Below are 116,985 nucleotides of genomic sequence, written 5' to 3' on the forward strand. Positions count from 1 at the left end.
AATAGACAAGGATTGAAGATCTAACATTTGCAAAATAATGAAGTGCAAATGAAAAGAGAGTCAGGTGAGGAAGGTGAGTTATCAATGCTGACTGAGGGAAGAAAATAGTTAAGGAGAGGGAATATTCAATGTAGGGGGTCAAAGAACAAGCAGGAATAGATTTGATATCAAAAGAAACCTTAGAGCACGGCCATTGCTATCTAGGCTTACGTCCTACAGTCGATACAGCTCTGATACCACTTCTGTCACACCCGGTTTTAAGAGGAAAACCGAATGCATAACTATATGTATGCCAGGATTAAGTTTCATACATATAGAGACATCATAAGTGAATAATCAGTAACAGTATCACGAAAAAAGAGAAATAAAACAAATAAAAGACTATCAGAGTTATATAGCTTATCCTAGAAACGAAGGCTCCAAACTTCACAGGCAATCGACTGGGGGGTTGCGCATGCCTAGAACTCAGCATCATCTTCAAAATACTCCACAGCAACTTTCCCTTCTGAGCAGCAGTAGGCAAGGGTGAGTACACTTATGGTTGGTACTCAGCAAGGCCACAAGAAATAACCAGAAAATGATTTAAATCCATCTTTAAGTTTATTAATCATGTGAGGGTCCAAGCCGCTCTTGACCGTGAGCACGGCTAACCGGTTAGTTTTAACTCTGCAGAGGTTGTACACTTTCACCACAATTCGCGTAAAAGTTCCGAAGAACTTTGAACCCAACCACGCAATGTGCTAGCTAGGCACAATACCACACTTCCGAGGTGTGATTGCATAGGGACGCTACGAGGCCTTTACAAAGAATTCTTATATGTATGTGTTGGTCCCTGCCGTGCGGTCCCTCAGAAGACGCAGCTTCCTTCACCCGCTCCACAACACAAACTCATAACCACCAAGCGGAACAACCCCAACACAATATATAGTTCATCTAATTACTTAGCCAAGACCAGAGCCCATTAGTATTGCGGTTGTACTGTTTTCTTGGGTGGTTCTCCATATTCCAATTAAATCAAGTACTCTTGTATATAAGCATAGATAGAAAGATGGTTAGGGTCACTTGCCTTTCTCCAACGAAAAGCTACTCTTACTGCTCTTCAGCTTTTGCTCACTTGGAACTCTTGATCTTCAATCTTCAAACAGCGATCCTTCTACTCGGAACAATCAACGAGCAACCATACAAAGCAAACAACAAGATACAACTAAGAACAATACACCAAAACAATAGAAAGGCTTTAAAAGAACATACTAAAGGATAGGGCTCGCTGCTACGGTTACGAAGGCACAAGAAACACGGAAAACAGAGCTAAAACGGCGATTCTCTGGGTTAAACGGTGCTTCAGGGATCTAGTCGCGATCAACTATAGAGTTAAGAGCTAGCGGAAAAGATTTGCAAGACACATAAAACTGTGCTCACAGAGGATAACAAGGTCATAAAGCTATCACACACATTGCAAGGATCACGTGAGCGCAAGAATCGATGAAAACGGAGTTAAAACGTGAAAGATATGGCTAAAACAGTGCACCAGGGACTTGTTTGTGAGAGTTTTGAACTTCCAGGGGCTAGCTTTAAAGAAACCAGGGACTAAAACGAAATTAAACCTAAACTTCAAGGGCTAGCTTGCAAAATAAAGGGTCTTGGATGGCGGGTTCTAATTTGTAAAAGCACAGGGTTTAAAACAGAAGAAACAGGGCTGATTAGTGAATACTTTTGAACTAGTTATGACTGCGGGTTGAATTCCTATAAACTGAGGGGCTCTTTGGCAAAAGGCCAAAGACGGCTCAGATCTGGCTTGGTTCTGGTGGATCGGATCCGTTGGATCTCGATCCAACGGCGGACGGTGGCTAGGCTCAGCTGGAGGGCGACGGCTCGGCTTGTTTGCGTGGCTCCAGGCACAGGGGAGTAGCTGGCGGCTCGGCTGCAGACAGGGATATGGCTCGTCGAGCGGAGCGGCGGCTCGACCCGACGTTGGGCGGAGCCGGTGACGACGTGCGACGGCGAGCGGCGGCGGGGGTCGCCGGAGTTGCTCAAATCGGCACTCCGGGAACAGGTTCGAGCGCGGTTTGGCCTGGGAGCGAGAGCGAGAGACGGGCAACTCATTTTGGGGTTCGGTGGTCGAGAGGAAGGCCGGACCGGGGCACACGGCGTCGAGGAGCGGAACGGCGGCGACGGCGAACAAGAGCGGGCGGAGCAGAGCGAGAGAGGGGGAGAGACGGGGCCTGCGGGATCCACAACCTTGGCGCGAAGCTCTCGGACGGCTCGGGGACGGCGGCAAACACGTGGAACGGCGGCGCGGCGATGGGCTCCGAGCTCGAGCTCGCCAATGGCGACGGCTAGGGTTTGTGCGAACTGGGCGGCGGCTGCGGCTCGGGTTGGGGTTCCAGGGGTGCGCGGGTGTTGCTTTTATAGGGGCTGCAGGGCCGCCTTGGCGTGCGGGCCAAGGAAGGTGCGGGCGCGCGGGCGCCGGACTCGGAGCAGAGTCCTGCTCGGGCACAGCGGGGAAGAAGGCCCTGACGGGCGGGGTCTGCACGGCAGAGAGTGAGAGGGGAGAGGGGCGCCGGATTGGGCCGGAAGATAGGAGTGGGCCGGCTGGGCTGCAGCGGAGGAGAAGAAGAAAGAAGAAGCTGGGCCGGTGGGAAAGAAGAAAGGAAAAAGGGCCGGGCTGAGATCTTGGGCCGAAAACGAAATTTCTCTTTTTTTTCCAAACTCACTTAAACAAATTCAAATCAACTTCAAACTCAAGGAATTTGAATTAAAATTGAACCACAAACATTTAAAACAATGCAAGGTAGCATGGGTGCACAACAACAAAACAACTTCGTTTAATTTTATAAAACCAACCAATCATCATTTATTTTTACTAAATTCCCTGTGAAGAAAAGTAAATGTTGAGAAAATTTTAAAACTATGAGAAAATTGTTGTTTTATTTTTAATTTTAATCACATCCTGAAATTCAAAAATTTCAGGGTGTGACAGATGTCCCTTCGAAGCAAAACCCGGGGTCAGCTCGGGCCGATCCGCACCGGTGGCGAGCAATCGAGCGGGCGGAGCTTCTCACCGGCGACGAGGTCGTGGTGAAATCCGGCCGCTGCTCGGGTCGGGGTTGCGGGTGGAGACTTCGGGAAGGTTCCTGGCGTCGGGACGGAACCGCTGCGGGGGCCCGGGCCGACGGCGGGTCGACGGAGCAGCGCAGGCGCGGCGGCGCAGGGAGCTCTGCTCCCGCGGAGCGAGGGGAGGCGGCGGCCAGGGTTTGCGGGGCGGCGCGAGGGTGGATGGGGTGCAGGGGGGCCGTGGGGGCCAATTAAAGGCCTGCGGGGATCTTGGGGAGGCGCGCCGTGGGGGACGCGGGCGGGATCTCCGGTGGGGGAATCGGGTTCCGTTGGCGCGCTGGAGAAGGAAAGGGGGAGGAGGGCGATGACAGGTGGGTCCGCCCGGTCAGTGGGGGCGCGGGCGACGCATTTGCGGGAGCAGGCCGGCGCGTGGGGAGAGCTGGGCTGCGGCGCGAAGCAGGTCGGGTGGAGCGGGCCCGGTCGCGTGCGGGGTGGGCCGTGAGAAGAGAAGCGTGAGGGTTGCGGGTTGGGCTGCGGAGATGGGTTGGTCCGGTCGGGTTGGGCTGGTGCTGGGTTGAGTTTTGGTTCTCTATTTCTATTTCTAATTCAAACAAAGTTTGAATTCAAATAAAATTTTGAATTCAAACCACACTCAAACAATTAAAACTATGCACCAGCATGAATGCAACACAAAAATTTAAACCTATGATAAATTTTAATTACTTAAGGAACAAAATTTCAGATTAAATGTAAGTCTAACACAATAAACCTTAGAAAATTAAATAAAGCCAACTAAATTTATTAATAAATGCTGGAATTTAAATTAGGGTGTTACAGGTTCTTGTTCTTCTTTTTCTTGCCACCGCCCTGAGCGGTAGCACCGGAGCCACCAGCTTTGGCGTCTCCGTCTTGGGGGGCTGAGTGCCATGCGCGGCCCTCGGCGGCCCTGGCACACTTGTCTGCTAGGGAGAAAAGCGTGGTAACGCTTTCCACCTCGTGCGTCACCAGCTTCTCGAGCATCTTCTCGTCATGTACCCCCTGTCGGAAAGCAGTGATAATAGATGCATCGGAGATACGAGGAATGGTACCCCGTACCTTGGTGAAGCGCGAGATGAACGCCCGAAGCGTCTCTCCGGGTTTATGCCTCACAACGTGGAGGTGGGCCTCCACACCATGCTGCTGGTATGCACTGGCGAAGTTCGCAGTGAACCTCGCATAGAGCTCCTCCCAGGACTGGATCGTCCCAGGAGTAAGGTTCATGAGCCAAGTCCGGGCTGGCCCGGTCAAGGCTACATGAAAGTAGCTTGCCATGACGGCGTTGTTACCACCAGCTGCTGTGATGGCGGTAACATACACCTGCAGGAATTCCGACGGGTTAGTGGTACCGTCGTACTTCTCCGGCAGGTGCGGGCGGAACTTGGACGGCCATGCCACTGCGCGGAGGTGATCTGCCAGCGCAGCGCAGCTCACCCCAGCCACCAGGGCGCCCGCCTGTATCCGGGCATTCACTAGAGGCTTGGGTGCCACCACGTGCAAGTCGGCGTTGAGGTTGCGGCCCTCAATGTTGAGACGGCGCTCTCGCGCCCTCTCCACAGAGATGCGGGCGTCCTCACCCACGCGCCTGTGGTTGAGCTCCGCCCACAGGTCTTCTGTCCGTGCACCCCTCACTGTGGGGGAGCGCACGGACGCCGACGCGCCGCCCTGGCGCCGGTGGTAGGGTACCACCACATCGCCAGGCGGAGGTCGTTGCCCAGTCTTTGCAGAACTGGGGGAGGCCTGGGCCAGATGGAGGAGTGTTGGCGCTCCTTAAGTACACCTTTTATCCCTTGTTTATCCTTGATAATGGCATGAATTTAATATCAAAATCACTAACTGTCCTAACCCCGGCCTAATTATTGGTCATTTTCACACTTGCACATATATTTTGGAGGAACTTTGTTTTTGCAGGTTTTTGGCCTATTTTGAAGCATGAAATGACGAGGCCCGTGATCGAGTACTAACACGGAGAAAGACGAAGGCCAAAGCCCAAAGGAAGGACCAAAGCCCATGTTGATTCGAAGCCCATTCACGCACATCCATCCTCCAAGAGAGCCCAAAGGACCGAGCCCACGAAGATGAGATCAAGATACTTCAGGATTAAGCAAAGTAAATGAAGATTTAAGGAAGGATTCCCTATCCTATCCTTTCCTCGAAGATATCTCCAAGATAACAACGTCCAAAGGGGTGCAATCGTGAAGGACAGAAACTCTAGAAGATGCGAGGAGCCTACACGCAAAAGATGAGACCGAGGCAAGCCCGAAAAGGGGTAGGCCGGCCGGCCTAGGCCCATGGGGCCGGCCGGCCCAGCCCTTTTATGAGGTGGTTTGCCTTCCCCTTCGACCGGTGGCTTCCTCGGCTTATAAATAGCTCGCACCTTATTCAACTCGAGGCATCCATCCAATCAGAACTCGACGAAAACCTAGGGCCAAGACCGGAGGGAGACGACGGCCGCCGCAAGTCTTCGAAGTAGTTTAGGAGATGGCTTAGGCCATCCCTAGCCGCCATGGCCTCCCTGCGTGGTTGTGTCATGGTGGAGTTCATGAGCTAGTTGGAGTCGTCAATGGTGTATACGCTGTGGTGGCGATCCAAACGAATCTATTATGTGAGTAATGTCTTCATGTCATCCGATCTATTTAGCGATCATGTCTCTCCTCTTTCGATTTCGTTCTTGCTTTGGGTGCGCTTATTCCTAGATCTATTCTCGAGATAGATTGCATGGGGTGTTCTTGTAGCTATGGTGGCTAGGAGTTCATACCGGATCTACCCAAAGGGGGTTCGACTTGCTTCAGGGTATCCCGTTGAAAAGGGGGGCGTCGTGACAGGCCGTCTCCACAGAGTAGGTTGGGTATCGAGGGATCGGATTGGAGGTTTTGATTTAAAGAGGCTTTGGATGATATGCATGTTGAGCTTACTCGTTTAGCTAGAACTACAACTAGAATGCGTGTGATAGGTTTAGTCATGCATTCGGTCATGCTTTATCCTTACCGATGTTCATGGATGAGATCAACCTTCGTACATCACTCATATCTATCAAAGGTTCACCTTTTATATGCAATTAATGCTTCATGTTAGGATAGATCCTTTAGATTATATGGAAAACCCTAGTAAGTTCATTGTCGATCCACGGATTGATAAACCTTGGGGGAATACTCTAAGGGAAAAGCTACCACGAACCGTGCGCTTGCGGTATACAAATCGGGGGCGTTAGTGAACGTCAACAAGCTTTTCTGGCGCCGTTGCCGGGGATCGGCAACTTGAACCCTAGGGCGATCTATCTAGTTTTTTGGACTAACCCTAATTTTTATTATTGCATATACCCTTGTTTTCTTGTTTGTGTCCTTGAAAGCAGGTGGAAAAAGCTAGACACCAAACTTGGGCTTCGAGAAGTCCACAACCCGCTCCAACAAACTTCGACAATCGACGACAAGACGATCGAGGAGTTCTCGACATCAACATCGAAAACCCTAGATCCACTTCAACAAGATGTGAATAACATCAAGTTTCGCTCTTTAGTGGTAGGTGCTAACTTTTGTTAGTGGCCCAGCATCCGCTATCAAGTCCCCACTCCCAAGAAAAAAAAAAGTTGATAAACAAGGTATGCCGCCGTGTCAATTGATTTTAAAGACTAATGTTTTTGGGAAGATTTGTTTGTTCAAGCAATAGGTATGAAGCATGCCCGCGAATAAAATCGTGCGATCGGATCATCATCATCTCCAAAGTGTTACTATTGTAATGAGTTTTTCGTCCAAGATAAGAGAAGTACCATGAGCAAATAATAGATTATTTTGAAGCTCCATCATGTCTACTTTCCAATGCATCAAGAATCATGAATTTTGGAGATCGGTGTGAAGAGTTATGGCTCGGGAATGTCTCGGGACAGAGTGTAGTGCCGGAGTAAAACGATCATAACTTCTTCATCCGGAGTCCGTTTGGGATCAATGACCACTCGTTGAAAAGGTAATTTCATAAGGATTTCCATGGAGTAGAATTTTGGTACATGTTCTGTGCAGGATGATCAAGGAATTCAACGAAGAAAAGGTAGCAACAAACAATGGAGAAAGTGATGACGATGTCGCAAGATGTTTGGAGAACCTTGTGCACAAAAGTTGATGATTTGAAGTTGACCAATGCTAGAGGCAACAAGATTAGAGGAACCATGATGCCACCCATCTTCTCCATGGGATGCTCAAGAAGCTTCTAGTCGAGTGCAATCAAAGAAAGAGACCGCTCTGATCATCGACACAAAGCACGGGAGCCTCCTTTGATCCCGACACCTTAGGCAAAGCAAGAACCATGGAGACAAAGCATTGGAGCCATGCTACTCGCTGGTGAATCAATGGTGATGACCTTGAAGCCAAGGATGCACAACAAGACGCTCCGAAGACCACAAGATCAAGATCATCGACATCTTCGGATCGATTCCTCCATGAAGTTCCCGTCCCAACGAATCAAGAACCAAGTCAATCGGAGATTCCTACAAGCGGTTATGGCCAAAACATTGAAGGTTGTGCACTCTGAAAATTTCTGGACAGCATGCAGCGCCAAAAGTGAAACGGGCATAACTCCCTCGTTTGGACTCCGTTTAAGATGAATGACCACTCGTTGGAAAGGTAATTTCATAAACTTTTCAATAGAGCTATATTTTGGTATATGTTCTGTTTAATATACAGGAGAGATTCCACGAAGAAGAGGCAGGAGCAATGTGATGAGAACAAGATAGAGAAGATGACGATGATAACAATGAAGGCGAGCTTGGGCGATGTTTTCATCAAGCGTACATGATAAAATTAAGAGTCTTGGAGCAGAGGAAGAACCCCAATGACATTGGCAAATGAAGGCACAAGCGGTCGACCTTCGACAAACGAAGATGTTGCAAACAAACCACGACGGATTACAAGAGCGCAACATTTAACACATGGAGACGTGAGAAGCAAATCATGACGGACCACGAGGAGTACATCAAGATGACATCTAGCACAAAGCACCACGACCCCAATGAGTATGAAAAAGCTCCGAGGCTAAGGTATACAGTGAATTCTCAAGCTTCTATTGGTTTTGTTGATAATCGTTAAAAATCTCATGCTCGAACCAATAGTCGGAATGAAAGTTTAAATTCTATGCCTTGTTCTTTTCATGATGATAGGCTAGAGTTTCTTGAGAATGTTGATTTCATGCTTAAAAAAAACCTCTGCCTAATGATGAGCTCCGCGCTATGCAAGAAACACTTGCTGCATTTAATTACACCATGTCTTGATGATGAAATTTAATTGAGGATGTGATTATGTTGCATATGTTTACAAATAATTGCAAATCTCGATCTTGCTTTGCGCTTGATCAAGCTCATGACCCTAAAAGAGCATATGTCGGGAGAAGCCCCGAATTTCACTAACCATGCAGGACATGAAACTCAAATGATGAGGAGGGAAACTGTGCCCAAAATTTATGAACACCATCATCAACATCTTCAAGTTTCAAGAATGGACGTCGCTAAGCCTCATAAATTTGGTGCACAAGTCCAGAGATTTGCAATGCAAGAAAGTTGAATATTCAGGATCTCCATCAAGTCCTCGGTTCAATGCATCCATGATCGATACAATTGAAAACCCACGGGAGGAGCTATGTCTCAAACATCGGAGATGCACGTGCTGAAATCAGCACGAGGCAGATTGCAGTAACGGGGAAAAAGGGGCATAACTCCCTCAATTGGAATGCGTTTTGGGCGAATGAAGACTTGTTGGAAAGAAGATTTCGTGCACCTTGCATTGGACCAATTGTTTGGCGTAATTCCCAATCTGGACAGAGAGGAAAATCCATGAAAAGAAAGGTAGCGATGAAGGACAACAAAGAAGGAGGTGACCATGATGTGAGAGACGATTGGGCAAGTTTTCCATTAAGCGTGATTGATCATGTCCAACATGGGAAATGGAATAAGAGCTGCATGGAACACCTTCACCTCTTGCATGAAGGACCATGGCTTCGCATCAATGAGAAGGTATGTAAGAAAGTCGAGCTCTATGACTCTAAATGAAGCGCTTTGCGGGAGGCAACCCGATCTTTTATTTTATATATATTAATATGACCGTCTACATTGCACTCTTTAATCAGAATATCAAGTAACATTGTACCATTGCTCTAATAAAAACCACAACTTCATGTTGTTCATTCTAAATGTTATTGAGGGAGCACTTTGTTATTTGATCTTGGGAAACTTGTAGACCTTTTTGTGTGCCTATTAGTGTTTAGAGTCTTTTTATTTGTGTCTTTTTAGAGAGATTTATGAAGCATTGCACCACCCTTTGATTCTAAACTTGTGGCTAGTTAACTTAGGCTAACTTTTTGTTTTGTTTTAGACCACCTCATCATGTCATATCATTTTATTCACTCACCCCGTGTTGCATTGCATACCATGTTGTTCGTCTCACCCTTGTATTGCATTGCATGTTGCATTTAAAAAAAATCTTTTCTAAAAAACATTGACTAGCCTCGCTTTTGAGATCCTAAAACCCTTAGGAAAACCACTCATAGAGCAATCCTAAAACCATAGGTTATATTTTTCATTCAAAAAAAAGGAATCTAACTTTTGTTTCTCCCTAGTTTTTTTTAAAAAAAACCACCTTAGATAGAATTTCTATACCCAACACTCTCTCTTCAAAATTTTTGTTTTAAGCAAAAAAAAATAGGAAACCCATAAACCTACTTCTAAAACCTTGTTAGCTCGGTTGCTTGGTCCTTTTTCGATAAATAACCTTTTTCATTGACAAAAGCCTCACTTCTTATGAAGTGTCGTGAAGGCTTTTTGTCACTCTTAGCAATTGTTTTTGAATAAGCTAGTTGCAGAACAATATCGAAAGGTCCTTTCAACCTTGCTAACACTTGTTTTTTCTAACTTTGCATTTGCACTTTGCATCCATTCCATTGTTCATGCACTCATTTTGCTAGCTTGGTCTCAACTTTATTGATGAAAGGTTTCATATCCATGTTAATGCTTCACGTGAGCATTTTCCTTTTTGCATTCTTGTGTAAACATGGTGTTTAGACATTATTGAAGACCATCATCATTTAGTTACCAAGCTATGAGGTTGCATTTGGTTGGTTTATAAGCTTTGCAATGCGCTTTATTTTTTTTCTTGTGCTATGAAGGCCTATTGATCTTGGGATAGACATGGTGTTTTGACCTTTGTTAAATAAGTCTTTGTGGCTATGGAGAAGTTCGGCAACTTAGTTGTAAACATGGTGTTTAGAACTAGGTGTAAACATTGTCTTTGTTTATATACCTTCCTCTCATTTGCATTTACACTAGCACACACGTACACTCACTAGTTTCGCTAAGCTAACTTTGCCACAAATTGAGATCTTAGGAATGGTAGGTTTGTTGGCATTTGTTTCTACTCCCGACCATCACCCCGGGGGTAGTGTGTGTTTAAAATGTTTTGCAGGCATGAAGAAGCGCTCCCATGAGTTCAAGACCAAAAGAATTTCATTCAAGATCGTCAACATCGTTGAAACCCGAGAAGGACGCAGCTGTTTCCATCAATTTGAGAACATGTTCAGAGATGTACAAGAAGAAAAAAGTTGATATTTAGAAGCTCCATCAAATTCCCATTCCAACGCATTCAAGATCAATGAATTTGAAGACCCGTACAAGGAGATATGGCAAGAACATTGGACGTTGCGCGTTCTGAAATTCGTCGGGACAGATTGCAGCGCTGGGATGAAATGGCCATAACTCTCTTGTTCGGAATCAATTTTGAGCGAATAAGGACCCGTTGGAAAGGAAAATTCGTGCACTTCACAATGGAGCAATGTTTCAGTACATGTTCTGTTCTAGAAATTGAAAGAAAAATTTGTGAAGATGAGGCAGCAATGGGACAATGAGGAATTGAAGGAGGCGACGACGACGTGAAACAATGATTGGGACCATGACTTAGTACAAGAAGAAGTTGAAGGAAATTGAGGCAACAAAGGTGAAGACACATTGAAGATGATATTCATACACATGAGGGAAGGACTTCAAGAATTTCAAGATGGTCCATCTTCTCCTTCCACGCCTAGCATCATGCTAAGCATGGGGGAGGATTTCGTGGACAAGGAAGAAAGATCTCATGGAGTAAGATAATCACGGTTGCCACAAGATGCTCATGATTCTTCTTCCATGCTTAGCACAATGCTTAAGTATGGGGGAAGCCGCGCTACACTTCATTACGAGCATCGAGAAGGACGGTAATTCTTCCTCAACTCTCTCTTTTTCTAAATGCTTGTACATATATGCCTTCAACCATAGATGCAACCTTTGTATATCTCTCTCTCTATAATAACATGGCTACTAGGAGTACAACCTAGATTTGTTTTTGTTTTCAATGAATGATAACCACCATCACCTTGAGCTTACCACGATGATATTATTATATGCTCTTGCTTATGGAAAAATGATGAAAGTTGCTGCTTTGTTCTACCTACGCTATGTTGTATATGACTTGACCATTTTCTCTCAATTAAATGGAATTAAAATGATTAAATACCGGCTCTTTTATTTGTGGAGGTTAAATGACTAAATTCTAAACCCACATATTATATGTTGCTCTTTGATTTAAGTCTACCGATGACCTTACACCTTGTGTTGTTTAATTTGAAAACTTAATTCCTATGCTATCTACAATTGTGAATCTCTTGCAAAGTTCTACCTACCAAAGCCTATAGAAGCATATTCTTTCATGATGAAACCTTTAGATTGCAAACTTATATTTTGATGAGTTGGATTAAGATTGATTTCTTTGGTATGAGACTAAGAAGCTGGTCATTCCGTTCTTTTTGTGTAACCTTCTTTTTGCTAGCCTATTTATCCATGCATTGTGAGTTTCTACTTCGGGAATCTTACAAACCTCGCTGGATATCCACCCTAAACCAAAAATATCTTTTTGTGATTACCTCCTTGACCACAACCCAATTTGAGTATGGATTATCATTTCGACGGAATCAAAAGAATCAAGGGCACCATATAAAGAAAAGTTTTAGGAGACAAGGCTCCCCGGAGATACTTTGATGCCTAATAGAATCGCGACTTGGCTTTGGGTTTGCTTTGCTCTTGCATGGTTTACCTAGAGTACATCAACTATCGTGTTCTTGTTGTTCGTTACCGATTATCCTCGTGTAGTGACAGTATGCGGGAGGGAAAGGTTTTGATCCTGGAACACACCTTCAAGCGGTTTTACGAAGAAGAAGGTGAATTTGAGATACTTACCCTAGCTAGTTGGTTCTCCCACTATTCATACTCGAGGACGAGCATTCGTTCAAGCATGGGGGGATGGCTGGGTAAGTATTCTATGTTATCAAAAGTTCTAAGGAGCAAAAAGAGAAAAAATGAAAAATGAAAAAAAGGGAGAAAAGAAAAAAAAAGAGAAGAATAAAATGCTCCTTAGTTCTTTTTGGTTTCATTAATTTTCCAAGTTACTTTCAAGAATTATTCCATACTCAAATCTTCCAACCATGTGCAATCCGATAACGAGAACTTCATTTGTGTCTCGGGATCATCCATTTGCCACTTGCACATGTCCACCTATCTAAATGTGTGTGTTTCATCTTTCCCCCTCTCCAACATTATTTTCCAATGGCCTTTTTGACTAGTCTCAGTAAATCCAATAGATCTCTCTCTTAGTTTGACAATATTTCAGATATAATGTTTTGCTAGGATTGTTTTTACCTACCAAGCTCCACATAAGCCTTCCACTTTTATATATGAGTAGAATAGGTTGAAGACAATCTAACGTAGGCTTGAGTGACTTGATGAGATGAGTATTTCCATGATCTTTTGCAAGAGAACCTCACTTATGTTTGATATGCATTCTTTTGAAAACTCTTCACGATGAAACAAGGTAAAGGTTTGAAGTTCGCTTAAGTTTGAGAGCATTGCATTTATTTATTATTGTGGCTTGTTCTTTAATTGCTAGTCTATTTTCCATAATGAAAAAGTAGCCGGTCACAACACGAACTTAAATGCTAAATACTTGAGAGAGCAATATGTCTTGTTATGTATGACTAAGTGCAGAGAGCAATATATTTTCCATAATGAAAATATATGTTGGCGCTCCTTAAGTACACCTTTTATCCCTTGTTTATCCTTGATAATGGTATGAATTTAATATCAAAATCACTAACTGTCCTAACCCCGGCCTAATTATTGGTCATTTTCACACTTGCACATATATTTTGGAGGAACTTCGTTTTTGCAGGTTTTTGGCCTATTTTGAAGCATGAAATGACGAGGCCCGTGATCGAGTACTAACACGGAGAAAGACGAAGGCCAAAGCCCAAAGGAAGGACCAAAGCCCATGTTGATTCGAAGCCCATTCACGCACATCCATCCTCCAAGAGAGCCCAAAGGATCGAGCCCACGAAGATGAGATCAAGATACTTCAGGATTAAGCAAAGTAAATGAAGATTTAAGGAAGGATTCCCTATCCTATCCTTTCCTCGAAGATATCTCCAAGATAACAACGTCCAAAGGGGTGCAATCGTGAAGGACAGAAACTCTAGAAGATGCGAGGAGCCTACACGCAAAAGATGAGACCGAGGCGAGCCCGAAAAGGGGTAGGCCGGCCGGCCTAGGCCCATGGGGCCGGCCGGCCCAGCCCTTTTCTGAGGCGGTTTGCCTTCCCCTTCGACCGGTGGCTTCCTCGGCTTATAAATAGCTCGCACCTTATTCAACTCGAGGCATCCATCCAACCAGAACTCGACGAAAACCTAGGGCCAAGACCGGAGGGAGACGACGGCCGCCGCAAGTCTTCGAAGTTGTTTAGGAGATGGCTTAGGCCATCCCTAGCCGCCATGGCCTCCCTGCGTGGTTGTGTCATGGTGGAGTTCATGAGCTAGTTGGAGTCGTCAATGGTGTATACGCGGTGGTGGCGATCCAAATGAATCTATTATGTGAGTAATGTCTTCATGTCATCCGATCTATTTAGCGATCATGTCTCTCCTCTTTCGATTTCGTTCTTGCTTTGGGTGCGCTTATTCCTAGATCTATTCTCGAGATAGATTGCATGGGGTGTTCTTGTAGCTATGGTGGCTAGGAGTTCATACCGGATCTACCCAAAGGGGGTTCGACTTGCTTCAGGGTATCCCGTTGAAAAGGGGCCGTCGTGACAGGCCGTCTCCATAGAGTAGATTGGGTATCGAGGGATCGGATTGGAGGTTTTGATTTAAAGAGGCTTTGGATGAGATGCATGTTGAGCTTACTCGTTTAGCTAGAACTACAACTAGAATGCGTGTGATAGGTTTAGTCATGCCTTCGGTCATGCTTTATCCTTACCGATGTTCATGGATGAGATCAACCTTCGTACATCACTCATATCTATCAAAGGTTCAACTTTTATATGCAATTAATTCTTCATGTTAGGATAGATCCTTTAGATTAGATGGAAAACCCTAGTAAGTTCATTGTCGATCCACGGATTGATAAACCTTGGGGGAATACTCTAAGGGAAAAGCTACCACGAACCGTGCGCTTGCGGTATACAAATCGGGGGCGTTAGTGAACGTCAACAAGGAGACGGTCGACGTCATCCCGCCACTGCCTCAGGGCGTCTGGCGAAGCTGCGGCAGCCGGAGGGTTGCGAAGCAACTCCCTAGCCGCCGCCAGCGCTCCGCCGCTCGCAGCTTGTGAGGGGGCCCTTGACGGGCGCCCTGACTCCTGCCGACGAGCAGCGCGCCACCGCCGACGGTGGCTGCCCCACAAGCACGGTTGCCCCTGGAGCAGAAATGCGAGAGGCGTGTGGCGTGGAGGACGCCACACCCTCTGTCATCTCCACGTCGTCCACCCGAACCATGGAGACAAGCCAGAGATGAACCGAAACCAGCTACCTGCCCCTACCTGGCGTGCCAAATGTCGTGGTGTGGCAAACCACAGCCGGGTGGCGGAATGCACCCGCCTAAGCCCAGAGGGTGAGTACTCGGGGGTTAGCTAGCGACTAGTTCGATCTTGCTCAAGAACACGATGAACACAGCAGGTTTAGAGTGGTTCGGGCCGCCAGAGCGTAATACCCTACATCCACTGTGTGCTGTATTGCTCAAGACTGAAGAGTTGGGAGCTGAGTCCAGCGTGCGTCCGTGTGTGGGCTCTGGAGAGTTTGTCCTGCACAGCGAGCATCTCCCCTTTATATCTCAAGGGAGGCGCGTACATGGCTGCTGGGTCCTCGACAGGTGGGCCCAACGATGTAGTATAAAATAACACACTGTTCATGCATTATGGCGTCGCAGGCGAAGGAGATCTCTCTCCCGGATTCCCTTGCCTGCTCCTGGAATCCCCCTTTCAGCGTGTCCAGGCGCTGTCTTGTCGGAATGGCACCTGGCGTAGCTAGCGGCGTTGCCTGCCACGTAGCTGAATGGGTCGCGTAGCTTGCGGCGTAGGCGGCATGATGGAAAAGTGCCGTGCCGTCGTATCCAATTAATGCAGCAGATGGGCTCTGCGCGGGTGCAGCGCAGGCGGCTGCACTGTGTACCTTGGTAATACGCGGTCCACAGTGAGGCCTGACAAAGGCTGCCCCGCGTGCCGCGGCGGCAGAGCACGCCTCAACCACCCGCATTGAATGCGGTGGGTGGGCGAGTCTTCCAGCGGAAGACTCGCGCTCGAGCCTGCGCCCGCGCCTGCGGGACTCGTGGCGGCTCCGGACCTCCCGGTGGTATGTTGGTTCCACTGCGTGGGAGGTCCGGATGGACGCGGGAGGTCCCGGACCCCTATGGGGGGTCCGAGGCCTCGGCTGTCAACTCGGAGCTTCCCTTTCTCATGGACATGTGGCGTCTCCGGGCCCGTCCCCAAGCGGGGAGCAGGTCCGGGGCCGTTGGCCCGGCGAGGTAAGGGCCTAACCCGTGGGGCCCGGCTGCTCCGCCCTTTACCGCGTAGTCACAGATGACTACGGGAGCCTTGCCATGCTGCAATAGAAGTGGGTATCCCTGCTACAGGGTACCGACAAGCAGCAGCTGGCCAGCCCCTGTGCCTCTCTTTTCTGGGCAGAACAACAGCCCCAAAGGTTGTTCTTCCCTCCCCCTTTCAATTCTGCTTGGTGTGTAGTTCTATTAGGAGTATTATTGAACCTTCCGAGTGGTGATTTAGCCTTGTTTGTGAGTGTGTCTAATGTATGAAGTTAATTGCTTGATGTGTTCGTATAAAGATTAAATAATTGAATCTCCTAGTTATGCATGACTTAGGGATAGTTTTTATCTTTGTTTATTTATGTCACTATTTCAGAATATTTTGTTTTAGGTAAGGATCATGAGCATGACTTAGTAGAATTTGGTTTCTTTCCTAAATATACTTCCTGATGAATGAAAAGGAGATGAAGTCTAGGAATCTGGTTGTTTTATTTATGCTTGCCTTTGTGTAAGTAATTGCCTTGCAAGGATCATGAGAGCCTTTGTGTAAGTATTTCCATCTTTATTTACTTTTTCATGTCTCGTGTTCCGGATGAAAAATGCTAGTACACGTCTAGTAATTTCACCTTGTTGTAGTTGAACCCACATATTGAACTAAGTGCAAACCTCTTGCAACCTCTGCGGAGCCCCTCCCCGGCTCCGGCAATCTTTGTTTTTGTTTTCTTGGAAGCTAAGATTGGTGTTCTTGTGGTGGTTGCAGGCATCTTCTTGGGTTCGTGCTGTTCTTCGGCCTCACCCTGGTGCATCTTGGTCAGTACTTCCCACAGGTGTCCGATCTGATTGGGCACGTCTCTTGGTGAGCTACTACTCAGATTTTTGCTACATCATGCTTGGCTTCTGATTCAAGAGCCCATGATTGTTGTGAGTTTGTACTGAAACTTATGTGCAAGTAAAAATGCCCCGGTTCTGGTTAGATCCACATGAGTAGGAGATCCTGTCTGCTGCTTTGAATGCATCAACTTTTCTATACTGGTGTGTTGCCCTTTATTTGTTCTGTAGTGCATGATATAATGATACGGAAGGCAAGGTGGGTGAGCTTCCGATTGCATAGATTTGGTGAACCTTGTTAGATACAGCTTTCTCTTGTGGTGCCTTTTCTCTGGTCCCCACCATGAAAAGGCTCAAATGTGCTGTTGCCTGTTGCTTCACTTCATCACAGCAAGTTAATTTCCGTCATGTGTTTGGAGTTGGAGGATTGAATTGTGGTCTAGTGATGGGATCATCCTCACATGCATGATTTCTATTATGTTGTGGTGCTACTACTATGACTTCTCTATTCTTAAGCTATTAAATTACATGAGCAGGAAATGCTAACTATCTATTTTTCTCAGCACTGGACAGCTATCCAGGAATTTCTGCGCCATTTTTGGTCATCATATCCTGTAACCAGTGCTGTCCTTTATAATATGGTATGTCATCAACAACTCAAGTATATTGTCTTCGTGGTAACTGTGAGTTAGGAATGCTCTAGTTTCAAGTCTTTGCGCCAACTGTAGTTATGTTAGTGGTTTTGGTAGGTTAATTAGGCAGCATCTTGATTAACTTTAAGCGCGTATTGCCCATGATGTGTTCTTAACTTGAGGTGATGTTTGAAATGTTGTAACTTGAGGTGATGTTGTAACTTGTTGTATGTGATTGTACGATGTTGTATAATTTTTCTGTGATTTTTTCTATATTTTTGGTGCTTTATATGATTTTTTCTGACTTATTTATTTTTTAATTAAAAAAATTATTTTCGGCGGTTTTACTGTAGCCGCCGAAAATTAGGTATTGTTTTCGTCGGTTTTACTGTAGCCGCCGAAAATAAGGAAAAGCTGCCGAAAATAGCTTACTTTCGGCTGTTTTTGGCCGCCGAAAGTTGTCTACTTTCCTGTAGTGCTTTCTAACGGTTTGGTTTGGGTTTCCACTCTAGTCTACCCCAACTTGTTTGGGACTAAAAGGCTATGTTGTTGTTGTTATGGTTTATGAGATAACCCAGTGTACTATTTCTCCAGCAACTTTGAGAGCATGCTGTCTCCGAAATGAATCAACTTAGAATTGTAAAAATTGCTTTCTCAACTCATAGTGATGTTTACATGTTTGAAAAAGACAAATATAGTATACCAACCAATGTCGCTGCCTCTCTGCGGCGGGCGGGCGGCCTCTAGACAACCGGCAGCTCGGCCTCTGGGTAGCGTCCAGGTCCAGCGTTGTCTCATCACCTCCTTCTTGCAACCGGTAGCTCAGATCCTTCCAAGACAACCACAACATGTTCGTGGTAAGCAACAATGACTGCTAAAACTTTACGATTTGTGGTTTAGGTCAGTTGGATTTCTGAATTCTGATGGAAGAGATGTGCTTGATGGTAGGTCACCTTGACCATCTATAAACTTCTTGTGAAGGATAGCAGTGCAGTGGAGAAGCAGGAGCAGATGTTACCTCAGGATGGAGAAATCATTTAATGTTTTATGTGAAAGCTGATTTGTTTCCTTTTGCCCAAAAGTAAGTTTCTAATGCTACTATGAAGCTTGCATAATTAAAAAAGATTAGTGTTATCATGTCACCTGATGCTATGGTGACTGAAGCTAGCATGACTTAAATTGTGATTAAACCCAAATTTAGTGATTGGCTGATCGCTGGATGGTGAAGCAACTAGTTCAGCTTTGTTCTCGTAGCCCTCCAATATGGAGCTACATTGTCATCTATGTGTTGGCTGAGGGACAACTAGAGATTTGCTAATATGGCTGATGTTGGCCCTCTTTCTGGTGTGGCCTGGAGAATCTCTAGGTGGTCGTGAAGCGGTTCTGGTGGCGCCTCTAGTTGCATCTAATAAAAAAAAGCGCATACCCAGTGTCGTAGGCTTCCCGCACTGTGCGGGGTCTGGGGAAGGGTTGTCTTTAAGTCTCAAGCCTTACCCACACAAATGTGTAAAGGCTGGGGCTTGAACCCGGGACCTTCCGGTTACAGACGGTAGGCTCTACAGCTGCAACAGACCCGCCCTTCTAGTTGCATCTAATAACTTAGCCAATAGTAAAAACCCTGCAGGCAACCACAAATGAAACACAAAATGTCTGCGACATTGTAGCTTTTGCAAAATTATTGCATTCAAATTTGAATTTGGTAGCTTTTCTTGTTAGAATTAGCCAGGCTTAAACATTAGAGGCTAATAACCCAAGATCTTAACATAACCTAGTTCATGACAAATTAATCTAATGCGGAATAAATGGCAAACATTATACCAGCGTTAGCAGTAGCAGCAGCCATTTACGCCTGATCCGTAGAGGAAGTAGGCGTTCTTGTCGGTGTAGGGGCTGCAGCAGCGAATCGACGTCCTCCGGGCGCCAAACAGGAGTGCTTGGCCTTCCAAACCCCTCCAGTGCCCTTAGCGATCAGACTAGCGGTGGCTAGGGTTTTAGAATGACGTGAATGGGTGTTTAAGGTGCTAACCACGACCTTATATTTATAGTCACTGTGGGGCTGGGGGCCAGCCTCTAGAAACGGGCCTAATGGGCCTGCTGATCACAGCCCATTAGGGTTTTATCATTAGGTTTCCTTAATCGCGTTTAGATGGTTTAAACGCTTCCTTAATAGTGAAGATCACAAATATCTTAACTGAAATTTATTTCCAACATTCTCCCACTTGATCGAACGATTAAGGCTAATGTTCGTATCACACTAATGTTCACCCTTAGTAGTAACAGAAAGTACCGGACCAATGCATCGTCAGTAGCTTGATGCACTACTGGGACCCCATTACCCACAGTCTCACTGAAACACCTCGGTAGAACGCTTATTCGTCAGTTGGGAGTCATAATGGCCCTAAACCAGGACCTAAAGACTATCCACCAAACCCATATTAGTAACGTGCTGCTTAAACACATTCGGTGGTAAGCCTTTAGTGAGCGGATCCGCTAACATAGCATTAGTTCTTATGTGCTCAATCTTAATGGTTCGATCCTGGCATCTTTCTTTCACAACACGATACTTAAGGTCAATGTGTTTGGAAGCACCACTTGACTTGTTGTTACTCGAAAAGAATACTGCAGACTGATTATCACAGTATAACGTTATAGGTTCCGTAATGCTGTCAATTACCTTGAGGCCCGGAATAAAATTCTTAAGCCAAACAGCCTGTCCAGTTGCTTCACAGGATGCCACAAACTCAGCTTGCATCGTTGACGCTGCAACTAAACTTTGCTTAGAGCTTTTCCATGATATAGCTCCACCAGCTAACGTGTAGATATATCCTGATGTAGATTTCCTACTATCCACACATCCAGCAAAGTCAGCATCAGTATAACCCACAACTTCAAGGTTATCTGATCTTCTGTATGTGAGCATGAAGTCTTTAGTGCCTTGGCAGTAACGTAATGCCTTCTTGACACCAACCCAGTGGACCTTTCCGGGATTTTTCTGATATCTTCCAAACATTCCGGTAGCAAATGCCAAGTCAGGACGTGTACAGACTTGTGCATACATCAGGCTTCCGACAGCTGAAGCATAAGGTATGTCCTTCATCTCATCTGATTCCAATTGGTTCTTAGGACATTGGGCTTCACTAAACTTATCGCCCTTCGCTAATGGAACAGGTGTGGCCTTACTCTTATCCATATTAAATCTCTTAAGCATTTTCTCAATATATGCTTTTTGAGACAATCCTAGTACTCCTTTGGTCCTATCTCGGTGTATCTCAATGCCCAGAACATAAGAGGCTTCACCAAGATCTTTCATATCAAAATTGGATGAAAGAAATCCATTTGTCTCATGCAGCATACACTTATCGCTGCTCGCTAATAGGATATCATCCACATAAAGCACTAGAATTATAAATTTACCACCCTTTATCTTAGTGTAGATACAATTATCCACATCATTCTCCTTAAATCCGAATTTCTTAATCACTTGATCGAATTTAAGGTTCCACTGTCTTGACGCTTGCTTAAGCCCGTAAATGTATTTCTTAAGTCTGCATCCTAAATGTTCCTTGCCCTTCACAACAAAACCTTCCGGTTGTGCCATGAAGATGATCTCATCCAAGTCACCATTAAGGAACGCAGTTTTGACATCCATCTGATGTAGCTCTAAGTCATAATGAGCCACTAGCGCCATAACGATTCTGAATGAATCTTTCTTAGACACAGGGGAGAAGGTTTCATTATAATCAACCCCTTCCTTTTGTGTAAAACCTTTGGCTACAAGCCTTGCTTTGAATCGTTCGACATTCCCTTTAGAATCACGTTTAGTCTTGTAGACCCATTTACAGCCTACTGGTTTGACTCCATTAGGAATATCTACCAGATCCCAAACATCATTAGAACTCATGGACTTAAGCTCTTCTTCCATGGCCTCAACCCATTTGGCAGAGTTCTCACAGATACTGCCTCTCTAAACAAGTTAGGATCATCAGCTTTCCCAATATCATACATGTCTTCACTTAAGTATGTCTCATAATCAGAGAAAATTGTCTGTTTCCTAGCCCGCTGTGATCTTCTTAATGGTTCAATAGGCTGAGGTGCTAGTTGAGGTGCAGTCTGAGGCACCTCGACAGGGTTCTCAACTTCAGCATTAGACGCCATTTGCTCAGCTTGGTGTTCGCTCGCAGGCTCAGGAGCTACTTCAACAGGCGGAGTAGCGCTAGTACTCTGAACAGAAGGCGTAATCTGAACAGATGGTGTACTCTGAACGGAAGGAACGAACAGCGGCACTAACTGAGGTGTTACTGTTTCCTGAATCACCGGGATGGGAAGCTCAGCCCGTATTTCTTCAAGATTAATTTCCCTCCTCGGAAAGCTCCCACTGATTCCTGCATCCTCTAGGAATACAGCCTGCCTGGTCTCAACGAACTTAGTGAAACGATCAGGACAGTAGAATCGGTATCCCTTAGACTTATCAGGGTATCCGATAAAATAGCAGCTCACCGTTTTATCATCTAATTTCTTTTGCTGTGGATTAAATAACTTAGCTTCGGCTGGACAGCCCCACACACGCAAATAATTAAGCGATGGTTTCTTCCCAAACCACAACTCATAAGGTGTTTTTGGCACGGATTTGGAAGGAACACGATTAAGTATGTGTGCAGCTGTTTTTAATGCTTCCATCCACAGCTCCACAGACAAAGTAGAATAACTAAGCATGCTACGTACCATGTCCATTAGTGTACGATTACGACGCTCAGCAACTCCGTTTTGCTGTGGTTTGCCCGGCATACTGTACTGGGCCTTTATACCATTCTCTTCAAGATACTTAGCGAATGGTCCAGGTACTTGGCCGAATGGAGCATGTCTCCCATAATATTCACCACCTCGATCCGATCTCACTAATTTAATAGTGACATTATGCTGATTTTCCACTTCAGCCTTGAATATTTTGAATTTATCTAATGACTCGGATCGATCACGAATGGGGTAAATATAACCATAACGAGAGAAGGCATCTGTGAAAGTAATGAACGAGTCAAAACCATCAACAGACTTTACTGGGAATGGGCCACAAATATCAGTATGAATTATTTCTAATAGGCCCGAACTCCGAGTAGCTCCTTTCTTAATTGTCTTAGCGAATTTCCCTTTAATACAATCAATGCATTGTTGATCTAAGTCTGAGAGATCTAATGAATGGAGTATCTCTTCTCTTATGAGACGCTCAATTCTCCCCCTCGAAATGTGGCCCAAACGACAATGCCACAATTTCGAAGAAGTCTCATCATCACGCTTACGCTTATGCGATACATCATCCACATTCATTGCAGAATAAACATTATCAAGAGAGAGCAAATAAAGATCGCCTTGCAAATGACCAAGGCCCACACTTAAATTATGAAATTTAATGTTGCACACTGAGTTGCCAAACTCACAAATATGTCCCGACTTATCTAAACGTGAAACAGAAATAAGGTTTCTCTTCAAACTGGGAACATAAAGAACATCATGCAAACTAAGGTTGAAGCCGCCTGGTAACTCCAAATTGAAGCTCCCAATGCCTTCAACCTTCACTTCATTGCCATCAGCCACTCTTAGACTTCGCTCCCCCTCTCTTATAGTTCGGATCGAACTGAATACCTGCAGTGAATTGGAAATGTGCACAGTGGCACCTGAGTCAATCCACCAAGTATTAGGAGAAAAATTCACTAAGAATGATTCATCAATAAAAGATACATAATCAGTAATTGTACCTTTGTTCTTAAGCCACTCCTTAAATCCATGGCAATCCTACTCATGTTTAGGTGACTTGCAGAACTTGCACAGCCTCTCATTAGAGGTCTTCTTATGTGACACGGCCTTGCTCTTATGGCCCTTAAACTTTCTCTTATGTTGCCTGCTGCTGCCAGACTCAGCCTGATGCTTAGGAGTGTTGCTCATGCTAACACGCCCAAAGCGCTCGCTGACCATGTTGACAGCATCTTTCATCCTCTCAGCTTTCTGCCTTTCTTCTTCCTCAACACAGTAGCTAATGAGCTCAGCCATGCTCCAAGTCGCCTTCTGAGTGTTGTAGCTTATTTTGAAGGGATTGTACTGTACTGGCAGAGAAGTCATGATGAAATGCACTAGAAAACCATCAGAGATAGCCATATCCAGTGTCTTCAGCTTATTTTCCATGTCACACATGCTCATAATGTGCTCCCTGATTCCACTTTGCCATCATACTGTGAAGTCAGCATCTTCATGATCAGGGTGCTAGCATAAGTCTTGGAAGAACTCTTAAAGTTCTCCTCCACCTTGGCAAGGTATGCCTTGGCGCTCAGATCATTACCATCCTTGTCCTTATCAGGAATAGCACCACAGATGGCCGGAGTGATCGTGTTCTTAATGATCATGTTGGCCATCCTGTCTGATCTCTCCCACTTCTCAATGGCAGTACGATCACCATTGGGATCAGCGGGCTCTGCTGGCTTGTCTTGACGTAAGGCGAGATCATACTTGCACACAGCAATGGCCACCTGAACATCTTTATACCAGCTGGGGTAGTTGGTGCCATTTAGGGGCTCAATGGACTTCAAGTAGCCCGTCACAGTGTTCACTGAAAATCATGAGAACAATAACTTAATTAAACTCACAATTAAGATGCGCATAAGAAGTATGAAATTAACCCTACGATGGTCTGATTAAAATCATACATAAATTTCAATTTGCAGCGCTCTAGCTCCCGGCCGCTGCAGCCTCATGCGCGCGGGGGGCCCGCAGGCAGCGCCGCCTGGCTCGACGCGCGGGAGCAGTGCGTCGCGCGCGCTGCGTGGGAGCCGGCCGAATCCGGCAGCCTTGCCTGCGCCGCCTCATGCGTGGAGGGCGTGGGCCCGCGCCGCGCCGTGGGAGCCGCCGCGCCCTGCTCTGCAGGTGCGGGTCCAGGCGCTGGGCGTAGCCACGCGCGCGTGGGCACCGCGTCAGGCCCGTGGCCACCAGCGCGGTGAGCGGTGTGGCGCCGCCGCTCCTCATGCGCCACCGCGGGCCCTCCCGCCGGCGCCGCGTGCGCTCAAGCCGCGCGCGGCTCCGTCGAGGAGGCCCTGCCGTGGTGCTCAGTGGGCATACTCATGGCCACACACAGGTAAGTGCTCCTTCAATCTTAGGGTTAGGGTTCATCATGAGATTTGGGGATTTTCTTAATGCGATCTGAAATTTGCAATCCTCTTCTTCTACATGCTTACTGATGCATCCAATCTCATGAATTTGGATCTAATTTGCGGAAATTAACTTAACAGTGGCTTAATTTGGGGAACAGATTAAGTAGCAGTAAACCCTAACCTTAATTGCATAGCTAATCATCAATTTTGTCTCGGTTTAACCATGAATTAGCATAAACATTAATGATTTGCATCTAATCCGAGACACTTAGCATTAACAGATCAAGATTAATCTAAAACTTGACCTAAACCGAATTAGATTAGATCTAATCTCGTGATCAGAAACTTAATTAACCATGATTTAGATCTAATCACGCATGATTAACACATAAAAGCCATTCTGCAGGATCTAATTGCATCTAAAACATGAATCAAACTTAACTGTGCAATAGGATCTAATATGCACAGCTCGTTTGCATCTTAAAACCGACGAAAAAACAGAGGCATGAACATGGCTCAAAATTGACCGTGCATGACTAGGTTAAGACGGCTCATGATACCGATTGTTAGAATTAGCCAGGCTTAAACATTAGAGGCTAATAACCCAAGATCTTAACATAACCTAGTTCATGACAAATCAATCTAATGCGGAATAAATGGCAAACATTATACCAGCGTTAGCAGTAGCAGCAGCCATTTACGCCTGATCCGTAGAGGAAGTAGGCGTTCTTGTCGGTGTAGGGGCTGCAGCAGCGAATCGACGTCCTCCGGGCGCCAAACGGGAGTGCTTGGCCTTCCAAACCCCTCCAGTGCCCTTAGCGATCAGACTAGCAGTGGCTAGGGTTTTAGAATGACGTGAATGGGTGTTTAAGGTGCTAACCACGACCTTATATTTATAGGCACTGTGGGGCTGGGGGCCAGCCTCTAGAAACGGGCCTAATGGGCCTGCTGATCACAGCCCATTAGGGTTTTATCATTAGGTTTTCTTAATCGCGTTTAGATAGTTTAAACGCTTCCTTAATAGTGAAGATCACAAATATCTTAATTGAAATTTATTTCCAACATTTCTGACCACAACTGGCCATGGCAAATACTTAAGAATTGTAAATCACTACCTATTAACCATACGTGAGATGAACCGGCTATCACAAAATCACTTTATCTATACTGTAATTAAGATGCTAGCTTTTTTAACCATGTCTACCATGAACTGGCTAGCCCAAAATCATTGGATAGAAATTGCAAAATTTGCTACAGTCTTTTTTATCATGACTAACGTGAACTATTTTAATCATGATTGAGATCGACCTTGCTATAAAATCATTATATTTTAATTGCAGATTGACACCCTTTTTGTGGTCACAGTTGAGATAGGCTTACCCGGAGATAGGCTTACTAATTGCAGATTGACACCCTTTTTGTTTCTACTTCGTCTCAACTCTCATCCAATCCTAATGTTTAAATATTTCTGCATTGTCATTTCCTATTATCTTGTATTTCTGCAGACCATACACCAAATCCGGCTAATGATGTTCCTCAACACCCACCACCTAATCCTTCACCAGTCAGGGTTTTTTTTTTTTGTATTTTGGACTACTTTTCACATTCAACTATTTAGTTCCTATCCTTCTTTAGAACTGACTATCATGAAATCAATGATCTTTGGCAACCATGTTTTTACTGTTGTCCTTTAATACACCGCATTTGAGCCATATGTTTGTTTTGTTATCTTTATCTACACTCCCTAATTTTTTTATCCAACATGCTGATTGTATCTCATTCTTTTTCAGGTTGGATTCGGGTCAGCGATTGGTCCATATGATGCCTGTAAACCCCCGCAAGATGGTCTTCGTGAGCACCCAAGAGATGTCTGTCCTTGCTTCATCATTTAACTGACCGAATTTCATTTCATCGATGATCTTTATTCTTACTAATTGTTTTTTTTCATCTAGATTCGAGGTACCTCTCCGTCCTGAAGAAAGGCTCCATAATTCCTCTCACTGTAAACTGAATGAGCCCAACGAAGGCCTTAATGATCTCATGAATGATCCAGCTAACCATGGTTCTAGTAAGCCAAAAAAAAACTTCTTTCTTTTTCCATGTCTATTTGATTTGTTTGATATCTGAAAGCACACCATCCATCTGATCGTAGAAGTCAATTTTTCATTCTTATTGGTGAATATGACCTGCACATGGAATTTTCGTTTTTCTATGACTCTCACAACTTTTTATGCCTTTTCGTGCGAGGTGGTGTGGTAAGAAGCGCATCGAATTTGGAGCTAGCGGCTAGCCTCTTGCGGTGACGGACTAGGAGCAGTGTGCTCAATGCTATGTTGATTTGAGATTCTCCACTAGCACGTGGTAGCTTGTTCAAAATGATTTTTGTGATGAATTCGAGATCCTATGCCTAGGATGTGATCGTGTGAAAACAGATGGAATGCAATTTTTTACAATTGTAACCAAACGGTTCTATATTTTCGTGACTATGGCTTTTTATACGAAGCCACAATTGTTCATGGAACCATAATTGGGGATATTGTGTTGATGGTATTATTTTCTAGCAAGATTCTCAGATTTACAACTATGACCATATGTTTCTACGGTGAACAAAGAAATACAACAAGTTCAAAAGCATTGCTCTGTACAGTCCTTAAAAGACATCAATGTTATGTGTAAAAATTTCTAAATATTTATAGGGGCAAAATGGGTGTCCGTCTGTGTAAAAAATTCTTGGTAATCTTACAGTGCAAACCATTTGATGACTAGAGTTTGTAGTGAAAAATTATGATAACAAACATAAAAAAATATGGCCACACAGTTCATGATAGTGACATGTTCCACTTTCCAATAGTTTATACTAGAGTTCATGATAGAAATCCTATATACCAGATCCAATAGTTTATACTGGCTGTATAATTAACTGTATGCATCTCGTATGGAACAACACGCACCCCACACCAAGCTGCTAAAGCACCAACTGCTAAAGCTCCATCAGTCAGAGCCCAATCTCCGGGTAATACCCTCCCTCCTTGAGAATGCCACACGTGCCATCAGGGCTTTTCCCGAAATCGCGCTTCAGCAACATGTATCCGTGGTCTCCCCAGCGCTCTCCGTACGAGTTCTTGATAATGTAGTAGTCAACCCCGTAGCCCACGAGCAGCATCTCATGGTCGTTGTCCGTTCCGCACTCCTTCCCTTCCCCGTGGTACAGACCGCCCTGGTAGTCTTGGAATTCCTTGTTATTGTCTCCAACGGCGATGGAGATAACGACCGGGCCGTTGGTAACTGCCCGGAGCAGTTGGAGTTCGTCGTTTGGCGGCACCGTCTGGTAGCCACGCATGAGTAGGTCCACGCGTGGTGTGGAGCTGGCCTGGCATATGCCATCCGCCGCCGCCGTGTATGGGTAGGCGGCCGCCGACGAAATGCCCTTCCTGCTGACGTAGACAAAGGCGCTCTCGGCGAAGCCACCGTCGCAGCCGTTGCTGTCGGGGTCGCAGTCGATGAGTTCTTGGACTGACAGCTGCAGCGGCTCCCGGTTGTTCTCTCCTTTGATGGCCTGGTGAATCTCCAGCGCCCCCGTCGCGGCAAACGCCCAACAGGAGCCGCAGGTTGCGCCCTGCGACCTGACCGGTCCTAGGCACGGCTGCCCTGATTTGCAGGTCTTGGAGCGCCAGTCCACGGAAAGCGGGAGCGAGAGGGTCCGGTCGGCGCGCCTTTTCACCGGCGGCGGAGCAGTCAGATTGCGCCGGGTCATACGGCAGCTGAAGTCTCTGGTGAACTCGTTGGCGGTGATGTCCGCAAACCCGTTGAGACCCGGCGACACGCCTGCCGCAGCACGGAGGTGCACGCGGCGCACCGTGTCCTTGAACACAGCGAACCTGCGCAGCTTCTCGGCGGGGTCGCGTGCCACGTTGTAGCGCACGCCCCACCGCTCGTACAGGTTCCAGAGCGACTCGTCGGACTTCAGGTCTTCCTCGCCGAACTTGACGCCGCCGGCCGCTGGCTCCAGCTGCGCCAGCAGCACCAGCGCCACGCCTAGCCCGGCGAGCTTCTTCGCCATGCTCAGTTGATCAGTGGTCACTCGCTCACTCTGGAGTCTGGAGTCGATCGGCGATGATGAGCAGAGCGACTGGGCCGAGGCCGAGGGTGGGGGACGAGGTAGGCGACGGGCTGGCTGGCTTCGCCGCTTGGCCTTGGCTAAATATTTGGTGTGTGCTCCCGATCGCTGCTGCGTGTAGACATACTGCTCGTGTGTACACCAGCTTCTTTCTTCTGTGAAGAAGAGAACGCATTTTTTTGGAAAGATAACAAACGCATTTTTTTGGAAAGATAACGCACGCTTCTTATCTGTCGATTGATCAAATATGTTTGTTTCTATTGATCAAATATGCTTCAACCACACGATTGTTTATTGTGGTTGAACATATATACTGCTAACGCATTTTTGTAGAAAGATAACAAACGCATTTTTTTGGAAAGATAACGCATGCTTCTCATCTGTCGATTGATCAAATATGCTTCTTTCTATTGATCAAATATGCTTCAAAGTTCAACCACACGATTGTTTATTGTGGTTGAACATACTGCTGGTGTGTACACCAGCTTCTTTCTTCTGTGTGCCTCTTTACAAAGTCTAAGAAAGAGCAAAAAAAAATGGTAGGCACGGCGGCTAAAAAAAGAAAGATAACAAACGCAATTCTTCTGTGTGCCTCTTTCTTCTATTTTTATCCTAGACTGGCTGATGAGGATGGACAGGAGAGCGGAGGGAGCAATGCAATTCAGGCGGACAGCTTCAGCAATCAGCAGGGCTGTTCCGGAGGCACGGCGACGGCGCTGGGCACCGCCGGATGAGGGAGGTGGCGCCGGCGGTAGCCCAGCGCCAGGACGAACTCGTTGGGTGGGGCGCCCAGAGACGTCCGGGCGGGCTCCGACGTCGTCTCTCTTCGCAACCACAGCTCTACAAGCCCGAGCAGCGTGCTCGACGGGGAGATTGGCTCCCCATGGCATATGATCTCCACCTGCAGTCAGATCATAAAAGGATGGAATCCATCAGAATGCATGGCTATCATTTGCAGCAGAATTGGTAGTGATTTCTCTCTCTCCCTTTTGCGTGATCTGAAAGCATCCGTGTAAAGAAGAATGGTAAGCTACTATGAGTCGTTCAAGTACATATATGTCATCAGTCCATGGTTCCAAGAGCTTTCTCTGGGAGATTCCGACTGAACTTGATACGTGCTTGAGAGCAAGCCATGATAAATTGGTGAGAAAAAGGCTAAACTTGCAGGGGACAGTAACATGAAATTAGTCATATTTTAGGTAAACTCTGCATTATTCAGAGCCAATTTCTGAAGAGTGAAGACTAAGAACTACTCAGGTGTGGGAGACTGGGAATGTGGCCATCCAAATCTAAAAATGTGGCTCTATCAATAGTAGGACAGGTAGACTTCTACTGTGAAATTAACGCAATGTATTCTAGCAATCTTTCACATTTGCATGGTTGATGTCTATGTTGATCTAGTTCTCTAAATGAAGCAGGTCGAGAAGAGGCCTACTCAGGTGTTTGTTGCAGCAATAATCAAAATTGAAGTGTACCAACATCTGAGCCACTCACCTCGTTTTCACTAGTTAGATCCAGTTTCTTCATGATGTACTTCTGTACAGACGAAATCTGCAAACTGCCGTCTCTGAAACAAAGAAAAAAATCGAATTTGGGCTGTTCGGCTGCTCTGTTTTGCAGCCAATTTGGCTGTTGCTGCTCCTTTTGCCTCTCACAAGATACTGCTCAACAGCTGTTTCTACAGGGGAAAAAAAAGGGCAGCCGAACAGCCTAACAACACATGTTAGTGCTGAGAAAAACTGAACTGCTTGGTACTTGGTAGTGTGGTAAACAAGTTGGTATTATGGCCTATAGAAGTTCCTTAACATGTTTGCGGACAGTACTTGTAAAAACACCATGTGTTAATTAAAAAAAATGTGCCATGTTGTAACGAACATGGCACCATTTATGCCATTTCGAGTGATTTTGGTGATCGAATGACAACACAACACTTGGACTAATATGATTGTTAAGATGATCATTCTCAGACTTTTAGGTTCAAGTGATGACAAAGAGAAAGAGAAAATAGGCGTAGCAAGGCCCGAAGGGCAGCCCCTACGGGGGTTCCGCTACCCGGTTAGCGGACAGGGGTCGAGGGGGAGCCGCCCCTCGCGGGTCTCAGGGCAGCGCCCTGAAAGCTCTTCGGATCAGGAGCACCGGAAGAACCGACGCCAGGGGCACCGGTGCATCCGACGCTTGTCGGAAGAACCGACGCTACGATGTTTGGTGCAGGAGGAAATCGAAGCCAAGTCAGCCTACAGGCACCGGTTGAACCGACGGGTCAAAATGGGGCATCGGTGCATTGGCCGTCCTTTGTACCAGAGGCGATGTCAGTGCCCAGGAGAAGTGTCTTCAGCACCGGTTCAATCGATGGGGCATCGGTGCATACCACCGGTGTAATGACGTCAGCGTCCAGGAGAAGATTCCTTCAGCACCGGTTGAACCGGTGAGGCATCGGTGCATTGCATCGGTTCAACCGGTGGTCTCTGCGTCAGTCGTCAGGAGTCCAACGGCTACTTCGTGTTATGAGTGACCGGATGAACCGACGCTACCCTGCCAAGAGGCATCGGTTCTTCCGGTGGTACGCAGATTTTCAGCTAACCGTTGGAGCAACGGCTACAAGACTTGGTGGCCTATATATACGCCTCACCCCGGCCATTTGAAGATGGCTGGAGTTGCTGGACATCCCTCACACACCCAAGAACATCTCCAAGCCATACAAAAGCATCAAGATCATATCCTTAGCCCTTAGCACACTTTGAGAGTGTTGTGTAAAGGATTAGCTCTTAGTGAGTGAGTTTGCAAGGCTTAGAGCCTTTGTGCTGTGGTTCATTAGTGAACCAAAACAAGAGCTTGGTGCGCCGGCACCTTGGAGCGTGGAGCTCGCCGGCAACGTCATCGACCCTCCGACTTGGTGTGGAGCGGCGACGACACCTTTGTGCGGGGGACGTGGAGACCCCCATCCTTTGTGGAGAAGCTCCTTAGTGGAACCCGGGGCCAAGGTGACCGTGATTGTGTTCACGGAAGAGACTTGGTGGCCGAGTAGCAATACTCTTAGTGAGTGCTACAACAACGTGGATGTAGGTGTGCCTTTGTGGCTAACCGAACCACGGGATAAACACCCGCGTCAAGAGTTTGCTATCTCCTATCCCGCTCTTTAAGCTTCCGCATTTCTTTCTAGTAATTTGTATGCCTTTACTTTCATAGAATAGTTTCTTGATAGGAAAGGCTATAGGTTGCTAAACTCTTTTGGGATAGGGGTTTTACACTAGAACAACCTAGTTGCACATATTGATAGCATGTTTTAGTTTAAGTTTTGTGCAAACTAGTTGGAGCCATAGGTCTAAGTTTTTATTAGAGCCTAATTCACCCCCTCCCCCTCTTAGGCTAGAGCACCCGATCACTTTCACATGTTAAAACCAGAGCTCAGAACTAATTTGGGCATAGTGACAATACTACAGTGGTGTATTATTGAGAAATATGACTAGCATCACAGTACGTTGAACAGCCTAAAGTAGACAAAATGGGAAACTCATTGGAACTCTATCCTATGAATAAGAGGACGGTTTATACAAAGGTTTCCTAGCATGGCAAGAGTCAAAACAAAGTACAGGGCTAAATGTAACTCACTTGACTCTCAGGTAATTATTTGATAGCTGAGGCAGCTGTGGATCTTCTTTCCTGAAAATCAGTTAGCGTTTTGACTTAAAACTTAGAAAAAGACATAAAATTGTCATCACAACCATTATGAATGCTGAGATGATTCAATCTTACTGGTTAGACAAAGCAACTAACGAGAACCACACTGGAGTACTTCTTGGATCGTGCAAGACGCTTGCAGAGCTAAGCAATTGTTGGTTCGAATTATTCTCTGTTGTTGCTTTTTTCTTCCAATGGTGCAAATTCCGAACTGCCATTATTATCCTCCTTAAGACTTGGCTTATTTGAATGTTCCCTCACACTTGTTTCAGGAATAACCACTTCGTTTTCTGCCTCTTTTTTCCTTACCAGGAGTTCACCCTCTTTGTTTTTTATTTGCTCCTCATCGACGGCGAGTTTTGATCTAGATGCTTTTGTCTTGCTTGCAGCATAAACCAACCGATTTGAAGGTTTACGCTGATCTTCCTTCTCAGCTGCCTTGCCATTCTTTCTATCTTCAGAAGATGTCTTACTTGAGACTTCTATATCTGCAATTCGCTGTTTTGCAGCATAATGATTTGTGAGAACAAGCAAATTTTGTGGGGTAATTAACTGGTCACCAAACTTTCACATGAAATCATGTGATGTCACACATAATTCAGATGGTTCTTCATATTTACCTGCTTTTTGTTTGCAGCTGTTGCCGCCTTGCTCGACTGTTGCGCCAAAGTTTTCTGTCTTCTTCTGGTCTCGACTTCCAGTTTTGTTTGCAGTTGTTGCGGCCTTGGTTGATTGTGATTGTGAGCTTTTCTCAGTCTTCTGATCTCGATCTTCAGATTTAGTTGGTAACTTCATGGCTCCATTATTACCAGGAGAAGTTGCATCAGAAGCTGCTGCCCTTCTTGTGGCTTTGGTTCTCTTTCCAGTCAAACCAGTCCGCTTCGCTACGCTTGGAGTGTCAACCACCAAGGAAGAAAGGGACCTCTGTTTTCTCTTTGCTGGCAACGTTATTGGAGCCTTTGGGGAATCAACATTTCTCGCCTTAATTGGAAATACCTTATTTCTGATATCCTGAAGGTTGTGGTCAGGTCTTCAACAAGACAAAGAAATTACAGTTAGGTAGCAATTCATAGTTGGCAATTTAATTCACTAGACATAAACAAGAAGCTGCAGCGCTATGGCTGACAATTCTGTTTCACACAAACAAGAAACCAGGTACTTGAGGAGGCAAAAACTACCAAAAAGGAACTATGTCGGAGAACATAGGCGGTGAGCATGAGAGGCTGGTTTCCCCAACTTTTTTCAAATTAAAAGGTTGGATCTGTAAAGGTGTGTTACAACTTACAAGCTAATGCCCTCCCTCAAGTGACAGCCATAAGAAATAATTTTCAATCAGATATGATATGTCGACTATAGAGCATGTCATGGTAAGACTATTAATAGAACACGGATTAAGCACTGCTTCAATAAATGCTGTATGTGATCAGAGCTTCAAAAGGAACACGAGTGTAGAAGGAAATTTAATATTACTCCTAGTAATTTGAAGGGAATAAGTCTTGTACTCTTGGTCTTTGTGGGGCTGCAGCATCTCCTTTTTGCTGCAGCATGCAGTGGGTTTGTGCTGCCCCTAGAGGACAACATTTTGGATTGTTTTTTAGTTTGCTAGGACTGCTGCAGTTAGTAGTACAGCAGCAGTTAGCATCTACTTTTCTAGGACAGCAGGAGCATCTTAGACTAGGCAGTTAGCAGCTCCTTGGCTGGCTGTATATATGTGTGGCCACCCCTCCCGTTGGAAGGCATGGCATTGTGAGTGTGAATGAAGAAAACCCAGAAAACTTCCCCAACTTGAGTGTCATCCTCTCAGCTCAATGAGAGTGAAAATTGAGCTGCTAACATCTGGTATCCGAGCCGTACTTTCCTGTAGGTTAGACATTTCCTGCACTTCTCCCTCCCAAGCAGCAGCTAGCACAGCAGCAGCTAGCGCAGCAGCAGCGGCTAGCGCAGCAGCACCTGCTGCACCCTCTACTCCACCTTCCTCACCCGAGCAGACGTCTGAGGCTGCGTCTTCTCCACGCAGCAGCCCCCTGGAGGCGCGCCATGTCCGACGCACCGTCTCAGCGCTCGGTCGCCTCGAGCGCACGGCGTCAGCGAGATGCCGAGCTCGCCGCGGCAGAGGAGCGCAGGCGAGCGACGGCACAAGCCGCTGCAGCAGCGGCGAGGGCGGCCAGGCTGGCTGCAGCGGAGCTGGCGGCGGCCAGGGCGGAGGTGGAAGCAGAGGCGGCGGAGGATGCAGCGCGTGCGGCGGAGGTCGAGGTTGAGACCTTGCGCGGCAGCCTCAGCGGCTCCATCGCCGGCGACGCCACCGCCGACGAGGACCTTGAGGAGTTGGAGAGGGAGAGAGCGCGGGAGCGGACCGCGCGGTGGGCAGCAGTCCACCCCGGCGGCGGCGGCCTGGACGGCGGCGCGCCCGGCGGCGGTCCAGGGGCCCGCGCGCCCGGCGGCGGCCTAGATGGCGGCGCGCCCAGCGGCGCGCCCGGCGGCATGCCCGGCGACGACCCAGGGGGCGGCGCGCCCGGCGACGGCCCGGGGGGCCGCGCGCCCGGCGGCGGAGGCGGCGCCCCTGGCGGCGGCCGCGCCCTTGGCGGCGGCGCGCAGGGCGGTGGCGGAACTCCTGGCTGGGGTGCGCGCGGCGGCGCCCCCGGCTACCACGGCCTCCAGGCGGTGGTCAGGGACGTCGGTCCCGGTGGTGGGTGGCCCACCCTCACCAAGACCAACTACGTTGAGTGGGCCGCAGTCATGGAGGTGAAGCTCCAGGTGCGGCATATGTGGGAGGCAGTCCGGTACGGCGACGTCCACTACGATGAGGATCGACGGGCGCTGGATGCTCTCATCGCAGCAGGCCCGCCCGAGATGCAGTTCACGCTTTCCAAAAAGCGAACTGCCAAGGAGGCCTGGGACTCCATCGCTGCGGCACGTATCGGCAGCGACCGCGCCCGCAAGACCACTCTCCAGGCACTTCGCAAGGAGTGGGAGAACCTGGCCTTCAAGCCAGGTGAGGATGTTGATGACTTCGCCCTCCGTCTCAACACTCTACTGCAGAAGGTGGTGCAGTTCGGCGACGACACCTACGACGAGGAGAGAGCCATCGAGAAGCTCTTCCGCTGCGTCCCCGAGAGGTACAGGCAGACTGCTCGCTCGATCGAGTCTCTGCTAGACCTCTCCACCATGACGATCGAGGAGGCGATAGGTCGCCTCAAGGTCGTCGACAGCGACGAGCCACAGCCTCCCTCAGGAGGCATCTCCATCGGTGGGAAGCTCCACCTCACTCAGGAGCAGTGGGAGGCTCGGCGCGGTGACAGGAGGAGGGGGGAGCCCTCTTCCTCGACTGGTGGCCGCAAGCGCGGCAAGCCGCGAAAGGGGCGCGGAGGTGCCCAAGCCAGGGCACGAGGGCGCGCCGAGGGTGGCGCCCGCGGAGATGCTCAGGGCGGCGCCGCTGACAGGCCCAAGGCGGCACGAGACGACGCCTGCCACATCTGTGGCAGGCCCGGCCACTGGGCCAGGGACTGCCCGCAGCGGAGGCGTGGGGGCCAAGCCCACGTCGCGGAGGCCCAGCCGGATGACGAGCCGGCTCTGTTCCTACTCCACGGGGACATGGAGCCGCAGCCGGCGGCACCGCCTGTCACCGCTCTACTCCACCTCGACGAGCCGCGTGCCCGAGTTCTCCTCGGCAACGGCTCCGACGACGACAGGGTCGATGGCTGGTACCTCGACTCCGGCGCCACGCACCACATGACCGGGCGGCGGGAGTTCTTCTCCGACCTGGACGCCGACGTAGGTGGCTCCGTCAGGTTCGGGGACTCCTCCGCCGTGGAGATCAAGGGCGTGGGCTCCGTGATCTTCACCGCCAAGTCCGGAGAGCACCGGATGCTCACCGGAGTCTACTACATCCCGGCGCTGCGGAACTCCATCATCAGCCTTGGGCAGCTCGATGAGAGCGGCTCCCGCGTGGTGATCGACAGCGGGGTCCTCCGCATCTGGGACCACCGTCGCCAGCTTCTCGCCAGGGTGGTTCGAGGGAAGAACCGCCTCTACATCCTCCATGTCGGGGTGGCCCAGCCTCTTTGTCTTGCAGCTCGCAGGGACGACGAGGCATGGCAGTGGCACGAGCGCTTTGGGCACCTCCACTTTGAGGCCCTGAAGCGGCTCGGCGCCAAGGAGATGGTGCGAGGCCTCCCGTGCCTCGACCACGTGGAGCAGCTCTGCGACGTCTGCGTGCTGACGAAGCAGAGGCGGCACTCCTTCCCCCAGCAGGCGAGCTTCCGAGCCAAGGAGCGGTTCGAGCTCGTACACGGGGACTTGTGTGGCCCGGTGACACCGGTCACACCAGGAGGACGGCGCTACTTCCTGCTGCTCGTCGACGACCTCTCCCGCTTCATGTGGGTGATGATCCTCGGCAGCAAGGGAGAGGCTGCGGACGCCATCAGGCGTGCTCAGGCTGCTGCGGAGGCGGAGAACGGCCGCAAGTTGCGCGTGCTGCGCACCGACAATGGCGGCGAGTTCACGGCGGCCGAGTTCGCGGCGTACTGCGCGGATGAGGGCATCCAACGCCACTACTCCGCGCCGTACAGCCCGCAGCAGAACGGCGTCGTCGAGCGGCGCAACCAGACGGTTGTGGGGATGGCCCGGGCCCTCCTCAAGCAGAGGGGGATGCCGACTGTCTTCTGGGGAGAGGCGGTGGTGACAGCCGTCTACATCCTCAACCGCTCGCCCACCAAGGCACTCGACGGCATGACGCCGTATGAGGCTTGGCATGGGCGCAAGCCGGCGGTCTCCCACCTGCGGGTCTTCGGCTGCCTCGCGTTCGCCAAGGAGCTTGGCCACATCGGCAAGCTCGACGACAGGAGCACTCCGGGAGTGTTCATCGGCTACGCGGCGGGTTCGAAGGCCTACCGCATTCTCGACCCGGAGACACAGCGTGTGCGCATAGCGCGCGACGTTGTGTTCGACGAAGGGCGAGGATGGGCGTGGGACAAGGCGGTGGACGACGGCTCGGCTCCGACGTACGACGACTTCACCGTCGAGTACGTCCACTTCGAGGGAGCTGGGGGAGTAGGCAGCTCTTCTTCGCTGAGCGTGCCTACCCCGGTCCCCGAGCCTCCACCGACTCCGGCGCCCGCCACACCGGCGGCACCACGCCCTTCAGCTACGACTCCGGCTGCGCCGAGTTCCTCAGTTGTACCACCACAGCCGGCGACGCCGCGCACTCCAGCACCGACAGCCACTCCTCCGGGCACGCCTACTCCAGCACCTGCTCACAGCCCGGTGGAGTTCGCTACTCCGCTCTCTCACGACGAGGAGCGCATCGACGCATACCACGACGGTGAGCCGCTGCGGTACCGTACGATGGAGGACCTTCTCGGCGATCAGCCGGTGCCGGGATTGGTGCCTCACGACCTGGAGGCGCAGTTGCACCTCGCGTGCAACGACGGCGAGCTTCGGTCTTTTGCAGAGGCCGAGGGACACGCGGCATGGCGTGCCGCGATGCAGTCGGAGATGGACGCGGTTGAGAAGAACCGCACTTGGGAGCTTGCTGATCTCCCTCGCGGTCACCGCGTGATCACCCTTAAGTGGGTGTTCAAGCTGAAGAGGGATGAGGCCGGCACCGTCGTCAAGCACAAGGCTCGCCTAGTGGCACGAGGTTTCGTGCAGCAGGAGGGAGTCGACTTCGACGATGCCTTCGCTCCCGTGGCACGGATGGAGTCCGTGCGACTCCTCCTTGCGCTAGCTGCCCAGGAGGGCTGGCGTGTCCATCACATGGACGTCAAGTCGGCGTTTCTCAACGGCGACTTGAAGGAGGAGGTCTACGTGCACCAGCCGCCGGGGTTTGCGATCCCCGGCAAGGAGGGTAAGGTGCTACGTCTGCACAAGGCCCTCTATGGCTTGCGGCAGGCCCCGAGGGCGTGGAACGCCAAGCTGGACTCCACGCTCAAGGGGATGGGTTTCGAGCAAAGCCCGCACGAGGCGGCCATCTACCGGCGGGGCAAAGGAGGCAATGCCCTGCTGGTGGGTGTCTACGTCGACGACTTGGTGATCACCGGCACCAAGGATGCGGAGGTGGCGGTGTTCAAGGAGGAGATGAAGGCCACCTTCCAGATGAGCGACTTGGGGCCTCTCTCCTTCTACCTGGGGATCGAGGTGCACCAGGACGACTCCGGGATCACACTCCGACAGACTGCCTACGCCAAGCGCGTCGTCGAGCTCGCTGGGCTCACCGACTGCAACCCAGCCCTCACTCCGATGGAGGAGAGGCTGAAGCTGAGCCGTGACAGCACGGCGGAGGAGGTGGACGCTACTCAGTACCGGCGTATTGTGGGGAGCCTCCGCTACCTCGCCCACACACGGCCGGACTTGGCGTTCTCCGTCGGCTACGTCAGTCGGTTCATGCAGCGACCGACGACGGAGCACCAGCAGGCCGTGAAGAGGATCATCCGCTATGTTGCGGGGACTCTCGACCACGGTCTCCACTACCCGAGGTGCCCTGGGGCGGCACACTTCGTCGGCTACAGCGACAGCGACCACGCCGGCGACATCGACACTAGCAAGAGTACGAGCGGGATCCTCTTCTTCCTCGGCGAGTGCCTCGTTAGCTGGCAGTCGGTCAAGCAACAGGTGGTGGCCTTGTCCAGCTGCGAGGCCGAGTACATAGCGGCCTCCACCGCGTCGACTCAGGCGCTCTGGCTCGCTCAATTGCTTAGTGATCTACTCAGCAGAGACACTGGAGCAGTGGAGCTCAGGGTGGACAGCAAGTCCGCTCTGGCCTTGGCGAAGAACCCCGTTTTCCACGAACGGAGCAAGCACATCCGGGTGAGGTATCACTTCATCCGAGGCTGCTTGGAGGAAGGGAGCATCAAGGCGAGCTACATCAACACCAAGGATCAGCTTGCGGATCTGCTCACCAAGCCCCTTGGGAGGATCAAGTTCCTTGAGCTTTGCTCCAGGACCGGGATGGTCCAACTTTCCCACAAGACGACGCACAAGGCTTAGGGGGAGAATGAAGGGAATAAGTCTTGTACTCTTGGTCTTTGTGGGGCTGCAGCATCTCCTTTTTGCTGCAGCATGCAGTGGGTTTGTGCTGCCCCTAGAGGACAGCATCTTGGACTGTTTTTTAGTTTGCTAGGACAGCTGCAGTTAGTAGGACAGCAGCAGTTAGCATCTACTTTTCTAGGACAGCAGTAGCATCTTAGACTAGGCAGTTAGCAGCTCCTTGGCTGGCTGTATATATGTGTGGCCACCCCTCCCGTTGGAAGGCATGGCATTGTGAGTGTGAATGAAGAAAACCCAGAAAACTTCCCCAACTTGAGTGTCATCCTCTCAGCTCAATGAGAGTGAAAATTGAGCTGCTAACATAATTTATGCTTTAAACCGACAAGATCAAGCTATATTTATGATGGAGCTCACTTGTCTCAACTGCAGATATGCGAGGCACATAGCCCTATAGTTTTATCCATTACGATAAATTGATAATATATGTAATCCTTTTTCTGCAGTTTGACCATCCGTTGATCTTGGTACCCTTACTGAGTTCGTCAGAGAAGTTTTTAGAATACACAGGTCTATTACTTATTAGCAACAACATGATGTCTAGGACTTGACATCATATTGACGCTTCAAGGTTGTATAAGAATATGGAAGAGAAGGCATTGCCAGAGCTGATTAAGGAGAAACAACGTTTTACAAAAGAAACTCAAAGTTGGAACAGCTAGTTCACCTGAGTTTCTCTTCAGGATCGCAGCCAAGATCAATTTTGCATACTGGACAGCAGTCAAGATCCTCGTCATTTGTTTTTTCCATAATGCAGTCCCGACAGACTGTCAAAGATATAGTCACAAGAGAAACTCTATTAAGACAAGCAAGACAGATTCAGAAACAGGTTTCAACGAAAATTGATTTACAGTAACAACTTTCGCAGCAACTAGTAACTTGCAATATTTGACGTGCAAACTCTGCAAGGTCCTGTCAGGTGAAGTGTTTCCTTTGGTTTCTGGTTCCTACAAGTCACAAGTGTATGTGTTGCTCTATGCAGCACATCTACACCTCGTGGTGCAGCAGCATTGCCTGACTTGTGTTGCAAATGTTCAAGACAATCTGATATTCCCTTTTTTTTTTGGACCAAAGGGCAGGAGCCCTATACCATGAACACTTCGACCAATTTCCTTATACAAGTCCCAACTCCCTTCACAAATGTAGAAGGCAGTAGAAAATTATACTAGCATCCAACTAAATTCCAGTTCACATTCTACCAATCATAAGCATAATAAGGACTAGCTAATCAGAAACCATGCTTTTGATCGGAATTGAGAACCAGGCTAGAATGGCAGATGGCACCATCTCCAAACTCCACCACCATTGCCAAACTCCCACAGGAAGCTACTAGAATGCCACGATTCATCACACCCATACATTCTGCAACAAGTGCCAACGCTTTACAGCCTTTCCCCAAGCACTAAAAGCTCTGCAGTGCGGACTGCGGTCCGCAAGGCGCAAGCCTTCATGCACCGAAAGTTGTTCGATCACCCTTTCAGGAATCACGAACGGGAGACAGAACCAGGAGGATGTGGCACCGGCAGTCACCGCCGAGGGTCTGATCAGGGCCCAAGATAGCACAGCAAGCGTCCCAACGGCTGTCCGAGTTCAGAGTTCAGACAGCGAGGAGCCTGCACCCTGCAGCGGCGGTGATGAGACCTGCGAGCCCGCCTGGGAGCCGCGGCTTTGCGGCATGCCAACTCGGAAGAGCAAGAACCGAGCACACTCGAACGAGATAAGTGGCATGGCGGCGGCGAGCGAGGAGCCTAGCGTGAGCGTCCGCGGACGCGGAGGAACTGATAGCACGAGGGAAGGAAGGAACCACGGACACGGAGCTCCGGCGGCGGCGCGGGGCCACAACGGCGAGCTCCGGCGGCAGCCCGTGAGTGGCTCCGCCTCGACTAAGCAGAACCAGTCCAGGAGAAAGCGCGAGGCTTTTGGACCTCGTCCAGAGGCGCCACGGGACACCTCGGGATCGCCGATAACAGGCAGAGAAAGGCAGAAAGCACGAGGAGGCGCCGCGACGTGCAGAAACCATAGCCGGCGATGCCGGGCACGAAACTCCGACGCCCATGGCCCGTGAGCTCCTACAGCAACGACGGGCACGGCGCACGGGCAGGGAAACGCGAACGCGGCGCCGCGCACGGGAAAACACGCGGGGCGGGACGGGGCGCGAGCAAACCCACAATCCACGAGGAAGGCGGCGCGTTCGCCACCCTCGTGGGATCAGAGAGCTCGCATCCGACGCCATCCCGATCGCCGTGGGCATCCGAACGAGAGAAGGAGAAGAATCCGGAGACCAAGAACGCGAACGCGAGGCGGCGGCACGGCGCGAGGAGACGAGCGCCCACTGATGTGGTCCGATCATCGACCCAAACCCCTTAGGGAATTTCTACTTCTCATCTCCAATGCTTTAGATCAAAATCAGAGAGAGCAAGGGCGAGAAATGGACAGAGGGTAGCATACCTTCGGGCCCGAAGTCCTGAGTGTGGAGGTGCGCGCGGCGGCGCTCGGCGTCGACGCGCGCCTCCTCCTCCACGCGGCGCTGTTCCTCCACGCGGCGCTGCTCCTCGGCGCGAGCAGCGGCGGCCGCGGCAGCTGCAGTAGCGGGGTCGGTGTCGAGCGCAGGGGCGTTGGCGTCGTTCTGGATGTCGACCCTGGCGCGGGGACGGTGAGGTCGAGGTAGTGGCGGCGCGATGTGGAGCTTCCAGTCACTCCGCGCCAAACCCTAGATCGGAGGGCGTTTCTCGTGTGTGTGGGGCGGCGTTGAGGCACGGCGAACGTTGGTTCGCGTGCCCCGGCTGCCGCCCCCTTTTTATTGTCGCGCGTGTGACCGGGGCCCACAACCTGAAGGACGTTGTGCGCTCTCGATCCAAGGCCGCTAATCCCGCTCGGTCAAGAGACCGAGTCGAGATCAAATCCAACGTTCTCCTTTTGATCTGGATGTATCTTTGGTTTACTTTTTTTATTCTGTTTCTCATTCTGGTTCTGTTTCTCCACAGATCAACACACAGTAACCAATGAACCATATAGAGGTTAGCTACTCTCCCGAGTCCACCGACTACGGCGTATCTCTCTATTTCGAAACATCATTCTTATTGGGAGAGGTTGTGTTTAGATGACCCTCATATCCAGAATCAGAGGCTCTCTCTTAAACCCATGCCGGCTACGTGTTTCTTAAACACGTCGGGTGAGAGACCTTTTGTAAGCAGATCCGCAATCATTTCTTTTGCGCTCTTGTGCACGATTTCTATTGTTTGATCCTGGACTTTTTTCTTAACAACATAATACTTCAATTCTATGTGCTTGGCGGCAGCACTCGACTTTTTATTATAGGAGTAAAATATTGCTGGCTCATTATCGCAGTATATCTTAAGTGGTCTTTCTATACCTTCCATGAGCCTCAAACCGGGAACAAATTTCTTAATCCACATTGCCTGCCCAGTGGCCTCAAAACATGCTATAAATTCAGCGTACATTATCGACGATGTAACGACTGAATGTTTAGCACTCTTCCATGATATTGCTCCTTCAGCAAGTAAGAACACATACCCTGATGTGGACTTTAAAGTGTCTTTACACCCTGCTAGATCGGCATCTGAATAGCCCACTATCTTTAGGGCATCTGTTTTTCTGTTAGTCAACATGAGACCTTTCGTTCCCTGCATATAACGCAGAGTTCTCTTAATCGCTTTCCAGTGATCCTTGCCTGGATTCGACTGGAATCTGCCAAGCCCGGTTGCTAATGCAAGATCAGGGCGAGTACAAACTTGTGCATACATAATGCTTCCAAGAGCAGAAGCGTATGACACTGATTTCATCTGTTCGACTTCATATTCATTCTATGGACATTGGAACGTTCCAAATTTCTCGCGCTGCAGAATTGGGACAGGCTTAGGGTCGCTCTTATGCATACCATATCTTTTCAGGACATTCTCTATATAGGTTTTCTGTGATAGCCCCAATATTTCTTTGTTTCTATCTCTCAGAATTTCTATCCCCAGAACATATGAGGCCTCCCCCATATCTTTCATATCAAAGTTTGAGGATAAAAATTTATTTTTCTCTAGCAGTAAGGACATGTCACTGCTAGCTAGGAGAATATCATCTACATAAAGAACTAGGAAGATAAACTTTCTTCCTTGGAACTTTGCATAGATGCAATTGTCCTCCTTATTCTCTTCGAAACCAAATCTTCTAATTGTTTCATCAAATTTGAGATACCACTGTCTGGAGGCTTGTTTCAAACCATAGATAGACCTCTTCAAGCGGCACCCCAATTTTTCTTTTCCTTCTATGACAAAACCCTTCGGTTGTGCCATGTATACATTTTCTGACAGTTCTCCATTCAAAAAAGCTGTCTTAACATCCATTTGATGTAATTCTAAATCAAAATGAGCTACTAGGGCCATAATTATCCTGAAAGAATCTTTCATAGAAACTGGTGAGAATGTTTTATTATAATCAATTCCTTCTCTCTGAGTGAAGCCTTTTGCTACAAGTCTTGCCTTGTATCTTTCTATCATTCCTTTGGAGTCACGTTTGGTTTTGTAGACTCACTTGCAGCCTACTGTCTTAGCTCCTTTAGGAATTTCTTTTAAGTCCCATACTTTATTTTCTTTCATTGATTTCAATTCATTTTCCATGGCTGCGCACCACTTGGATGAATGGGGACCTTTCATGGCTTCCTCGAAAGTGATAGGATCCTCCTCGGAGTTCATGTCTTGAACAATGTATACCTCATAATCACTCGAGATCGCTGGTTTCCGAACTCTTTGTGATCTTCTAATAGGTATATCATTTTCTATCTGTTGTTCTTGTTGTTGCTGCTGGTGCTGCTGTGGTGATGAACCACCAGGCATAGCCTCTTATTCTTCATCCTAGGGCTCAGGCTCCGTTGGGGCCAAAGTCTCAGGAGTTGACACCATTGGGGTCAACGTCTCAGGAATTTCTTCACTTTGGGCTGTGCCGGGTGATTCAACATCCATAGCAGGGACTGTGTCATGAGTTCTTTGCACATGAGGAGTCTGTGGGTAGTGAGAAATAAGGTTCTTCAATTATTGGAGTCGGGGCATACACCCTTTTCTCCTCTAAATCAATTTCTCGACTTGCCCCACTCCCCCTGATCATGTCATTTTCCAAGAAAACAGCATGTCTAGTTTCTGCAAATTTTGTATGTCTGTCTGGACAGTAAAATCTGAAACACTTTGATCTCTCAGGGTAGCCAACAAAATGGCAGCTTATTGTCTTTTCATCTAATTTACCCAGTGAAGGGTTAAATAATCTTGCCTCAGCTCGACATCCCCAAACGTGTAAATAGTTTAGGGTGGGTTGTCTGCCAGTCCATAGCTCATACAGAGTTTTGGACACTGACTTGCTGGGTACACTATTAAGTATGTGAATGGCGGTTTTCAGCGCCTCCATCCACAGGCCTATGGGAAGAGTAGAGTGGCTTAGCATACTTCGGACCATGTCCATTAAAGTACAATTTCTTCTTTCTGCCACTACGTTCTGCTGGGGTTCACCCGGTGTCGAATACTGGGCTACTATCCCACATTCTTGCAGGAACCTCGCGAAAGGTCCTGGAGCTTGACCGTAGGGAGTATGACGACCATAGTACTCCCCCCCCCCCCATCAGATCTCACTATTTTATCTTTAAGTTGAGCTGATTTTCTATTTCTAATTTGAATATCTTAAATTTATCCGGGGCTTCTGATCTTTCTCTGATATGGTATATATAACCATATCTCGAATAATCATCTGTGAACGTAATGAAAGAATCATATTCGTCCACTGTGGCCACAGAAAATGGGCCACAAATATCTGTATCAATAATTTCTAAAACCCTGGAACTGCGCTTTGCAGTTTTCTTGATTGTCTTTGCAAATTTTTCTTTAATGCAGTCAACGCATTGTTCTAAATCTGCAAAATCTAGGGGATGAAGAATATATTTTTTTACTAAGCTGAAAGAGCGTCTAGGCCCTTAGTGGGTTTTGGTGTATTGATTGACAATACGATTAAAGGACTAACTTGTTTGCATGAGATTATGAGCAGGTATTTAATTTGTGGAATGATATAGCTCATGTATTACAAGCAAATGTGTATGTCCCATTGACAATCATTATATGAGACAAGCTAGAATGAGAAAGAAAAATGGAAGAGTAAGGTATTCATGTGTAGTATGAAGGCTCTAATATTGTGTTGAAGCTTGTTAGTTTATGTGGGACTCAAAGTGGCAAGCAAAAGTTGTAAAAGAAAATAGAGCAAGGTATTCATGGTTGATATAAAGGCTCTAATATGCTAAGGCTTGTTTCGGATGTATATGACAAGCAAAACAAGAAAAGGAAAATGTGAGCAAGTGTTCATGATTGACATAAAGGCTCAAATATCTATTAAAGGCTTATTCGACTTATGATAGAATTCGTATGACAAGTAAAGGTTATGAGAATGAGACACAATATGTTGTTGCATAGTCTCAAATTGGAAAGACTTGTCGTATGAGATGAATATTATTGTACAAGGGAAGCAAGCAAGAGAAAAGTGAATGAGATATGAGTTGATGTGCATATGTTATCTCAAATTAGAAGGCTTGTATATAAGATTGAATTGAGAATTCAAATTGACAACGAAGATTTCATGCATGACACAAATCAATATGAGTTCAAGATGGACGGCTAGGATAAAGGTAGAGGACCGAGAGGCGTGTTTCAAGAGGCTACGCAAGCGACGGCTTGGGGGGAGCAAGGAAAACGATACGGGTCAAAATACCGGAGATCCTAGAGTCATAAAGAGCTCTATGTTGAAGAGTGTCATTATTTGGAAAATGGGAGTGACTTATGAATCAAAGATGGATTCCATTCTTATATGAAGGAAGATTCAAAGTCACTAGCTCAAGCAGGCATGCTCACTGAAATTAAGGATGTTGACAACCTCAAGATATTGATTGAAGAAGTTCGGCTTGATCAAGACATGAAAGCTCAAGTGTTGTGTATGTCATTGTATGTGAACTTGAGTATAGGATGCCATACTATCAAGAGGGATCAACATCAGTGGTTTGACATTACCAAAAGTGCTCATAGCTATCCCATGTGAGAAAAATCAGAGAGAAACACTTGGGAGCATAAAACCTACTTGGACCGGTCTGACCGGTCGGGGTCCAACGGCTAGTTAATTTGAGCTGACCGGTCTGGGGGACCGGTCTGACCGGTCTGAGTCTGACAGAGCAACGGCTAGTTTTTGAAAGAGGGGTATTTATACCCCACACCCTCACCCATTCGTGGGTGCTGATGCCATTACTTTCGAGAGCCATCTCTGAGCCGTGAGAGCACTTAAGAAGTCCTCCCCAACCTCTCTTTGTGAGATTTGAGTGATTAGAGTTGAATCCTTTGAGTTGGGCTGAGTGAAACTTTTGCTAAGAGAGCATTTGAGCAGTGAGAGCATAAGCCCTAGCTTGAGCACTTGCGGTTGCGTCGCCAACTTGATTGAAGCATTTGCTACTCTTGGAGGTGAAGCCTCCTAGACGGCTAGGCGTCGCCGGCTAGCTCCCAAGCTTGTGGTGAGCAGCGGCAAGTTTGTTGCAGCAGCGATCGTGTGTCACGAGGACACATGGTCATATAGTGGAAAGGAGGAGATAGCTTGACCTTGTGGTCGCGATAAGCTTCCTCAACGGAGACTAGGATTCACACGTGGTGAATCCGAACTTCGGTGAAACAAATCTCTGTGTCTCCTTGCATTATCTTCATTTAGTTTGCCTCACACTTTGTACTCTAGCTTTATTTGTGCTTCCGCTTCGATCTACTTGGTTTTGTTGTTTCTGTGTGTGCAGGGTTAAGAAATACATTTGTAAGCACCTAAAGAAGCACCACACCAAGCTGCATTTGTGCTAAAGCTCGTAAAGGGGAGGATTAACACTTTTGTGCAGGTTCTGCGTAGTACCGGTCTGACCGGTCTGCCAGACCGGTCTGACCGGTTGGTTGCTGAAAATTGTGTTAAGTGCTTTATTCTGCAGGATTAATTTTATACGCCTATTCACCCCCCCCCCCCCTTCTAGGCGACATCACGAGATTAAGATCCTTTCATAAGCGTTCTATCCTCCCCCTCGAAATGTGGGCTAAGCGATAATGTCACAATTTCGACGAAGATTCTCCATCACCATTTGCGTTTCTTTTTCTTTTCTTACTATTACTCGTATCTATTTCTGAATCATGCATTTCTATCGCATTCACAACATCACATTGAGAAAGAAAATAAAGTTTGTCTCGTCGGATGGCGAGACCAATGTCTTTATTATCATGACGAATCAAACATTTTTGATCCCCAAAATAACAATGCATATTCTCATCATCTAAACATGATACAGAAATCAAGTTTCTCCTCAGGGAGGCCACGAATAATACATCTCTCAAATTAAGTACAAAACCATTGTCTAATAATAAACTCAAATCTCCAATGGCTTTGACTTCATCTTCCTTCCCGTTGGCAACACTAATCTTTCTTTGGCCCCTTGGAAGGTCCCTCCTTGTATGGAACATCTGCAAAGAATTTGCAACATGCACAGTTACACCAGAGTCAATCCTCCAAGTATTGACTGAATATTCTAAATACAAAGTTTCATCAACAAAAGTAATTTCATCCTTACTGTTTCTGAGCAATGACTTCAGAAAGTCAGGGCAGTCTCTCTTGTAGTGTCCTTTCTTATGGCAGTGTAAGCATGTGGCAGTGTAAGCAGGTGTCTATGGGGACTGGAAAGTTCTTGGTCCCATCAGCGTTGGTGGTGATTCTAGAAGAGCTGCCACTGCCACTAGAGGACTCTTGCCCTCCATATCCCCTCGAACCAGGCTTCTTGAAGCTTGGCTTGGAGTTGACGTTCTTCTTCTTTAACTGGGAAAGATTCACAGAGTCACCCCCTGCGAGCCTTGATTCTTTCCTCCTCCTGGACACACTGAGCCATGAGCTGGTCTAGAGTCCACTGGTCTTTCACAGTGTTGTTGTAGTTCACGTGAAAGGTCTCATACTCCTTTGGCAAGGACTGCATGATGACGTGAACCACAAACTCATCTGGGAGAGCTGTCTTGAAATATTTGTTCATTTTTGCTGCCATGGAGCACATCTTCTGAATATATGCTCTTATGCCAGACCCATCATACCTCATATTGATGAACTGTTTGGTCAGGGTACTGGCATATGCTTTAGAGGAGCCCACAAACTGTGCAGCAACTCTATCCATGTACTCTCTAGCAGTCTCACATTCTAGGATTAACCCCCTAATAGCCTCCACAATGGAGCGCTTCAGAATCATCAAACACTTTCTATTTGATTTCTCCCATTTATGTCTTTCTAGGTCATGTTTCATGACCTTGTTATCATAATCTGGTTCCCCAACTTCTGGAGGAACAGGTCTGGCACTTCTTAGTGCATAATCCAGCTCACTCAGACCGAGCATCGGCTCAATGTTTTCTTTCCAGGTGGAGTAATTCGTCTCATCCAGCGGCTTGATCGCGGCCAACTGCGACAGGATGTTCGCAGCACTTGCACCTTCGGATAAATTGACAACATCGTTGGTCCAAAAGATGCAAAAATACCATAAAATAATTCTCTTGCATGAATTAAATTCAACGTTGGTCAAAATTAAATCATGCCATAATATTCCAAAATTTATCGTTGGATAAAATTTAGAACATATATATCTCAAAAACTCAAAATAACTACACATACATGGCATGTCATGAAAATTAACGTTGGTTAATAAAATGAAGTGCCATAAAAACTCTATGCATTTATCTCTAATAGAATGCTTACAGAGTAATTCTCGCAGCGGAAAATAATCAAATAATAATAATTCTGTAAATTCTAATCATCGTAAAAGAGAAAATTCTATTTTCTGTTTCTGTCCGTGGGCCGAGAGATACCAAATTCTGCGAAAATCCGGCCCAGCAGAACCCACGAAGATGTTTTTCTTTTTCTCTACAAATTTCACCCGTGGGCTGAAATCGGCGGCCCGGAATCGCAGCCCAGCAGCCCGCGCCGCGTGCGTCCCCGCGACCCAGGCCACAACCTAGGCCTGGTCCGGGAAAGTGTCCGCCCTCCTGGGCCGAAAGCCGGCCCGGCGCGGCGACACTCGCTTCTGGCCGTCGGATGGGATCCGATGGCCGTCCGCCTGTTTCGGGTGATCAAAAACCCTGCATTCGTCGCCGGTTCCCCGAACCCTAGTTGCATTTCTCTCGTCTCCTCTCCCCCGCTCTCTTCTCTCTGACTCGAGAGCCGACGGCCATGGCCGGGTGAGGAGGAGACAGCGGCGCCGCTGCGGCTTCCTCGCTGGCGCGCGCGCTCGCCGTAGGGTGGGCGCGCCGCCGTCGAGCGAGACGTTGACGGCGCCCAGTTCTCGAGCCCCCGCGCGCACCCAAAAGGTGCTCGGGACCGTGCGGGTATTTCTCTGCGCCGCGCTCCGGCGAGCGGCGGCGTCCATCTCCGCCGCACAACGGTGCCACGGCGGGTACACAAGGGCCAGGTAAGTCCCCACCCCCCGACTTCTCAAGGTTAGGGTTAGGGTTTCGGTTGATTTTTTTTTATTCGAACACGAATCTCTCTGTTTCTCTTGATTTCTTGACCGAAATCCTTCCCCCTTTTCTGGATTCTGAATCTAGGGTTTGGGTTGCCCAACCTAGGCTCTGGTACCATTGATGTGGTCGGATCATCGAACCAAACCCCTTAGGGAATTTCTACTTCTCATCTCCAATGCTTTAGATCAAAATCAGAGAGAGCAAGGGTGATAAATGGACAGAGGGTAGCATACCTTTGGGCCCGAAGTCCTGAGTGTGGAGGTGCGCGCGGCGGCGCTCGGCGTCGACGCGCGCCTCCTCCTCCACGCGGCGCTGCTCCTCGGCGCGAGCAGCGGCGGCCGCGGCAGCTGCAGTAGCGGGGTCGGTGTCGAGCGCAGGGGCGTTGGCGTGGTCCTGGATGTCGACCCTGGCGCGGGGACGGTGAGGTCGAGGTAGTGGCGGCGCGGTGTGGAGCTTCCAGTCACTCCGCGCGAAACCCTAGATCGGAGGGCGTTTCTCGTGTGTGTGTGGGGCGGCGTTGAGGCAGCTGCCACCCCCTTTTTATTGTCGCGCGTGTGACCGGGGCCCACAACCTGAAGGACGTTGTGCGCCCTCGATCCAAGGCCGCTAATCCCGCTCGGTCACGAGACCGAGTCGAGATCAAATCCAACACCCACATGGGGGCGGCCGGCGCGGGGAGACCACGACCGCCTCCTTCGCGGGCGCGCGGGCAGAGACAGGCCTAGAGAGGGACCGGAGTACGAGCGAACGGGACGGGACAGAGAGATACAGGGAAGGAGAGAGAGAGAGAGAGAACTCACATGTATGGAGGCACTGGGTTATGGTGGTGGCCTCCCTGAGGAGCCCCCGGCAGAGCGGGCACGTCATGCACGCGGCGAGCGTCTCCCGCCTCACGCGCGCCATCCCCCGCGCGGCCCCCATCTCGAGGGCTCCTCCTCGGTGGCCGCCGACCACCTCCTCTTTCAACGAACCGCGTGGATGCATGCGCTCCTGGTGGGGAAGCCTCGGGCGTGAGGACGGCACGGCGCGGGGCGGCATATCCAGGGGCATTCGACGGCTGGTCTGCGCCGTCCGCAGAAAACGGGTGGCGGTGGCGGCGGAGCTCCGGCGAGGCGCGGGGTGGGCGAGAGGAGAGGAGAGGGAGGGCCGTTAGTGCCACCGTCTCCCTTCGCGGCCAGAGTTCTAAATAGCCGGCTATAGCTTCCGCTAAAGACGGCTATAGCCTCTAGGAAGGACAACCGCTATGGCATTTAGTCCGCTAAAGCCAGCTATAGCCCGCTAAATGCCGGCTATAGCCCGCTAAACGCCGTAACGGTGACCTTGCCGCTAAATACCTTAGCCGGCGATTTAAAACCATGTTCGCGGCCCGCGTGGCCTCGTGCCTCCGGCCACCAAGCCTCGCGCCGCCGCTGCGCGATGCCCGTCGCGCCCCTGCTGTGCGGCGGGCAGTGGTGCGGCGGGCAGTGGTGCTGCGCACAGGCTGCGACGCGCAGGCGTGCACGCAGTGTAGGGCGAGCAGGCGGGGGACGAGGAGCAAGGCGCACGGAGCTAGAGCTCCCGCGTGGAGAGCGTGACAAGCGGGGCCTCGTCGACGAAGGCGGGGGACGAGGAGCTTGGAGACAGTGGTGGAGGCGAGCTGGGGGAAGGAGAGCTGGCCAGGGTGCACGTGGCAGATGAAGATTGAGATTTGTACCTAAATTATGAAAAGGAAACTCTAGCTAAATGAATAGCCAAATAAGATTATGGAGAGTAAAATTTACCTAGGCTTTTGGAGATGCTTCTAATAGACAAGGGGGCAGGGTCGCAGGGAGCTGATTATGACGTGAGCGGGGTACCACACGTTGGTGGCATGTGTGGGTCGGTTACTGGGTGGTGGCACTCAGGTTTGGGGAAAGGCTTGGGCGGGTTGTGAAAAACTGAATCTCAGTTTTGGCTTGGCGGGATTCTAAGAAGAAAGTATTTAGAAATTTTAAAGTATTTTAATTTTTTATCATAGAACAACACTACTATTTTAAATTATAATTGTTGAAAGTAGAGTTGCCATTGATTTAATATTAAATTTTATATTGTTCCATTTGTTCCAAATACATGCATAGGTATGTAATTGATCAACATTCATGAACACTGCATGCATGAACTGTGTAGTGTAGCTTAATTAAGGAGTTTATACATACTTAATCTCTAAGAATGATTTAAATTTGACTATGTTTTCAACATATACATATAATATTATTATGGTATGGTACAGTGTGTAGTATGCTCAACTATATAGTTATATCTCTCGGCATTATATTGGTAGGTAATTGATCAAGATTTATGAACACATGTGCATGTGACACAAATTAAGATAATGAAATCAAGTGTTTGATATAGTGTACCAACATATGAATCATCTAACATTCATGAGCAGTTCAAGCCCCTTTTCAAAAAAGTAAAGATACAATCAAGTCCTTGTATCAAAGTTCACTTTTGTTCTCCATTCTAGGATGTATTGATGGATATCTGAGCTGCATGGAATATGAAAGGATTCCATCAAAGATACTCACCTATCAAGCATCTGATGATCCTCTCTATAGTGGGTACAGGGCAGCTGTCGAAGCATCAGTACAGGAGGAAGCTTTGGTCAGTTCTCTCTCCAAATGCATTCCTTCTAGGATTTATCTATCGATTTTTAACAAGGGCGATGTCTTGTGCTTGCAGTTAGGATTTGCTATATGGGAGCCACCTCATGGACCTTACAAGATGATGAAATATCCATGGAAGAACTACACCAAAGTTGGTGGTGCGTTGAGGCATTGCTCATCTGCAGTCATGGCATTGCATGGCTGCATACTTTCAGAGATTCAGGTCTGTGCATCATAGCCAGCAACAGATGATCCATTGAATATACGGATTTCATTGCTAAGTTTCTCTTCCATATTTCAGGCACCACCAGAGAGTAGAAAGGTTTTCTGTGCAGAGCTTCATAGTAGAGTGGGCGAAGAAGGTGCTAAATTGCTGCGAGAACTTGGGCAGAGTCAAGACGATGACGAAACTGAGCTCTCCAAACATTCTTTCAGAACTGCACTTGGCAGCTGAAGAGCTGCATAAGAAGATCGACGACAAGTCTTACCTTCTCATCAACACATAAAGTCTTACCTTCTCATGTAGTTTCCTGAAACTAGAATAGAGATATAAGATTTGTGAACATTGTTACTATCACTATTTCAGATAAACAAATGATCAAAATAAAAATTATAAATCTTCAGAAGTTATAGAACTTTATAGTTGCACATTTTTTTTAATTTGAATTAATTTTAGCCAACGAAAAGTATGTTTGAATATCTCAAATTTAAAATTTGAATTTTTCAAACAACCTCGGATGGAGAAACTATCAAAATGAAAGTTGTAGATCTCGAAAAGTTACGAAACTTTGTAGTTGACAATTTTTTTATTTGAAATTATCTTGTTAACAAAAAACTAAGTTGTAGCTTCTTTTGCCGAGTGCAAAAATAAAACACTTGGTAAAAATGACCTATTTTTAGGTGGCGGACCGTCCGCTCCCAATAGGCGGACCGTCCACCAGTCAAGACGTTCGGACATCCGAAGCGTCTGCATGTAAGTTCGGACGTCTAAAAAGAGCTGCCCGTTTGAATGTTAGCCGGCGGACTGTCCGCCCCCAGAGGCTGGACCATCCGTCGGTAAGATGTTTGGATATCCCAAGCGTCTACATGTAAGTCCTAACGACAGACGGTTCGCCCTGTGGGGGCGGACGCTCCGGCCTGTAGAAATTTTATTTTTTTAAAGTACATTGGATGGGGAAACAGCTAAAATAAAAGCTGTAGATCTCGAAAAGTTATGAAACTTTATAGTTGACAACTTTTTAATTTGAAATCATCTTATCAACGAAAACTATATTTTAATTTCTCAAATTTGAAATTCAAATTTTATAAATGACCTCGGATGGAGAAAGTACCAAAATGAAAGTTGTAGATCTCGAAAAGTTATGAAACTTTGTAGTTGACAAATTTTTAATTTAAATTTATTTAGAGTCTCAAACAAGTAATTTATACTCAGTTTAATATAATACGTGGAGAAAGAAAATGGAGTATAGATACTAGTGAGTCCTCAACCTGGCACGGCATCTTTCATGCGCAGAGCACGTCCTGGGTTCCTTTTGTGACATTTCTTCCAGAGATGAACTCAGTTGTCAGATTTGCTAGATAAATCGCACACGTTCCAGATCCAACGACTGTGTGTGTATCCTTATGCAAACATTGAATTTGCCATAATATCGATTTTAGTACAGATCATTTCTAACCAGTCCTGTTTCTAACATCATCTCTCACTTAGCTCGAACACGCCAAATGGATCCAAGCAATCGGGCCCAAAGCACAAAAAATGAATGACAAACTAGACAAGACGGTATATATATCCTATTTATACAACATACAAACACAAGTTCAACGTGGGTGATCAGTGACCTACGGGTCCCTCTTGATGGAGGATGGCCATGACAATCTCCTCTGGTTCACGCTGTCGAGCCCGTCGCTCTCGGGGTTGATGTCATCCACCTGCTTCCAGCTATCGAGCATTGAGCTGTCTCTCCATTGGGGCGGCGTCAAGAACTTCGAATCGCCGCTAGAGCCGCTAGGGGTCATCAATAGAGAGGAATGGCCGACGCGCAGCTTCTGAAGAGTCGAGAAGGATTCCCTCATCGCAGACATGGCATCAAAGAACCAGGTGCAGGAAGCAAGCGCAGCAGGTATTGGCCGCAGCATTTCCTTCATGAAGATAACCAGAGGAATTAAATCTATGAGTAAAGACAGAAAGGACATGCGTACAAGAAGAAATTTGAGCTGTTGTAATGCCTATCAATCACAATGTACAGCAAAGTGCACTTTTATCCTGCCATGGATGCATGATTAAGCATATGCCATCTCTAAAGTCTAAACCTGAGAATGGTAGCGTCAGTATATTTATCCAAGTGGAAAGCATTTCAAAGGATGAATGGGTTATGACTACTATTTAATTTATTAGAAAAAAAATACTTTCAACTTACCCCCCAGACAGCAGGTGGCTCCCTAAAGTTTTGGCTCCACTGGAAATCACAGACCGATGCTGACAGTGCCCCATAGTCACTTGCTGCTTTCAGAAGTAGCCCCATAGTCAAGGGAATAAGGTTGTTGCAACCGGGCAATAATGCGATCCTGAAGAAAATTGCTGCAATGTTAGATATGTAGATCTTGTACTATTGGCTAATGTTTGCATATATAGCTGTTCTTGACGCAACTGAGCCAAACAATGTGTAGCCTCAGCGCTCAAGAAAAGAAGAAAGCAAGAGAAGAAAAATAAGAACATGTGGCTTCCATTACCTTGTTCTCAATAACATCTTTCAAAATAGCAGTTATTTTGGCCAAAGATTCACACTTCTTTTCCATCTCACTAACATGTGTCAAGTGAGCAATGCTTTTATCATCCTGTGGCAAACAAAAACTTTATGAATATGACCAATGATAATGCCCAATAATCAAAACATAATCCCTGAAAAGAAAAGGTATGTAAATGGATATGGCTCTATTGAAAAAATGGCATGCTGGAAAGTTTATGGGTTCTTACATAAACAGTATTATTTTATCTTCTAGACTCAAAAAGGTTAAGCCTTAACCTCTTAAGGATAAGCATGTGTTTCGTATCATCCTTCAAGAATCAAACTTAGTTCCATTAAATGTTGGCATTCAATTTGGTATGACCATAAGAATTCATGGTAAAGAAATTTGTCATCCATCCTAACAGTCAAAGTGAAGATATCTGATATGAAAAGAAATATATCCCCCAAAATGCTGTAATTCCCTAACGAGTCCCATTTCTGCCTAGAGTCTCCTTTCATGAGCAACCCAAGTGTGAAATGGCCCACTTGCCAAAAAGAATCATAATCTGACCACCATAGTTAGAGAATATAAAGGGTGCTCAACTAAAAACATGATGAAACATTTTAAGAGAGCATTACCATTACGGCATTACCATGTCATACAGGATCTAAAAAACCTAACACTAGGTGGCAAATTAAGAGAGCATTGGCATGGTGTGTGGAACTGGTGCAAACATATAGAGCCTAACAACTGGATATCAACACATCACCTTTCTTCCCTGTAGCTCCACTTGCAAGTTGGCAATGTTCCTCTGCACAACAGTCAGTTCCCTCAAAACCCTCACTAAATCATTGCTTTTTGTCTGTGTTACCCTGATCATCCTGAAACAAGAGAGAGCATGAAATAATAAGGACTTGAGAAATACACTTTTTTTTTTAAAATCACATTGTACCTAGCAGAAATCCAGAAGGCCATCTATTGACTACCTGACCCTTTGCATTACAAGTGTCCAGTGCCGATTCCACTCCACACTCATGGCATATAAAACACTAATTTTTGTGCAAGTAATCTAAGATAAAACAAACAGATACTCCATCCACAGCACTCGTTCAGTTTCGTTCACATTCGCATTTTGTTCTGAAGTCGCAAACTTTCACAAGATGAAGAACGTTACATCAGCACGATCCGAATTGTATAGCCTACTAGTCCACAAGTTTTCCTCGCAAGATTACCTTAACCGAACCAAATGCTAAACCCACCCAAACACACGAGATCGCGCAACTGATGACAAAATCTCCACAGCAATGCTTCTCTCCAAACCTACATTTCACAATCCTCTCCGCAATCACCTCTCCAGGAGCCGCCGTTTCGACGAACTAATCCCTACAATTTGCGCTTCAGAAACGAACCGTAACCCGATCAGGAGTGTCGGACCTGGTTGGAGCGCGGCGGGAACGAACGAAACCAGGTGGTTGGGCGGCAGGATTAGGCAGCGAGACAGATCGGGGCGGGGGGAACAAGCTGGGCGCCGCACCTGCGGAGGAGGGGCGGGGAACCCGAGGTCGGCGGTGTTAGTTAAGCTAGGATATTTTCAGTTATTTTCCTCGTGTCAGTTAGCAACGGCAGGCTCTCCTGTTAGTTCGGGACTGCCCGGGTCGTGCGCACGCCCGCGCTGCGTCGTGAGGGCGTGCGTCGTGGGCTACTCGCCACCAAGGCCGGGTCGCAATCACGCGTGGGATGGCACGCGGGGCTTCCGGATCGTGGAGCGATGATAGCCGCTTAGTTAGTTCTGATTCTCTTTATAAGCAAGGAATAAAGTCAGAAAACGCTGCTGCTGTGGCACCAAAACTCGTGTGTCCAACTCTCGTGTTCACCAGCCACCTCGTGTTGTGTTTCTTCCAGTCCCTGCGCTCGCCGGTGATCCCGTCGCCGAGCTGCCGGAGATAACAATTGGCATCAGAGCCAGTAACCGTCGCCATGTCCGCTCATCCATCGCGCACGCCACCTCGCGATCCGTCCCAGTCCCGCACGCCCCCTCGCAATCGAGATCGGCGCTGTCGTCCTTCACCATCGCCAATCCCGCGCCGCGGCCGCCGCGGCCGCGAGACGGAGACGCGCGTCGTCCGCGAAGTCGGGGCGGCCAACTACCCCATGCTGACCCACACCAACTATGTTGAGTGGGCGGTGCTCATGGAGGTGATGTTGGAGGCCCGGGAGCTCTGGATGGCTGTGAGCGTCGGCACCATCGATCGACATGACGACCGCATGGCCATGGAGGCCATCCTCCGCGCTACGCCGCCGGAGATGCGTGTCCCTCACTGGGAAGGGCACCGCCAAGCGGGCGTGGGATGCCATCAAGACCGAACGTGTTGGCGTCGAACGGATCCAGAAGGCGAAGGCGACGGACCTCACGCGGGAGTTCGACGCGCTCACGTTCCTCGACGGCGAGTCCGTGGATGACTTCACGCACCGCTTGCAGGCCCTCGTCAGCGAGCTAAGTATCCTTGGTGAGCCCCCTGGAGAAAACACCGTGGTGAGGAGAATCCTGCAGGCTGTGCCCCCTCGTTTCGACCAGATCGCCCACTCCATCGAGACGCTCCTCGACGTCGACGACATGACGGTTGAAGAGCTGGTGGGGCGGCTCAAGTCGGCGGAGGTATGTGACCGGAGCCGCAATCTGCCGGCGGCGACGAACTCCAACGGCAAGCTACTTCTCTCCGAGGAGGAGTGGCTGGCCCGCTACAAGCACCGCCTCGCGGGCGAGGGCTCTCGCTCTGGCGGCAACAGCGGCAAGTCGTCTGGAGGTCCACGCGGCAGCGACAACGGTGGCGCGCGCACTGGCAGATCCTCCGGCGATCCGGCCAGGGTCGCCACCAAGACGGACAAGTGCAAGTACTGCGGCAAGAAGGGCCACTGGGCCCGTGAATGCCGCAAGAAGAAGCGCGATGAGGCGGCGCTCCTTGCCCAGGCCGGCGGCGACGACGACACTGAGGAGCCTTCCCTGCTGATGGCCATCGGCGCCGTCGAGCCGGAGTACGTCGCGCCGCGCGTTGCACCTGTCTACGTCGGCGGGCAAGTCTACCTCAACGAAGAACGCACCATGGTGGATCTGGGGGAGTCCGAGGACCGCTCCGGCAAGCCAATCTCCGACGTGTGGTACCTTGACACGGGAGCGTCAAACCACATGACGGGGAACCGGGCGGCCTTCTCCGAGCTGGATCAGTCCATCACCGGCACGGTCAAGTTCAACGACGGCTCGGTCGTGGACATCGTCGGCTGCGGCACCGTCCTCTTCGCGGCGCGACATGGACAGCACCGAGCGCTCACCGACACGTACTATATCCCCCGTCTCAAGAGCAACATCATAAGCCTTGGCCAACTCGATGAGTTCGGCTGCAAGGTTGTGATTGAGGAGGGGATTCTACGAGTACGCGATCCGTAGCGCGAGCTCCTCGCCAAGGTACGCCGTTCGGCAAACCGATTGTACAAGATCTCGCTCACCCTGGCGCAGCTTGTCTCGCTCCTGGCGTGCACTGGCGACCCCACCTGGCTTTGGCATGAGCGGTACGGCCACCTGGGTTTCGACGCGCTGTGCAAGCTGTCCGGCGGCGGCCTGGTGCGCGGTCTGCCACAGATTGATCACCCTGGTCAACTATGCGACGCGTGCTTGGCCGGCAAACAGCGCCGCGCGCCGTTCCCGCAGCAGGCCAAGTACCGGGCGATAGGCCAGCTCGAGCTAGTCCATGGCGACCTCTGCAGTCCTGTCACCCCGGCTACTCACGGTGGGCGGCGATACTTCCTCCTCCTCGTCGATGATGCCAGCCGCTACATGTGGCTCGTGTTGCTGTCGAACAAGAGCGAAGCCGCGGCCGCCATCAAGAAGTTCCAGGCCGGCGTGGAGGTGGAAACTGGGTGCAAGCTGCGCGCGCTCCGGACGGACCGGGGTGGCGAGTTCACCGCCGTCACGTTCGCGGAGTACTGCGCTGACCAAGGTGTTCACCGGCAGTTCACCGCTCCGTACTCTCCACAGCAAAATGGAGTGGTCGAGCGCCGGAACCAAACCGTGCTTGCCATGGCGCGGTGCTTGTTGAAGGCCAGAGGTGTTCCCAGCACATTTTGGGGGGAGGCAGTGAGCACTGCAGTGTTCATCCTCAACCGGTCTCCCACCAAAGCTCTGAAGAACAAGACCCCCTACGAGGCTTGGCACGGGGAGAAGCCAGCAGTTCACTTCATGCGCACGTTCGGGTGCATAGCGCATGTCAAGGTAACTCGCCCGCATGCTGCTAAACTTGATGATCGCAGCATGAAGATGGTGTTCCTCGGGTATGAGCCGGGCTCAAAGGGCTACCGTGTGTACGACCCTGTGAGCGGCCGGCTACATGTCTCTCGAGACGTGGTCTTCGACGAGACAAAAGGCTGGAACTGGGAGGCGCCAGACGACATCGCCACACTGGACACGTTCACCGTCGAGTACGTCGTACGCGCTGCGACGGCGAGCGGCCAGTCCGAGGCTCCCACCACTACGTGTGCTCCGTCGACTCCAGCTACATCCCCAGGCACGCCATCAGTGGCTAAGGAGCCACACCCTCAGGTGGGCGGCGGTGGCATCGACATCGGCTTCGCCACGCCACCGACGCACATTCCTTCAGGGATGGACCTCAGCGACGAGGGGGTGCCACGCCATTACGGCATGGTGACTGACTGCATCAACACCTCCGAACCACGGGAGCTCGAGATGGAGGAGTTGTTCCTGGCGGCGGCCGAGGAACCAACGACGTTCGAGCAGGCGAACGTGGACCCAGCCTGGCGCGCAGCAATGCAGGACGAGCTGTCCTCCATCATCAACAACAAGACCTGGCAGGCGGTCGACCTGCCAGCCGACCACCGACCCATCGGCCTCAAGTGGGTCTTCAAGCTTAAGAAGGACGCCTCTGGCGCTGTTGTGCGGCACAAGGCGCGATTGGTGGCCAAGGGCTACGTCCAGCGCGCCAGCGTGGATTTCGACGAAGTGTTCGCGCCGGTGGCGCGGCTGGACTCAGTGTGCGCGCTGCTCGCCGTGGCGGCGCACGAAGGCTGGAAGGTTCATCACCTTGAACGGCGAGCTCACAGAGGAAGTGTACGTCGCCCAACCCCCAGGCTTCTCCATCCCCGGGCGTGAACACCAGGTCTTGCGCCTCCACAAGGCGCTGTACGGCCTCCGTCAAGCCCTGCGCGCATGGAACTCCAAGCTCGACAGCACACTCGTGGCGCTCGGTTTCACCCGGTGTTCCGAGGAACATGGCGTGTATGTCTGTGGCGAGGGACAACATCGCCTTCTCCTCGGCGTGTATGTGGACGACCTCATCCTCACCGGCGTCGACTCCAACGAGCTGACACAGTTCAAAGAGGAGATGAAGGACCACTTCAAGATGAGCGACCTCGGCCTTCTAAGCTATTACCTCGGCATCGAGATTCAGCAGAGGCCGGAGATGATCACACTCGGGCAAGCGGCTTACACGGCAAAGCTGCTCGAAAAGGGGGGAATGAGCGACTGCAATCCAGTGCAAGCGCCAATGGCGACACGACTCAAGTTGAGCAAGAAAAGCACAGCACCGGCTGTGGACTCCACTCTCTACCGCAGCCTCGTTGGCAGCCTGCGGTACCTCATTCACACACGCCCGGACATCTCGTTCGCCGTCGGCTACATTAGTCGATTCATGGAGAACCCGACCACGGAGCACATGGGTGCCGTCAAGCATGTTCTCCGCTACATCGCCGACACGCTGCACTTTGGGTGCTGCTATCGAAAGGGCGACGGCAACTTCAGGCTGACCGGGTACAGCGACGCTGATCTGGCTGGGGATCAGGACGACCGGGCTGGGGATCAGGACGACCGCAAGAGCACATCAGGCGGTGCATTCTTCCTCGGGCAATCTCCCGTCGCATGGCACTCTATCAAGCAACCCGTGGTGGCTCTATCCTCTTGCGAGGCGGAGTATATCGCGGCAACCTCGGCGGCTTGCCAGCTAATTTGGCTCGGACAGCTGCTCGGGAGCCTCTACGGCAAGGCGGCAACAGCCGCCAAGCTCCTCATCGACAACCAGTCGGCGATCTAGCTCTGCAAGAACCCGGTCTTCCATGGCCGGAGCAAACACATCGAGACGCGATTCCATTTCATCAGGGAAAGCGTTGAGAACGGGAAGGTCGCCGTCCGGCATGTCAACACCGACGATCAGCTAGCAGACATCATGACAAAACCACTTGGGTGAGTTCGCTTTCAGCAACTTCGCCTAAAGATTGGCATCGTCAACATCAAGGAACATCTAGTTTAGGGGGAGTAATGTTAGTTAAGCTAGGATATTTTCAGTTGTTTTCCTGGTGTCAGTTAGCAACGGCAGGCTCTCCTGTTAGTTCGGGCCTGCCCGGGTCGTGCGCACGCCCGCGCTACATCGTGAGGGCGTGCGTCGTGGGCTACTCGCCACCAAGGCCGGGTCGCAAGCACGCGTGGGATGGCACGCGGGGCTTCCGGATCGTGGAGCGATGATAGCCGCTTAGTTAGCTCTGATTCTCTTTATAAGCAAGGAATAAACTCAGAAAATGCTACTGCTGCGGCACCAAAACTCGTGTGTCCAACTCTCGTGTTCACCAGCCACCTCGCGTTGTGTTTCTTCCAGTCCCTGCGCTCGCCGGTGATCCCGTCGCCGAGCTGCCGGGGATAACAGGCGGCGATGGCGAGCGCCTCCGCCATGCCGCCCAGCCACTTGGCTGGCTTCTGTTGCACTGCCGCCATCGCCGGGGTTGGGGACGAGGGGCGCCGACGGGGGCACGCACCGGCGGCGTCCGCTCGGTTCTGTCGGGAGAAGAAACTCTCGCCGGGCCGGGCTGGGCCGCCTCCTCGTGTGGTATTGGGCCGAGATGTACACGGCTTGCTCTAGAACAACGTACGTGCCGGACGACGTCTCCGTTTTCCTTGGACGAAAGCGACTCCTCGCTGCCGGAAAGGATATATCGCCCGCGCTATAAATTACACAACCATCGCCTAAAAGATTTCGATGCGGATCGATAGCGTAAATTCGGCATATTATCTCTTTCCGTCTGCTGCTGCGCAGCCCAAGATAAGATTAGACTATGAACCTAAGCGTGGAAGGCTACTACAACTCGTAGAAGACTGAGTGTGAAAGACTGCTACAACTTGTGAAAGACTATAAGGCTGTTGCTACTTGTGGAAGGCTATAAAGCTGCTGCTACTTGATTGCAGCAACCAGACCTTGTTGTTTTCCCATTTTGATTTCTTTTTTTGCTTTTTCTTCTTCGGATGCTAGTTTCGTTTTTTCCCTCTATTTTCTCTTTCATTGCACTTTTTGTTCTTTCAATTCTTACAAATTTTTTTAGTCTTATTTTATTTTGCTATTTATTTTTCTCCTCTTATTTACTTATTTATTTCTTCTTCTATTTCTAAGTAGTTGTTTCCTATATTTTATAATACATAACATTCTTTCTTCGTTTTCTGTATCTAAATAAATCCATAATTGACTCTCTAGAAAAGAAGCGTGCCTCACTTGTTCTTTTTTTCATTCTCCATGTTTTCTTTTTCATTCTTTTTCCTTCCATATTTTTTCTTTCATTTTTCCTTATTTTTTCTCTTTTTAACATATTTTTTCTTCTTTCTTCTTTTTTCGCCCTTTTGTATTTAATTTTTTCCTTAAATTTTTACATAGACTTCTTCCACCAATAAGAATAAATTATCTATTTTATAGATTAAACTGTTCCGTGATGGTGACTCATTTGTTCGCTTTGTAGATTAAATTGTTCCGTGATATTGACTCATTTGTTCGTGATATTCATTTTTCATATCTGTCCTATAATCAAATATTCGCGATGTATAATATTTTGTTCGTTGTATATCATTATGTGTTCATTATATTTATTGTTTTTTGTTTGTAAAAGTAACTATTTGTTCACAACATCATAAGTTAATTATTTAGTTCTGAAGATCTTGTCAAAGAAAGATAACGGTACAATTCAAATTTATGACAAGAAAAATAATAGTGCCATTCAAATTTAATTTGGATGCACGGTTTAATAGTTATAACTTTTTATTTTTAAATTTACATGCGCAGAACCTCTCTCCTATTTTAGCGGACAACATGCATGCACCGAATTGTTTATTCGCGATGTTCAACATTGTATTATTATTTATTCATCGGGTTTAATATTTTGTTCGCAAATAGATATGTATTTGTTCTCAGTAGTCCATATCTTCGAGCTTTATCAAAAGAATGATTAAAAAATACAATTCTCCAAATGTAGTCAAGTGTGGTCTTGTTTTGAAGATCTTGACGCAAAAAATACGATGCTGCAATCGAAATTTAATTAGCATATTTCCTCTAATATTTATGGATTTTTTTTGTTTTAAACAAGTTTGCATGTGGATGATGTCAGTGTTTTGTCTTGTCTGCATGGGTACACATATATTTTCCCTCTCCATGTGCAAACAGTCAGATTTATTGGGCTGAAATGTGGCACATCACGTATAGAGTCACTTCTTCAGGCGATGGTGGGACCATGTATCGCCTTAAGTGACAAACAACCGCGCCCCCTCGCTGCTCTACTACTTTTCTGTCATTGTCAACCACAAGAACAGTTTGTGTTTGTTTCCACACCAAAAAGGAAAAAAAAAAGAACAAGCATTTTATCTGCTCTCAATCAAAGCAGTTGCTTTCTTAGCGAATTTTGAAGCCTTGTTTATGCCGGCGCGGCCGCGATCAGTTGAATCAATCAATCAAAGTGCCCAGGACCAGCGCGACCAGAGCAATCAGCCGGGCAATAATGATCACCAAACGCATTAGAATTTAGAAAACCGCGGCGAGCTGGAAAGCCGGCGGCAGCCCAGCCGGAAAGGCACCCGCCCCCCAGCTTGGCTACAGCCACCGCTCCTCCTCTCTCTCCGCTTCTTCATCTCCTTGCCTTTCGCTGGCGAGCCGCCAGCCAAGAAACAGTCCAGAGCCCGCCCCCATTGCCTCCCGGCGCAGCAGGTGAGGGTTCCGCTCCTCCTCGGCTTCGGCGGTTCCAGTGGGAGGGAGGATGCCGTCAATTTCTCGGTTTGCGAGCTTCCTGGGGAACGCTCTGGGGGGATGATCCCAACCTACATAATTTATGAAACTTGTTGCTATTTACATCAAATACTGTTACCTTTTTGTTGCAGTTCTTTACATCAAGAAAGAAGAGCGAGAAGAGTTCAGTAGGTTACCATGCGCCGGTGGTTTTGCTGCACTCATTTTGACACCCCATATCTCGAAAATGAGAATGGATTTACAAGCAGTCCGGACGGAACAAGTGGTGCGTCTGTTGTCTCTGATGTCTACTTATGTTACTTTATCATCCTACAGCAGATTAGGAATTTAGAATGCAAATTTCAGCCTGTACTTGAAATCACAGGACATAATTGTGGCATTGCGCCCTAGTGCTTGATAAAACTAAATGTCAACATTTGGTTTTCTTTATTTTCAAAAAAACATTTGGTTTTCTATTCTGATACAAAAAACAATCTTATATGATATAGTATCTCAATTCTCAATACTCAACAACTATTGATATATTGGGTACATTTCATATGCATTATATTGTTGACCTATGCACCTGCACTTGAACCTTGCTGCTCACAACCTGAAGTCTAAAGTAATACTAGGGCAGGCTAGCTGTATACAGTATATTTTTCAGAAAGATTAGTGATTTTCAGGGATGCTACTTTTTTCCGAGAGCTCAATGGTGAGAATGAGGCACAAACCCCACCTGGTACTTTTGTTCAAAAGGCAAACTGAGTACAGGCCTGCTACTGCTATGTTAGTTGCTTATCAGGTCAGGGTTAGCATCTGGGTTTGATGTTCGAACAATACAAAATCCTTCTATCGAGAAAACAGAGCCAAGGAAAATTGACTGCGCAGCAGTATTTATCACTTTGGTGACCTTTTACCTTTCTTGCTAGACAATGACTTAAGTCTGTAAAATAAAGATTTGTACAGACAATTATGAGTGTAACCACTAACCAAACCATATTCGCAGTGTAAATTTGGTAAATTTGAGCTTACGCAAGACCTTTCAGGTAGCATGTTTGGTACAGATGATGACACTAATTAGTTAGACTCCCATGCTGATTGAACTTTTTGGTGGCTCAGCTACCTTCTAAATAGTTATTTCTTAATAATTTATTCATTGCTTCATGCTATTAATTGAAGGGTTTAGGTGGTATATCAATGATTGTTCTGCGTATAATTTCTCTGCATCCCATGCTTCTACTGCTTAGATCATAACCATATTCAACATATGCCTTTCAGGAAACGGTCTTACTTCAAACAGTGATCCTGCGAAACCACCTTCCATTGAAGTACCTGCATTGTTATTTGATGAACTGAAAGAAAAGACAGATGATTTTGGGTCAAAGACTTTGGTTGGTGAGGGGTCATATGGAAGAGTATATTATGCTGTTTTGGAAAATGGAAAACATGCAGCCGTGAAGAAGCTTGATGCTTCAGCAGACCCTGAGCCCGACAATGAATTTCTAGCACAGGTATTGCGCTTTTCGCAGATCCCAATACTGCTAAGACTTAAAATGTATTAAACTCTTCCACTTCTTAACTGGAATAAAGCCGGTTTGCCGATTATCTTTTCTGCGAAACTGTTTTAATTATTAGTTATGCTTCTTATTGAAATCTATTTATTGCCTCCTATCCTTTGGATATAGGTCTCCGTTGTTTCAAGATTAAAACATGAAAATTTTGTGGACATGCTTGGTTATTGCATTGAAGGAGATCAACGTCTGTTGGCTTATGAATTCGCTACAATGGGCTCCCTACATGATATTTTGCATGGTATGCACCTAGCCACTTAGCTAATCAGTCTTTTTACAAAATTATCGCCATGAGCCCAGGGATAAAAGGAATTCATGTACGACAATAAGCAAGTCTTTTTTTCACTTCTGATTTTTCTTCCAACAGGAAGAAAAGGTGTTGCAGGTGCGCAGCCTGGTCCTGCCCTCGACTGGATGCAAAGAGTCAGAATTGCTGTTGATGCTGCAAAAGGTCTTGAGTACCTTCATGAGAAGGTTCAACCTTCCATAGTCCATCGAGACATACGATCTAGCAATGTTCTTTTATTTGAGGACTACAAGGCTAAAATTGCGGACTTCAATCTTTCAAGCCAATCTCCAGATATGGCTGCCCGCCTACATTCTACCCGTGTCCTCGGAACTTTTGGATATCATGCTCCAGAGTAATTATTTGACTCAGATATCAGTTGCACTTTGTTCATACTTTTTGCATAATGTATTTGGGATTACGCTCCCATATTATCCCCCATTAGTATTTGGCTTCATTGTCATAGTTAGAAACATATAATAATAATCTTTTGAATGCTTTGCAACTAGAGAATAAAAACTGGAAAATAGGCTTCTAATATACCTAAACAAGACCGTCATGTATGTGCCAACAAATTAACAGACAAGTGGAGTTTATAATTTTAGTTTTACATTCTTAGATCTGATATGAATGGCACCAGATAATTACTCATTTTTTAATTGGAAAAAGATATATGCATGATTTTATATAATATAAGAGATGTCTATTCGATGCAGGTATGCTATGACTGGCCAACTGACTCAAAAAAGTGATGTTTATAGCTTTGGAGTTGTCCTTTTAGAGCTTCTAACTGGAAGGAAACCTGTAGATCATACAATGCCAAGGGGCCAGCAGAGTCTAGTTACTTGGGTATGTGTTAACTTTTTCACATTATAATTTACAGTCTCCTGGAAAATTGCATAGTTTTTGCTATCATCCCTGAAAAATTACCGTCAAGGTATTTAGAGAAACTTCTACAGCATATTTGTTATAACCTAGAAAAGATTTACGAGATCAGCAAGAATGAATATTCCAAAATTTTATGCTGTTATTGTTTGCACATTGAATTTTTTTTCATGTTTGTTGATTTTATCATGTTTGTTGTTCCATCTTCAACTCAGGCAACACCAAGGCTCGGTGAGGACAAGGTGAAACAATGTGTTGATCCAAGATTAAATGGAGAGTACCCTCCAAAGGGTGTTGCCAAGGTATGTCTTCAACTATCCTGTCTATGCTCGTGATATGTAACTTAATATATCCAAAATACATATTTCTCAAACTGGCTGGTGAGATCTTTAAGTAACCCATAACTCTGCAATGCTAGAATCAACTTAGTGAAATGAAATGCCCTCAGCAGTTGTTTCCTTTGCTGTCGATGCAGCTTGCGGCAGTGGCAGCTCTCTGCGTTCAATATGAATCTGAGTTCAGACCAAGCATGAGCATTGTAGTCAAGGCATTGTCTCCCCTTCTTGTAAATGCACCCTATCAGGCGGCAGCTGCTCCTGATACACGTTCAGAAGCCTGACAAAATGTTCAACTCAACTCATGTAAAGAAATAGCATTTGTTTCTCGGTAATACCAATTTTATCAATTATTTGTCTTTTATACACCTGAATTATGTGTGTGTTTACTATAGAGGAAGGGAAGAAAGGAGTAATGCAATTTTTTTTTAACACGTGAACTTCATATGCTTGAGAACGGTGCAATTCATCTTCGCATCTGTATGTTTCATCCTTTTTCTCGTTGTTGTGTTCATAATATTTGTGTTCTTGAGGCAGGGTCTAGTGTGCACGTTTAGCTGCGCCTGTTGTAACTAGCTTGTGAGCTGTCACCCAGTTACATGTCTGTCAACAAAGGATGCCTTGGCTCTGGGTTTGCATTGTCCGACCCATACAACATGGTTACATAAAGATCTGCTTGTAATACAAGTATACAGCCTTGGAAGCTGTATTTTCAATTGCTATTTTAAAAATGAATACACTACGACATAACTTGAAGAAAACACAATCTTCAGTTTGATCAGAAAGACAAGGTACCAAAGAACCTTCTTTAATGTTTTGGGGAATTCCTTGTATGCCATCTAACCTTCGCCCCGTCAGTAACATACTGTTCGGTGACGCGTAAAGGCAGGATTTCCAAAAAAAAAATCAACAGTCTGCAAAAGATTATTACTTTGTGTAGTAATTGTTGACACAGAATCACGCCAACACACTCGAATGAACTAGAACGCGCGAACGATCGTCAAAACGATCAACACCCGCGAAACCCTAGGCAGGCCGGTCTGACCGGTGCCGCCGACCGGTTTGACCGGTGTAACCAGGGCGTCGCCGGAAACCTAGAACAGCGAGCTCGGGAGGGACTCCGTCGGAGCTTGTGAACGTAGGGTTGTCCTTAGGTCGGCATGCCACTCAGAACGTCTTCAAACGCCGTCGAGACGAAGGAAGAAAGCAATTTAGGGTTGGAAAAAGCTAGGGTTTGAGAGATAAAAAGTAATGCGATTTTTGTATTGATTCGATTGAGAATAACCTCAATCGGCCTTAGCCTTTATATTTATAGGCCGGAGAAGACGTACCCCTTCACGAGTAGGATTACATGAGGACTCTTTACAAAAACCCTAACTCTACTCGGACTGTACAGACCAGACCGGCCTGACTGGTCGGACCTCGGCAGGTGCCAAATTTGGCTGTCAACATATGCCCCCCTGCTTTTTAGTGAGTTTACAAGCTAAAAAGCAAAACAAAAGTATTCTATACAACACTAGGGCCTAAAAACACTGCTAAGGACGATTTTCATGAATCGGCCATCTCTTCTTCATGCATCTTGCCACACACTTGGGTAGAATTTCTTCAAGTACTTCCAATTGATAGCTCTAGGTAGTCGATCTCCTTGCAGCGTCTCCATCATGTAGGAATTCCCGAAGATAACTTTAACAACCCTATATGGACCCTCCCAACTCGGTGACCACTTACCAAACTTATTGTTTTTCACTCCAAGAGGCAATATTGTCTTCCAAACTAGATCTCCAACCTGGAAAGATTTATCTTTTATCTTCTTGTTGTAAGCTCTAGCAACCCGAAGCTTATCCTTCTCAATCTCTTTTAAGGCCTTCATCCGCTTGTCGGTCACCTCATCAATATTATCCATCATTGAATTATAATAATCAACGGTAGAAAGATCACTCTGCTTAGCCAATCTATAAGCGCCTAGATTTACCTCAACGGGTAAAACGGCCTCTTGACCACAAGCTCAAAAGGAGTAACTTTGGTAGCACCATGACGAGATATACGATGAGCCCACAATGCTTCGGACAACACTTCATGCCACCTCTTAGGATTTTCTTCTATTTTCTTCTTGATAAGCTTGATCAAAATCTTATTACTTGACTCGGCCTGTCCATTGGTCTGAGCATAATACGGAGATGAATTGAGCAACTTGATCTTATAAGATTCGATGAATGCACGTACCTCCTTCGATACGAATGAAGAACCTTGATCCGTAGTCAAAGTTTGAGAAATACCGAATATATGAATAATATGCTCAGTTATAAACTCAATCACCTCTCTATGTATCATATTCTTCAAAGGAACTGTTTCGGTCCACTTAGTGAAATAATCCGTAGCAACCAACACGAAGCGATGCCCTTTTGAAAATGGAGGATTAATTTGTCCAATAAAATTCAACCCCCAACCTCGGAACGGCCATAGTTTAATAATAGGATGCAATGTTGCAGCAGGTACCAACTGCAAATCTCCAAACCGTTGACACTCTTCGCATCCTTTATAATACTTAAAGCAATCCGAAATCATGGAAGGCCAATAAAAATCGGCTCTCCTAAGCAACCACTTCATTTTAGGAGCCGATTGATGAGTGCCACAGATGCCTTCATGAACTTCTCCCATAGCCACTTTGGCCTTATCCGGGTCCAAACACTTGAGAAGCAAATCTTCGGCGGTTCGACGATAAAGTTCATTATCAATCAAAATATATTTAAATGCTGCACGCCGAATGCTTCTCTCTACACCACGACCAAGATCTTTAAGATATGAAATTATAGGAACCCTCCAATCCTGATCTTCGGCCCTTTCCACGGCCGAATCGGTATTTTCCGCTGACTGGGTGGTCAGACCGGTCTCTAGACCGGTCAGACCGGTCTGAGCGGTCAGACCGGTCAAGTCAACCGGTTTGACTGGTTCGTCCAGAACCTGCAACTCGGCTTCGATCTGCATTGGTTTTCTAATGTTGAATTTTCCTCTTCTAACACTATAACCAGATGCTTGCTGAGCCAGATGTAAGGATCACCAGGGTGTCCGACCCTAGAGGGGGAGGGGGTAAATAGAGTCGCTAATCGCTTTTCTATCCTAGGACTCAATCTAATTGCATAAGATAAACCTGCTAGTTATGACTAAGGTTTATCTATGCTACCCTCTACTTACCCCAAAAGACTTGCCACCTATAGCCAATCCTAATCAAACTAACTAGGAAAGTAAAGGTAAGCAAGAAAGAGTAAATGCGGAAACGTAATGCGGTAAGTAAAACGGTAAGGGAGAGGATATGCAAACTCCCGTGAAGACACCAAGACACACGATTTAACGTGGTTTGGTTAGGACACCAAAGTCCCTCCCTACGTCCACGGCCACTTGCTCACAAAGAACAAGTGTGATGCCGAGTCTCTTCGCTTGATCACCGTCTTGCCACGCCTCCAAGGCTCCCGACAAGCAAAGGCTAAGTGACGCCAAGTCACAAAGACGAGGTCACCGCCACCGTCTATCTCGAAGCGTCACCACGGCACCGTCTTCACTATCTTGGAGCTTTAACACCAAGTAGGGGCCTCCTTCCCCGCACAAAGTGTCGTTGCCACTCCACACCAAGTCGGAGGGTCACACGACGAGTACACAAGGTGCTTGCCGTAGCAAGGCTTTCTCTCAAGCTAGTTCTCTCAAGAACTAAGCCTAAACAAGCACTAAGCACTCTCACAAGTGTGCTTAAGCCTATATGATGTACAATGAAGCTCTATTGTGGTTGGAGATGATCTTTAGCTCTTGTATACTTTCTTGAACTCCAGCACTCTCAAATGACCCGGCCTTGGGGGTATATATAGGCAGCACAAGCAAATATAGCCATTGGAGAAAAGCTGCCAGAAATGTGCTTAACGCCGGTTAATCCGACGTACCCCAAAAGCCATCATCGGTTTAACCGGTGTATGTAAACTACCACTTGAAAAACTAGCCGTTAGCAATTAACCGGTGTATCGCCGGTTTAACCGATGCAATCAACCGGTGTATGTAAAATTAGCGTCGGTTTAACCGGTGATTGTAACTTCTTCATGTTCCTCCAAAAACCACCTCTCTGGACAACTGAACCGATGCTATTGACCGATGCATCGTCGGTTCAACCGGTGTATGTAATTTCCTCGGTCTTTATCTGCCAATGCACCGACGTATACATTTTCTTCAACGTCGGTTAATCCGGTGTAAAACCCTAGCCCGCAGACCTTCTCTGTGATTGCACCGGTGAGTTCATTTTGCCCTACGTCGGTTTAACCGGTGATAGCAAAATGCCTCAATTCTTGTCCCTTGGACCGAAGAGCTGCCCTGAGACCCGCGAGGGGCGGCTCCCCCTCGACCCCCGTCCGCTAACCGGGTAGCGGAACCCCCGTAGGGGTGGCCATTCGGGCCTAGCTACGCCTATCTTCTCTTTGTCATCACTTGAACCTAAAAGCCTGGGAATGTTTATCTTAAGAATCATATTAGTCCAAGTATTGTGTGTGTCATCAATCGCCAAAATATTATATTGAAATATGGCATGAGAGGCCATTTTCGCTACACCAGAGCATTAGCCTGTCCATTTTCTTCTCTTGGCAAATGTCTTATAACGAATTCATCAAAAGAAGAAATAATGTCGATGCACTTTTCAAGATATGCATTTAATGAACCATTATAATATTGGCATACCTTGGATACTTGCTGCACAACGAGAAGCGAATCACCAAAAATTTCAACATGCTTCACGCCCATGGATTGTAAAATCTCCAAGCCAAATAGTAATGCTTCATACTCAACTTGGTTATTTGTACAATATTCCTCTAATCGGTTTGAGAACTCAAAAACAGCACCACTTGGAGATATAAGGACAACACTAATTCCTCTTATTTCCGCATCAATAAGTCGTCGGCCTATATAGGTAACAACATACTCATTTCCTTCGGTCTCTTGAGTCAAAACAGCTCCAATAACTTTATCTTCAGCCGCTATATAAAGTTTAAAAGGAACACCTCTCCTAGGTGCTTTAAGAACCGGCGGCGAAGACAAATAGTATTTAATTTTCTCAAATGCCTCTTGCTATTTTGCCCCCCAAGTAAATTCGGCTTCATTCTTTAACCGAAGAATAGGAGTAAAAGCATCAATCTTTCTGGACAAATTAGAAATAAATCTTCTCAAGTAATTTACTTTGTCCAGAAACTTTTGCAAGTTTTTCTTGCAAGTAGGAGCATCAACTTTTCTCATAGCCTCAATTCTTTTAGGATCAATCTCTATGCCCTTCTCATGAATAATGAAACCAAGGAATTTTCCCGCCGATACTCCAAAAGCACATTTGAGTGTATTCATCTTCAAACCATACCGACGCATCCTTTCAAGAGCAAGCCTTAAATCAGCTAAATGAGAATCCAAACCGGCTGACTTAATAACAATATCATCAATGTACACTTCCAAAATGACACCAAGCAAATCATGGAAGATTAAATTCATAGCCCTCTGATAAGTTGTACCGACATTCTTTAAACCAAAAGTCATAACCACCCACTCAAATAAACCAACAAATCCGGGACACACAAAGGCCGTTTTAGACGTATCTTCCTCGGTCGTGAATATTTGATTGTAACCCGCGTAACCATCAAGAAAGCTAATAACACTATGTCCCGATGCTTCATTAATTAGCATATCGGCTATAGGCATAGGACACTCATCCTTGGGAGTAGCTTTATTAAGATCTCAAAAATCAATGCAAACACGAATCTTGCCCGAATCTTTCTTTTCAACGGGCACAATATTAGAGATCCAATCCGCATAACGACAAGACCGAATAAAACCAGCATCTAATAATCGATTAATCTCTTCTTTAATTCGGTCATAAATACTAGGATTGAAACGTCTAGCCGGTTGCTTATAAGATTTAAAACCGGCTTTGATTGGTAAGCAATGCTCAACAAGATCATGACTCAATCCCGGCATTTCAGAATACTCCCAAGCAAAACAATCGATATATTCTTTTAATAATTTTATTAAATCGGTTTAAACTCAACCGATAAATTCTTGTTTACAAAAGTCGGCCTAGGAATAGTACCATCACCTAGATCTACCTTTTCTAAAGGATCAGCCGACGTAAAGCCTTGGCCTAGCTTGTCCATGTCTTCTGTTTTTTGAATAGTCTCACACATATTGTTCGTACACACCCGATAGTGCTCAATGCGCTGCTGGAGCCACTCTGCGTTGGACCGGTCTGACCCACCGATCTGACCGGTTGGCTCTGATGGCCGATCCGAAGAGGACCGGTCTGACCGGTCGTGGGACCCGGTCTGACCGGTTGCACCTGAGTCGCCTGCTGGACTCATCTTTACAGCATTAAGTGATTTAGCCAATTTTCCATCGGCTTTAGAGTTGCAGGAACGAAACCCTCCTTGGTGCAGCTGATAAGCTCATAATCGGACAGATCCAAGCCCGATAAGCACTTAACGTTGTCATTGGCATCAATGGAGTTGGAATCGGCGGTAGCAATAAAGGAGGAAGTTTCACCTGGTACAATCTCAACTTCATCGCCGATCCACTGAATAAGAAATTGATGCAAGGTAGACGAAACACATTGATTGGCATGAATCCAATCATGCCCAAGTATTAAGCTGAAGTTACCTTGCACATCGGAGACGAAGAAGGCTGTAGCGAGCGTCTTGCTTCCAACAGTCAACTCCATGAACGCCACCCCTTTGGCACCAATGGGATCACCTCCACCCACGCCGCTAACCGTCATGTTGGTCTTGATCAGCTCCTCATCCTTCCTGCCAAGCTTCTTGTACAATGAGTAGGGCATAAGATTTACAATGGCCCCACCATCCACTAACATGCGAGAAATCGGCTTTCCATTAAGATGTCCCCTCATGTAGAGAGCTTTCAAGTGGTTATCCGATTCCTTGGGCTTCTGGAACACATCATCACGAGGCCCAAATTGAAGATGAGCCACCTCCTCTTCGGGAATTATGAGGTAATCCGAAGACATATGCACAACGTTGATCTCCAAATTGTTGTGCTCCGGGGACGCCTCATACTCCATCAGTTCCTCTTCTTCCATCGCTAGAGGAGCTGGTTCCACTTCATCAACTCGAGAAACCGAAACAAGCACCACTGATTCGGCTATGCTCTCTGCACTGGGTTCAACCGGTCTGACCGGTGGCTCAGGGCGGTCTGACCGGTCAAGAGAACCGGTCTGACCGGTCGCCGGGGTTGGTTCGACCGGTCCTTCTGATGGCTGGTCAATCGTCTTAGCTTGCCATACTTTGCCTTGAGGGATCATGGGCCTATATTTGTTAAAGTACTCATCCCTCGCCTTCTCTGCCTCCTGCTCCCTCTTTTCCTTTTTGCGAAGACGTTGGAGCTTCCTCTTTTGGGTATGCGTCAACCCCTCAGGACACCAACGGGTTTGGTGGTATTTGTCCGCCACCTTGCTGCCACCAGCCTCATGATTGTTAGCAGTAAAAGGTTTCTGGATAGGAGGAGCAGAAGAAGTAGCCGATTTATCAATCACCATCGGCTCCTTACCCTTATCTTGCACAACCACTTTAATCTCGCCGATCTGGACAACAGTATCGGCTTTAGCCTTCCCTGGAGTAGTTTATGGTTGCACCTCTGACTTCTTTTCCTTCACGCGGTATTCAACCCACAGAGGAACAAATCGCGCCGGTCTCTGCTGAGACCGGTCTGATCGGTCATAGGGGACCGGTCTGACCGATGGCGCCTGCTGAGCTGGACCAGATTGGTGTGCTCCCAATCGGTCATGTATTGGCGTCCTAGACCTTTCCTCCCTCTGATATGGTGGTGGGTATGGCATTGGAAAGCACCGGAGCCAAATCCCCTCATGTTCCCAGACCGGATTAACTGCATTTGACGCCGGTGGAGACCAAGGCATAGTAGCATACACCTTTTGTGGAGGAAACTGAGGATAATCACCCCTGCGCCTGATGAATTCCCTCCTTGGAGGCGAAGCATTGCCCCGACGCGGTGGTGAATGAGGTCTCTTTTTTAATGGCCGATTTTGTTGAACGACCTTAGTGTACTTGTTCAATAACTGCCCAAAGATAGGTCCCTAATTTGTACGCCTCCTCTGCAGTTTTGGCACATTTGTTTTCCAAGTACCCTCTTCCGGACGTTTCGGCTTAAAAGTCTGGGGCTGCTCCCTGGGCCGGTCTGACCGGTTGATGCTACCGGTCTGACCGGTTGCGCCTAGACAGTAGGCTGACTGGATGAACTTGCTTGCCCCCCGGGCTTAGGAGCATTAACGAAAATCCTCAAAGTCGGCTTCCCATCAGGAGTCTTCTCAGCAACGACTTCTCGGGCCAGAATCTTGTCATTTGCATTCATCGGCCTCGGATCTCCAATCACCACATTCTTCCCTTGAGCCCCTTCGGCTTGCTCCGGCCGAAGGAGAATCTTTAGATTATTCAGTTCTAAAGTGTGGACAGGGAAGGGAGTCTTGTCTACTTGCATCTCAGAAAGCACCAATCGTCTTTCATCTACAGCCGATTGGATCTGTCGACGGAAAACATTACAATCATTAGTAGCATGCGAGAAAGAATTATGCCACTTATAATATGCATGCCTTTTTAGTTCTTCCGGCGACGGTATAGCATGAGACAAATGAATGTTTCCATGTTTAGGTAATTCATCAAAAATCCTATCGCACTTGGAAACATCAAAAGTAAATTTCATCTCACTTTGCCGATTCTTTTGAACCGGCTTAAGCAAAGGACACGTAGAAGGTTTGTCCTTTGATGGCCAAACAAATTCAGCGGCGTACACTCCCTTTTCCTCATCGTCCGAACAGTCGAAATCATTCTCAACAACATGCATGTTGGACCGATGAGACTTAAAGGAATCTTTAGAATTCTTGTACTTAAATTCGGTGCCAATAGCTCGCATTTTCAAATGATTAATCGTAATGAAATCAAAACCTTCAAGTTTCTCCTTCAAATAAGAATGCAAGCCATTAAACACCAAATCCGCCAAATCTTTTTCCGAAAGAGATGAATTAAAACACCAATTTTTTAAAGCTTTAAATCTTTGGAAGTAATCCAAAACCGATTTACCTCGGTTTTGTTTAACCGATGTCAAGTCTAGCAATCGAACTTCGGCTTCCACACTATAGAAGTGATCATGAAAATTGCGCTCTAACTGATTCCAATTTAAAATAGATCCCGACGCAAGCGAGGAAAACCAAGAGAAAGCGGTTCCGGTCAAAGAAAAAAAAACAAGCAAACCCGCAAAGCATCATTAAGACCCGCTTCTCCCAACTGCAAGACATATTGGCTAACATGCTCCCAAGTCATACGAGAATCTTCACCATTGAATTTAACAAACTCGGGAACGCGCCAACCAGCATAATATGAAATAAAATCAAACTCAGAAGGATATGACTTTTGATATAAACGCGACCCACCCATATCAATCCCAAGTTTAGATTTAAGTACACCGGCCAAATCCTCTTTAAATCTATTGAAATCGGCCTGATAAGCACCACTGGCCGAAGCATACGAAAAGGACGAAACACGTTGTGCGGTAGGTCCGGTGTAAGCCATGTTAGTATTAAGAATCGGTCCTCGGTGAGGTCCAGGTCCCTGCTGTGACGTAGCATGAGGCCCTATGTGCATTACTATCTCATTAGTTCGGCTAGGGGCGGCCGAACTAGGGATAGACGCGTGCGGTGCAGAGGGTACTGGGTAATGCCCAGTTAGACCGGTCTGACCGGTCATATAACCGGTCTGACCGCCTGCACCGGTCTGACCGGTTGACGAGACCGGTGGGACCGGTGGCGCGTGAATAGTAGATGGCAGTGGTGTTTGCCCTGGAAATGAATTCGGCGGCATCCCATAGAATTGATCTTGGGTAACAGATGTGCCAGCCGAATCTGCTTCTGAGAATTGAGCGCCACCCTCGGCAGTTTTACCCTTTTTTAGCACTGCAATCTCATCGTTAAGCCCAGCAAAAGTCTCTCCCGCGGCTACTTGTGCAGCAGATATTTTCGAATCTACCATGAAAGAGAAGTGCTTAACTAATTCAGAGGGGTCATTAGGAAGTACCTCGACCTTGTCTTGGTTTAACTTGAATGATGGCATCACGAACTCCCCGACCCTCTTGAATAGGCCTCCTCACTCCTTCTTGAACCCCTGAAGGAAGTGCTCCCTTAGGTGCTCTTCAGCGATGAGGTAGGCCTTGCGCTCCTCTTCGGTGAGCTCCTCCATGGTCGCCTTGATGACGTTGTCGTTGTGGATTTCACCATGAGTACCCATCTTCTCGGAGAAGCTAGATTAGATCGGTTTTAAACCAGATTAATTTGTTCCCCAGCGGAGTCGCAAAAAAGTATGTTGACACAGAATCGCGCCAACACACTCGAATGAGCTAGAACGCGCGAACGATCATCAAAACGATCAACACCCGTGAAACCCTGGGCAGGACGGTCTGACCGGTTCCTCCGACCGGTCTGACCGGTGTAAGCAGGGCATCGCCGGAAACCTAGAACAGCGAGCTCGGGAGGGACCCCGTCGGAGCTCGTGAACGTAGGGTTGTTCTGAGGTCGGCAGGCCACTCAGAACGTCTTCAAACGTCGTCGAGACGAAGAAAGAAAGCAATTTAGGGTTGGAAAATGCTAGGGTTTGAGAGATAAAAAGTAATGCGATTTTTGTATTGATTCGATTGGGAATAACCTCAATCGGCCTTAGCCTTTATATTTATAGGCCGGGGAAGACATACCCCTTCACGAGTAGGATTACATGAGGACTCTTTACAAAAATCCTAATTCTACTCGGACTGTACAGACCAGATCGACCTCGACAGGTGCCAAATTTAACTGTCAACAGTAATCTCCTGAGGTCGAAGGATCGATTAGCTCCCTTAATGTTCGCGTGTCCTCTGATAGACAGACAAGGCCCATGAAGCTGCAGTCGTCGTCGTGCAGAGGAGTGGCGTCGGCGACCACAAGAACCGCTCCCCTGACTTGTTCTTGACAGGGATGTTGCCCCTCCAGCATTTCCCCCTGAATATGTTCCCGATGATGCTGTTCAGGGAAGGGCGTCAGGATCATGGTTTTAAATCGCCGGCTAAGGTATTTAGCGGCAAAGTTACCGTTACGTTGTTCAGTGGGCTATAGCCGGTATTTAGCGGATTATAGCCGGTTTTAGCGTGCTAAATACTATAGCGGTTGTCTTTTCTAGAAGCGATAGCCGTCTCTGGCGGAAGCTATAGCCGCTATTTAAACCTTGGTCAGAATGGACGATCAATCTCGTGATGTCCTGACCAACAGCTTCTGCTGAAGAATAGCCGTACAGATGCTCGGCGTTCCAGTTCCTGGGCGACATGGAATGGAAGCAGAGAGAATCGATTGATCGAGCTTTGATCAAGTTCAGATAGTTCTTGGAGCAATTAACAATGCAAGTGATCGAAGGTTAATTACCAGTAGAGGATCTTCCCCTGGAGGTCAAGGACGTGCACGGCCTGGCCCAGCGACTGCATGACCATCGCGTGGTGGCGGCGGGACAGCCCGGCGGCGCGGCGCGCGGGGGGGCGGAGCGGCGAGGAGTCGTCGGCGGCCTGCTGGCTCCACGCGCCGCCGCCGCCGCCGCCGCCGCGGTGCGCCGTCCGCAGCTGGTGGAGCTTGGACACCTCCCGCTTGAGCTCCGCCTGGCCCTCCTCCAGCGCCCGTATCTTCTTCATGAGCTCCTCCTCGTCCATCGCCGGCGAACGATGACGAGCTCGGCCACTCACTGAGATGCCGGATGAAATGGCAGCAGATCATTTAGGGGCATCGATCAGCGTCGGCAAGAAACCCAACGAAGCAAGAAGAAGGAAACTGAACTGCCATGGAATGTACGGAGACAATGAGAAAATTAAAAGATTATAGGCAAAGGGCCAAAAGCTTCGCTCATGCCTCGCATAGGCTATCGAGCCGACGAGCCCAAAGTGTTCTTTTTTAGCTTCTCTGTTAAGGTAGGTCAGTTTCATTGTACTTGCATCTATCCAGGGGCGGAAATGGAAACAGCGGAGGCGAAACTGGTTCCGGCGTTTTCTTCAACAACAACAACAACAAAAAAAGGTTCCGGCCCCTCCTTGCATCATGGAATTTTTTTTTTCGAAACAAGAATTGGGGCATGCAGTTTGGTCCTTAACAAAGAAATATGCGAGTGAGAAATGGACACATGCATAGTGTCATCTATTGTGTATGCTACAGAATAGGGCTTTTGTCCCGGTCTACAACTGCTTTTTATCCCGGTTCCTCAACCGGGATTGGCTGTCCGGGATAAATACGTGCATCTCTTTTGTCCCGGAAGCTATCGAACCGGGACAAATGCTAATTTCGCGAACAAAAAAAATTAGGTCGCTAGCTCCAGCATACGGGAGCCAGCTTCTCCAAATTCAAAATCAATTACAATCACAAATCAATAATTCACAAAATCAATTATCACAACTACAAACGATTTTTTCACAAATTAATCCGTTCACATATACATATTTGACAAAAAAAGAAAACAAGAACAACAGAGCCGCCCGCCTGGATCTGGCGGCGCCATCCCCGCCGGCGCCCGCCATGACCGGGCTGAGCTGCTGCCACCGCGAGGGCCTGGCTGGGGCGTGGACCCAAGCCGACCCCGCCAGGCCTGGATGCGCCGGCAACCGCGCGCCCCCGCCGAGCCTGGACGCGCCAGCAACCGCCCCCGCCGGGCCGAGTTGTTGCCACCGCCGAGGCCGAGTTGTTGCCACCGCCTGGCCGAGTTGTTGCCACCGCCGAGGCCTGGCCGCGGCGCGGACCCGCGCCGGCGACGCCACCGGGTTGGAGGCGCTCCAACGGGTCCGAGCCACCCCTGCCGGTGCTCGCGCCTTGGCCGCGCCCTGGCTGCGGCTCGCCAGCCCCACCCACACCGGGGAGGGAGCTGAGGGCCGGAGGGAGGGAGGAGAGAAGGCCCCTGAGGAAGGGGGCGGGAGGAAGAAGATAAGGCAGAGAGAGAGAGGAGAGGGAGAGAAATCAGAGGAGGAGCCAGCGACTTAGAAAATATCGGCAGGGAGGGAGACGTCGGTCGCTTTTTGTCCCGGGCGCTGGCTCCACCCGGGACAAAAAGGCTCCCTTTTGTCCCGGGTGGTGGCTCCACCCGGGACAAAAAGGCCACGGGGTCTTTTGTCTCGGTTGGAGCCACCACCCGAGACAAAAAGCTCTTTTTTTTTGTCCCGGTTGGTGCCTACAACCGGGATAAAAGACCTCTGTCTCCCCACTGGCTCGGCTTGTCGTTGGACCCGGAACAAAAACCACCTATTGTCCCGGGTCTAAAGACAGCCGGGACAAATGGCCTGGAACAAAGGCCTGTTTTGTAGTAGTGGTACTTTCTTATTGAGTACCCTTTCTTATTACCTTTAGTGTTCTCAAGTGCTTCTACTCTCATGCTCAATAATCTAAGTGTGCCTGCAGTGGTTTGGCCTCATTTCTCTCCGCTTTCATGGCCTTGCATTATCATCATATTTGTTTGATTGTTTCTAGTATGCCCTAAACGATACTACATGCATCCAACTATTTTACACGAGAATCTACCACACATCATGCATTGCAGTCGGCCGACATGCACCATATACATGCATCACCACACGTGTTGCCTAGTACTACTTCCATCCCAAAATAAAACAACTTATAATTCAAAAATTTATCATAGAATAAACCAACTTCTATCCTCTAAGAGCATCTTCAGTATTCTTTCTTTTCCCAATAAATTGTCAATATTGGAAAAAAGATATACTCCAGCGGTTCCCCAAAATCTTCCCCCCTTCCCCCAATGATTATTGGGATGTCCATTATACTTCTCCTCAACTTCCTAAAAAGAAAAGGAGACTCCCAATAGGTTAGTTGTATTGGGATGAGATTATTGGGAACTAAAAAAACATTTTCCCTAATAATCTGCGAAAGTGCTATTGGGACATCCCAATACTATCTTGTTAGAATATATTTATTAAGGAACTGCTTATCGTAGTATATGTCGCTCTACTACACATAGAACGGACTCTCTACGTCGATTCAGCCAATCCTCTTCAACTCTTGTGTTGATCGCGATGACTTAATTTAAAGAATGAACAAATGAAGGGCATTGAGAGATCATTTCTCTAATGTACTAATTTGTCCAAAACTGGCTAGAACTTGATTTATTTTCTAATGGGGAGAGTACTACTCTGGCTACACGCACAAGGGCACAAGCTTGAGCGGTAGCAACAAAAGCTTGGGCACTTTTTTTTCGTAGTACAGCGTTTTTAAGAAAAAATAAAAGAGAGAGTGCAATGAATTTGTCCATTTGGTGCATGCACATGGAGACTCCGTCCTGCACATGATCCTTGCTATTCGATGCATGCATAAGGACACAAATCACACAACAATACGAGTCATATGTTACCCATACACATTATTCATATAACACATTGTTTTGAGAGAAAAATCACTCAAGATTTTCTCTGCATGGAAAATAAAGAAGATGCGGGCGTGCCAGTGTATATAGAAAATACACAAAAGACAAAAGAGACGGGAACACAAGTTTTATTCATATTTTTGTAAAATATAAATACAGGTTCCCATACATATGTGCGCGCTCCATAGCCTGCCGTTGGGCAAATCTAATTTGGGCGAAAGTGGTCTTCTAGTTCTCGGGGCCTCGAAAAGCTCCCGGTTAATTACCTCCGCAAGACTAGCTTGCCGGAGTACCTCCGATTAAGCTGTTGTGGTCGTCGTCTTCGGTCTTCGCTTCACGTTCTCCATGCATGATGATGGTGGTGGTGTAGAGGTGGGCGTCGGCGTCATCCATGGCCTCGTCGGTGTCCATGAGCCGGTGTAGCACAGCTGGGGCATCAGCAGCACCCGCCCGTGTCGTTCGGTCTCGTCGGTCTCGAATGGCATAGTAGTCGTTGTAGTAGGTTGTGGATGCTTGGAGAAGACTTGAAGCTGGACCGGATCGATGTTGCAGCAGCTCGGTCGAGGTGATAGAAGTTGTTGATGAAGAGGAAGGGAATGTCGCCAACCCATGAGCATGTGTGGCGTGTGGTTGGAGCATCAACGCCACCCGCTCGCCCATGCCGTCTAGCTCGCCGGTGTCGGATGTCGCGTAGACGGAGTTGGTGTTGTCGTTCTGTGGCTCCTCGTGGGCGAGGATAACATCTGCTTCAGCGCCGCGCAACGTTCCGGCCGCCGCTCTTCCGACCTGGCTCCGTGAGCGGACATACAGCTATCCATGCCTGCACCCAGATGGGCATGAGGATAATGGGCACGAGGGGTGTTGTCGCTCCACTGGCGGCCGAGCCGAGATGGTCGTCGACAGCCAAGATGAGGTGGTCGTCAACGCTGAGGGGTGCCGCTGCTCTGCCGGCGGCCGAGCCGAGGTGGTCGTCAACACTGAGGGGTGCCGCTGCTCTGCCGGCGGCCGAGACGAGGTGGGGTCGTCGACGATGCATGGCGGCGAGTTGGACGGAGTTGATGAAACATCATGGCCGCATATCGTGGGCGAAGAGGAGGATCCGTGGAGGCAAGAAGTTAACACACATATGCAATTTGTTTCTCTGGTGGGCAGGGCACACTTACGTGGTGCATGCTCCTGTACATTAATGCTCTTATACATGCATGCGCATGTAGCTGGCTAGCTTGCTAGCCATGCGTGTGTCTCTGCGTCTCTTAACAATACACACACAGGCTTGAGCGTGCGGCAATGCGGATCATCCCCGCGGCTGCGTGCGACTTCTCGAGCCGTCGGTGTGTTGGCGTCTTGCGACAGCCCTTCATCATGGAGTCGTCGCCGTCTTGTCCCGACATCTTCGCGACAGTCGGCGCAGCGGCGGTGTCGTCGTCTTGTCCCGGCATCTTCCCATCCATGTCGTCGTCGCTGGCCGATGCCTCATCACCAGCTTGGGGCCTCCATCATCAACGTACTTGCGTACAGCACCACGACGACATGGATGGGAGACGGATTGGATGAGCGCCAGTGGACGTGTGTCCGTACCAATCTGTAAAAGAAGACGAGAACGGGCAGTGGATCAACCTGCCGCGCCTCCGAAGACGAACCGGGCGTCATGGCCTTCTCCTCCACTCCTTCGACTTGCTTCTCGACCTCTGCTCGGCGCCGGCGTGGCTGCCGACTCCGGCTCCTTGCCGACGGCGGACGGTGAGCCTGAGGATGGCGAGAGGACAAGGGTCGCTGCCGGCTTGGTGCAGACGACGAGGAAGACGAAGACGATGGCTGGCGAGGTCGTCGCCAGCGTGGTCCAGACTTGCGGGCCTGATCAGGAAGACGAAGGTGCAGGCGGACGTGATTCCCTTGTTGACGATGATGGATGCAGAGGGGGTGAGCACGTCTCTCCGGCAACTCCGAGCGTCGGCTTTGATCTGATGATGGACGGCGAGCTCGACGACGGCAGGCAATCCCTTGACTCCGGCGCGCGGCTTGAACGAAGATGGACGAGCGCGCCTGCCTCCGCTCGTCACGGCGAGCAGGATGTGCGCGGCGTCGTCTGCATCTCCGATGGAGACGGGCCAGGGGCGCGTCTCGCCCCTGGCTCCTTCAGCCGCCCTCTCCTCCCGTCCAGGAAAGGAAGCCCCTTAGCGTGGAGATGTGTTGGCTTTTTATAGGCACAGATAGGGCAGGGGTCGAGGCCTGACCATGCACCCGGCGCCGCCGATTCAATCTGTTAACTTACACGCGAGCCACGCGGAAGTTGTCGGAGCTTGGACGGATATACGGCCGTGAGGAGCCGATAAGCACACACGTGGTCGAACAGCCGGTAGTGCGTATACGTGGGACTCATATCCTCTTGTATATACGGCAACTGGCCGCTGACCGGTGGGCCAAGACTACAAGCCATGAGCGAGTACGAGAACATGCATGCACTCTATCTTGATTTTGTACACGAACAGGACGCCATGCACAATGGCTGTCATGTAGGGCAATGATCAACGCTACCTGGTCTTGAGAATTAGAATACACACAAGCATGCATGCACACTTGTGCAATTAGCTAGCGTGCATGTACGTCAAGCCCTTGAGTTTGCTCGCTTCTTCTCTTTTCCTTACTTCTTTTCTCTACTTGCTTTACAGATGTATAGCACACATGATCCATCTCACATATAGAGCTCGTGCGGAACAAAATCTCGTCAAACACACATACATATGTACGGAGCACCTAGCTCATATACAACTTCCAACTTCCAAGCCAAGTTAAATGATCATATTTGATTCGACCTTATTACAATACCCATAGTTAAGCTTCCATTTGCTCTCCATGGAGTTGAAAACGTATTCAAACCTACTCCCTCCATCCCTAAATAACTGTCGTTCTCGCTACCAAAGAAACGACTTTGATTAATTTTATATGAAAAATATTAATATTTATGATACATAATTGCTATCATTAGATAGATCTTTTCATTTATTTTTTAATAAATTTATTTGGAGATACAAATATTACACGCATTTTCTACAAATCGAGTCAAATTTGTGGCACGTACATCGAAAATAACAGATAAAAAGGGACAGACGGAGTATTTTTCATAATATCTTAGTCTGGCACATTATGATCTCTTAATACTTCCTCAGTCGGTGCTTGTGGTGTATTATGAATAAACATTGCAGAACACGGAGAGTACTCACTGCTGTCATAGCACTTTGAGTTTGAACTCACCATTCGTTCAACTCCTTATTACATTTCAAGAATTTTCATTGGTATACAAGAAATCAATTTTTTCATGGGTGTCACACCCGGTTTTAAGGACAAAACCGAATGCATAGCTATATGTATGCCAGGATCAAGTTTCATACATATAGAGACATCATAAGTGAATAATCAGTAACAGTATCACGAAAAAGAGAACTAAAACAAATAAAAGACTATCAGAGTTTACAGCTTATCCTGGAAACGAAGGCTCCAAACTTCACAGGCAATCGACTGGAGGTTGCGTACGCCTAGAACTCAGCAACATCTTCAACAGACTTCATACATCTTTCCTTCTGAGCAGCAGTAAGCAAGGGTGAGTACACTTATGGTTGGTACTCAGCAAGGCCACAAGAAATAACCAGAAAATGATTTAAATCCATCTTTAAGTTTATTAATCATGTGAGGGTCCAAGCCGCTCTTGACCGTGAGCACGGCTAACCGGTTAGTTTTAACTCTGTAGAGGTTGTACACTTTCACCACAATTCGCGTAAAAGTTCCGAAGAACTTTGAACCCAACCACGCATATGTGCTGATCAGGCACAATACCACACTTCCGAGGTGTGATTGCATAGGGACGCTACGAGGCCTTTACAAAGAATTCCTATATGTATGTGTTGGTCCCTGCCGTGCGGTCCCTCAGAAGACGCAGCTTCCTTCACCCGCTCCACAACACAAACTCATAACCACCAAGCGGAACAACCCCAACACAACATATAGTTCATCTAATTACTCAGCCAAGACCAGAGCCCATTAGTATTGTGGTTGTACGGTTTTCTTGGGTGGTTCTCCATGTTCCAATTAGATCATCATAATACTCTTGTAAATAAGCATAGACAGAAAGATGGTTAGAGTCACTTGCCTTTCTCCAACGAAAAGCTACTCTTACTGCTCTTCAGCTTTTTCTCACTTGGAACTCTTGATCTTCAACCTTCAAACAGCGATCCTTCTACTCGGAGCAAACATCGGGCAAACATACAAAGCAAACAACAAGATTCAACTAAGAACAATACACCAAAACAAAGAAAGGCTTTTAAAGAATGTACTAAAGGATAGGGCTCGCTTCTACGGTCACGAAAGCGCAAGAAACGCGGAAAACGGAACTAAAACGACCATTCTATAGACTAAACGATGCTTCAGGGATCTAGTCGCGATTAACTAAAAGGTTAAGGATTAATGGAAAAGATTTGTAAGACACAACAAAGTGTGCTCACAGAGAATAAAAAGGTTATAAAGCTATTGCACACGTTACAAGGATCACGTGAGCGCGAGAATCGATGAAAACGGAGTTAAAACGTGGAAGATATGGCTAAAACAAGGTTTTAAGGGCTTATTTGTGAAGAAACAGGGCTTCCAGGGGTTAGATCTGAAGAAACCAGGGGCTAAAACGAAATTAAACCTAAACTACAGGGGCTAACACGCAAAAACTCGAGCTCCGGACTGCGGGCATGATTTTCCTAAAGCTCAGGGGTTTTACTGGAAATATTTAGACCAAAACCTAATTAGTTTTGTATAGGACGAGACCGCGGGTTGATTTTTCATGAAATCGAGGGTCTCTTTTGAAAAGTGTACTAGGGTTGACCGGTATTACGGTTTGACTCGGCTGTATTAGATCTGGGCCGTTGATGTCAGATCGGACGGCTATGGTTCGGATCATATCTGGTCCGCTGGATCGAGATCCAACGATCCAGGGCAAAGGGGGCGAGGGGGCGGCGGCGCTATGCCGGCGAGCGGCGGTGCACGGCTGGAAGTTCGCCGGAGTTGCCGTTTTGGCACTCCGGAACTCGATTCGGCTCGGGCTTTGGTCGAGAAGCTTGCGCGAGAGGCCACGAAGCGATCTAGAGGGTCGGGTGCGCGAGATGGAGGCCAGGTAGGGGCGTGCGGCGATGAGGAGCGGTGCAGGCCAGCGGAGCTTGCTCCGACAGGCGACAGAGCACGAGGGAGAGCAAGAGAGAGAGAGAGAGAGAAAGAGAGGGAAAAAAGGAGCGCGGCGCTGCTCACCCCACGGCGAAGCTCCAGAGATGCACGGGCGGCGAGGAGAGGCGTCGGGGCAGCGGCACGGTGGAGCGACGAGCTGCGGCGAGCTCGAGCGCAGCGGCGGCTAGGGTTAGGGTATCACGGCACGGCGGCTGCTGCGGATGAGGCGGGTCAAGGGCGTAGGGGTGGAACTTATATAGGGGGGGTCGGGGATCCTTGGCTTGCGAGCCAAGGCGGCGGGGCGACGCGCGTGTGCCGGCCGGACTCAACGGAGTCCTGCTCGGCCACGGGAGGAGGACGACCCCGACAGGCGGGGCCCTCCTGTCGGTGGCTGCGGGAGGAGAAGGTCAGGACGGGCTGGGCCGGAGAAAAAAAAATAACGGGCCGGCGATGGGATTTTGGGCTGCGGGAAGGAAAAAGGAAAAGGAGGGCTGGGCCGGCTTGGGCTGAAAACGAGTTTTCCTATTTTTCCTTTTTGCAAACGGTTCAAACAAAATCAAGTTGAATTCAAATTCAAACTGAACCACAACATTAAAACAATGCAAGGGTAGCATGAGTGCACAACAAACAAAGCACCTTCATTTAATTTTATAAAAACAACCAATTATCATTTATTTTTACTAAATTCCCTGTGAAGAAAAGTAAATGTTGAGAAAATTTTAAAACTATGAGAAAATTGTTGTTTTATTTTTTTAATTTTAATCACATCCTGAAATTCAAAAATTTCAGGGTGTGACAATGGGACAGGAGGGGCTTGCCCCTACCATATACTAATAAAAAATAAAAAATAAAGAAAGGAACAAAATAAAAGATTGCACAAGAGACTCCACCCATGTTCTAAAAAAGATTACCCGGCGAAATCATGTTTACAAACATGTAAAAGAAATTAATTCATTGGTTAATAATAGTATCCCGAGGTCGGTGAAAAGCCAACGATCTGCTGCAGCTTCCGTGTATCATCTGAGAGACAGACGAGGCCGATCATGCATGGTGCCATCATCATCATACAGAGGAGTGCCATTGGTGAGAATCGAAAACCTCTCCCCTGACTTGTTCTTGACAGGAAACTTCCCTCTCCAGCATTTCCCTGCGAATATGCTCCCGATGATGTTGGTTGATGGGCCAATGTCGTCAGCATGCACCAGCAGGTCCGTGACATTGCGACCGATTGCTTCTGATGCAGGGTACCCATACAGATGCTCGGCACATCGGTTCCTGTTACATGTAGCAGCAGCAATTAGCACCATGCATGATCAAGAGTGTATGAAAATTATATGCAAATAAATCACATGTTACATTACTAATTTGATATGCTAGCTTCGTTCTTGTGCCTTGCAACTTAATAACCTTTGTTAATTAGTTGTGCCTTGTGTCAGTTTGTGGAATTTCGTCCTGCTCCACTGTGTACTGACATTTTTCCAGCATGTTCGAGAAAAAAGAACTTGATGCTAAAATGCAGGCACAAGAACAAGGGAGGAGTTGCGAGAGAAGCCTTAATTACCAGTAGATGACATTCCCCTGGAGATCTAGGATGTGCACGGCCTGCCCCAGAGACTGCAGGACCATGGCGTGGTGCCTGCGGGACAGCCCGGTGCGGCCCACGGGCGGCGGCGGCGGCGGGAGGCGGCGCCGTGAAGAGGAGCTGGGCGCGCCGCGGCGCTCCGGCGGCGGCAGGAGGAGCTGATGCTTGGACACGTCCCGCCTGAGCTCCCGGCGCGACGCCGTCGGCACAGCAGCAGCAGGTTGCTGCTTGGCGCGGTGCTCCGTCGCCGTCACGAGTGTTAGAATATGTAACATGCATGGTTGTATTCGTGATCGTGTACACCAAAGATAGAAAAGGCCAGGAGATATGGTAGTTAGCCATTGTAAAGGAAAGAAATAGTTTGTTTCTATTTTATCTCCTCAATTATCTCCTGGCCATTCATCTAGGTGTAACATCCTCTATGTAAGCCACGGCTGGGGCTTTTCCAGCCATTCAGTTAATCAACACGTAACACGCCCGTCTACGGCGTTTCCACCTTCCAAGCGCCTCTGAAACTCGCACATGGTAATCAGAGCCTAGGGTTCCATGGCGACGGGTTCAAGCATCGCCACCAATCCCTTCTTCGGTTTCCAAGTGACCGAGAAGTTATCCAAGACCAATCATGCGCTATGGAGAGCGCAGATCCTCGCCGCCATCCGTGGTGCTCGCTACGAGGGGCACATCAACGGCAAGACCAAGGTCCCTGATGCTGAGGTCGTCGAGAAGGCGGCGGACGGCACGACCGTCACCAATCCGAACCCTGCGTTTGAGACATGGTATGCTCGGGATCAACAGATCCTCGGGCTCATTCTCTCAAACGTTGGGAAGGAAGTTCAGGCGCAGATCGTCGCTGCCCAGACGGCGGCACAAGCATGGTCGGCCGTGGAGAAAATGTACTCCGCGCAGACTCGCGCCAAGACAATGAATGTGAGGCTTGCCCTCGCCGCTACGAAGAAAGGTACCATGTCGATCACAGATTATGTTGCCAAGATGAAAGGTTTTGCAGATGAAATGGCTGCTGTCGGCAAGGCCCTAGATGATGAAGAACTGGTGGCGCATATCTGCAATGGCCTTGATGCTGATTACAATCCAGTTGTGACCACGGTCACAGCTAGATCGGATCCCATCTCGATCCCTGAGCTTTATGCACAATTGCTCAGTTTCGAGACCAGACTGGAGCTGCAAGATGGTGGCTCCTATGCCCACGTGGCGAATCGTGGGCGTGGCAATGGCAGCCGTGGCTCGGGCAATTCCCGTGGCCGTGGTCAGCGCGGGCGCGTCCAGGTGCGTGGCCGAGGAAACGGCCCACCGAAGCAACGCAATGGAGGGCGGCCACCACGATCTGATGCAGCGAGTGGGTCTGATGACCTGCCGCTCTGTCAGATCTGCTTCAAGACAGGCCATAGGGCGTCCCGGTGCTGGCATCGGTTCGATGAAAACTACGTCCCAGAAGAGCGCCACGTCAATGCTGCCATCGCCATGAACGCCTACAATGTCGACACCAACTGGTACACCGACACGGGAGCAACAGATCATGTCACAAGTGAACTAAACAAACTGACGATGAGGGAGAAGTATCATGGGAATGATCAGATCCACACCGCCTCTGGTTCAGGTATGGAAATTAAACACGTTGGTCATACTACTGTTCCAACTCAATCTCGTAGCTTACATCTAAACAATGTCCTTCATGTTCCTAAAGCTGCTAAAAATCTAGTCTCCGTTCATCGTCTTACCAAAGATAACTCTGCATTTATTGAGTTTCATCCTGATTTTTTTCTTATCAAGGATCAGGATACGAGGAGAACGATTCTTAGGGGGTCATGTCGTCGTGGATTGTATCCCCTTCCTGCCGATTCTTCACTCAAGCAGGCAAATGCTGTTGACAAACCAACCGTGTCTAAATGGCACAATCGCCTAGGCCATCCCTCTCTCCCTATTGTTACCAAGGTCATAGACAGTAATAATCTCTTGTGTTCCTCCGTGTCCAATAAAAAATCAGTTTGTGATGCTTGCCAGCAAGCAAAGAGTCATCAGCTACCAACCGTGTCTAAATGGCACAATCGCCTAGGCCATCCCTCTCTCCCTATTGTTACCAAGGTCATAGACAGTAATAATCTCTTGTGTGTCCTCCGTGTCCAATAAAAAATCAGTTTGTGATGCTTGCAAGCAAAGAGTCTCAGCCCTTACAGTAGATCTGTTAGCTCAACTAGTTTTCCTTTGGACTTGTTCATTCAGATGTTTGGGGGTCCTGCAGTTGAATCTGTGGCAGAAAACGCTACTATGTTAGCTTTGTTGATGATTTCAGTCGTTTTACCATGGATTTTTCCTTAAATATCTGAAGTTTTCCAAAAGTTCCATGAATTCCAAAAAATGGAGCGACAATTTGATAGAAAAATTCTTGCCATGCAAACTGATGGGGCGGGGAATATCAAAAATTAAATAGTTTCTTTTCCCAAGTCGGCATCATTCATCATGTATCATGTCCTCAGCTCATCAACAAAATGGGGTCATTGAACGTAAACATCGACACCTCGAGATGTCATCTTGATGAAGAAGTTTTCCCTTTCTCTACGCTTCACTCCAATGCCGGTGCCCGTCTTCGTGCTGAAATTGCACTTCTCCCATCCGGTCTTGTGCCTTTTCTTGAGACGGAACAGTTAGATGATCATGTGTTTGATTTCACTAACCAAACTACTAACGGTGAGCATGCAGCATGTGATAACAGGGGGAGCTCCTTGTCTCCCAGCACGGAACCTGAGGAGGATCCGGCGTCCTCTCCTGCTAATACTGCAAGCGCCAGTACCATTCCTGCCGCTGTCTCAGAGACACCCCCGGTGGACGCTACATCGCACCAACCAAGCGGGGCCACGCATCCTGCTGTGCCGGTCCCGACGCTCCACCCTGTTGCAGGCACGGGGGGGACAGAAGCCGCCACCGACAGCTCTGCTGCTGCGGATGGCACCTCTGCGCCTGCACCAGGTGATGGATCTTCTGCTGCGGCTGCCACAGAGACTCCACCTGGACCACGAACACGGCTTCGTGATGGTATTCGCAAACCGAAAGTCTATACAGATGGCACGGTCAGGTATGGATGTTTCACAGCATCTGGTGAACCGCAGTCCCTTGATGAAGCTCTGAATAGTAGAGATTGGAAATTAGCTATGGATGCAGAATATAATGCTTTGATTGATAATAAAACTTGGCACTTAGTTCCACCAAAGAGAGGTATCAATGTCATTGACTGTAAATGGGTATATAAAGTCAAACGGAAATCTGATGGGAGTTTGGATAGATACAAAGCCAGGCTAGTAGCAAAGGGATTTAGACAACGTTATGGGATTGATTATGAGGATACTTTCAGCCCAGTTGTGAAACCAGCTACTATCAGAACTATTTTGTCTGTTGCTGTTTCTAGAGGGTGGAGCCTACGTCAATTAGATGTCCAAAATGCCTTTCTCCATGGGTATCTAGAAGAAGATGTGTATATGAAACAACCACCTGGTTATGAAGACAAGTCAAAAAGCGAGTACATCTGCAAGCTTGACAAGGCATTATATGGACTTAAACAAGCACCAAGAGCGTGGCATTCACGGCTGAGTAGTAAGTTGTGTCAGTTGGGCTTTAAAGCATCAAAGGCTGATACATCTCTATTTTATTACAACAAAGGATCTGTCACTATATATGTTCTCATTTATGTTGATGACATAATTGTTGCTAGCTCCACTCAGGAAGCCACAGCATGCCTGTTGCAGGATTTGAGGAAGGAATTTGCTCTCAAAGATCTAGGAGATCTACACTTCTTCCTTGGTATAGAGGTAAGGAAGATAAATAATGGCATTCTGTTAACACAAGGAAAATATGCTAGAGAACTGTTGCAGCGTGCAAACATGATGGAGTGCAAACCAGTTAGCTCACCATTGTCCACCTCGGAAAAATTGTCTGCTCATGAAGGTGATCCTCTTGGGCCCAAAGATGCTACTGCATACAGGAGCATTGTAGGAGGTCTGCAATATTTAACCTTGACTCGACCAGATATTTCTTTTGCTGTGAATAAGGTTTGCCAATATTTGCATGCACCTACTACTATCCACTGGGCTACAGTAAAGAGAATACTAAGGTATCTCAAACACACTATGGAGATTGGACTCAAAATTTGTAAGTCACCTTCTCTTCTTGTAAGTGCATTTTCAGATGCAGACTGGGCAGGAGATCAAGATGACAGGCGGTCAACTGGAGGTTTTGCCGTATTTTTGGGATCTAATCTCATTTCTTGGAGTGCTAGGAAGCAAACTACAGTGTCAAGATCAAGCACAGAAGCTGAATACAAAGCAGTTGCTAATGCCACCGCAGAGGTAATGTGGATACAAACCTTGCTATATGAGTTAGGCATTCAGGCACCAAGAAAGGCAAAATTGTGGTGTGACAATATTGGAGCTAAGTATCTTTCAGCAAACCCCGTTTTTCATGCTAGAACAAAACACATAGAGGTAGACTATCATTTTGTTCGTGAACGAGTAGCAAAAAGGCTACTTGATATTGAATACATTTCTACGAGAGATCAAATTGCAGATGGCTTTACCAAACCACTAGCTGTACGGAACTTGGAGATGTTCAAAAACAATCTCAACTTAGGAAGTTTCAATTGAGGGGGAGTGTTAGAATATGTAACATGCATGGTTGTATTCGTGATCGTGTACACCAAAGATAGAAAAGGCCAGGAGATATGGTAGTTAGCCATTGTAAAGGAAAGAAATAGTTTGTTTCTATTTTATCTCCTCAATTATCTCCTGGCCATTCATCTAGGTGTAACATCCTCTATGTAAGCCACGGCTGGGGCTTTTCCAGCCATTCAGTTAATCAACACGTAACACGCCCGTCTACGGCGTTTCCACCTTCCAAGCGCCTCTGAAACTCGCACAACGAGGTCGGACACCTCCCGCTTGAGCTCCGCCTGGCCCTCCTCCAGCTCCCGTATCCTCTTCAGGAGCTCCTCCGCGTCCATCGCCGGCGAACGTAACGACCAGTCCGGCCGCACTCGCTCTACTATACTTCCAGATCAAATATACTGGCAACTAATTAAATAGAGGCATCAGCGCCACGAACTGAATGAAAAAGATCATCAAGCGTCTGAAGATCATGAGCAAAGGGCCTTGGCTATCTCATGCCTGGCATACGACGACGGCCGGCCGGTCGGCCGGAGCTTACCGGACTGGATCCTCCACACCCTGTCCGTGTGATCGAAGAGGGAGATGGAGATGGCAGCCACACACTCTCCGTCCTTTGTTTAAGCTGAAGCTCTCCCATCCGATGCATCTCGTTCGCACTCCGCGACATGCGTCGTATTTGCAGCCACACACGGAAGCCGAGACATACGGCAACAAGTGATATTGGTGGAAACAAGGAAAATATAGGGCTATCTGATACTGTGTAGCACAAAGCCACAAATGCATTGAGGCCCTGTTTAGTTTCCAAAAAATTTTCTATAGTACTCGTCACATCGAATTTTTGGACACATACATGGAGCACTAAATATAGTTGAAAAAAATAACTAATGACACAATGATTAGCACGAGACGAATCTTTTAAACCTAATTAGTCTATAATTGAACATTAATTGCCAAATAACAACGAAAATACTACAGTGTCAAAACTCAAAAATCATCGCAAACTAAACAGGGCCTGAGATATGTTCCGTGAAACTAAGTATTTCAAACTCAATTAAATGGGGATAATTATCCTTGCAAAGATTTTTTTTCCTGAGTATTCTGTACCAAGCATAATGCCCACTACTAGAAACTGTTGACTTCGTGTAGAGGTCATGCATGCATACGAGAGCAGAAGGTCCGAATCATCTCATGGAAAGATAGCAGCATAGGACGACCAAGCAGCCATTGGTTGCAGATGAGGCAAATGCCAGAGCACCTTACACGGCAATTTTTACAGATGACTTTTGCTGGCATTTCGCCGCTTTATGTGTGTGTGTGTTTTTGCGGCCGTGTGCCTGAGCACGTATTTCATTAAGAGGGAAGCCGCCTTTATGTGTTACAGATTTGTCACCAATATACAATGCCACTCCACTCTCCAAACCACACCGGGTCATGCTCCTATGCTGTTAAATACCCATGCATGGGCTCTAGTGCCACACCCACACTTAGTATGCCTACTCTAGCCTAATCTGCGCTAGAATCACCGGGCAACCGCTCGTGCAGCCGGTAGATGAGCCGTGATTTCGTCATCTGAGGTTCCCGCTCCAGGGCACAGATCACATCCTTCACAGAGATCGTCCGTTGCGGTCCCGCAAATGGCGTCCTCCCAGGTCTTTTCATGCCACCTGAAACCAAAGTAATCATGCATATCATAAGTTGAAACAATTTTGCAATGACGTGTTTTGGATTTACAAATAGAAAAGGTCTGTGCCAATGATATTGCTGCTTTACCAGTTCCGAACGCTGCAGAATGGCTCCTCTTTGAACCTTCCTGGTTTTCGCCGAGGCCTTTTCCGAATTTGGATAATGGCCTGGGACCTGGTCCTTTACCTTGCTGCGAGGCAGCAGCCACATCAAGGCCTTCTCGCTTCTGCCTGGCTTGTTCAGCCATCAGCTGCCACTTCGAGAGCATATCACTTCCTCCAACTGCTTGCCGAGCAGCAACGTTCGCCGCATTCGTTCTCATCTTATCATCTTCTTCCTTGTTGGGCTGTGTGAGGTTAAGGATTCAGGAAATGGAGAAAAGTCACAGCTGGGATATCACAGTGGAAATGTTACCTTCACATTCTTTGGGCGACTTTCCTCTTTTTCCTTTTCCAACTCTGCCGCGCCACTGCCATCAGCCTACAAGAAAGGATTTAGTTAATCAAATAGACCATCTTATACTTGAGTTCACCATGCTCAAATAATGAAGAAAACTCCCAGAAACTTAACAAATACATAGTGGAGACTGGATAGTTACGTGCCATAAGAGACCAAACTTATGGAGTTATGGTAGTAAACCAGGGCAGATTTATAATGGCAAGACATAGGTACCAAAACTGAAACCAAATTCAGGAAGTGTAGAATCACTAAACCTTGGTATAGGAAAACCTGAAATACAAATGAAATTGATGGATGGTGAATGCGTGTATGCATGGGTCTGTGTAAACAGTATACAGTTCCCAAGTTTCCAACAGTGTATAGTTTACACGTTTAAGACATAGTATAAACTAGTCAACTACTATGAGATTTAAGTTTCAAGCAAATTTACACTAGCTCGAAATGAATGGGGTTTATGAAATACCTCAGTTTGCTTCTTGTTCTTGTCAGCTTCTTCTGCTTGTTTTTTATCCCACTCTTCCTTAGCTTTCTGGTTCATTTGCAAAATTTGACGGCCAACATCTGAAGTAATAACTAGTCGATGCCCGGTCTTCTCAGTGTCGATTCTCTAACAGAAATAGGAATTGTTAGTATCACAAATAGGGAACTATGCCATTATCAGGTGCTTAGGAACAAAAGACAAAACAAACCTGTTTTGAGACTCGTATAAGAGTACTTATGAATCTTCGCAATCGCTCCTCCACACACTACGAAAAAGTTGAAGTTATATAGATACTGCAAGATTGTTCATGAAAATTGTAAGGATAACTCACCATTGATAAACAATGCTCAACATCAACATTAACATTCTTCAGATTGCATTTCCGAGCTGTCAAAAACAGGTGACTGTTAATCTTGCCATTAAAGTTTATATAGGATGGCTTCACATTTGTTATAAGTTCAAAGGAATTAACCTATTTCTACTAGTTTCTTCAGGAGTGGGCCCTTCCGTAGGAAAAGATTTTCTTCTTCTTCCTGTGCAATTCTTCTTGCTTCTTGTGAGGCAAGGCTCTCTTCCTTTGGGGCAGAGAGTAGCTGTTCCTCCTCCTCCTGTCAAGAAAGAAGGCATCAGCAAAACGCAGAAAACAGATTAAACGGGTGCACAAATTTGACACCAACAGCATGATGCACTGGGCTGAAAGCTCATAGAATGCAGGAGATGCTGTGTGAGTTGTGAAATTTTGAAGATACACAAGAAAAAAGTTATCTCGTATGCAAGAATTTTAGAAGATTATTTTGGAACATTCTTGTGGTCCAACTGACATAGGATAAGCAATCCCAAGTTGAGCAGCAAATGTACACTGATGTCATAACATGTAAAAGTACACTCATGGAAAATTTAATGCCTAATTCATCCCTATGTGATAAAGACTATAGATGATGTAGTTAATTTAGCAAGTACATCTAACATCACATCTGCTGCATCATGGTTATGTAGCAGATGTGAAGAGTGCAACCACAATTTTTTTTACAAATAGGAAGAATGTTATTTCTGCATGGAAGATACCCTAGCCTAATATTAACATTAACCAGAGATGGGCATACCCTAATATTAACACCACTAACAGCAGTGACATCATTAAGTTGATCAATGCTTTGTTCCTGGAAGGCACCAGATGTCTTCTGCTTTTTGCTGATGACAAAAGAGAACTTTGCTTAGGCCTATCCAGAAATGTAAATAGTGCATGGTAGTATATTACATTTAGACTTTCAGTTAACATTTTTTGTTTAACAAAACCTTGAAGGCTGCGTAGAGCCTGCTGCTTCTGATGATTTCTTCTGCCCACCCGATTTCTTATTACTCTTCGCACCTCCGCTAGCATTTGGTGTGGATGAGTTTGGGGGTCCCTGACAAGACAGAAGGATGAGTCATATACAAATTAAATGCAAACAGGCATCAAACAATTGCATAGCTGTCATGAAGTATGAAAGACATGCAAAAATCTGTAGTCCTCCATAAAAAGGGAACAAATGTGATCACACAGAGGGGAAATAGTCCTACTATTATTTCATGTCTAAATAAATTATTAAATATTCATATCATTAAAAAAATGCATTTGGACTTCACCCCGTATGGATGAAGGCTGTAACAAGACAAATGGAACTCATAGCTGGTAGTTTGGCTGACAACAGAACTAACAATTGGAATATTATATACATGACTATATATCAAGTGAGTGTGCATGGGTTCATTTGTTATTACAAAGCCTCTCATTTGTAACTACTGCAAAAGTAAATGCTCTCAGAAGTCAGAACCGCAGTTTTAACATACTGCACTATCCTGAAATTTGACCTGAAAATTATGACCGTATTAGATCTATTTACAAGGCAACATGCATGTTTTACTGTCTAAACCCTTATTCCCTGCCAGTTCAATCAAACACCAAGAAGTTAGCTTCATAACCATGTGCCGCATTTACAGTCCTGAAACTATCCTGCACGCAACAACGGGAACCTGTGCACTAGATGCCCAACAAGCCAACACTGTCAAATTATATGGTGCTTAAATGTTGGCAAATGAAATAATGGTGGTCTGGGGTTGGTATTTGTCTGAAATTCAGAATAAGAACAAAACTTAATTCCAGGACACTACAATGGGTCCAATATTCCAAACCTTGATTATAGCAAATATGCTAATAAATCAAAGTGCTCGTTATCCTAGGTGAATCAATGCACAAACTTCTATTCGAAAAATAATGAGTGATCTAGCAAACATACAGTTTAAAATACTATTTCTGTTTATTTTTGCATTAAATTGGGAAATTCTAATGAGAGAAAAATATGGAGTATATAATACAAATTGCATAAATGAAAGTTGCCTGAATCAAAATGCTCGGTATCCTAGGTGAGTCAATGCACAAACTTCTATTCGAAAAATAATGAGTGATCTAGCAAACATACAGTTTAAATTACTATTTTTGTTTATTTTTGCATTAAATTGGGAAATTCTAATGAGAGAAAAATATGGAGTATACAACCCTTCCCCAGACCCCACACAGTGCGGGAAGCCTACGGCACTGGGTACGCCCTTTAGAAAAATATGGAGTATATAATACAAATTGCATAAATGAAATTTACCTGAAGTCTCAAATTATTCAAAGTTCATATTTAAAGCAACTGAAACCTATTGGCATCTAGATGTAATTAGCTTGTGCCATATCAAAGCAAGGTTAAATTATGAATTAGGTGGATTCACCTGCTTTCCTTTAGCTGAAGAATTTCCTGCGCCAACCGTGCGGGCCTTGCCAGCAGATTCAGAATTTTGCTTTGCATTAGCATTTGGAGGGGGAGTATTGGTTTTCAACTCCTTGTTTTGATGCATTTGCCATGCAACTGCATTGTGCTGCATCATTGGATGAGTAGGGGGAGGGGCAACTTTTGCAGGAGGCATTCCATGAGCATGTGTTTCTGGAACTGGATTTGGTGGCCTAAGAGAACCAGTGATTGACCGAGGGTAACCCTGGGCACCGGGATTACTTGCTCCATATATTTGCTGTGAGGCCTGCTGAAATTGTGTGGGTTGTTGCTGCTTGTTCTTTGTTTGCAATGAAACTGCTGAGTTCATTCTAGGTGGTTGATTCGATATAGCATTTGGTACCTTTGCGTCAGGGTTTTGGTTGGGGTTATCATGAGAAAGATATTGTGCGCTAGTTTGCGCTTGAGTGCCTGGCTGTGGTGCAAAAGCCTGAGGTGAAGATGACACCTGAGTTTTCTGACCCTGGTTGGATGGTCCAGGTGGACGAACTTTCTGATCATGTAACTGTGCTGAACCACTGGAAGGCATCTGCTGTGCTGACGCTTGAGAGAATAAAGAATGCTGACTTGGATTTGCCTGGTTATTTCTTTGTGCCTGGGCTTGCATCTGTTAAAAATGTTCAAGAAAAACAAATAAACACATAGAATGTTCATCACAGAATTGAAACACTCGCTAAACATTCTGATTTAGAACGTCTATCAAACTTGATGAGTAGCCATTTGTTAAGGAAACAAAAGGAAGCAATGAAGTTTATGCAATTCATTAACCTGTTGAAAAACTTTATGGGCTGCCTGCTTGAGCATTTGATCCCCAACAATATTCCTGATCACTCTTAAGAAATCATCTTTGTGGACTTCATTGCGCTGTAAACATGGAACAACACAGCTGTGTTAGTTTAAATTGTGCAAACAGCCAAACACTTAGCCTTACGAGTGTTCTTTGATCCTTTGTCCCTGTTGTTTTATCTGCTACCTCCACATAGGAACAAACTAGTGGAAACAAGAGAAAGAATGTGCTTTCTCATCATGCATTTACTTTGTTTTGGTGACACATGTAGCTTTTGGTGACAGATGTAGCTAAGGAAATGCAGACCTTGAAGTAGGAGTATCATGCACATGTCTTTCTTTCTCCACTAAATTACCAACGAAAGCATACTTAAACTATATGGAACGACGCAGACCTCAAAGTAATCTACATTATCCAGCACATGTCTTTCTTTCTCCACTAAATTAGCAATGAAAAGCATACTTAAGCTATATGGAACGATATCAGTGATACGAAGAGTTGGACACTGACATGCTCTCCACCATACTACTTGGATCACCTTATATATGACATTTTGTACGTTAAATGTATACTGTGAAAGTAAATTTCATAAAAGGAATATTGTGGTCCAAATTTATATGATCAACCTACGTAATTTTCCATATCAATGGTCAAAACTAGTATTGCTTGACTACATGTACTCTATGATGACATAATTTAGCAACAGCAGGAGTATATGTTAAAACAAATAACAGGTGCCATATGTAGCCAATTAATTTGTGCATGGACCAATGCAAATAATAACAGAGGGGTAAAAACACACCCTAAGTTTTGACCATACGGTTTGAAGTTGCATATCTTTGTCTCTGTCAAGATGTGCCTGTAGGATAGGAATTAACATATTGAATGGTATAGATGGCCCTTTCCTTGTATCCTGGGCACCAGATGGTGCTTGCAGGCCAACAACTTGCTTTGCACTCTGCTGAGCTACTGAGGGCTGAGCTACATCAACCTTGGAACCTGAAAAACTCTGCTGACCAAAACTCCCTGTTTCTTTCTCAGCTAACTGGAAGCAATTTGTTTCAGCTTGTTGCAGTCGATTTTCTGGCTGAAATTGTTGTAGCTGTGGATTCTGTTGCTCCACTTGGACAGGTTGTTCACTTTTTGAACCTTCAGTTACTAATTCTGATCTGGAGAATTGATCTGTTGCGTTCATATGCGGTTGCCCTGCTTGTTGACTTGCATGGACACTTACTTCCTGCTCTGTTGCTTGCAGCTGAGCATCTGTAGCTTCTGACATAGCAATGTTATCCTGGTGCAAAGAACCTGGTGCGGAAGCGCATAATTTTATTATCACCGAAAACTGGCAGTAACATCATATTACTGAAAAGCTCTGAGTTGTAGGGGTTTTCTTTTCTGAACATGAAGTTAAATATGGGATAAAAGATATAGTAAAGGGAGGATCGAAAGTGCCAAGATATTATAATACAATAGCTTAGCAACACAGCATCATCAACAAACACATCCACAGGGAGAGGAAAATGCTGCTCCTGAAACATAGACAAGGATCATTCCTTCCGTGTTTACTGATTCATTAGACATACCATGAATTGTACCACTATGTGTCCTGCTAATCGTGATTGTTTCCTATGGTCTGGGACAATGTTGTGAAGCAATTGCCTGATGATCATAAGTTGGCCCAGATTGAGGACTAATCGTGTCCAAGTCAACTAGCTAAGCAAGGGGCCTGAGCCTGCCTCATCAAGCAGACATCAGCTGGCACTGTCTAAGTCTTAAATGGCAACTTGCCTGAGCTCTTGGCCACTGTAAGGAAGGATGGGGTTATAGAAGTGTTGTTCATTATATAGGCGTAAATATTAGTCCAAAACTGATCTGGTCGGCTCAGCACCTCAGCTGTTTCTGACTTCAGAGAAATTTCTTAGACTGTACTATTATGGGCTACAGCAAATACCAGCCACTTCAACCCCCCCCCCCCCAAAGGGGCGTACCCAGTGCCGTAGGCTTCCCGCACTGTGCGGGGTCTGGGGAAAAAAAACACTGCAATGTTTCCTACTATCCCAAAGAAAAAGGCAACATAAGCCACTCAAAGTTTCCTATTTTAACAAGCTCCAAACAAAGGGAAGCCCTCAACACACCCAACCAAATTTCAGTTTTCAAACGGTGCCAAATGACCCCAACAGCAACAAGACATCATGAACTCTAACCACAACTGCTCCCATAGTAACTGAAAGCATATCAACACAGCATAATCGCACAAACAGACGAAGGGGGAAAGATCTTTGCACACTACACAATCTCAGAATTTCACAGCTCCTTGCTGCAGCTAAGCCAGCATTGGGGTACCAGGGTTCAGTTAAAACAAAGCCCTATAAGTTCTGGGAAGTAAACTGACTGACATCATCACGCCTGCTCCTCCAGACTGCAAAGAAGATCGGGCTTGATGCCTTCATTGGCCACAACAAGCGAGGGGTGATCATTTCTTTCAGGTAGGCAGTGTGCTTAGCTTGGGGGGGGGGGGGGGGCTACGCTACCCCGATACGCCGGTGCATGGGCGTATCCCATATCGGATACGTATCCGATATGGATACGCCATCAATACGTCACCGATACATATCGAGGAGTATCGGGGAAAAAAAATAAGAAAAAAATTGGATATGTTATCTGATACGTATCACACATGCACACCGGCCCCGTTCCGCCGCGGCCTCGCTCCGCCGTTGCCACCGCGTCCCCGCGCCGCCGCGGCCCTGCTCCGCCGTCGGATCCGCCCGCGCCGGGGCTGGATCCAGCCTCCCCGAGCGCCAGCCGAGCTCTAGCTCAAGGGAGAGGAGCCGCCGCCGCCGTCGCTCGAGGGAGAGGAGCCGCACGCCGCCGGATCCGCCCGAGCTCGAGGGAGAGGAGAGGGAGGAGCCGCCGCCGTCGCTCGAGGGAGTGGGAGAGGAGACGCCCGCCGCTGCTTCCGCCCGCCCGCCGTCGGTGCCTCGCGCCGGCCGCCGCAACTCCCGCGGGCCACGCTCGGGTCGCCGCCTCGCTCCTCCTACCGTGGCTCCCGTGCGCCATGCTCAGGGGCGTCCGCGTGGGCTGCGCGACTGCGCCGCTGCGGCACCTCCCAGGCTTCCCGACCGCCGCGCACGGGTCGCCTCCGCCCCGCTGCTTCCGTCGCCGCCGCGCCCCGTCGTCCTGTGCGCGGGTCACCTACCAGGGGTAGCAGGAGAGGGAGGAATTGAGGTAGAGGAGAGAGGGGCAGCAGGGAGCGAGAGGGATCGGGGCAGAGGAGAGCTCGTATGAGGGAGCAAAGGCGGAGGATGCGATGCGGCTGTGGCAGTCACCAAATGAGTGGACGAGAGGGCACTTGTGGCTGTGGGTAAGCGTCACTTGATTTTTTTTTATTTCTTTTTTTTCCAACAAAGCGGTGGGCGGCTCCTACAAGTGATGGACATTGAGGAGTGGATCCCACATAAAATGATGATCTTCTATGATAACAGTCTATTGCAAGGTAATTTACTATTTTGATATGTGACATTATTTATTTATTTAAAAAATAGTAAAACGTATCCGCGTATCGGGTTTTTTAGAAAATTGCCGTATCTGCGTATCCGTATCCTTCCGATACCGATACACGTATCGGTATCCGTATCCGTGCTGCATAGGGGGGGGGACCGGGACCTCAAGGTGTGCGCACGCGGTCAGCGAAGAGCAACCACCGGCGAGCTGGGAGCAAGCGGGGCAGCAGTTGGCGATGATTGCGTGCCCTTGCCTTGTCTCACAGCGCCGCCACAAGGGAAATTTTGAGAATTTCTAGTGTTGCTTTGCTCAAAAATTCCCTGTGCTTGAAACAAGGCCAAAACACCTCGTAGTTCACAAATTAAATAGCACAAGGAGCAACAAACATTAGCAGCTCAATGACCTCAGCCAAACACCAATCAACAGCAGTAGCAGTTCACTGTACAACTTTACTAGCAGTAGAAGGCATACCTACCTCAAAGATCCGGCGGCGTGGGGAGCGCCAGCCGACCAGCGAGGCCGGGCGGTCCGGCGGCGAGGGGCGCAGATTCCACCGCGCGGGGGGCTCCGGCGGCGTGAGGGCCCCGTCGAGATGGCGTGGCTCCTGCGACTGCGAGGCGCTACGCCAGCGAGACGGGGCGGAAGCTCCGGCGAGCTGAGGCGAATCCGGCGAGCCGGGGCCTCGCCGCTTGGGTAGTCGGGGCGAGTGGGGCGGCGAGGTGGGGGGCGGGCGGGCGGGCGGGCAGGGGGTGGGGGGTGTTCCTGGGAGGTGCCGGCTGGATCCCGCCTTGGGGAGGGTGCGGCGCTGGACTTGGGGGAGGGAGACGGCGGCGTGTCGTGTCGCGTCGCAACTGGCAAGCGCGGTCAAGGCGGCGTCGCAAGCGAGTCGATGGGGGAGGAGCCGCCCCCCGGCTTCCAAACGAGCCCCGAGTTTGGCCTTCCGCGCGGATTCTAGATGAAAATAATCGAAAAACCCACCCAAACGATCTGATTAATTTTCGATTATGTGGATCGCCACTTACCAGAAAAACTCCGAAACAACGTGAGAGCCGATTCCCCCCAACGCGTCGCAATACTCACTTACCTGGTAAGCTGAAGCAATTTCCCTCCGGCTGCCTCTGCTCTTGCTCCGGCGTGCGCCGCCGCCCGGAATCGCGCCGACCGTCGTCCCTGACTCCGGATCTGCAGTGCGCCGCCTCTGCCCCCTGCGCCGCCGTGCCCCTGCAGTGCGCCGACGACCCTACAGTGCGCCACCACCCAAGGTGCGACTGCACTGCAGTGCGCCACCGCCGCCCCCCAAGTTGCAGTTGCAGTGCGCCGCCGCCCTTTTTTCTTTCAATTGGAGCAGCGCCACCGGCCCCCTCTGAACTGTGATTGGGTGTGACATTGGAGTATTTGTTTCCTAAGATATTTATCAATTGTGTTCTGCTAATGAAAATCCAGTTGATTGTTATGACTAATAAAAAATCCAGTTGACTGTTATGACATGTTCAGATTTTTTATCTAATAGTATATAATTATATAGTCAAGATACTCAAAAAATATAAGAACTATTGAATTATGCTCGTATTTAACAAAAAATGCGATATCATCAGTCTTATGGGCATTTCAGACATTTTACCATTCAACTCAGAGAATCGACTCAAAATAATCAGAATTGCCAAACACCCAGCTTATTCGAACAGCTGATTCTCCAGACAGTAGACTTATCTCAGAATCTTGATTTTCTGAGAAGCGAGATCCAAAAAAAGCGGAAACAAACAGGACCGGTAATTTTCTTATTTTAGTTTTTTTCAAGAAAAATCAAGAAGGAGCTTTACTACGCGTGAACGGTTTCAAATGTATGACTCCTCAACTTAGTCATGCGAAAAGTGCAGCTTAGTTAGTTGGTGCATTTGATTACTTAGGGATCTTTTGGATTGTGACGGTGGCAAAAGGAATAAATTGTTGATCCAATTATAATTATCAGGTCTGTCTTGATCGATCGATTTTTGAACATTGTATTTGTGAATAAGGATGAACCAAATTCAAAGAGGATTTACCTAGTAACCATCTTTGCTCTTTTTTTTGTTGCGGGTAACCATCTTTGCGAAAAGGATTGTTCACTCTTTGCCATTTCGGTTGAAATATAAAAAGTAGTTTATATGTTTCATCATCTGATCTCATGTTCTTTCTGTGGCATATTTGTATTATCTAATTGATGGTATAACCATCTTTTGGGTGCTCAGCCAGACTGTTCTATCTAAAAAAATTCGACCTGCGGGGCAAGACCACCCCCGTGGCATTGGGTTGCAGGAAGAAGATTTTCTTACACAGATCGAAAAAACTTCCGCACCTCCGCTCCATCCATACACAACGACATTGTAGACTTCGTGAGACGGGAGTAGCTTTAGACTTGTGTTTTGAAGTGGGACAGATGAGGAAATTTTTTCCAACACGCAAATAAAACTGCGCCATCCCCGACCAACAAATTCGGGGGGCCAGGCACCGGGCAGACTAAACGTTCTACCGCAGGCCTGGTCTACCGTCGCTAGGAAGTTTTTTCTATCTAAATTTTTAGTATCAAAGACCATCATGCTTGCAGGAGCCAATTGCCCTTTCTCCACAAAATATAATAATTGTAATGCTGTAGAGATTTTTTTTGGTTGGATACCAAATTTTACCACAGTTTACTAAAAATTCTTTATGCGGGTTTGAGCTTGCTGGTTGCTGGACAAGTATTTGGTTTTCAACCATGATTTAAAGTATGCAGTTTGTATCTTTAAAAAAAAACAGGATGCAGGTTGTCTCAATAATTCTTTTAATTACGTCCGCCCCATCTCGACGAGTTGGAAAAAATAAATCCTGTAAATCAAATCCGAGCTAGCGATTCCATAAGCGCTAGGCACTTTTAGGAGTATATATACTCTTTTATAAGAATATTACTTTATATAGGAGGCAATTTTGGGAGTATACTCCTATATAAAAGTATTACTTTTTTCGAAAAAAAAAATTACTCGCAAGGAAAGTATGGCACAGTGGCAGTTGCAGCCAACGAGCGTAATCTCTCGCTCGGTTCAAAGCTGCAATGAACTCCCTCGGCCATATCGCCACTGCTGACTAGCTTTTACATGTAAACGCAAAAAAACCGTAAACACATTAAAGTGAAAAGGAATCTTGCTAATTTGAAATACTAAATGAAGTTTATTTACAAAACTTTTTATATGGATGGGCTGTAAATCGCGAGACGATTCTAATGAGTCTACTTAATCCATGATTTGCAACAGTAATGCTACAGTAACCACCCGCTAATTATTAATTAATCATGAATTAATTAGCATCATTAGATTCGTCTCGCGATTTACAACCCATCTATACAAAAAATTTTGCAAATAGACTTTATTTAATACTTCAAATGTCATGTTTACATCTTTACATTTTTTTGCAAAATGAACTAAACACACCCTATATCCTTTTCCTGCCCCTCTTTTCGTCCCAATCTCGCCCCTGTCCCCCCTCTCTCGTTTCTCGGTCTCAACTCAACTCGCTAAATCGGAAAATGGGAGAATGATGCAACTTGTGTAATCATGCTCGGGCTTAGCAGAACATGTTGCTTCCGCTTTTTGTAAGCTTTTCAGGGTGAGCAGCTGGTTGGTACGCTCTTGAACCAGGCATGGCCATGATGCTGCTGGCGCGCAGCCTCCGCTCGCCGCTTGCCGTGGGGGCGGCGGCGTTCTCCTCGGCGCCGGCGGCGTCGGCGGCCGCGGCCGCGGCCGCGGCGGAGCGGGCGATACTGGACGGGCCGCGGAACGACTGGAGCCGACCCGAGATCCAGGCCGTGTACGACTCCCCGCTTCTCGACCTCCTCTTCCACGGGGTACGTACACCCTCCTGGGCTGAACACTCGCGATCCCAGAATCCCGCCGTCAATCCTCCGGTTGCGTTCGTATCCGGTACTGGATTAGTGGCGACACCGAGAATTTAGCGAAAGATTCTGTCTTTAAGCTTCCGGGTGCTGAAGGCTGTAGATTTGCTGCTAAGATTGTACGGTTAGGGTCTGGGCTCTGAAGGCTGAATTTGGAGTGTCAGAGGTGAAGCCTTCCTTCTCTCAGATACTCGCTAAATGTCATTTTTGCTGTTGCCTATATAGTGGAGATTGCTACATAGTTGCAGCTTGGCTATAATGCCAAAAGGTTTCATTTTGGGAGGATTCCTTGTGCTCGTGGCAGCGAGTGATAGCGATTGACATTTCAGCTCTACTGGGGTTTGTCATGAGGATGTTGGATATGTCTATTTGTTTGATCAGACATATGAAGATTACGCCTTTATGCTAGCTGTTGCTGCTGGATGTTTTCGGCATTCACATCCATGTTCAGCTAACTTTTGATGGATTTAGAAGATTAATAATGTTGGTATGAGACCCAGTTCTTTGGTATGGTGCTATTGTGCTAATAAGCATCAGTTCTGTCAGACTGCCACTTTAGGCTGTAGGGCCTTTTAGCAGTGGAAGCCATGATTATTTACAGTGATACCAACTTGATTGGGTTTATGTTGTCCTTAACATCCGGGATTTTTCTGTCACAGTCTATCTATAGACACTGAAATGTGACTGCTGATAAAAAGTATTATAATCAGTAGCATTTTTTATGGTTGGGTTTTGGAGCCTTATTGGTTATTCAGAGTTTCCTAAAACTGATGATGTCCTTTCATTATGTAAAAGTTTTGAGCTTACTGCCAGATTGTGCGTACTGCAGTGTTTTAAAGGCGGTAAGGCGAGGCGAGGCGAGGCGAGCTGGGTACGCCTGGATGCCTAGGCGACAAGGCGCCACTGTAACCCAAGGCGAGCTGGGTGCGCCTAGACGCCTAGGCGTCGCCTGGACGACTAGGCGACGCCTTTAAAACACTGGCGTACTGCAGTATTGCCTTATAAAGAAATTATTGTGTTTTTATGGACTTAGATGTCAGTTGTAAGTCTATAAAAACGTTGAACTATTTATAAATCCATCTGTCCATCTGTAGTTTTGGTAGGAAGGTACTGCTCTCGAGGGCTTTTAAAATTCGCATCAAGCATCGGATAGTTGGCACTTTATATGGCAGGAATGGGATGTGTTCTTGTCAAGCTTTTCTAGATCTGCCTCTAGAACTAGAAGTCTGTTTGGCTGTTGACTTCTCATACTATTGGGCAAGTGTTAGAGCATCACATAATCCTGTAGAGGAAGTAAATATACAACTTTAAACTGTGTGAATTTTGCAAAGTTTTATGTTACGTATAAGAAAGTCTAGTTCTTGTTGTAAAGCATGTAAGACATGATGATTTGTTTTTAGGCAATTATTCCATGATAATCTGATAAATGCAGGCCAAAACAAATTTTGTGTGATTAATGCTCAGTTCAATATGTTTGGTCACAGTAACATATTCATTTGGTGTAGAACAATCTCATTCCTGGGCGTCTTTATCCATCATGGATTGTAAGCACTCTTTGCAGTAACTCCACAATTTGCCATCTGTAAAAGTGAATAGAAATATAACAAGATGAAACAACTCAAATGATTTATCATTCTGCTGAAGAAAACCATGTCCTTTGAGAGTACCAGTTTACCTGTAATGGAGCATTTAGCATTGATGTGACTATGTCACCATGTCAGATGATAGGGTTGCAAAAATTCTGAAGTGCCATTTTTTCTTCTCATTCTTTTTTCAGGCTCAGGTCCACAGAAATGTACACAAATTCAGAGAAGTGCAGCAGTGCACACTTCTTTCAATAAAGACTGGTGGGTGCAGTGAAGATTGTTCTTACTGTCCTCAGTCATCAAGATACAATACTGGATTGAAGGCCCAAAAATTGATGAACAAAGATGCTATCTTAGAAGCAGCAATAAAGGTACTCTTAGTCGTCTGGGAGGTGAACAAGTTCCTCTCAGCTGTTACCTTTTTACTGGCCCAAAATGACAATTTAACTTATTATTTTTCTTCTTCACTATAGACTTAACTTTATGACATAATATTCTGTGTACAGCGCTCTATATATTGTTTCTTCTTCTAATTTATTGTTGTACAGGCAAAAGAGGCTGGGAGCACCCGCTTTTGCATGGGAGCAGCATGGAGAGAAACCATCGGCAGGAAAACAAATTTCAACCAGATTCTTGAATATGTCAAGGAAATAAGGTATTCATTGGGATCTTTTAGTTATATACAATAAAACTATGGTCTATGGTGCAAGTTCTGCATAACCACACACAAGTTGTCGTCTGTTATCATGCCTCTATTCACCTAGTTTGTATTTTTGTTCCCCAAAACAATATAGCTTTGTCTATTCACCTACAATAGTATAGGCATTGACTTAAAGGACTTAATTGTATCGAATGATATATTCAGTCTGGGGACATTTCCTGCGTTATCAATATAATTTATTTTAACATGTTAGCATGAACTGGATAATAACTTTGCAGGGGTATGGGCATGGAGGTCTGTTGCACGTTGGGCATGATAGAGAAACAACAAGCTGAAGAACTCAAGAAGGCTGGACTTACAGCTTATAATCATAATCTAGATACATCAAGAGAGTATTATCCCAATATTATTACCACGAGATCATATGATGATAGACTACAGACTCTTCAGCATGTCCGTGAAGCTGGAATAAGCATCTGTTCAGGTGATCTTTTTTTTTATATTTGCTGACACTTTTTGCAGTCCCTAGCATGCATAATAAGCATTCCTCTTCAGCAAAAAAAAATATGGGGAAATATTGTTATTTGGTGTATAATTTGGTGGCCACTTCTTTTGTTCAGGTGGAATCATCGGTCTTGGAGAAGCAGAGGAGGACCGTGTAGGGTTGTTGCATACTCTAGCCACCTTGCCTACACACCCAGAGAGTGTTCCTATTAATGCATTGGTTGCTGTAAAAGGCACACCTCTTGAAGATCAGAAGGTATAAATTACTGTTGATTATTTTCTATGGTTTAGATGCTCGCAGCTGTTGTATTAGCCTCATAGCCATCATGCATGAAATGATATTATTAGGAAATGTATAGAACCTGACATATATAGCTTATTGTAGTTGCTATGTATAGCTGATTGATTTGTACCAGGATAGTTTCCTTGTAACACAAGCCACATTGGCTATATATATGAAAGCTCACCCCCCTGATTGGGTGTGGTGTTTTTCCCATTCTACCTTTCTACATGGTATCAAGAGTCCGGGCCCTTCCTGGCTCCTCTCCCTTCCGCTAAACCCCCGTCGCCGCCACCAGGCCACGACCCAACCACCATCGCGCCGAGCCCTTGCCTCGGCGCCTACCCACGCCGCCGCCTCCTCTGGCCGCCGCGTCTCCTTCTCTGCTGCCGCCTTCTCTTCCAGGCCGCAGCACTTTTTTTCCTGATCCAATCTGCTATTGACGGCCGCCGCCATGACGTCCGCCAATTCCGGATCAACCATCCTCTCGTCTGGTTCCCCCTCCTCTCCAGGGACACAGGGCGACTCCGTCGGCCCTCTGTTCGTCCACCCCTTCGCCTCTGTCAACGTGAAGCATCACGTGCCGATGACGCTAGAACTCAAGGGCGGCAATTTCGCCCGGTGGTCGGCGAGCTTCCTTGCCATGTGCGGCAAGTTCGGCGTCATCTCCCACATCGACGGCACTACACCCTCCCCCGCCGACTCCTCCTGGCAGCAGGCGGATTGCTGTGTCCGGAGTTGGATCTTCGGCTCTGTTGCCGAGGCCGTCCTCGACATGGCCACGACCGGCACCACCCAGACCGCTCGTCAGCTCTGGGTCGCCATCGACGGTCTCTTCCAGGCGAACAAGGCGCAGAGGGCCATCTTCCTGAGCCACGAGTTCCACTCGATGACTCAAGGGGATTCCTCCATCGACGACTACTGCCTCCGCGTCAAGACCACCGCCAACAAGCTCCGCGACGTCGGCCATCCCGTCGACGAGCCGCAACTCGTCCTCAATCTCCTCCGCGGGTTGAACGAAGAGTTTGCCGGCACCGCCGACCACGTCGCCGCCACTAGCCTCACCCTCACCTACGCGCGCGACCAACTCTCCCTCAAGGAGTTGCGCCTCGCGAATGGGATGAAGGTCGCCGCCGCCACGGCGCTCATCGCCGGCTCTGCTTCCTCCTGCGGCGGCGCTGGCTGCCGCGGTCAGCAGCAGGCGCCGCAGCAGCAGCCCCGCGGCGACGGACAGAGGCGCAACTCCGGCAAGAAGGGCGGGCGCAAGAACGGCAGCGGATTTGGCGGCGGGTACGACGCGCACGGCGGCGGCTTCGGCGCTCCGCAGCGCCCCTTGCCTGCTGGGCCCTGGTTCTGTATGAACCCGGGCGGCCAATACTGGGCCGGCGCTGGTGGGCCGCCTGCTGGGCAGCCGTGGCGCCCTTCGCCAGGCCTGCTGGGTTCTGGGCCGCCACAGGCCCACGCGGCCTTCGCTCCACTTGGGCCGCAGCAGGCCCACACGGCGTTTGCTCCTCTCCAGTACTCGCCAGGCCCGTTCGCTGCTCCTCCGGCCCAAGCTTCGACGTGGGATCAAGCTGGGCTGATTGCAGCCCTCCAGCAGATGTCTGTCCAGGGGTCCTCCCCCTGGGTGATGGATTCCAGCGCCTCCTCCCACATGACGTCCTCGGATGGTATACTCCTCAAACGTCTGCCCACTTCCATTTCTTCAATTTTAGTAGGCAATGGTACTAGTATCCCAGTCACGTCTCACGGTCACTCCGTTCTCGCCACCACAGCGTCCACTTTTGCACTCAATAACGTTCTTGTCGTTCCCTCGATTGTTCAGAATTTACTTTCTGTTCGTCAGTTTACCCGCGACAACCACTGTTCCATTGAGTTTGACGCTTTCGGGTTTTCTGTTAAGGACATCCCGACGGGGCGCGTGATTCTTCGCTGCAATAGCGACGGGGATCTATACACCTTGCAGCCTTCCACCGCGTCTGCACTTGTCGCCGCCTCCAGCACTTTGTGGCACCAGCGCCTCGGCCACCCCGCTCCAGCAGCAGTAGCTAGATTGAATAAAAACAATTTATTATCTTGTAATAATTCAGGCCGTTCGCTTTGCCACTCTTGTCAGCTTGGCAAACACGCTCGCCTGCCATTTACTTCATCTACTTCGCATACTGCTGCACCCTTTGAGCTTGTTCATTGTGATGTTTGGACGTCACCAGTATCTAGCATTTCTGGCTATTCTTATTACTTGGTGATTTTGGACGATTTTTCTCATTTCTGCTGGACATTCCCCCTCAGACGCAAGTCTGACGTCCACCAGACCATAGTTGATTTCGTTGCTTATGTTCGCACTTAGTTTGGTCTGCCCGTTAAGTGCTTTCAGGCCGACAATGGCACAGAGTTTGTCAACACTGCCACGTCCACTTTCCTGGCGGCCCATGGCACCCTGCTACGTCTCTCGTGTCCGTACACCTCCGCACAGAACGGCAAGGCTGAGCGTGTTCTTCGCCCGCTCAATAACTCCGTGCGCACTCTCCTGCTTCATGCGTCCATGCCAGCATCCTACTGGGCTGAGGCACTTGCAGCCGCCTGCTATTTGCTTAATAGGCGCCCCTCGTCCTCCATTCACAGCGAGATCCCCTACACACGCCTCTACAGCGCGCCGCCTAGCTATGATCACCTGCGAGTATTTGGGTGCCTGTGCTATCCCAATCTCCAGGCGACCTCCGCACACAAGCTAGCCCCGCGCTTCGTAGCCTGTGTGTTCCTCGGGTATCCTATAGCTCATAAGGGGTACCGCTGTCTCGACTTGTCCACCAGGCGCATCATCATCTCGCGTCATGTTGTCTTCGACGAGTCACACTTCCCTTTTGCAGACGTCTCCCCTGTTCCACCTCCATCGTCCCTTGATTTTTTGGCCGACGATACTGTGGATACTATGCCTTGCTCTACTAACCGTGCAGCTCGTCCTCCGCCTTCGGCGCCCGCGGTCGCTCCGTTCTCCTCGAACGTTGAGCAGCCGCCTCCCTCCTCCGAGCTTGCAGGTCCCGGCGGGCGTGGTCCAGTGCCCCCGTCAGGACCTGCACTTCCGACCAGACCCCCCCCCCCCAACGCCCCCAGCACCGCCGCTGCTGGTCTACTCTCGCCGACCGCGCGCACCGGCACCTCCGCCTGCGCCACCTGTGCCTCCGCCGCCTGTGCCTGCTCCTGTACCTGCTGCCCCGGAATCCTCTGGACCTGTGACTCGTACACAGTCTGGTGTTATTCCGCGCGTGCAGTACAAGGGGCTGGCCGCCATCGTCCCGTCCCCGCTCCCGGCGAACTACCGCAGCGGGCTCGCCGATCCGAATTGGCGAGCTGCCATGGCTGATGAGTTTCAGGCCCTGATCGACAACGGCACCTGGCGTCTTGTTCCCCGACCGCCTGGTGCCAACGTCGTCTCCGGGAAGTGGATCTTCAAGCATAAGTACCATTCCGATGGTACTCTTGCTCGGCACAAGGCGCGCTGGGTCGTCCGCGGCTTCTCCCAGCAGCACGGCATAGACTACGACGAGACGTTCAGCCCGGTGGTCAAACCGGCAACCATCCGGGCTGTTCTCAGCATCGCCACTTCTCGTGCCTGGCCCATCCACCAGCTCGACGTGAAGAACGCCTTTCTTCACGGCCACCTCGACGAGACGGTCTACTGCCAGCAGCCGCCTGGATTCGTCGACCGCGCCGCTCCTGATCACGTCTGCCACCTGCAGAAGTCCTTGTACGGGCTCAAGCAGGCGCCGCGAGCGTGGTACTAGCGGTTCGCCTCCTTCATTCGACAGCTCGGCTTCGTCGCCTCGGCCTCCGACACTTCCCTCTTTGTGCTCAAAGAGGGCGCGAGCATCGCCTACTTGCTGCTCTACGTCGATGACATCATCCTCACCGCTTCGTCCTCGACGCTTCTTCAGCAGATCATGGCCAAACTCGCCTCTGAGTTCGCCATGACCGACCTCGGCGACCTGCACCACTTCCTCGGCATCTCCGTCACGCGCTCGTCTGACGGCCTGTTCCTGTCCCAGCGACAGTACGCCATGGATCTTCTCCAGCATGCCGGCATGACTGAGTGTCACTCTACGGCGACCCCTGTTGACACTCAGGCCAAGCTCTCAGCCTCGGATGGTGCCCCGCTGTCTGCCTCTGACAGCTCCGACTACAGGAGTCTCGTGGGTGCTCTTCAGTACCTCACCTTGACTCGGCCTGACCTGGCGTACGCTGTCCAGCAGGTGTGCCTCTTCATGCACGACCCTCGCGAGCCTCATCTCGCTTTGGTCAAGCGCATCCTGCGCTACGTGAAGGGAACGCTCTCCTACGGCCTCCACATCGGCACCGGCCCCGTCGACAGTCTGACTGCCTACTCCGACGCCGATTGGGCTGGCTGTCCGGACTCCCGGCGCTCGACTTCAGGCTTCTGCGTGTTCCTCGGCGACAACCTGATTTCGTGGTCTTCGAAGCGTCAGACCACGGTGTCCAGGTCCAGCGCCGAGGCCGAGTACCGTGCGGTCGCCCATGCCGTCGCTGAGTGCTGCTGGATCCGCCAGTTGCTTCAGGAGCTCCATGTTCCCCTCGCTTCCGCCACCGTTGTCTATTGTGACAACGTGAGTGCCGTCTACATGACGGCCAACCCTGTTGACCACCGGCGCACGAAGCACATCGAGATCGACATTCACTTCGTCCGCGAGAAGGTGGCGCTTGGACAGGTCCGGGTTCTTCATGTTCCCTCCGCTCATCAGTTCGCTGACATCATGACCAAGGGCCTCCCTGTACAGCTCTTCACAGAGTTTCGATCCAGTCTTTGTGTCCGTACTCCTCCCGCTGCGACTGCGGGCGGGTATTAGGAAATGTATAGAACCTGACATATATAGCTTATTGTAGTTGCTATGTATAGCTGATTGATTTGTACCAGGATAGTTTCCTTGTAACACAAGCCACATTGGCTATATATATGAAAGCTCACCCCCCTGATTGGGTGTGGTGTTTTTCCCATTCTACCTTTCTACAGATATGAAGGTCAGACCTCTGAAGTTGTCTTCTATGAACATTATGCAGACTATATAACCTGGTTTAAGATTATACATGCTGATTTTTTTTGGTGCTAACCAACGTTCTACATCAGCCTGTAGAGATCTGGGAAATGATCCGCATGATCGCCACTGCCCGGATCGTGATGCCAAAGGCAATGGTAAGGCTCTCAGCAGGCCGCGTACGGTTCTCCATGCCAGAGCAAGCACTCTGCTTCCTTGCTGGGGCCAACTCCATTTTTGCTGGCGAGAAGCTCCTCACGACAGCGAACAACGACTTCGATGCAGACCAGGCGATGTTCAAGATCCTCGGCCTAATTCCCAAGGCCCCAAGCTTCGGTAACGAAGAGGAGGCGGCTCCTGCTGACACTGAGAGGTCCGAGCAAGCCGCTTCGATGTAAAACATCATTACAGATCTTATGTAGCACAGTTAGTGCATAAAAAAACTAGCACTGTTGATGTATTTAAAGCATATTGTATTGTAGAAACCACTACACTATCTAGTCTCTCGAGACTGATCAGAAATAAAATAGGGGATGAAAAATATGTGATGTATTTCAGTTAGTAGCTTCAACCTCTGATCTCTCGCGATGGAGAACCAGTGGCTATCTGGGACTGGTTCTTGCATCGTCAGCAGGAGTTGCATCACTAGTTTCAGATGGACTCGGTACTGACAGTGCCGTTGGTTGGTAGCTTGCCGCATGCTTGTGCGTGCGTGTACTGTACGTTGGAGCCGTGCTGCGCATGGCATGCTGTGGTCCATACGATTTCAAACACCTGCTATCACGCTTGATGGGGACGTGCAGAATACCATAGTCATTGATCTGTCGGTCATGATCGGCGAAGCTTATCGTGAACAATTTGTATCTTCTTCGACACTAGTGATGTGCGGAAGATTTATGGGTGGTTTGGGTAGATCTTTTGGTTTGCCACAGCTCTTTTTGGCATCTTAGAGCAACTTTAGTGTATAATCTTTCACTAGGGTGCAAAGGAAGCCACGTCATATCTAGCCGGTCTAGCAAAAAAACGCTCCAGCAGGAACCTTCTTCTCCTGAACCATTCATTTTGTGTTGATTAGCTTCTTCTCATGTGCTAAGATGGGACCCATTAGGAAATAAAAATACTGCCAATCAAGAATTTATTTGCTCCTACCCGTACTTTCTCCCTCTAGATTCTCTGACAAACGGTCACATTCTACCTTTTTCTCCCTTTGCACCGGGTGCTCAACTTGGCTCCAACGTACAACGGAAAATTTTGCTCCAATGTATTGCACCGCTTTCACCTGTTTCTCTCTTACTAGCACCACCCCAAAACACATGCTGGAGCTGCCCTTAGAGCTGTAGAGGTAGCCAGTGTTGAATTCTTAGCCACAAGTTAGTTGGGCCAAACTATTTCCAATCAGGATCCCAATGTGGCAATGTGCCAGTCACAATACGTTGTAGGAAGATTTATCTGGACTCCGTAATTTGCATTCCAATTTCTTTGTTGTGTTTATGATATAATAGGTAAAATAAATTGGTAGCTTAAGTTATCTTTAACGGACAACCAAACACATGTAGTGTACTTCTGAGCTGCCTTACAGTAAACACCTATTATATTGTAAGGCCGCTCAGAAGTGGTAGGATGTGCCCATATAACAATTTATGTGGTGTTTGTACTTGTACATGTTGCTTGAAAAATTGAAATATTTGAAATCCAGCGCCCAATAAGGTAATTTAGGGTTCTTAATTCACAATACCATGCATGTTTATAAAGCCAGTTTCAATGGGAATATTATGAGCGTTAGTTGACATAACAAAGTTATTATGGAGAGAGAAAGATGAGGGAGAGTGTTGAGAGATGTGAGAGGAGTGTCATCATCATGATACTCTTTCGATTCAATTACCTAGTTTACAATCTTATTAACTGAGCCCAGGGCCGTTGAAGGGGGTGTGCGAGGTGGGCACTCGCACAGGGCCCCCAAACAGATGGGCCCCCAAGCCTAGGTATA

The 116,985-nt window shown here is 47.9% G+C and overlaps 6 protein-coding genes, 1 long non-coding RNA gene, 1 other non-coding gene and 2 pseudogenes across 17 annotated transcripts; 5 read left to right on the forward strand and 5 right to left on the reverse strand.

Annotated features, from left to right (window-relative positions):
- The first annotated feature begins 16,054 nt into the window (after nt 1-16,054).
- Nucleotides 16,055-27,131, forward strand: LOC120713043. 4 transcript variants are annotated; one of them, XR_005691161.1, is made up of 8 exons: nt 16,055-16,112; nt 16,715-16,810; nt 17,346-17,423; nt 18,103-18,271; nt 18,363-18,495; nt 26,338-26,415; nt 26,500-26,615; nt 26,795-27,131. It is a non-coding gene; the product is annotated as an uncharacterized LOC120713043 (long non-coding RNA). The 4 variants fall into 4 exon arrangements; XR_005691159.1 differs by having other exon boundaries at nt 26,500-27,131; XR_005691162.1 differs by having other exon boundaries at nt 18,396-18,495; nt 26,500-27,131.
- A 411-nt stretch (nt 27,132-27,542) lies between these two features.
- LOC120713569 (mexicain-like) lies at nt 27,543-28,607 on the reverse strand. The gene has a single exon (XM_039999503.1). It carries the CDS (start codon nt 28,605-28,607, stop codon nt 27,543-27,545), a length of 1,065 nt encoding a protein of 354 aa, XP_039855437.1.
- A 509-nt stretch (nt 28,608-29,116) lies between these two features.
- On the reverse strand, nt 29,117-51,072 carry LOC120713044 (annotated as a pseudogene).
- On the forward strand, nt 49,584-53,174 carry LOC120713045 (aluminum-activated malate transporter 9-like). The gene is made up of 4 exons (XM_039999012.1): nt 49,584-49,872; nt 52,410-52,546; nt 52,625-52,771; nt 52,850-53,174. Exons 2-4 carry the CDS (start codon nt 52,436-52,438, stop codon nt 53,000-53,002), a joined length of 411 nt encoding a protein of 136 aa, XP_039854946.1. The 5' UTR covers nt 49,584-49,872; nt 52,410-52,435; the 3' UTR covers nt 53,003-53,174.
- Nucleotides 53,175-54,300: 1,126 nt separating this feature from the next.
- LOC120713570 lies at nt 54,301-57,254 on the reverse strand (annotated as a pseudogene).
- A 6,864-nt stretch (nt 57,255-64,118) lies between these two features.
- On the forward strand, nt 64,119-67,844 carry LOC120713046 (PTI1-like tyrosine-protein kinase 3). Its single transcript, XM_039999013.1, has 8 exons — nt 64,119-64,289; nt 64,460-64,593; nt 65,589-65,821; nt 65,996-66,122; nt 66,249-66,522; nt 66,884-67,016; nt 67,268-67,354; nt 67,528-67,844. The coding sequence occupies exons 2-8, from the start codon at nt 64,506-64,508 to the stop codon at nt 67,669-67,671; spliced, it is 1,086 nt and encodes a 361-aa protein (XP_039854947.1). The 5' UTR covers nt 64,119-64,289; nt 64,460-64,505; the 3' UTR covers nt 67,672-67,844.
- Nucleotides 67,845-87,887: 20,043 nt separating this feature from the next.
- On the reverse strand, nt 87,888-93,988 carry LOC120713047. Of its 5 annotated transcripts, none has more exons than XM_039999018.1 (4): nt 93,830-93,988; nt 93,549-93,696; nt 88,601-88,878; nt 87,888-88,314 (listed from the first exon to the last, which is right to left on the reverse strand). In XM_039999018.1, the coding sequence occupies exons 2-4, from the start codon at nt 93,624-93,626 to the stop codon at nt 88,056-88,058; spliced, it is 615 nt and encodes a 204-aa protein (XP_039854952.1). In that variant the 5' UTR covers nt 93,627-93,696; nt 93,830-93,988; the 3' UTR covers nt 87,888-88,055. The 5 variants fall into 5 exon arrangements, with proteins under 5 accessions (XP_039854952.1, XP_039854951.1, XP_039854950.1 ...); XM_039999017.1 differs by having other exon boundaries at nt 93,549-93,689; nt 93,790-93,988; XM_039999016.1 differs by having other exon boundaries at nt 93,790-93,988.
- Nucleotides 89,651-89,789, forward strand: LOC120639362. The gene has a single exon (XR_005661367.1). It is a non-coding gene; the product is annotated as a small nucleolar RNA Z247 (small nucleolar RNA).
- A 511-nt stretch (nt 93,989-94,499) lies between the features above and the next one.
- LOC120713048 (transcription initiation factor TFIID subunit 4b-like) lies at nt 94,500-104,397 on the reverse strand. 3 transcript variants are annotated; one of them, XM_039999021.1, is made up of 14 exons: nt 104,103-104,354; nt 103,494-103,969; nt 100,317-100,819; nt 99,496-99,591; nt 98,669-99,334; nt 97,211-97,320; nt 97,018-97,105; nt 96,387-96,522; nt 96,246-96,301; nt 96,123-96,179; nt 95,897-96,040; nt 95,389-95,454; nt 95,062-95,320; nt 94,500-94,955 (listed from the first exon to the last, which is right to left on the reverse strand). In XM_039999021.1, the coding sequence occupies exons 3-14, from the start codon at nt 100,791-100,793 to the stop codon at nt 94,795-94,797; spliced, it is 2,316 nt and encodes a 771-aa protein (XP_039854955.1). In that variant the 5' UTR covers nt 100,794-100,819; nt 103,494-103,969; nt 104,103-104,354; the 3' UTR covers nt 94,500-94,794. The 3 variants fall into 3 exon arrangements, with proteins under 3 accessions (XP_039854955.1, XP_039854956.1, XP_039854954.1); XM_039999022.1 differs by lacking the exon at nt 103,494-103,969 and having other exon boundaries at nt 104,103-104,397; XM_039999020.1 differs by lacking the exon at nt 104,103-104,354 and having other exon boundaries at nt 103,490-103,753.
- A 2,078-nt stretch (nt 104,398-106,475) lies between these two features.
- LOC120713049 (biotin synthase, mitochondrial-like) lies at nt 106,476-115,559 on the forward strand. The gene is made up of 6 exons (XM_039999023.1): nt 106,476-106,874; nt 108,700-108,879; nt 109,057-109,163; nt 109,448-109,653; nt 109,790-109,929; nt 115,091-115,559. The coding sequence occupies exons 1-6, from the start codon at nt 106,671-106,673 to the stop codon at nt 115,394-115,396; spliced, it is 1,143 nt and encodes a 380-aa protein (XP_039854957.1). The 5' UTR covers nt 106,476-106,670; the 3' UTR covers nt 115,397-115,559.
- Nucleotides 115,560-116,985: the final 1,426 nt, after the last annotated feature.

Source organism: Panicum virgatum, chromosome 6K (genome assembly GCF_016808335.1).
Source record: "Panicum virgatum strain AP13 chromosome 6K, P.virgatum_v5, whole genome shotgun sequence".
Lineage (NCBI taxonomy): Eukaryota > Viridiplantae > Streptophyta > Magnoliopsida > Poales > Poaceae > Panicum > Panicum virgatum.

Coding starts and splice junctions, on each gene's coding strand:
- LOC120713046 (XM_039999013.1), top strand. CDS start 64,506: ATGCGCCGGTGGTTTTGCTGCACTCATTTTGACACCCCATATCTCGAA. Junction 64,594..65,588: donor CAGTCCGGACGGAACAAGTG/GTGCGTCTGTTG, acceptor TATGCCTTTCAG/GAAACGGTCTTACTTCAAAC. Junction 65,822..65,995: donor ACAATGAATTTCTAGCACAG/GTATTGCGCTTT, acceptor CTTTGGATATAG/GTCTCCGTTGTTTCAAGATT.
- LOC120713045 (XM_039999012.1), top strand. CDS start 52,436: ATGGAATATGAAAGGATTCCATCAAAGATACTCACCTATCAAGCATCT. Junction 52,547..52,624: donor CAGTACAGGAGGAAGCTTTG/GTCAGTTCTCTC, acceptor TTGTGCTTGCAG/TTAGGATTTGCTATATGGGA. Junction 52,772..52,849: donor GCATACTTTCAGAGATTCAG/GTCTGTGCATCA, acceptor TCCATATTTCAG/GCACCACCAGAGAGTAGAAA.
- LOC120713048 (XM_039999022.1), bottom strand. CDS start 100,793: ATGTCAGAAGCTACAGATGCTCAGCTGCAAGCAACAGAGCAGGAAGTA. Junction 96,523..97,017: donor TTAGTGGTGTTAATATTAGG/GTATGCCCATCT, acceptor CTTTCTTGACAG/GAGGAGGAGGAACAGCTACT. Junction 96,041..96,122: donor TTATACGAGTCTCAAAACAG/GTTTGTTTTGTC, acceptor TATTTCTGTTAG/AGAATCGACACTGAGAAGAC.
- LOC120713569 (XM_039999503.1), bottom strand. CDS start 28,607: ATGGCGAAGAAGCTCGCCGGGCTAGGCGTGGCGCTGGTGCTGCTGGCG.
- LOC120713049 (XM_039999023.1), top strand. CDS start 106,671: ATGGCCATGATGCTGCTGGCGCGCAGCCTCCGCTCGCCGCTTGCCGTG. Junction 106,875..108,699: donor TCGACCTCCTCTTCCACGGG/GTACGTACACCC, acceptor TTCTTTTTTCAG/GCTCAGGTCCACAGAAATGT. Junction 109,930..115,090: donor CACCTCTTGAAGATCAGAAG/GTATAAATTACT, acceptor GTTCTACATCAG/CCTGTAGAGATCTGGGAAAT.
- LOC120713047 (XM_039999018.1), bottom strand. CDS start 93,626: ATGGACGCGGAGGAGCTCCTGAAGAGGATACGGGAGCTGGAGGAGGGC. Junction 88,879..93,548: donor TCAAGCGGGAGGTGTCCGAC/CTCGTTGTGCGA, acceptor CATATTCTAACA/CTCGTGACGGCGACGGAGCA. Junction 88,315..88,600: donor CAGGGGAATGTCATCTACTG/GTAATTAAGGCT, acceptor TACATGTAACAG/GAACCGATGTGCCGAGCATC.